This window comes from Oncorhynchus kisutch, linkage group LG23 (assembly GCF_002021735.2).
Source record: "Oncorhynchus kisutch isolate 150728-3 linkage group LG23, Okis_V2, whole genome shotgun sequence".
In the NCBI taxonomy this organism is placed as follows: domain Eukaryota; kingdom Metazoa; phylum Chordata; class Actinopteri; order Salmoniformes; family Salmonidae; genus Oncorhynchus; species Oncorhynchus kisutch.
In genome coordinates, this window is record NC_034196.2 from 12,776,791 (window position 1) to 12,920,969 (window position 144,179).

The following is a 144,179-nucleotide window of genomic DNA, read 5'->3' on the forward strand; positions in this document are numbered from 1 at the left end:
CAAGGAATCCACTGTTATTTTACCCTCAAACACAGTTATAATGGGGGAAAATTGGAGCTGTAAATTCTTTAATCTGTAGCCAAGGGGTTATAGCCTATATGGCTAATTATTGCTGGCATTGGTTACAATCTACCACAATATCAATGCTGCCAGCTAAGATATACGAGGGGATAGCAGGCCTATTAGGACAAGGCTATTTTTTATTTAACTAGGTAAGTCAGTTAAGAACAAATTCTTATTTACAATGACGGCCTAGGAACAGTGAGTTAACTGCCTTGTTCAGGGGCAGAACGACAGAGTTTTACCTTGTCAGCTCAGGGAATAAATCTGCGAACCTTTCGGTTACTAGCCCAAACGCTCAAACCACTAGGCTACCTGCCAACCCCTATCTGAATGTGCACATGATGGAAGTTAGAGGTAGCCTAAATTGAGTACCACAGTATGAGTCATAATACCCATAAAACCTAGCTGTAGAACCCAGAAATGGTTCCAATCGTTTTTCCATCATTCATTTTTCTGTAGGGGATTTTACATCTACTTCATATAAGGTCTGTATTTAATGTAGGCTTACCCTGGCATGATGTTTTTGTAACCACACAAATCTCTTCGGGCAAAGTAACATTTATCAATATATATGAAATGCAAATTAACAGCTAATGTGGCTACCATACAGAACTACACATCCTGTTGCAAGCTTTGACGTAATCGCTCAAGGTCATTGCCCAACATTCTTATGGTCCATCCATACGTCCATCCCTTCCAGATGATTCCCCCTACCAATGTTGGTCCTCCTCAGTGACCTCACGGTTGATGGTTTTAATTCTCCTTTTGAGAACTAGAGAACTCCTTTTGAGAACTAGAATCATCCTGTATTTACCAGAAAAGGTAGCACATCCACCATGGCAGAAGAGGAAGATCCAGACACATCCACCATGGCAGAAGAGGAGGATCCAGACACATCCACCATGGCAGAAGAGGAGGATCCAGACACATCCACCATGGCAGAAGAGGAAGATCCAGACACATCCACCATGGCAGAAGAGGAGGATCCAGACACATCCACCATGGCAGAAGAGGGAGATCCAGACACATCCACCATGGCAGAAGAGGGAGATCCAGACACATCCACCATGGCAGAAGAGGGAGATCCAGACACATCCACCATGGCAGAAGAGGGAGATCCAGACACATCCACCATGGCAGAAGAGGGAGATCCAGACACATCCACCATGGCAGAAGAGGGAGATCCAGATACATCCACCATGGCAGAAGAGGAAGATCCAGACACATCCACCATGGCAGAAGAGGAGGATCCAGACACATCCACCATGGCAGAAGAGGAAGATCCAGACACATCCACCATGGCAGAAGAGGGAGATCCAGACACATCCACCATGGCAGACAATAAAGTTCCAGGCTCCTCTGCCACTGAAGAATGTAGGAGGTTGCTCTCTGCATAGTCGCAGAATGTTCTCACTGAGGTGCAATTTGGGGAAACAGCGCAGCTCAATGTTCTACTGGAGAATAATCTGTATACCCGTAACAGTTATTCAGCATCACAGCTGTCTCATAAAGTAGTTAGGATGGAAACAGGACTTCCAGACAATGACATGTTCAACATTGTTGTTGATTACTTGGAATATTACAAGGACTGCGTTGCCTAATTTTCCAAGTGGAGGGTCGAGATGCTGTAATTTGAGGATCAATTGTCTATTGCTCTTATGAAGTTGCATCACAGCTAAACCGACTTGCACCTGGCAATGTTGCCATCACTTTCATTCACGTGATCCACAAGCTTTTTATCATTAGCATCATGAAGAAACGAACTTGCATGCCTGCGTCTTTCAGGGGTCCAGCAGAAACTGCAGGATGGTCATTGACAACCACAAAAGGTTCACAGACAGTGAGATACATCTCACAAAAGACATAGCGAGAAACAGAATCCATGTTGAAAGGGTAAATACTCCACCAAAAGATTTCAAAATCCTGAGATTCACCCCACCTCATCTGCGTTGTTATAGTAATGTGCTGGAGGAGACTTGCTGTGCACTTGTAAACATCCAAGACCCATTCATCAGAGAAGTAGCTGTTGATTGGGAAACAAGGCCAGACAATAAGGCATGTCGATTTGGTGTTGAGGGACCATTTGTCACATTGTCCAAGGTGTGTTTATGTTACGATAAACAATGTGTTTTCTGTCCAGATAAAGACGGTGATACAGCATTGGAGAAGATCTACCACTGACCAAATGTCTCTTTGTTTTCCAGTCCAACAGGAGTGCATCCCTCAAACCATCCGGTGAATGGACATCCTGTGCCAGTGTGGAGACTACAGTTGGGTCTCCAGTTGTGGAGACAACAGCACATTGAGCCTGTGGACGGACAATGAATCTGTAGATGCATCACCATCTTTACTTTATGAACCCTTTCCCCCATGTTTTAGATGAGGCGTGACATGCGGAACATCAGGCTCACCCCACACCACCCTCAGCAAGGAAATATGCTGAAAGTGATTTCTCTCCCATCCTTAGATGTTCTCTCTCTCTCTCTCTCTCTCTCTCTCTCTCTCTCTCTCTCTCTCTCTCTCTCTCTCTCTCTCTCTCTCTCTCTCTCTCTCTCTCTCTCTCTCTCTCTCTCTCGTTAAGCAGTCCAGATGATTTTTGTAGGGTGTGTCCAATCCAACTCTACTTCCTCCTTATTTTTATTTAACTTGGCAAGTCAGTTAAGAACAAATTCTTATTCACAATGACGGCCTTCCAAAAGGCGGGGGGACGGGGGCTGGGATTAAATATAAAACATTAACTAAAAATATAGCACCAAACATATCACGACAAGAGAGACAACACTACATAAAGAGAGACCTAAGACAACAACATAGCATGGCAGCAACACATGACAACACAGCATGGTAGCAACACAACATGACAACAACATGGTAGCAACACAACTTGGCAGCAGGACAACATGGTAGCAGCACAAAACATGGTACAAACATTACTGGGCACAGACAACAGCACAAAAGGCAAGAAGGTAGAGACAACAATACATCACGTGAAGCAGCCACAGCTGTCAGTAAGAGTGTCCATGTTGGAGTCTTTGAATGAAGAGATGGAGATAAAACTGTCCAGTTTGAGTGTTTGCTGCAGCGAACTGAAAAGAGGAGCGACTCAGGGATGTGTGCTTTGGGGACCTTTAACAGAATGTGACTGGCAGAACGGGTATTGTATGAGTAGGATGAGGGCTGTAGTAGGTAAGATGCTGGGATGCCAGTAGGTAAAATGCCAAATGCAGGGATAGCACATAGCCCTTTGCTTTGATGTTGCTTGCTTTGATGTTGGCAGTTAATTTGAAATATTGTCAGTTAATCATTCAACTTAAACTGTCTGGCTAGTTAGCTGACGAACGAACATGCTGTGCAGATATATCTACAAATTGACCTGGCTAATTGATAGTTTGAGGAGGAGTGACACGATGCTGTGCTGTTACATTTGTAAATTACCTGGTATAACAGCAAAATGAGCTTAACTGAAACATCTGCTAACTACATTAATCGTTGCATTATTTCAAAATCTGCTGCCATTTTCCATTGGGAAAGAAAAATGGCACTGCATTTACCTGAAAAAGAAGCTCTGCACAATGAATGGGGAAAAGAAATGATTTAAACATCACAGATATACATACCCGCTCTGCCCATGATAAAATACAATTTGAATTGTGTCGGGCTACTGAATGAAACTGTGAGGAGATGCACTCAGACCGGCCTTTGTGATTGAACCTCCGTTAACTACACTACTTTAGTTGGCTGATTTGAGCAAAACTTGTGTGCAATAAAACCTATTCTGAGAGCCTAGTGTGTGTGTATGAACTATGTGGACAGGAGGCGCAACGAGAACGCTCATCCAGTGCCCCCCCCATAAAAATAACACTAATTGGATACAAAACCTCAAGGTAGGAACAAAAACTAATTTGTGTGCAAAAACTATTTAGAATATATTTGCATATGCCAATTTTGGGAGCATGTGGTGCTTGAAAAACCCCTCTAGTCCAGCAATAGGAGTCTGCCAGGTGTCGTCACACTGGTGATGGAGACTTTGGTAGTCCACACAACGAAGAAGCAAGTCTCCCTTCCAGTGATGTGGAGCTGCCCTTGGACCTGGTGCCAGTGGGGATGGTCTTCACGGAGGCGGTAAGACCCTGTCTCTTCCTGGACATAGAAATCCTTCAACTTCACTGCCTCTTCAATGGTAAGGTCCCTTGCACCATAGGGACACTTGACCTCCAACACTGCTGTGATGCCCACTAGACTATCCGGTGGGGCAGCCAGGATCCCAGACCCCGTGACCGAAAGCCCTGACTGCTGCACATCAATCCCTGTAGCCGACCCTTTTCTCTGTATATATCAACGATGTCGCTCTTGCTGCGGGTGATTCCCTGATCAACCTCTACACAGACGATACCATTCTCTATACATCTGGCCCTTCTTTGGACACTGTGTTAACAAACCTCCAGACAAGCTTCAGTGCCATACAACACTCCTTCCGTGTCCTCCAACTGCTCTTAAACGCTAGTAAAACTAAATGCATGCTTTTCAACCGTTTGCTGCCCGCACCCGCCCACCCAACTAGCATCACTACTCTGGACGGTTCCGACTTAGAATATGCGGAGAACTAGAAATACCTAGGTGTCTGGCTAGACTGTAAACTCTCCTTCCAGACTCATATTACACATCTCCAATCCAAAATTAAATATTGAATCGGCGTCCTATATCGCAACAAAGCCTCCTTCACTCATGCTGCCAAACATACCCTCGTAAAACTGACTATCCTACCGATCCTTGACTTTGGCGATGTCATCTACAAAATAGCCTCCAACACTGTACTCTGCAAACTGGATGCAGTCTATCACAGTGCCATCCGTTTTGTCACCAAAGCCCCATATACCACCCACCACTGCGAACTGTATGCTCTCGTCGGCTGGCCATCGCTACATATTCGTCGCCAGACCCACTGGCTCCAGGTCATCTATAAGTCTGCTAGGTAAAGCTCCGCCTTATCTCAGCTCACTGGTCACCATAACAACACCCACCCGTAGCACTCGCTCCAGCAGGTATATTTCCCTGTCATCCCCAAAGCCAACACCTCCTTTGGCCTCCTTTCCTTCCAGTTCTCTGCTGCCAATGACTGGAACGAATTGCAAAAATCGCTGAAGCTGGAGACTTATATTTCCCTCACTAACTTTAAACATCAGCTATCTGAGGAGCTAACCGATCGCTGCAGCTGTACACAGCCCATCTGTAAATAGCCCATCCAATCTACCTACCTCATCCCCATATTGTTTTTATTTACTTTTCTGCTCTTTTGCATACCTGTATTTCTACTTGCACATCATCATCTGCACATCTATCACTCCAGTGTTAATTTGCTAAATTGTAATTACTTCGCTACTATGGCCTATGTATTGCCTTACCTCCTCATGCCATTTGCACGCACTGTATATAGACTTTCTTTTTTTCTATTGTGTTATTGACTGTATGCTTGTTTATTCCATGTGTAACTCTGTGTTGTTGTTTGTGTCGCACTGCTTTGCTTTATCTTGGCCAGGTCGCAGTTGTAAATGAGAATTTGCTCTCAATTAGCCTACCTGGTTAAATAAAGGTGAAATAAAAAATCTATTCAAATATCTGTGCCCCACTTTACAGACAACATCCCATCCAATGACTGTGATCTGAGGACCCTTTTTAGCAGCGACGGAGTAATGTGCTTGGCCTTAACCTGGCCGTCAATCTCTCGCTCCTCGTGGTGTGCCAGTTGGGGGTGGTGCGCTATCCAACTGTTGACTGTCGTATAGCCTCCTGCTGCTCCACCGACAGCACCATGCCAGCCAGGATGCCTGCATGGGGATGACAGAGAGGATAGCAGTTGTTCTGGCTCAGGTTCAAGTGAGTTACAGTTCATATAAGGAAATCAGTCAATTGATATAAATGAATTGTGCCCTAATCTATGGATTTCACAAAATAGGGACATGGATCATTAAACCAGTCAGTATCTGGTGTGACCACCTTTTGTCTCATGCTGCCTTGACTAATCTTCTTCGCATAGAGTTGATCAGGCTGTTGATTGTGGCCTGTGTAATGTTGTCCCACTCCTCTTCAATGGCTGTGCGAAGTTGCTGGATATTGGCGGGAACTGGAACACGCTGTCGTACACGTCGATCCAGAGCATCCCAAGCATGGTCAATGGGTAACATATATGGTGAGTATGCAGGCCATGGAAGAACTGGGACATTTTCAGCTTCCAGGAATTGTGTACAGACCCTTGTGACATTGGGCCTGCATTATCATGCTGAAACATGAGGTGATGGCGGCAGATGAATGGCACGACAATGGGCCTCAAGATCTCGTCATGCCATCTCTGTGCATTCATATTGCCATTGATAAAATGCAATTGTGCTCGTTGTCTGTAGCTTATGCCTGCCCATACCATAACCCCACCACCACCATGGGGTGCTCTTTTCACAACGTTAACATCAGCTAACCGCTCGCCCACACGTGGTCTGCGCTTGTGAAGCCAGTTGGACGTACTGCCAAATTGTCTAAAACGATGTTGGAGTCAGCTTATGGTAAGGAAATGAACATTCAATTCTCTGGCAACAGCTCTGGTGGGCATTTCTGCAGTCAACACACCAAATGCACGCTCCCTCAAAACTTGAGACATCTGTGGGATTGTGTTGTGTGACAAAACTGCACATTTTAGAGTGTCCCTTTATTGACCCCAGCACAAGGTGCAGCTGTTTAATGATCATGCTGTTTAATCAGCTTCTTGATATGCCTCACCTGTCAGGTGGATGAATTATCTTGGCAAAGGAGAAATGCTCACTAACAGGGATGTTAAAAAATGTGTGCGCAAAATTACTAAGCTATATGGAATTGTTTTAAGAAATAATACCAAGGATCATTTTGCTATTTGATTAAACATTTTAAGACCCCTTGAAGTATCAAAAATGTATTTAAAACAATTATTTGATGCCATTTTTTATTTGGCCTTAATGCTATTAGCTCATACAAAAGCATTGAATAACATATTCACTGGAACAACAGATAGTACCACAAAACAATCTAAAGGAAATTTGTTTTGAAGTGTCCTACGTCTGAGAGATATAGGAAGTATCAGGTGAACACACTCGTTTGTGAGAGTCTCATCTTTCCATAGAGGGGTCATAATAGCTTGGACGCTACAGATGATTTTGTGAGAAGACCGATTTTCGAGATGTCTCATGGTCTGACAAACACAGCTCTAGCTCTGTCACCTTTCACCACAAATGTGGGAGTGGGACATTGGTGGATGCGGTCGATTGAGACGCATCCAATGCAAAACAGATATCTCTAGCTTAAACTGACATTTTTTAATGGGTATTTTTGTATTATGCTAATTTAGTTACATAGTAGTAAGGGCAACTTAATGTGGATGTGCAATTACGTATTCTGTGTTCCAATAACTGATAGCACTAGACCCTTATTATCATGTAATTACATAGTAACACTATGTAACTACTAAAGGAAAGGGGGATACCTAGTCAGTTGTACATGTGAATGCATTCAACTGAAATGTGTCTTCCGCATTCAACCCAAACCCTCTGCTTCAGAGAGGGGGCTGCCTTAAACGACGTCCACGCCATAGGCGCCAGGGGAACAGTAGTTTAACTGCCTTGCTCAGGGGCAGGACAATTGATTTTTACCTTGTCAGCTCAGGGATTCGCTCCTACCCGCCAGGCTACCTGTCGTACCTGCCGCTACAATTACTACTGTGGAGTTACATAGTAATAAGGGCAACATAATGTAACGCATTACCCAAAATGTAATGCATTGCATTATACAGAAAGTGTATTTTTTACATGATTTCCAATGTCAAAATATGTCGGTGCTTCTAGGGTTAAAAACAGACATTTTCTTCTATCTAAAGCACTCGGACTAGGCTGTAGATATACAGTACATTACCAGCTCCCACAGACTTCAAAACGACCTCTACACAATGTTCTCAGCTTAGGGAAGCCTGAGGAGGACAATTCACAGTTTTTGTGAAAATAGATCATTTGTCTCAATCAAGACTATGCTCCTGGCACAAAGATATACTGTACAAATCAAGTAAATATTGAATGAGTCATGTCAATCGATTAAACAAGGATCTGTGAAATATCAGATAGAGCATACCACAGAAGACCAGTTAGTCTTAAGACTAAGGGGCTGATGCTAATTACCCGCATGTTTCTTTCTCTCTCTCTCTTGTGGCCTTGTTAAGAAGGACAAGGTGTTTCTTATTCAGTCCCACCTGGGGACCTACTATTTTCCAGCTGTGCTAGCTGAATCTCACACTGCTCAAAAGAAGAGAGCTAGAGAGAGCAGTATCACACAGTCCTCCTCCACATGGACCTGGCCATGAAAACAACTACAAGGATGGAAGCATTGAAGATCTGAACACAAAGACACAGCTAGCTTTCACGTGAAATAAAATGACACTTATTCTATGAAAGACATACAGTTGAAGTCAGAAGTTTACATACAGTTAGGTTGGAGTCATTCAACTTGTTTTCAACCACTCCACAAATGTCTTGTTAACAAACTTTAGTTTTGGCAAGTAGTTTAAGACATCTACTTTGTCCATGACACAAGTAATTTTTCCAACAACTGTTTACAGGCAGAATATTTCACTTATAATTCACTGTATCACAGTTGCAGTGGGTCAGAAGTTTACATGCACTAAGTTGACTGTGCCTTTAAATAGCTTGAAAATTCCAGAAAATGATGCCATGGCTTTAGAAGCTTCTGAAAGGCTAATTGACATCATTTGAGTCATTTGAAGGTGTACCTGTGGATGTATTTCAAGGCCTACCTTCAAACTCAGTGCCTCGTTGCTTGACATCATGGGAAAATCAAAAGAAATCAGGCAAAATTGTAGACCTCCACAAGTCTGGTTCATCATTGGGAGCAATTTTCAAACACCTGATGGTACCGCGTTCATCTGTACAAACAATAGTATGCAAGTATAAACCCCATGGGACCACTCAGCCGTCATACCGCTCCGGAAGAAGACGCGTTCTGTCTCCTAGAGATGAACGTACTTTGGTGCGAAAAGTGCAAATCAATCCCAGAACAACAGCAAAGGACCTTGTGAAGATGCTGGAGGAAACAGGTACAAAAGTATCTATATCCACAGTAAAACGAGTCCTATATCGACATAACCTGAAAGGCCGTTCAGCAAGGAAGAAGCCACTTCTCCAAAACCTCATAAAAAAGGTCGGACTACGGTGGGGACAAAGATCGTACTTTTTATGCAAATGTCCTCTGGTCTGATGAAACAAAAAATGGAACTGTTTGGCCATATTGACTATTGTTATTTTTGGAGGAAAAAGTAGAAGGCTTGCAAGCCAAAGAACACCATCCCAATCATGAATCACGGGGGTGGCAGCATCATGTTGTGGGGGTGCTTTGCTGCAGGAGGGACTAGTGCACTTCACAAAGTAGATGGCGTCATGAGGATGGAAAATTATGTTGATATATTGAAGCAACATCTCAAGAAATCAGTCAGGAAGTTAAAGCTTGGTTGCAAATGGGTCTTCCAAATGGACAATGACCCCAAGCATACTTCCAAAGTTGTGGCAAAATGGCTTAAGGACAAAGTCAAGGTATTGGAATGGCCATCACAAAGCCTTGACCTCAATCATATAGAACATTTGTGGGCAGAACTGAAAAAGCGTGTGCGAGCAAGGAGGCCTACAAACCTGACTTAGTTACACCAGCTCTGTCAGGAGGAATCTGCCAAAATTCACCCAACTTATTGTGGGAAGCTTGTGGAAGGCTACCCAAAACGTTTGACCCGAGTTAAACAATGTAAAGGCAATGCTACCAAATACTAATTGAGTGTGTGTAAACTTCTGACCTACTGGGAATGTGATGAAAGAAATAAAAGCTGAAATAAATCATCCTCTCTGCTATTATTCTGACATTTCACATTATTAAAATAAAGTGGTGATCCTAACTGGCCTAAGACAGGGAATTTTTACTCTGATTAAATGTCAGGAATTTGCAAAAAAAACTTATTTAGATGTATTTGGCTAAGGTGTATGTAAACTTCCGATTTCAACTGTATGTGTTATGTAACATTAGTAAGACATTACAGGGTTGCATAGGAAAACACGTGTGATTTATTTAAAAGGTGTGGAGGCCCATAGGGATTTTGCATGATATTTCCTCTTTTCAACTTTGCAAAAGTAGTGGAGCAATTTTGGCAGATAGACCCCTTCCCCCCCAACTATGACACATAGCATAAGGCCCACCCAAGGCAGGACCTCCTTACCCCTGCACTTTGACCTGAAATAGATCCTATTCACATTGCAAAATTCCAACAAGGATTTCACAAGTATAGTGTTTCAGACAAAACTCGCCTCGAGCCCTGGCAAGTGCAGCAAGATACAATGCCATAAGTAATTCCTTACCTTTGAGTTTGGGCACCAGATAGAGGTTGGTCGCCCTGTCCCCTTCAGCGAGAATACATTAAAAAGGAATTGCATCAACGCTTGTGGTCTGGAAGCCTATAACGGTGCTCCTAGCGTGAAAAATGCCACAGCATGGCATTTTGAATGCTTTTATTTCTTGAAGAGACGGCTGCTGGAAGCCCCATGAGTGGAATCCAGTGAGGCTTTTCCTCTCCTGCTCCTACTCCTGCCCTTGAGATGAGTCACAGTGGCTCTGATACTGAGAGGGTTGGAGAAGTCAATGATGATTGAGGATGCTGCAATTAAATGACCATAAATATAGAATTAACAGCCCTTTCCATTCTGAGTGGTAAAACTTCAGGGTATATTTTTGTTAGGATTAAATAAACGGTGTTTTTCCTCTAACCAATGTTGCTGTAATAGCTTACATTCGATAATGGTCTGAAAAATGACTTGGTAACAAGAATGCTTACCAAGACTTGAAGATTCAGTGAGGAGGATTAATCGGAAGTTGTATAAAACGTGTACATGTATTCTCATTCTCTAACAATTGGTTTGTTGGTTTTCATACTATAGTATGTTGGACCATCTGACATGGTTCCTCTCGCACCTGGATTTTGCTGTGAAGTTCCACTGGAAACTACCGTAGTAGGTTTCTGAATGCAATTACCGCTGTTCCATAATTGAAGCTGCTCTCTGTCTCTCCCCAGCAGAATGGTTCTGAGCGCTGTTTGAACTCTCTGATTCAAAATGAATTTCCTAATCAAAGGCTTCACTTCTTAAGTGAGGAATGTGTCATCTGTGTCCCTCAGTTTCATTCTCATATTGACCATTAACTTGAACCATTATTTGTTATCTTCAGACCATGTTCGAGAAGCAATGAAGTTTAGAATAATTTCACAAGGAAACTTTGCACCTAATACAGTAAAGTTTCAAAGTCTTCCAAATATGTTGACCGTATGTCTCTGTTGTCTAATGTTAGTGTTTATAATTATAAAGTATGATATGAACTGAAAGTTTTGTCAATTGAAGCATATATGAGACACATTTAAACAACATCTGTAGTGCCAGTTACACAACTATGGTAAAAGTCTTGTCAAAGCTAAGTGTGAACTTTACAACAAATTATTCCCAGGTTTTCTACTTTAATATTAATATTTCACTGTAATAACCTTATATCTGAGAGCATATAGAGCATAACAAAGAGAGAGTACTTGAGTTGAAAGGTTATGCTGAGATTAATGGACTGGGGCAGAAGTCAGGTTTCAAAATAGATCCTATATGGAGCAAGACTAACCGTGTTACTTTATTCCATTAAAAGTCAGAAAGTCAGAAAAACAAAGGGGAGAAAGGTCCCTCAGCTTGAAAAGTTGGCATGTTAGTATCAATACACGACAGGCTAAGCACAAAGCAGTCGTCTTAGTGAGACGAGATAACTTCTGCAAGGTTTCATGTTGTTCTGAATATTGAATGGGTGAGAGATTGTGGCAAGCCGGTCATGTTAAAAATCTGTACGCATTATGTCAACAAAAACCAGTCAGATGCATTATTCAAAGAAGTCTCGCAGCAGGTAATTAGAGGGGGAAAAAACATATTATGATATAAGTAATGCATGGTTGTGTAAAGGTTCCTGTGTGAACAGACCACCTGAAGACAAGGCCTAACAAAGATTCTTATCCTGTACGTACTCACTGTGGTTTTATAACAGTTTTTACCCTGTTCTTATCCTCTACATGGCGGGTGGGTCCAGAGATGCATCCTTTCTTATCGTCACTCAATGCCTAGGTTTACCTCCACTGTACCCGCACCCTACCATACCTCTGTCTGTACATTATGCCCGCGAATCTATCCTACCACACCCAGAAACCTGCTCCTTTTATTCTCTGTCCCCAACACACTAGATGACCAGTTTTGCTAGCCTTTAGCCATACCCTCATCCTACTCCTCCTCTGTTCCTCGGGTGATTTGGAGGTTAACCCAGGCCCTGCTTGTCCCCAGGCGCTCTCATTTGTTGACTTCTGTAACCGTAAAAGCCTTGGTTTCATGCATGTTAACATCAGAAGTCTCCTCCCTAAGTTTGTTTTTTTCACTGCTTTAGCACACTCCGCAAATCCTGATGTCCTAGCCGTGTCTGAATCCTGGTTTAGGAAGGCCACCAAAAATTATGAGATTTTCATCCCCAACTACAACATTTTCCATCAAGATAGAACTGCCAAAGGCAGAGTTGCAATCTACTGCAGAGATAGCTTGCAAAGTTCTGTCATACTTTCCAGATCTATGCACAAACAGTTCGATCTTCTAATTTAAAAAATGAATCTCTCCAGAAATAAGTATCTTACTGTTGCCGCCTGTTAAAGACACCCCTCAGCTCCCGAATAGAGTTTGTTCTGTTAGGTGTCCTAAACTGGGATGTGCTTAACACCCCAGCAATCCTACAATCTAACATTGATACCCTCAATCTCACTTAAATTATCAAGGATCCCACCAGGTACAACCCTAAATTCATAAACATGGGCACCCTCATAGATATTATCCTGACCAACTTGCCCTCCAAATATACCTCTGCTGTTTTCAATCAGGATCTCAGCGATCACTGCCTCATTGCCCAAATCCACTATGGGTCCGCGGTCAAATGACCATCCCTCATCACTGTCAAACGCACTCTCAAACACTTCAGAGAGCAGGCCTTTCAAATCGACCTTGTCCTGGAAGGATATTGACCTCATCCCGTCAGTAGAGGATGCCTGGTTGTTCTTTAAAAGTAATTTCCTCACCATCTTAAATAAGCATGCCCCTTTAAAAAAATTTAGAACTAACTAACAGATGTAGCCCTTGGTTCACTCCAGACCTGACTGCCCTCGACCAGAACAAAAATATCCCGTGGCGGACTGCATTAGCATCGAATAGTCCCCATGATATGGAACGTTTCAGGAAAGTCAGGAACCAATACACGCAGTCAGTTAGGAAAGCAAAGGCTAGCTTTTTCAAACAGAAATTTGCATCCTGTAGATCTAACTCCCCCAAAAATTGGGACACTGTAAAGTCCATGGAGAATAAGATCACCTCCTCCCAGCTGCCCACTGCACTGAGGCTAGGAAACACTGTCACCACCGATAAATCCATGATAATCAAGAATTTCAAAAAGCATTTCTCCACGGCTGGCCATGCTTTCCTCCTGGCTACCCCAACCCCGGCCAACAGCTCCGCACCCCCCGCAGCTACTTGCCCAAGCCTCCCCCGCTTCTCCTTCACCAAAATCCAGATAGCAGATGTTCTGGCCAAGGCTTTCGACTCCGTCAATCACCGTATTCTTATCGGCAGACTCAACAGACTTGGTTTCTCAAATGACTGCCTCGCCTGGTTCACCAACTACTTCTCAGACAGAGTTCAGTGTGTCAAATCGGAGGGCCTGTTGTCCGGACCTCTGGCGGTCTCTATGGGGGTACAACAGGGTGCAATTCTCGGGCTGACTATTTTCTCTGTATATATCAACAATGTCGCTCTTGCTGCTGGTGATTCCCTGATCCACCTCTACGCAGACGGCACCATTCTGTATACATCTGGTCCTTTTTTGGACACTGTGTTAACAAACCTCCAAACGAGCTTCAGTGCCATACAACACTTCTTCTGTGGCCTCCAACTGCTCTTAAACGCTAGTAAAACTAAATGCATGCTCTTCAACCGATCGCTGCCCGCACCTGCCCACCAGTCTAGCATCACTACTCTGGACGGTTCTGACTTAGAATATGTGGAGAACTATACATACCTAGGTGTCTGGCTAGACTGTCAAATATCCTTCCAGACTCATATTACACATCTCCAATCCAAAATTACATCTAGAATTGGCTTCCCAACAATGCCTCCTTCACTCATGCTGCCAAACATACCCTCGTAAAACTGACTATCCTACCGATCCTCGACTTCGGCGATGTCATTAAAAAATAGCCTCCAACACTCTACTCAGCTAACTGGATGCAGTCTATCACAGTGCCATCCGTTTTGTCACCAAAGCCCCATATACCACCCACCACTGCGACCTGTATGCTCTCGTCAGCTGGCCATTGCTACATATTTGTCACCAGACCCACTGGCTCCAGGTCATCTATACATCTGCTAGGTAAAGCTCTGCCTTATCTCAGCTCACTGGTCACCATAACAACACCCACCCGTAGCACTCGCTCCAGCAGGTATATCTCACTGGTCATCCCAAAGCCAACACCTCATTTGGCCTCCTTTCCTTCCAGTTCTCTGCTGCCAATGACTGGAACGAATTGCAAAAATCGCTGAAGCTGGAGACTTATATCTCTCTCACTAACTTTAAGCATCAGCTATCTGAGCAGCTTACCGATCGCTGCAGCTGTACACAGCCCATCTGTAAATAGCCCATTCAGTCTACCTACCTCATCCCAATATTGTTTTTATTGACTTTTTTGCTCTTTTGCCCACCAGTATTTCTACTTGCACATCATCATCTACACATCTATCACTCCAGTGTTAATTTGTTAAATTGTCATTACTTCGCTACCATGGCCTATGTATTGCCTTACCTCCTCACACCATTTGCACACACTGTATATAGACTTTTTCAATCGTGTTATTGACTGTACATTTGTTTATTCCATGTGTAACTCTGTGTTGATGGTTGTGTCGCACTGCTTTGCTTTATCTTGGCCAGGTCGCAGTTGTAAATGAGAACTTGTTCTCAACTAGCCTACCTGGTTAAATAAAGGTGAAGTTTTTGCAAAGGTTCTTATCCTCTACATAATCACTGCAGTTTCTTTCGGTGACGTAAATTAGACCCCAGAGGAGAAAAATGCTTTATTTTCATGGATTGACAAATGATAGCCTCTAACTCATTATTGGAATAATTATTTGCGGTACACTAATGCGTTTTTAACAACCCCAATGGACAATATGATCACTAGTTTGTGTGGCCTATCATCATTTCAGGCCAAGTGACCTAACAGTGACTGAATTGATATGGATGAAGAATGTGTTGCCCTTGGTGATACATATCATGCTACTGTTAATTGAAATGTATAACACTATTACTGCAGTGCTAGGCCTCTTTGTTTCAAGAACACTGGGACCTAACATTCGGTTCCCAGCATATTCCTGGCCCCAAACAGGAAGTGAATGATTATACCCATGAACATGAGTATTATCTAATGTTCATGTTTGACTAATGGCAGTGATTGGGAGGCTAGATCATCCAGCTAGATCATCAATGCTCTACAGTGAGGACCTTATCAATGAAGGGGTCAGATGTCTGGTCATAGTCATAGTCTTTTTAAATGTCATTACACACCTTGAGAACATTGAAAATGCACTGACAGCAATAACAGTAGATGATTGATTGTAAGTGTTCAGATGATTTACAGTGTACCTCATGGGGTTAAATTATTCTTTGAGCCATTGCAGTACAGTTGGGATGGCTGAAGCGATGGCGAGGAGTAACGCATCTAAAACTCACTTGGGATTCACTTGTACACTATGCTATTCCCATAAGAATGTGCTTGTCTTACTTATACTTGGGGGATGTACTATTCATCCCTGGTGTCCTTAACCTTCCGGAAGGTACACATCTTTGTTGTATCTCAACAACAAGTATCTCAACTTGTACCCACACTTTTGCCCTTAGAACAGCCTCAATTTGTCAGGGCATGAACTCGAGAAGGTGTCGAAAGCATTCCACAGGGAAACTGGCCCATGTTGACTCCAATGCTGCCCACGTTTGAGTCAAGTCGGCTGGACGTTCTTTGGGTGGTGGACCATTCTTGATGTGTGAAAAAACAGAGTAAATTGAAACATTTTCAGATAGAAATAACACCATTCTCCATGCACTGTAATTTACACATTGACATGAACTATTGATAAGAGCTAAGTAAATGAGTAAGGCGTGTCCATAAGGTGATTCTAAATATAGATTTTTTTAAATAAATGAATTGTTTTTGATATATTTTATCTTGTGATCCCTGGAGACAAATGTAAAACCAGTCATATGCAGCAAACTCAAGCATATCAACATATCCCTTTTTCCAAATTTATGAAACGCTGGCCGTATAACTTGCAATAAGGAAATTTGGAGACCCAAGCTATAGACTTCTGTAGCCATGGGCAAATGACAGTACAGCACCAAACCTACCGAGTTGACTTGGATTTCTAGAATGTTCTAATTATGCTCTGCTTTTTTGACACTGCACTCCACTGCAGGTTCTAGTTTGAACTTATATTGATTATTGTCCAGTCATATGGTCAGGCGCTGAATATAATGACCTAGAAAGGCTGCAGATGGCCCAGAACAGCTTTTATAAGAAACATTCATTTCAAATTGTTTGCATAGTCAACTTACTCACATCACTGACACACACACTTACCACACAGACATGACGCCAAGGGTCTTTGCATAGTACCCAGGTCAGGAACAAATTGGAACAGCAAACCTGGTTTCAAAAAACGAATAAAGCAACACATCATGGCACATCGCCTCTCCCGCACAATCTCTAATACACACGCTACATACCCACATATTATTGTTCTTTGGTTGTGTTGTTTCTTTTATTACATTTGTGTAAATTTGTGTGTCTTTAGTTGTAGTTTTTAAAGGTTTTTAAATGTATGTGAAGTCTAAGCTGTAGACGTTGGCTTTGGCTAATGGGGATCCTAATAAAATCAATCAAAAAATTGTGCTCTGACTTTTGCTGTACTTTTTTACAATTTGTATCATGTTAAATATTAGCCACTATCAGTAGCCACCGTCAATTGTACCCACATACATTTATCACTGTCACATTAGTGTCAGTTTTCTTACATTTTGCATCATTCCATTACATAGTTAGTTTACCTTTCTTTCCTCTGTCATGTTTGCGTGGTTGTTCCTGAGGATTGCTAGCAATGGTGGATCATATTAAGCTAACTTATTATAAGTTGGGACATGTAGCCTATTTGAATCATTATGGAACGTAGACCATAGGTATCAGTGTAAACCTAGAGCCTGACGCATGGTTCATGACGACTGGACCGTTGTCATCACAGTTCCATGATTAGTGAGGATTATTTGGGTAGATTTATAGGACTACTGTTGAACCCCTACTCTATACTTTTCCCACCTTCCAATATTTCATGGTTTGAACAATTGAATATGGCATCTTTCAGGATGAAACCACTGTATTTTTTTAATTCACCAATATATTTTGAGCGTGAAGGCTCTCCAAAATATTTTTTTGTATTATTCATGAATGACCCTACATAATATAAAAGATCAGAGTATTTTTAAATCAACCAATTGTTGCTGAAAGTCGACGAATATGTGTGTACTTAGGTCTACATGGCTTTCTTTCCTTGACCCCTACTGTTCTCTCCATATATTCTAGTGTCTCTCGAGAAAAGTCTAATTAAAGGTACACACAATGAAAGGGAAGGCATTAGATAAATGTTCAGAAAACCCTATTGAATGAAAACTCCACGAGAAATCTGTTGGCCAGCAAGTGGGAGGGTTTTCAGTTGTTGAATTATATTTATTAAGCGTGAGCAAGTAAGGCGTGCATAAGAAAGGCGTAAATGTGCGAAGTCTGAATCGGGCCCTATATGAGTATATTATTTATTCAAATATTATATATGATTGTTTTTGCTTTTTGCTTTGAACTGATAAGCGGTTTTGAAGTTTGTCTTGTTGAATGAATGAGGGAACGAATGAGTAATTAGAAGCCCGAAAGACTTTCAAATTCGTATTGCTAGTCCAATTGTTGCTAGATTTCAAACACATTTTATTTAATCCCATCATTCACAGTAGTAATAATAAGGATAAGAATAAAATAATGTGTTTTATTGTCACATACACCAGATAGGTGCAGTGAAATGTGTTGTTTTACAGGGTCAGCCAGAGTAGTATGGCGCCCCTGGAGCAAATGAGGGCCTGTACAGTCTAAAGGCATCAGCATGCTTCAGTTCGGCTGGCGCCTAACTGACGAACGAGTGTGCTCGCATACTCCCTTGAAAAAATAGAAAAATCATTAATAGTACTGTTTGTCCATCTTGAGATGCCGTAGCCATGCAGTGGATTTGAAGGTCATATCATTTAGCTATTTGATATTGAATTTTAAGACTCCTTGAAGTATCAAAAAATATATACACGAAAATGATTATGTTGAAATGTTTTATTTGGCCTTACTGCTAATAGCCTATTCAAACGCATTGAATAACGGATTCACTAAATAAAATAAAAAGGAAGTTTGTTCTGAAGTGTGTCCTATATTTGAGAGATATAAGAAAGATCTGGAAACATTTTCATTAATCGTTTTTACACCTATTTAACCCTTTATATTGACAGTCTCCATACTTACATCCATACATTTTTTTCAACTGGTACCGGGGGACCTTCAGACGAGAGCAAAACAACTGACATGTATGTGTTCGTTAGAGTGTCACCTTACGATAGAGGGGTCATAATGTAGGCCAAACCGTTCGGACGCTACAGACAATTTTGTGAGAAGACCGATTTTTGGGATGTCTCATGATCTGACAAACTCTAGCTCTATCACCGTTCACTGCAGACGTGGAAGTACAACATCGGTGGATGCAGTGGATGGACACGCAATCAATGCAAATAACAGATATATCTCGCTTAAACTGACAGATTTTTATGGGGATTCTTTTTGTTATGCAAATTGCATTTCCGACAGGATGCTCTCAATGGTGCACCTGTAGAAGTTTGTGAGGGTCTGAGGGGCCAATTGAAAATGATGGACTACGTTTCACATCTCTGTGTGTGAAACACTAATTTTACTTGACCAAGATAGATGAGCTGCAGTAATCAATCATTCCTATTTGCCACCATTCATATCTAGCTACTGTCAGTGACTCAAGCACAATCAAAGGTATTTATCGAAACAAAAAGTCCATGTGGAACAGAAGAGAAGTGCTGTAATTTATCAGGAGTTGGCATCCGCAAACTTTCGAGCAGGTCTCTTTTGAGTAATGCCAATAAAACCCAAGCGCCTGTGATGGGGTCCTGTGATGTTGCCTTGGGCCCTTACAGTATCGATCCTGAGCATGTTTGTGTTCCTGAATGATTCATGTGTTATGGAAATTGCCTATGGAATAGAAATGGGATCTATGTTTAAATGCTGAGATACAAGTACTAGTGCTCGTTATACAAGTATTAACAACCCTTTCACTAAAAAAGTTTAGTCCATGAGGTCCAGTGGAAATATTGTTTCTGGTTAAATATTGAATTTATTAAATATTCCTATTAGAAAGTTAACCTTGAATGACTGTATGATTGACTGGAAAAACTATTGTCTTTAAAAATATATATATTTCTCCAAAACAATGATTTGCACCTACAGTGCCTTGCGAAAGTATTCTGCCCCCTTGAACTTTGCGACCTTTTGCCACATTTCAGGCTTCAAACATAAAGATATAAAACTGTATTTTTTTGTGAAGAATCAACAACAAGTGGGACACAATCATGAAGTGGAACGACATTTATTGGATATTTCTAACTTTTTTAACAAATCAAAAACTGAAAAATTGGGCGTGCAAAATTATTCAGCCCCCTTAAGTTAATACTTTGTAGCGCCACCTTTTGCTGCGATTACAGCTGTAAGTCGCTTGGGGTATGTCTCTATCAGTTTTGCACATCGAGAGACTGACATTTTTTCCCATTCCTCCTTGCAAAACAGCTCGAGCTCAGTGAGGTTGGATGGAGAGCATTTGTGAACAGCAGTTTTCAGTTCTTTCCACAGATTCTCGATTGGATTCAGGTCTGGACTTTGACTTGGCCATTCTAACACCTGGATATGTTTATTTTTGAACCATTCCATTGTAGATTTTGCTTTATGTTTTGGATCATTGTCTTGTTGGAAGACAAATCTCCGTCCCAGTCTCAGGTCTTTTGCAGACTCCATCAGGTTTTCTTCCAGAATGGTCCTGTATTTGGCTCCATCTATCTTCCCATCAATTTTAACCATCTTCCCTGTCCCTGCTGAAGAAAAGCAGGCCCAAACCATGATGCTGCCACCACCATGTTTGACAGTGGGGATGTTGTGTTCAGGGTGATGAGCTGTGTTGCTTTTACGCCAAACATAACGTTTTGCATTGTTGCCAAAAAGTTAAATTTTGGTTTCATCTGACCAGAGCACCTTCTTCCACATGTTTGGTGTGTCTCCCAGGTGGCTTGTGGCAAACTTTAAATGACACTTTTTATGGATATCTTTAAGAAATGGCTTTCTTCTTGCCACTCTTCCATAAAGGACAGATTTGTGCAATATACGACTGATTGTTGTCCTATGGACAGAGTCTCCCACCTCAGCTGTAGATCTCTGCAGTTCATCCAGAGTGATCATGGGCCTTTTGGCTGCATCTCTGATCAGTCTTCTCCTTGTATGAGCTGAAAGTTTAGAGGGACGGCCAGGTCTTGGTAGATTTGCAGTGGTCTGATACTCCTTCCATTTCAATATTATCGCTTGCACAGTGCTCCTTGGGATGTTTAAAGCTTGGGAAATATTTTTGTATTCAAATCCGGCTTTAAACTTCTTCACAACAGTATCTCGGACCTGCCTGGTGTGTTCCTTGTTCTTCATGATGCTCTCTGCGCTTTTAACGGACCTCTGAGACTATCACAGTGCAGGTGCATTTATACGGAGACTTGATTACACACAGGTGGATTGTATTTATCATCATTAGTCATTTAGGTCAACATTGGATCATTCAGAGATCCTCACTGAACTTCTGGAGAGAGTTTGCTGCACTGAAAGTAAAGGGGGCTGAATAATTTTGCGCTCCCAATTTTTCAGTTTTTGATTTGTTAAAAAAGTTTGAAATATCCAATAAATGTCCTTCCACTTCATGATTGTGTCCCACTTGTTGTTGATTCTTCACAAAAAAATACGGTTTTATATCTTTATGTTTGAAGCCTGAAATGTGGCAAAAGGTCGCAAAGTTCAAGGGGGCCGAATACTTTCGCAAGGCACTGTATTTAACTATTTTACCTACTGTACATTATGCCAATACATGTGTGGAGGAATCTAAAAGACCATATTCCCCTGAAAGTTAAGTCAATGATAGTTTGGATGATACTATTTGGAAAGGAACTCTGTGCAGGAGGCACATTTCCCATTACATTACTGCCTTTTGTTGAAATGGGCTGACAGATGCCTTAAGCATATAATGCAAAATCCCATAGGTTCAATGCTGCCTAGAAACTGTCAAAAGAGGACTGCAACAAATTCCTTCAGTAAAACAGCAGAATGTAAATGAGAATTTTCACTATTGAAGTGATTCTGTTAGACACATCTATTGCTATTATATCATTCATATTTTCTTTTCTTTACAAAGTATTGTGTTATTGCTTTTACAGTACATTTGGAAAGTATTCAGACCCCTTGACTTTTTCCATATGTTGTTACATTTCAGCCTTATTCTAAAATGTATTTAATAGTTTTTTTCCCCTCAACAATCTTCACAAAATACCCCACAATGACGAAGCAAAAACAGGATTTAAGATTTTTTTTGCTAAAACAAAATAATTAAAATGAGGAAATATTCAATTTACATACAGTACCAGTCCAAAGTTTTGACACCATTTTCTACATTGTAGAATAATAGTGAAGACGTCAAAACTAAGAAATAACACATATGGAATCATTACCAAAAAAGTGTTAAACAAATCAAAATATATTTTATATTTGAGATTCTTCAAAGTAGACAACCTTTGCCTTGATGACAACTTTGCACACTCTTGACATTCTCTCAATCTGCTTCATGAGGAATGCTTTTCCTACAGTCTTGAATGAGTTCCCACATATGCTGAGCACGTGTTGCCTGCTTTTCCTTCACTCTGTGGTCCAACTCATCCCAAACCATCTCAATTAGGTTGAGGTTGGGTGATTGTGGAGGCCAGGTCATCTGATGCAACACTCAATCACTCTCCTTCTTGGCCAAATAACCCTTACACAGCCTGGAGGTGTGTTGGGTCATTGTCCTGTTGAAAAAAAATGATAGTCCCACTAAGAAAACCAGATGGGATGGCATATCGCTGCAGAATGCTGTGGTAGCCATGCTGGTTAAGTGTGCCTTGAATTCTAAATGAATCACAGACAGTGTCACCAGCAAAGAACCCCCACACCGTCACACCTCCTCCTCCATGCTTTATGGTGGGAACCACAAATGCACAGATCATCCGTTCACCTACTCTGCATCTCACAAAGACACGGCAGTTGTAACCAAAAATCTCAAATTTCGAGTCATCAGACCAAAGGACAGATTTCCACTGGTCTAATGTCCATTGCTCGTGTTCCTTGGCCCAAGACAGTCTCTTCTTCTTATTTGTGTTTTTTAGTAGTGGTTTCTTTGCAGAAATTCAACAATGAAGGAATAATTCACGCAGTCTCCTCTGAACAGTTGATGTTGAGATGTGTCTGTTACTTGAACTCCGTGAAGCATTTATTTGGCCTGCAATCTGAGGTGAAGTTAACTCTGATGAACTTATCCTCTGCAGCAGAGGTAACTCTGGGTCTTCCTTTCCTGTGGTGCTCCTCATGAGATCCAGTTTCATCATAGCGCTTGATGTTTTTTGCGACTGCACTTGAATAAACTTCTTGAAGTTTTCCGGATTGACTGACCTTCACGACTTAAAGCTTATTTGAGATGTTCTTGCAATGATATGGATTTGGTCTTTTACCAAATAGGGCTATCTTCTTACTCATGAAGCCGGTTGAGAGAATGCCAAGAGTGTGCAAAGCTGTCATTAAGGCAAAGGGTGGCTACTTCGAAAAATGTCAAATTTAAAATATATTTTGATTTGTTAAACACTTTTTTGGTTACTACATGATTCCATATGTGTTATTTCTTTGTGTTTTCTTTTTTTGTGTTTCTGCACCTTACAGGACTGTTTCGTTTTCGTTCATTCTCCTTGTTATTTTGTTTTATGTTCAGTTGAAATAAAAATAACATGAACACTTACCACGCTGCACTTTGGTCCACACCTTCTTCAAACGAACATCGTTACATTTAGAATAAGGCTGTAACGTAAAAAGGGTCTGAATACTTTCCGAATGCACTGTATATTGGCTAGTACTACTGGGAGTGGTGGGATTCAATTAAATTAGTTTGAAATCCCGCAACAATTGGACGAACAATATGAATTCGAAAGTCTTTTCATTTAATGAAAGGAGTCAGCCACACCCTTCTATGACCTATTAGATATTCAGTGGTAGGAAAGCATTATTTATTACACTTAATATATTTCCAATATCCCTGAGATTGGCCTTGAATTCACAGCGTGGCGGTGCATCGGCAACCCCGCATTGATTTCTGTCTGTTTCAATGTTGTTTTCAGCAGGTCTCCACTCTTGGGTTTCGCAATAATTACATCTTCATGATACATTCCAGCGTAATCAAGAAATTGTGCTTTCTCAGGAGGTTAAACATTGTATTTATCCAAATAGAAAATGTTATTACGTTACTAAGCTGCCAGAGACAAGACAATCACTATTGACAATGCTTTTCCTTCTGTGGAGTTGATAACCAGGAACAGAGGCTATTTTTCCTACTCATACAAAGCAAGCTGGTGATTAACTATACATTATTCATTTGCTTGAATAGATAACATAACAAATGTAAGAAAGAGAATATTTTATTTGTAATATATTTATACTTTTACACAAGTAAAATAAAATGCATATGAATGAAGAGTGAATGAATAGACAGCACTCTTTTGAGAATGCTAACTGTAACCACAGCGTGACAAGAAAACAAAACGCAGAAATATCAAGGTCTCGGTTCAATCTGTAGTGCTGAATGTCAGCATGACAACCTGTTTGAAACTTAAAGGCAATGTTCCTACGTTCGAGGAGACTGCATTCACGGTAAACGCTGCATATGTCAGCTCAATCTGGCTAAGGCTGAACTTCGGCGAGACGGATTGAATCGAGACCAAAGCATTTGTGCGTTTACACTTATGAACATAAAAATTGCATTTAAATCAATGTTTCACTCTAAAAATAAAAAAAAAGGATGAACAAATATACATGGAGTAAGATCTGTCACATCTTTGGGGTTGTTGTGAAGGAAACCTTGAAAGGTTCTGGATTTTAAACAGTAGCACTGTTTCATTGTCTTTGTAATAACCAGTCACCACCATTGGCAGAGTAAGCTTAGAGACGTTAGGACCTCCCAGAAGAAGTCATTTTCATAGCTGAGCAAAACATACAGTATCAACTGGGCACAACTCCATGAAATATATACATTTGGAATTGACATACTGTAGAAAGGCATCCATTTGTTGATGTGTGTTTTTTTAGCGCTTCCATTTCTCTTTTCAGATTCATATCTTTAGATCTATGAAATATTTTCCCCTTCCCACCCCTGGTACTTAGCAGGGCCTCCTGTACTGGCCTTACACTAGCCCATATTATCCTTCTGTGATTTTAATTCCTAACAGAAGTCTAAGGATAGCCAAAACAAAAGAAGAATGATAAGCCTCCATGCTCCGATTGTAGATCCTTGGGACTTGAGACACAGAGAGTCTGAAATGTTCTCCTTTGTACACATTTTCTTTTTTTCAGGGTCATTGGAGGGATCTAGATCCTCTGATGAATGGTCCAGATTGTTAGATAATGTTCCTCCTGGCCCATCGTTCAGGCTCTCTTTGTTCTGGGGTTCGTTGGGGTCAGCTTCCATAAGCTTAGTTTTGGAGATGTTTTCCTTCTCCTTCAGAGGATTGTTGGTGATTTGTCTGCTGTTGTAGGAGGATTGATCTGGAAGACCCTTACTGGAGATGATGGAGGATTTGTCGTTGTCTGAGAGGCAGCACCTAGGAATACCAGCCCTAAGTGGACTCTCCGTGGTGAGTTTTCCAGAGCGAGCCTTAGAACTGAACACACTAACCCAAGTATGTTGAGAGCTCTCATAACAACCCTCCAGGTCAGGGCTCTTTAACCGTTTCAGGTCTTTCCCAGCCAGTCTAGCTGGAACATGGCACTCAAGCTCTGAGCTAGACCCTTTGAAGCCCTTGAACCAGTCCCACAGGGTCCTGGCCCGGCAGTCACAGATCCACTGGTTCCCATTCAGACGCAGGTACTGGAGGGACACCAATGGGTCCATGGTCTCCCCTGTCAACACTGTTAAATTATTGAAGAACAGAAACAAAGTGGTCAGCTTGCGCAGGTCATGAAATGCCTTGCGCTGGACAAAGGTCACTAGATTCTGATGGAGAAGCAAGCGATCCAGGCTTACCAAGCCGCGCAGCATGTGATCCGTCACAGTCTTTATCTTGTTGTTGTGGAGGAACAGGTAGGTCAGGTTAGCCAGGTCCAGAAACGTATCGTCATGCAGGGTTAGTAAACTGTTGTCCTGGAGATAGAGGTGCTGCAGGGAAAAGAGTCCCCTAAATACACCCACAGGCAGCTCAGACAAGCCACACCTGTGCAGATGCAGGGTGTGCAGTCTGGAGAGGCCTCTGAAAGCTGTGGGGCTGATGATCCTTAAATCATTGTCCCCTATGTCCAGCTCCTCCAGCCTCTCCAGGCCGTAAAAGGCCCCGGCCTCAATGTGGCTGATGTTGTTGGAGTAGAGCCAGAGGACGGTAAGGTTCCTGCAGGGGCTGAAGCTGGTGGAGCGCACCACAGTTAGCTTGTTGTTCTGGAGGAAAATTCGTTGGCTGTGGACAGGGATCTCTGTGGGGATGGAGTAGAGGCCCTGCTGCTGGCAGGCCAGGGTGGGTCGTGGCTCGCTGTGGCATATGCATGGCGCTGGGCAGCTCTCCACTCGACCCTCTATCGGAGGCACTAATTGAAGCCAGAGGATCAGAATGTAGAGTTCGCCAACTGCAAATGAGAAAGACACGAGTGGGTAATGAGAGTTTGTTGGGGTTCACAGAAAAAAAAACTATCTGCTGTAAATCATCCAAAATAAATAAGGTGCTATCATTTAGCATACTGTAGCACATTTAAACAGTCCCTTAAAATTAATCACAGTTGCTATAAAAGCTAGAAACTAAAAATAATGGAAAAGAAAATAATACAAGTAGAATTGTGGAATTAATTTTAATGCGAGAATATTTAGATTTTACATATTCAAATGTAGTGTTCTTTAGATTTTATGAATTTATGGAATGAGGCAGCAACACACTACCTTCTATAAAATGGCCGTGGCCATATTTGCAAACCTTAAAATAAATCCGTTTTGCAAGTCTTAACAGTGTAGAAGATCCTGGTTTCGTTTTTGCTGGCTGTGCCATAACATTTCATCTCTGTTCAGACATCTAACTGCATAAGAACAGTGACATTCTCTTTTCTTCATGTATTTGAATGAAAAACGGAATTCAAAGACATCAGGGCAAACGCCAAAGGGATTATACAGCCCCACAGAAACCAATATTTATTAAGTGAAATGGATATAATGCACTTATGACACTCAGTCAATTTACATCAAAAACTCTGCATTTCCCCCTATGAGTAAAGCACACTTTGCTAATCTAAAAGTGGAGAGCAGTTGGATTACACACCAGCTGGAGATTTATCTCAAATTGGGTAGCTTTTTACCAGTTCAATTTCAATCCTCTTCTGGAAGCACAGACCAGAGAGAGGAAGAGGAAGGAAAACGATGGAGGGAGGGAGGAAACGAGAGAGTGGGGGTGGGGGTTGGACTATTTCACAAATTAATAAAACATTGGTGGGTTGAGCAAAAAATCCTCCACACTAACAGAACAAATGGAACTAATCACATATGAGGACACCTGGGAATTGCCACTCGGCCTGTGCTTGAGATCTCAGAGTGGATTTGCATGCTTGAAAGGGCAATTGACACAGGTCTCTCATGCCAGTGCTGACATCACATGTAACCTTGTGGAATGCCTACTGCAGATGAGATCAGACGGAACTCGTCTCCAGTGCAGGATGTGCTTCCCTCCTACGGTTACTACACTGTAAGTCTCTGTTATCGTAAAAGGATACCCCCCCAATTTGATAGAACCAATGTATTTGATTTCATTGCCATTATCCTCAAAGGTTTTACATTGCATTACTACGTGCTTCACCAACACATTTTATGGACTACAGGTATTTGCCAGTTGATATGTGCAGTTAATTCATGGAAACAAGAGGAATATAATATGGTTGTAATAATGGCTATGAGCAATTTAGAATTTGTGAGGCTTGTGAAGGCTGTCAGACCGGCAACAGTGAGACTGGAGTCTAATAGGGCACAGTTGTTGTTTTTTTAACAGAAGGAGTAATAATTTGTAGACAAAGCATCTTCAACCCAGATGGCTTTTAAATAACAGACGAATTATGACTCCAAAGCCAAAGAACCAACAACTGAATGACACATAGACGAATAGAGAGAGAGAGCGAGAGAATGATGCTTGTGAACAAAACAATAGATAACGCTAATTCACACAATATAATCTATTTGTATTCTAGTTATTTCATCAGAGCAATTCCAACTAGACAGTCATATTATTAGCATTGCCCGATATGTTCTGGGATGTGGGCATTGCCCACCGGACTCAGAAGCAGGCCTTAGTCACCTAAATTAAAAAATCCCCTGGCACAGATGCTAGTTTTGGGACTATTAAACCTCTCCGAAGAAATGCTCACAGCTCCAGCATTATTTTCTCTATCATAAAAGTCCCCACGGCTAATTACTATGTAAATTAAGCCATCGTAATTTCAGGCACTAAGTGGTGGTTCCCAAATGAATACTGTATTTGGACACTGTAAGAACTAAACAGAATGTGTGCATTTTCTGACCATAAATTGAAAGCTAAAACTGTACAATTCACTCAAAGATGTAGGTAAGTATTGACATAAGAGTAATTTCATGTCATTTCAGCAAGCCATGACAACCACCATCTCCGATTGTTCTGAAATCGTTTCTGTAGTTAGAAACAGGTCAGATTGGCATTCCTGATTTTTGAGAAATTAATATATTGATTGCACCCAAATTGGCGATTTTAAATGTAATTTATAGGATTTAGACAATATTCAATAAATATTCTGTAGTACCCAAAATTCGATCTGGACAAAACATTATCCTACCAATGAGTAAGACATTAGGAATAAAAAAGGTTTAAAGCCACCCACACTCCACACAACAATCCCATCCCAACAACCAGTATACTGTATACATTCTTTATGTTTATGTAGTATAAGCAGTTTCCCTGTATTCCCTGTGAATCTGGTGATGTTTTTTTCCTCCACTGTTCAGAGAAATTAGTAATTGAAGTCGCTTGCATTGATTACCATCAAGTAGTGTGGAAGTGCCATATTTGGAGCATTAGTTGATGCTGTGCCTGCTATACCGCCTCACTATTTTCTCCATTTTGCTTGTCTCTTGGGTTTATTAAATAGATCACAACATTTCCTTTGCAACTTTGGGAAGAAAACCAATAGATTGTGCTCATGATGAAAACATGAGGGTGGCAGGTCGCCTAGTGGTTAAAGCGTTGGACTAATAACCAAAAGGTTGCAAGATCGAATCCCTGAGTTGTCAATGTAAAAATCTGTTGTTCTACCCCTGAACAAGGCATTTAACTCACTGTTCCTAGGCTGTCATTGAAAATAAGAAATTATTCTTAACTGACTTGCCTAGTTAAATAAAGATACAATAGTGTGGTCATCCTCATAGTTCAATTCAGTTTGTCCTTCTCTTAGAAACATAATGCTTCCACCCAACAATCCTTAAATAGTCCACAAGTGACAGCTCTCTGAAAGGCTATCCCTATGGTGCAATTATAATATGAAGACTTTTCCTACAAGCCCATAAACATTGATAGAGAAATGGGATAGGGGACTAAAATGTTGTGACAACACTAATACAATAATATAATGCAATATATTGCATGGCTTTGTAATGCATTCCCTGTGGATCTGGTGATGTTTTTTCCCACCACTGTTCAGAGAAATTAGTAATTGAAGTCTCCATTTTGCTCATCTCTTGTGTTTATTAAATAGATCACAACATTCCCGTTGCAACTTTGTCAACCACAACAAAAATATCAGGAAACATCTCTATATGTATTGTGATTAGTGGCATTGACCAACCAACCCAACCTAATACCATTACCAAACACTTCACAGTGTGTGTTTGGGACTTTTACCATTGAAGACCATAAGACTGAATCTATTAGAACTGCTGTAGCCTAATCATTTGCTTGTTCAACTGGAATGGTCTAATAGTAACTAATCTAGACCTTTTGTGAAGGGAATAAACCATACACAAAGGGGCCGTTTCTTGGACACAGATGAAGCATAAGAGAAGACCTGAATTGCTTTCACGGAGGACTTGAATTGTGAGGCTGACCACACAATGTATTTTCTTCATGAGCCAAATCGATTGGTTTTCTTCCCAAAGTTGCAAAGGAAATGTTGTGATCTGTTTAATAAACACAAGAGACCAGAGAAGTGGATGAAATAGTGAGGCGGTATAGCAGGAACAGCAGCATCTAATGGTCAAAACACTACTTCATGGTAAACGATGTAAGCAACTTCAATTACTAATTTCTCTGAATGGGGGGGGGGGGGGGACACATCACCAGATTCACAGGGAATACATTACATAGTATGGAAAATCAATACAAAACTAAAGCTTCATACTACTTGTCAAACATAGAGACTTGAAACTTATACTGGTTGTTGGGGTGGGATTGGCGTGGGGTGAGGGGGTCCGTAGATTTTTTTTTTGTTGATTTTAGAGATTTTCCATGTTTTACTCATTAGTAGGAAGTTCAGTCCAAATCAGATGTTGGGTACTATATTTATTGAATATTATCCTATAAATTCCTATAAATTAAAATGGCCAATAAAAGTCAGATAAATAAATCAATTAGCTTAATTTCTCAGAAATCTAATTATTTTTCAAAAAAATAAAGTTGCAGGAATGCTTATTGTGTCAATTACTAACTACATAACCAATTTCAGAACAATCTAAGATGGTGGGTGTTGAAATCCTCTTTCTTGTGCTTTTTGAGGTGGAACAACTCATAATGTGTTTACAGTAAATTCACAGCAAAGTATCACCAAATGTCTTAACAGGGTGTAAAGATTTACAGGACCCCCATTATTTGAAAGCCAATGGAATCCAACCTTAGCCATTGTACAGATATCTTGCAATCACTTTGCACCATTGAGAAAGGACCTATAAATAAAACAGCTACAGATGTAGGATTTTAATTTGATCACCCAGGTTGCAGGTGCAAACATGTATATTAATTATAATCCACATAATAATTAACATTTCCGTTTTGCTGCAAGATTATTTTCCTGCTGTAGCAAACTGGCTCAAATTAAGATCCTAGATCTCTATTAGATTGCCTCCTCCCAGCACAATTCTATGACATACTTTTCATATAAAACCAATCTTTGCACTGCTTGGAAGTCTATGGCTATTATATGTGGCAGCCATCCCAGTGGTACTTTCAGAGGGAGAAAAAAGCATAGCTTTCAGCACCAAGCAATGCGAGAAGAAAAAGCTGATGCTTGCTAGACAGGATGCCACAGTACAGACAGTCACAACAAGCTATTAAAACTGCAGAGCGTTGAGGTCAGCTCGGGAAGAAGTGTTTGCAGTAAATATCCATGAAGTCAACTCGACAGGTTAAAACCACACAACCCAGCAAACTGTATCAGTAAAGATGAAGGATCTTCATTTGAGCCAATTTGCTACAGCAGGAAAATAGTCCTCTAGCAACAGGAAATGCAAACATTTATGTGGATTATATGTAATTAATGGATATTTTTCTGAAAACTTTAGAAACCATTATAAACCTAAAATACACCATAAATGTGCATTTTGTTTTGTGCAGGAAAATTCTCAGCAACAAAAGAGTGATCAAATTACAATCCTACATCTGTATTTGAGCAAAATAATTTGTTTCAGATTTGAATCAGATTTTTAAAATCAAATGAATCAGTTAGAATGAATTCCAGTATGAATGAATTCCAGATATAAACTAATACTGTAATTGCAGATCTGGCAGCATATTGCAAAATCAATATATCCCTGGTTAAACCAACTAGCAGACACAGACAGAGCATCACATCAGTCACAGACTTTGCAAAAAATATACCGCAAGATTATTCCCAATGAATGAAAAGGTATTAAGTGCACCGGTGTGCATATGTGCATAGCAATAGGTGTATCCTTGTGCATCATCTACATTCATGACAGACTGGTGCTTTTTAAAAACCTCTTTAATGTGTCATGAAACAGTTTGACAAGTGTTTCTCTGACTGTGACGTGCACGTCATCAGAAAAAAGCAAAGACATATATATATTTTTTGCACCAAGAGGCAAGAGAGATAGGGTGCCTCAACCCATCACAAAAAACTCAACTAAAGTTTGACGGTGTTCTAAAAGGTTTTCTTCATCCAGGCATGTGTTGTGCTGAATATCCTATGGCGGAGGAAAAGGTCCTGCATTATTGACTAGCTGCTCCTGTTCGGGGGTGCCTGGGTACACTAAACCCTCGTGGTGGAAAATGGTTTCTGCAGTAACGAGGAGCGATAAGGCACAAGGCCACTGAACCCCGGTGCCTCTAGATCATCGCATGGCCAGGCACTGGAGTTTCTCATTGCACAGCTGATAAGAGATTCTCAGCCACAGCCCTTTATTGATCCATCACCTTTTCATTTAGTGAACTGTCCAGTCTAAGCCCTGCCGTTCCCTACCCTCCACAGCACAGCACCCCTGCTGGCCAGCCTAGCCAGGCATCCCTGTTGGTCTTGTTCCCTTTATTTTCTCATCCTCTTATCTCGCTTTTGCTGAACAACAACCAAAATGTAAGCTGACGTGAAATTAGTTTGTGTACCTCACTCGACTTGGCCCTGAATATAGGGGTAGGAGGTGTTGAGCAAGCTGAAGACAGCGTTCTGATAAGAGGCTGTGTTTGACAGGGGGCAACTGTGATGGTGGAGGATCCCACAGCTGTAAGGACCCCTATCTGCTGCCTCCACTGTTAATGCTGTCACAGAGTAGAAGAGAAGGAGAGACTGAGCCCACCGTCCTCTTGCCTGTCACTGACAGAGTCTGAGCTGCCTTGGTACTGCTGTACTCATACGGAAAAGAAAACATATAAAATATAGTTTTTTGTTAAGAAAATGTAGGATACATGTGAAATATTTACAATTGGCCAAATAATGTATATACTGTATATGAAAGATATCTAATACATTTTAAATACATTCCAACATATATTACGAAATGTATTTGAAATGTACTGTATATATACACACATGTATGTAAAATGTATATCACACTATTTGTGGAATGGATTGGAAAATGAATTAAACCTATTTCAAAATATATTCTGAAAAACATTAAATAATGTATTTTAGAATATGGTTTCACATATTTATCAATATTTGATAAATATATTTGAAAAAATGTATTTGGAAATGTTTTGTAAAATATTTCCATATACAACACCCATTTAAATGTATTTGTAATAATTATAAATATTCACTACTGTTCAAAAGTTTGGATCACTTAGAAATGTTCTTGTTTTTTAAAGAAAATCTACTTTTTTGTCCATTAAAATAACATCAAATTGATCAGAAATACAGTGTAGACATTGTTAATGATGTAAATGACTATCGTAGCTGGAAACTGCTGATTTTTTATGGAATATCTACATAGGCGTACAGAGGCCCATTATCAGCAACCATCACTCCTGTGTTCCAATGGCACCTTGTGTTAGCTAATCCAAGTTGATCATTTTAAAAGGCTAATTGATCATTTGAAAACCATTTCGAAATTATGTTAGCACAGCTGAAAACTGTTGTTAAGGATTAAAGAAGCTATAAAACTGGACATCTTTTGACTAGTTGAGTATCTGGAGCATCAGCATTTGTGGGTCCAATTACAGGCTCAAAATGGCCAGAAACAAATCACTTTCTTCTGAAACTTGTCAGTCTATTCTTGTTCTTAGAAATGAAGGCTATTCCATGTGTGAAATTGTCAAGAAACGGAAGATCTCGTACAACGCTGTGTACTACTCCCTACACAGAACATAGCAAACTGTCTCTAGCCAGAATAGAAAGAGGAGTGGGAGGCCCCGGTGCACAACTGAGCAAGAGGACAAGTACATTAGAGTGTCTAGTTTGAGAAACAGACGCCTCACAATTCCTCAACTGTCAGCTTTATTAAATAGTAACCGCAAAGCCCCAGTCTCAACGTCAACAGTGAAGAGGAAACTCCGGGATGCTGGCCTTCTAGGCAGAGTTGCAAAGGAAAAGCCATATCTCCGTCCAGTGTCTGTGTTCTAAATATTTTATTTTTTATTTGCCAGTCTGAGATATGGCTTATTTTTCACATTAGCTCAACAGTGCCGTGGGGGGATACCGATCCAATAGAGGTTAACACCCGTCCGCTTAACCAATGTGTCAGAGGAAACACTGGTTAACTGCACCCGGGCCGCCACAAGGAGTTGCTAGAGCGCAATGAGCCAAGTAAAGCCTCCCCCCGGCCAAACCTCCCCTAAACCCAACTGTGCGCCACCCTATGAGACTCCCAGTAATGGCCGTTTGTGATACAGTCCAGGATTGAACCCGGGTCTGTACCTCAAGCACTGTGATGCAGTGCCTTAGACCACTGTGCCACTCAGGAGGCCATAATTGTTATTTTTTATAAAAATGTATAGAAAATATAATACATTTGCCAAATCATATTGTCTTAACAATTAACCTTTAGTAGGTTATTTGGTACCATTAGGACCACAGAACTGGCAGTGTACAAGCTTAACCTTAAACTACAGAACAAAACAGAACACATTAACTGGTATGACAATCCATCACAGGAGTGGCCAAAAAATCGTTAAGATTTAACCTCTCCTCCAAGTCTTCTAATTGGCTGCCACCGCTACAATATATTTTGTTAAAAGAACATGATACTGTACATTAAGGGTCATGTAGTGACTCCATAACTTTCATGTGCATCACTGAGTACCATTCTACATAAGCATGGTGGTGGCTGCATGAAGTTATGGGTATACTTGTCATCGGGAAGGACTACAGTGGGTTTTTTTTAGGATAGAAAGAAATGGAATAGAGCTAAACACAGGCAAAATCCTAGAGGAAAACTTGCTTCAGTCTGCTTTCCAACAGACACTGGAAGACAAATTCACCTTTCAGCAGGACAATAACCTAAATCACAAGGTAAAATCTACACTGGAGTTGCTTACCAAGACAGCACTGAATGTCCCTGAGTGGCCTGATTGCAAGTCTGACTTAAGTCGTCTTGAAAATGTATGGCAAAACTTTAAATGGTTTTCTAATAATGATCAACAACCAACTTGATGGAGCTTAAAGAATTAGTGCAAATATTGTACAATCCAGGTATGCAAAGCTCTTAGAGACTTACCCAGAAAGACTCACAGCTGTCACCGCAGCCAAAGAGGATTCTAACATGTATTGACTCAGGGGTGTGAATACTTATGTAAATTATATACATCTTTATTTAATTTTCAATACATTTGCAAACATTTCTAAAAACATGTTTTCACTTTGTCATTATGGGTTATTATGTGTAGATGGATGAGAGAAAAACATGCATTTAATAAAAATTATATTCAGTCTGTAACACAACAAAATGTGGAATAAGTTAAAGGGTATGAATACTTCCTGAAGGCACTGTACAGTATGGACACTAGTCTTCCAACATTACCATGGGTTGAAGAACTAAATGTGGCAACTTTCAGAATGAATCAAACCACCGTTTTCCTCCATTTGTTCATAAAGGCTCTCCAAACCTGTTTTTTTATGGTTCATAAATACTTTCCTAAACCTAAATAAATCGACAAGATCAGAGTATTTTTCAATCTACCAATTGGTGCTGAAATGGAGACGAATATGCAAATATTTATACCTCATTTATACAACATCGATATACAACATTCTAACTAAAAGGTGTACCGTATTTAAAGGGAGGACATAAGATAAGTGTACTGAAATGAAATGAAATGAATGAAAACTCCACAAACAAATCTCTTGGCCAGCAAGTGGGATTTCATTTATTATACATTTGCTAAAATTTCTAAAAACATGTTTTCACTTTGTAATTATGGGGTATAGTGTGTAGTTGGAAAGAAAATCTATTGAATACCATTTTCATTCCGTCTGTAACAACAAAATAAGTTAAAGGGTATGAATACTTCCTGAAGACTCTGTACACACACATATACTTTCACACTCAACATATGCAGCTGCTACTCTGTTTTTTATTCTTACTCTTATTATTATTATTTATTCTGATGCCTAGTCACTTTACCCTGCCTCTATGTACATATCTACCTCAAATACCTCGTACCCCTGCACACTGATATGGTACTGGTACTCCCTGTATATAGCTTCATTCTTGTGCATTTTATTCCTCTTATAGAGTTACTTTTATTTATTGTGTTTTTTAAAATCTGCATCAATGGGAAGGGCTCGTAAGCAAGTATTTCACAGTAAACCCGTATGCGCATGTGACAAATAAAATGTGATTTGATTTGGAGAAATCAATAAATCTGATTTTCAATAGGAATACCGACTTGGTAAAGTGCAAAAATGTAGCATTTTGACATGTCCCTCCATGCCCCTTCTAAGAAGATATTAACCCATTAAACCTCCAAAATATTCCATGTTTCCACCATCACTGTAAAGCCAAAGAAAGACTTTGAGAAAGTTCATTCTGAAGATGATTGTTTATTTCTTGTGATTCATGTACGTCTGTCCCTCATTTTAAGGTGAACCCTGTTACTGGAATTGAACTCTTGCTTTATTCCTTTTAAAATATATCTTCCAAAATCAACATTGAACATCTAATAGTCAAATTATAGTGTAAAAACAGGTGAGTTGGTTCTACTCTTTTGGGCCATTTTGGGGGGTTTAATACTGTGCCTACAGTATTAATCAGCTGCCTAAAACTTGCCATAGCAATATTTATGTAGCAACTTTTTTTTTTTACAATAGTGCCAGTGCACACACTTGTTTTCTTCTGAAATATGGAAGGCTCTATGTGTGACTCCTGTGCCAATACTCATACGTTTGGAATTAAGCCTATGATGATGTAAGCTCAACCTGGAATTTTGTTTGCTAAAAGGAGGAGCCACCTTGAATTCATCCTATTTTTGGACGTTTTCAATGGGTACACTCTCCAGCATGAATATCATGAAGACTTCAAAACGAGTTTTGATTGTATTGGGTCCCATGTCAGTCTGCTTGAAAGCCAAACCAGTTCTCACCTCACCATCCTCCCATTGATAATAGAACAAAGCTCAAAATGCATATTTCTTTCATGGAGGCTGAAAGGTTGAGTTATAACAGCACCAGTCTTCTTCACCTGTACTGCAAATAGTCTCACATTGCATCTATTATGCAGCAATGTTTCACAAGAAAAGTGGAGCTTGCCTTTCCAATCCATCCACAGTGAAAGGCAGGTTCCTGCTCTGTAATCTTTACCAATAAAAGAGAACATCTCAGAAGTAACAAAGGATGAAAGCCCTGCCAAACCTGAGTAATTTCACAGAAACAGGCCAACATGGCAAATTATGCCAATTGAAGTAGAAACTGCCAACGGTGACAGCAACAGCTCCTTCCAATATACCTATAATCATAAATGGGAGAAAAAATCCCTGTTACATCAGCTTTCTATCAAAGTGCTTTAAAGTTCCAATGGAGCATTTTTTTTTAAATCTCAATATCAAATCATTTCTGGGTAACAAAACCTTACTGTGATTGTTTTGAATTAAATTGTTCAAAAAGAAACAAAAATAGCTTCATAGCAAAGAGCAATTTCTCATGCAAGAATTTAGCTAGGACTGTCTGAGAGTGGTCTGACTGGGAAGGGGAAAACTGAAAACTAGCAGTTATTGGCAGAGAGGTTCGGAACTCTCTTTCTTATTGGTCATTGATGTCATCAGGCAGGCCAAAACTCCATCCCACTACAACAGGCTGAAATTTCAGGCAAACAAACAGCTCTCAAAGTAAAAGGGCATTACCATAATTTCATAGTATTATTCCAACCTCATAGTGTGGAAATACATTTTAGCTAATTAGCAGACACTCTTATCCAGAGCAACTTACAGTAGTGAGTTCATACATTTCCTTCATACTGGTCCCCCATGGGAATCAAAAAGACAACCATGGCATTGCAAGCCACATGCTCTACCAACTAAGCCACACAGGACCCAGAGTATGGAAAACATTTCCATGACATAGACTGACCAGGTGAATCCAGGTGAAAGCTATGATCCCTTATTGATGTCACTTGTTAAATCCACTTCAATCGGGGTAGATGAAGGTGAGGAGACAGGTTAAAGAAGGATTTTTAAGCCTTGAGACAATTGACACATGGATTGTGTATGTGTGCCATTCACAGGGTGAATGGGCAAGACAAAAGTGCCTTGCACAGTGCAGTCAACTCGATATTAGGAAGGTGTTCTGAATTTTAGGTATACGCAGGAAATCATATATTTGACTGCGCTGGGCCTTCAGCAACATGTTGTCATTACTAATAGAGTTAGATTTGTATGGGAGTCACACTTTGTGTCGCTACTGCTTTGGTTCATGACTGTGTGGTGGTCCTTGAGTGGGCGAATGATGCGAAAAGCATTAGCATGCCCTCTAGTGTTAGCACAAGCCTCCCTGCTGGTGTGACTGGCTAGCACAGTGACCAGGCTGTCAAATGACAGCGGATATCCAACCTGACGTATTTAAGTGCTACAGCAAGCAGACCATGGAGAGAGCACATGCCAAAGACAGCCAGGGAAAAGAAAAGGGCTGTGTGATGTTGCATCCTAATGGCCCTCATAAAAAACCCTGCATATCTGCCATAGATCCTCCATACAGTGCATTATATGGCTTAGCCTATTTGAATATCTCAAATATCTTGTGTGTTTTGTCACATATGCACACACAAATAGGAATGCCGGTGTTAGATCGTACAGTTATACTGATCAAACAGCATTATTTTCAGATATGAATAAGCTGTCTGTCTGTACACAATCCTTTATGTATTTTGGCAGCTTGAATTTAAATTGTATCAATGAATCAACTTAATAAGCATCACACTCTCCATTTCTCCCTGCTTCTCTCCATCCCTCTTTGTCTTTCACACCCTCTGTTTCTTACCTCTGTAAGTCGTCTCTACCTTGCATCTCTCACGCTCGCTCTCTCATTCCCACCCACATTGACCTAGCATCGATCATCTGCCCTACCCCCTCCTGATATATATCATTTTGGAATGAAACTCTTCATATACAGTTGATCTGTCTCTCGGAAAGACTGAAATACAGAGGCTGAAGTTCTAAACCATAGTATGGGAAACCATCAAAGTGAGCAGGTAATACTTTTGGATAATAAAATCCCCAGAGAAGCTTCTGACTGTGGATAAGGGAAAATTGGATTAATAACACTATCTTCTTTAATAAGCTACACTATCATAATGTTTGATTCAGGTCATTTGTGGGTGACCTGGTGTCTTTGTTCCTCAAGTGATTTGTGAGCGGGACCTGAAACAACACTGGCAGACCTGCCTGGCGGTTCAAACTCACTTAGTAATGCCATTGTGCTCCACTCGGCAGAGCAAATGGGTCATCCCACTAAAATGGAGAGAGAAATAAGAGTGTTTGTGAAGAGATACAGAGTTCGTAGTAAAAAAACAGCCACTTGAAACTACCAGGCTTAAAAAGCTAGCAGAGTACTGATGACAGAATTGTTGTCCAACAAAGGATGGCCTACATAACACAGTTATAACCATGACATAAACAGTCATTAATGACAGCTGATGTCAGATTAAGATCAGTTAGTCAGCAAAAATAATTCTCAGTCAGCAAAACACAAAAAGTCCATAACTATCTTAAAAGGAAAGTCAGAAAATAAATCCTCACGACACAGATGAATCCTACAAACTATCATCTGACATTTACAGGTGATAATGCCTGTCCAAACTCTTATCAACCCTTTGTAGCTTTTGCACCTTTCTAAAAGACACTGTAGGGCAACTGCAAAAAAAAGAAGAATTTAGGAGATGAATGTCTATTTTTAAACTGAACCCAAAAGGAGGAAGGAGTAAACAAACAATGACTTGAAATTCTTTAGAAATGTATTCCTTTGTGTGGCATTAATCCACATGCAAAGCAGATTGGTTGTGTTTGGGTGACTTGTCCTTCCATGAGAAAGGATTAGCTGAAGATGGGGTTTGAGTCCTATAGGCAGTATGGATAAATAGAGGAGCAGAATGCAGCCAGGGAGACTAGTGAAAAACACACTGTAAAAGTGAAATTGATCTTGTTGCCAGTCAGATATATCTTGACCATATCCATGTGCTCCATACTGGGCTCCTCCCAATCAACACAGTCTATTGGATTACCAGGTAATTAATGAACTTTAAAAGTTATTGAAACTCCATTGGAAACTCAAATTCTTCCCCATCCAATCTCAGTGTTCCTGACTGAGAAGTGAGCAGCGATATCACTATCATGATATCACGTTTACCATAGGTCCTGCTAACATACAGTAGAGTGCTTTGTAGGAAATCTCATAATGTCTGACCTAATCACAATTCCACAAAAATAATCTTACAGAGCAGAGTGATATCGGAGAGGCCAGTAACAAGTTATTCACTGCAGCTTGCTGTATTTCATCTATGGAAAATGTTTTACTGAGGAAGATGAAGGTTAGAAAATCCAATGCTGGTTGGTTTACACATGTACACACTTTAGCAGGACTCTTGAGCATCCAGGCTTTTCATGCTCAGTGGGAAAATGATGTACAGGGGCAAGGAAAAGTATGTGAACCCTTTGGAATTACCTGGATTTCTGGTTGGACTTAGATGAAGATCCGATCAAATTTCATGACCAATTTATGCAGAAATCCAGGTAATTCCAATGGGTTCACATACTTTTTCTTGCCACTGTACGGTGCTGCTACTGTTTATGATCTATCCTGTTGTCTAGTCACTTTATTCCTAGATATATGTACATACAGTATCTACCTCAATTACCTCGTACCCCTGCACATCGACTAGGTACTGGTACCTGCATATAGCCAAGTTATCGTTGCTCATTGTGTATTTATTCCTTGTGTTATTTTTCTACATTTTTCTCTCTGCATAGTTGGGAAGGGCCCTTAAGTAAGCATTTCACTATTAGTCCACACCTGTTGTTTACGAAGCATGTGACAAATACAATTTGATTTGATTCAAACCCTCAATCAGACCACAGAGAGGACATCACAAAGACCTAATATGCTGTCGTCCCTGCTAGGCCTGCTGAGCCTAACCTAGACAGGTATGATAGACAGGGACACAACCCTGGCCTGTATAGCGGCCAGCATTTAAGGGAAAGATATCACTGAAACTATGCTATTATAAAGGCAAGCTGAAATCTCGAGATGTTTCCATTCTGTCCTCTAAACCGTCATGGTAAGTTGCAGCTTTTGTTAAGGCCAGGCTAAAAGTGTGGGCTGCATGAAGAGAGGGGCATCAATATTCTATTACCTTTCTTCTTCTTCAGAATTTCCCTTTGAGAGAGCGCTTTTGAGAATCCTCTGTTCTCTAGTCGTCCAAATTTCCCTGTCTTCCCGAGAGGCCTGAGATGTCCCACCACTCTCTCATTCGATGTGCGTTTGTGCAGTATCTTTAAGGGGAAATTCATTTTAAATTCAAAAACAAAAGCTCTGGCATTATTTATGACATGCACTGTCAGAACTCTCTGGTAGGGCTCCTTCTGCATGGGGTTGGGAAATGAATAGGGTTGGAAACGGGAGCCCCGATTCAGTCCAGTAGAAGTTATTACATTAATGGAGATAAAAGCAAAAGATTACTAACCTTTTCTTTTCCCACTAGACATTCTGTAGTTTCTTCATACTAGCATTAACATAGAGTACTCTGAATTAAAATCCTGGGTAACTTATTGGTGTGCTAACGAATCATCACGGCGTAGGAATTAACCATATTTGAGGCCTTACTGCTCTATTGTGTTTAGCCAGATAGGCCATCAATGTATTATCAGGAGCAGTAGCATAGCCAGCAGTAGCGTAGCCAGAGATTCATTGGCTTGTGGGCCAGCAGAAATTTGGGTAGGCCAAAAAAATAAAAACAAGCACATATTTTGCCATGGGGCAGAGAGGAAAATGTGCCGTTTTATAGCTAACATCATGCTATTCTACATATTTTGCCATGAGGCTGAGAGAACATGTTGTATTTTTAAAGCTAATTAAAGCTAAAATATACTGTAGGTGCGTTAACTGTGATAAAGTGCAATGGACTATGAGCTGTCTTGTTTGCTAAATGAACATATTAAGTAGGCAGTGGCATGGTGCATATAGCCAAAGAAGCACAATATGCCTCAATTGTTCATATTTGTGGTTTATTGGGGGTGGGGCTTACAATTAGTTATTTTTGGCCACCCATCCCATGAGAGTGAATGTCATTCCAGTGCACTGCTTGCTATGAATTCTATCTGATGGTGTTTGCATGTTTAGGTAAAAATACAAATAATGTCCCGTTTGGAACACTGACAAGTAGAGAGGGTATTTTGTTTTGCTTAATCTGATTGGGTGGGCCTGGCTCCCCAGTGGGTGGGTGGGTAGGTGGGCCTGGCTCCCCAGTGGGTGGGTGGGCCTACCCGTGCCTATGCGGCTGTTCAGGAAAGGCTAGTCAGGAAAGGGTACGCCATCTTTTTTCATGCCTCAATACAGCACAATCTCACAACCTGACGGTCCGTGTGCAGGCTTTTCACAGACTCACTTCTCTCACTGAATTAATGCATTCACTTGTTATTGTTCAAAGAAACTCAACACTTTATTGCACTTGTTTAAAAGTGCAAGTTTAATGTTGTGAAGCTGATCGCTATAAACCTTTGTTTTTATTCTCTTTTTAAGTTAATCAAATCAAGGATACTTTTCTACCATAGTAAGTGGGTATGCAATGCTTGGTGCACTCTGACTGGATCCATGTCAGTAAAACGGTTAACTGTTCTTAGCTCTGTTCGTTAACTCATCTGCTTCTCACTCCCTTCTCCCTTCTCTCCATATGTTGTAAAGGACTGCAGCATATAATGATGAGACCAGTGGGATGGTCATCATTTTTTTTATTTTTACCTTTGAAAGATTTAGGAGCACTTTCTTTGGACATTATATCTCCACACAAGAGCTCTGGCTCCAGTCTCCTTGCTTGTACTCACATTGTCCACCAACAGCATGGGCGCCATCTGTTCATATGGAAGTAGGAGGCAAACTATGCCAATGCGCCCATAATGTGTGATGGATTAGTGCAATCTGTTAATACAGAATAAGGCACTCGAGGGGGTGTGTGTTTTGATTATGATGATTGTCGGTTGTGCTCCAATCCCTGAATACCGTCAACATGCACAGCCAGGACAATAATCACGATAACGTACAAGCTCCAGTTCCTTATTGTTTTTATAATAACTTTTCTATTGTATCTTTTTTTTCACACCTAGTCAATAGTTATTGGCTTTATTTAAAAATGCTCATGATTGCTTTAAAGTGGCAATCTGCAGTTCAATCAATAACACCCCGCCACTGTTTTGGTTAAAAGCCGAGGGGTGGGGCCGGAGGAATGTAACCAATTTCATAGACGGAGCCATGGATTCAAGTACTGATCACCAACATTCTAGTTTTAACCATGTTTTGAGGCTATACACTGTCTGCTCACATTTACATTGTTTACCAACATTGGAGTAAAACAAGACTATATTTTGGATTCTGACAGCTGAACTAAGCTCTTGCAGCATTTATAAGTTACATTATTCAATAATTAATGGCTATATGCAATTTATTTAAAAGTTTAAAAAAATGATGTATCAATCACAGATTTCCCCTTTAACTACAGGTTTGACTTGCTGAGGGTGTTATGAACTAGACTGAGGGGGAAAAAAACACTGAAATATTGCTGAATCTCTGCATTGTCTCTATATCGAACGTCTACAGTCACACCGACAGGATCCTAATTTTCTTAATGTTCATAAATTCAACAAGAATTGCACTTTGTTTGCATCAATCACACCATCATTGTAATGTTAATTGTTAAGCGAAAATTCTGAGAGTAGTTGTCATTCATGTTAAATACATTGGAAATATGTGGGAGATATTTTTTTGGGGAGAATGTAATGTATGGATGCTGGTTGATGCAACCGAGTGTTCTTACTGGCATGAGTAAGAATACATGGCATGTATGATACATATAGTACTCTGCAGTGGGATGTTTCAGGCGATGCATTTATGATGCCCAAGGAGAGGTATGAACCATCACCTTCAAGCTGTTCTCAAAATCCCATCACTGTCAGAAAAACAATGTAGATAGTAATGTTGCAACCTGGGAGTCTGTGCCTTTCCGCAGAAAATAAAATATTCTCAGCTGACATTACAACGTATCTTACGTGGGAAAGTATTGCATTCTTTTATTCTGCTATCAGTAAGGATACAGTGCCTTGCAAAAGTATTCATCCTCTTTGGCGTTTTTCCTATTTTGTTGCATTACAACCTGTATGTGATTTAAATAGATTTTTTTATTTTGATTTCATGTAATGGACATAAACAAAATAGTCCAAATTGGTGAAGTGAAATGAAAAATTTATAATAATAATTTTCCTTAAAGGTGGTGCGTATATATTGTATATATTCACCCCCTTTGCTATGAAGCCCCTAAATAAGATTTGGTGCAACCAATTACCTTCAGAAGTCACATAATTAGTTTAATAGATTCCACCTGTGTGCAATCTAAGTGCCACATGATCTTTCACATGATCTCAGTATATATACACCTGTTCTGAAAGGCCCCAGAGACTGTAACACCACTAAGCAAGCGGCACCACCAAGCAAGCGGCACCATGAAGACCAAGTTCTCCAAACAGGTCAGGGACAAAGTCGTGGAGAAGTTGGGTTGGGTTATAAAAAAATATCAGAAACTTTGAACATCCCACGGAGCACCATTATTAAAAAATTAAAGATATGGCACCACAACAAACCTGCCAAGAGAAGGCCGCCCACCAAAACTCACACACCAGGCAAGGAGGGCAGTAATCAGAGAGGCAACAAAGAGACCAAGGATAACACTGAGGGAGCTGCAAAGCTCCACAGCTGAGAATAGAGTACCTGTCCATAGGACCACTTTAAGCCGTACACTCCACAAAGCTGGGCTTTACGGAAGAATGGCCAGAAAAAAAGCCATTGCTTAAAGAAAAAAATGAGGAAACACATTTCGTATTCATCAAAAGGCATGTGAGAGACTCCTCAAACATATGGAAGAAGGTACTCTGGTTAGATGAGACTAAAATTGAGGTTTTTGGCCATCAAGGAAAATGTCTGGCGCAAACCCAACACCTCTCATCACACCGAGACCACCATCCCCACAGTGAAGCATGGTGGTGGCAGCATCATTCTGTGGGTATGTTTTTCATCGGCAGGGACTGGGGAACTGGTCAGAATTGAAGGAATGATGGATGGTGCTAAATACAGGGAAATTCTTGAGGGAAATCTGTTTGTCTTCAAGAGATTTGAGACTGGGACAGAGGTTCAACTTCCAGCAGGACAATGGCCCTAAGCATACTGCTAAAACAACACTTGAGTGGTTTAAAGGGAAACATTTAAATGTTGAAGAATGGGCAAAAATCCCAGTGGCTAGATGTGCCAAGCTTATAGAGACATACCCCATGAGACTTGCAGCTGTAATTGCTGCAAAGGGTGGCTCTACAAAGTATTGACTTTGGGGGGGGGGGGGGGGGGGGGTGAATAGTTATGCAAGCTCAAGTTTTCTGTTTGTTTGTCTTATTTCTTGTTTGTTTCACAATAAATAAAAACATTTAATCTCCAAAGTGGTAGGCATGTTATGTAAATCAAACTATACAAACCCTCACAAATCTATTTTAATTCCAGGTTGTAAGGCAACAAAATAGGAAAAATGCCAAGGGGGTGAATATTTTCGCAAGCCACTGTAGATAGCACTTACAAGTTTGAAAGCTAGTCTCAATGCTGCATTGCTTATTTATTGAAACACTGATTATTGGCTTACTGGCACATGCGTCTATGTCTTCATCATCATCATCATCATCATCATCACGTCATAATCATCATAACACTCTCATAAACCAGTTTACTCTCCCAAAACGCCTCATTGCATCACAGAGCTCTGCCTGTATTAACAGTACCATGAACCAAAATGAGTTCTAACCACAGTAAATCCCATCGGTGTCATTCAATATCCATTGATCCACACTGTTCAGTATATGAGGAAACCATTTACAGCACAGACAATGATCTGTGGCTTTACGCTACAATATCCAAGCAAAGGAAAATGCAGGTTTACCCATGCAAGTCTGTGTGATCTAGTTGAAGATGCACATCTGCCACACACTTTTCCTCTCTAAAATGGCTGCTTCCATCTGGCTCAATTATCAATCAACCAAGCCATTGTTCCCATCCTCTACAACACGCAGAATAATGAGCAGCACATGCCTTCCACCAATAAACCACCACCTAACCATCCACCTTCCCACCCCCTTTAATGGTAGATCCCGCCCCCTCCATGTCGACAACTAATTAAACCATAAAGTCTCCAGCGAGCTAATGAAAGGGGCCCACCCACACCATGCTCACACACAGGAATGGATCTAACCCTTCTTCAATTACGTCTTAGCTAAGGCCAAAGGCGTAGCTAATGGATTTCAATAAATGAGGCTGGCTGCCCCAGACAATTTGGATGCTGATTTATGTGTGCTGAGCTGTAGAGGGAGAGTGGTTGACGTACAGGAGCACTATAGCAGGAGGATCTGTGAACGTGTCCGTAGGTGTTTTTCCTATAGGAATATCATGCTCTGCAGAGTGTTATGACCACCGGCTCAACCTTTTAGAGGTGGTTTAGGGAAGGATTTAGCTTTAAGCTGCTGGCTACATTCCTGGTGTTAAAACACTGATGTTTCCACTCAACATAACAAATCGTAAGAGCATCTGACTGATCTTTAAAGCTGAACAAACACAGCAGAGCCGTAACAAAGGAATTCGGATTATTTTCTTGGATAGGAAAGGATTCGTGCTTTGTTCTCACTAGCAAAAAATGCTATATTTACAGTGCAGACTGTTCTCAAGGTCTTCCCTCCAATAGATAAGAATGAACAAGACTCCTTATACGATTTACCAGATAATTACTCTCTCTCTTCCTACAGACCAAAGTGTAACTGTGCACACTATAGGGAACTAAGACTAGCTACACCTGTCATGCTTGTCATATTGCAAAATGCCTCAGACACTTTTTATACACAACAAACTCCAGATATCCATTCTTCCTCAATCCTCTGTCTCTTGTCTCATCTTTGCTCTTACTTCATAACATGGTTTTCAATATCTGCTCTCAAGTATTCTACATGCCTCTAATCCCAACACCCTGTAAGCAATCTCTCACATTCTCTCTCACATTCTCTCTCTCTCACACATTATCTCTCACATTCTCTCTCTCTCTTACATTCTCTCTCTCTCTCCCACTCTCTCTCTCTCTCGCTCTCTCTCTCTGAAGATGGTGACGTACTGTATGGTTGCCCTCTTGCAAGCTCTGACCCAATTTAAATATTTTGTTATCCTTTTGGTGTTTATCTTTACTGTTTTTGCACAAAATGTGTCCGCTATCATTTTTTATGATCAACAGTAAACTCAATTCCGGCTTCAACTTCGACTCACCTGCCCTGGGCTCTATGTGTACCTTCGACCCAATCTTTGGACTAACCAATAGGAAATAAAGAGGCAGAAGAGTGGGCATCCTGATGAGAATAAGGTTAAGGTATAACCGGCTACCACTTCTCTCTATTCTATTGTATTGGCCTGTCACTTGATAAATAGATGGATGACCTCCAATCGTGGATTTGCTACCAACGAGACTCATAACTACAATATTCTCTGTTTTTCTGAAGGATGGCTTTCATACAAGATAACCCCCATGGCTGTCCAACTCGAAAGATCCTCCATTTCCCGAACGGACAAGACATTGGATTCAGGGAAATCCAGTGAGGAATGGGGATGTCTCTTCACGAGACACACCATGCCTATCTTCTATCAACACGTCTCCTTTGCCACTAGGGGCGAAAGAGTCCTAGACCACTGTTACTCAACCCACAAGCAAGCATACAATAATTATTATAATAATAATAACACACTACATTACCAAAAGTATGTGGACAACTGCTTGTCGAACATCTCATTCCAAAATCATGGGCCATAATATGGAGTTGGTCCCCCCTTCGCTGTCATAACAGCCTCCACTCTTCTGGGAAGGCATTCCACTAGATGTTGGAACATTGCTTCAGGGACTCACTTCCATTGAGCCATGTGCAGGCCAGTCAAGTTCTTCCACACCGATCTCGACAAAGCATTTCTGTATGGACCTCTCTTTGTGCAAGGGGGCATTGTCATGCTGAAACAGGAAAAGGCCTTCCCCAAACTGTTGCCGCAAAGTTGGAAACAAAGAATCATCTAGAATGTCATTTTATGCTGTAGCATTAGGATTTCCCTTTACTGGAACTAAGGGACCTAGCACAAACCATGAAAAACAGTCGCAGACCATTATTTCTCCTCTACCAAACTTTTTATTTATTTTTTATTTATTTCACCTTTATTTAACCAGGTAGGCTAGTTGAGAACAAGTTCTCATGTGCAACTGCGACCTGGCCAAGATAAAGCATAGCAGTGTGAACAGACAACACAGAGTTACACATGGAGTAAACAATTAACAAGTCAATAACACAGTAGAAAAAAGGGGAGTCTATATACATTGTGTGCAAAAGGCATGAGGAGGTAGGCGAATAATTACAATTTTGCAGATTAACACTGGAGTGATGAATGATCAGATGGTCATGTACAGGTAGAGATATTGGTGTGCAAAAGAGCAGAAAAGTAAATAAATAAAAACAGTATGGGGATGAGGTAGGTAAAAATGGGTGGGCTATTTACCGATAGACTATGTACAGCTGCAGCGATCGTTTAGCTGCTCAGATAGCAGATGTTTGAAGTTGGTGAGGGAGATGAAAGTCTCCAACTTCAGCGATTTTTGCAATTTGTTCCAGTCACAGGCAGCAGAGAACTGGAACGAAAGGCGGCCAAATGAGGTGTTGGCTTTAGGGATGATCAGTGAGATACACCTGCTGGAGCGCGTGCTACGGATGGGTGTTGCCATCGTGACCAGTGAACTGAGATAAGGCGGAGCTTTACCTAGCATGGACTTGTAGATGACCTGGAGCCAGTGGGTCTGGCGACGAATATGTAGCGAGGGCCAGCTGACTAGAGCATACAAGTCGCAGTGGTGGGTGGTATAAGGTGCTTTAGTGACAAAGCGGATGGCACTGTGATAAACTGCATCCAGTTTGCTGAGTAGAGTGTTGGAAGCAATTTTGTAAATGACATCGCCGAAGTCGAGGATCGGTAGGATAGTCAGTTTTACTAGGGTAAGTTTGGCGGCGTGAGTGAAGGAGGCTTTGTTGCGGAATAGAAAGCCGACTCTTGATTTGATTTTCGATTGGAGATGTTTGATATGAGTCTGGAAGGAGAGTTTACAGTCTAGCCAGACACCTAGGTACTTATAGATGTCCACATATTCAAGATCGGAACCATCCAGGGTGGTGATGCTGGTCAGGCATGCGGGTGCAGGCAGAGAACGGTTGAAAAGCATGCATTTGGTTTTAAGAGCAGTTGGAGGCCACGGAAGGAGTGTTGTATGGCATTGAAGCTCGTTTGGAGGTTAGATAGCACAGTGTCCAAGGACGGGCCGGAAGTATATAGAATGGTGTCGTCTGCGTAGAGGTGGATCAGGGAATCGCCTGCAGCAAGAGCAACATCATTGATATATACAGAGAAAAGAGTCGGCCCACGGATTGAACCCTATGGCACCCCCATAGAGACTGCCAGAGGACCAGACAGCATGCCCTCCGATTTGACACACTGAACTCTGTCTGCAAAGTAATTGGTGAACCAGGCAAGGCAGTCATCCGAAAAACCGAGGCTACTGAGTCTGCCGATAAGAATATGGTGATTGACAGAGTCGAAAGCCTTGGCAAGGTCGATGAAGACGGCTGCACAGTACTTTATTTTATCGATGGCGGTTATGATATCGTTTAGTACCTTGAGCGTGGCTGAGGTGCACTCGTGACCGGCTCGGAAACCAGATTGCACAGCGGAGAAGGTACGGTGGGATTCGAGATGGTCAGTGACCTGTTTGTTGACTTGGCTTTCGAAGACCTTAGATAGGCAGGGCAGGATGGATATAGGTCTGTAACAGTTTGGGTCCAGGGTGTCTCCCCCTTTGAAGAGGGGGATTACTGCGGCAGCTTTCCAATCCTTGGGGATCTCAGACGATATGAAAGAGAGGTTGAACAGGCTGGTAATAGGGGTTGCGACAATGGCGGCGGATAGTTTCAGAAATAGAGGGTCCAGATTGTCAAGCCCAGCTGATTTGTACGGGTCCAGGTTTTGCAGCTCTTTCAGAACATCTGCTATCTGGATTTGGGTAAAGGAGAACCTGGAGAGGCTTGGGCGAGTAGCTGCGGGGGGGGCGGAGCTGTTGGCCGAGGTTGGAGTAGCCAGGCGGAAGGCATGGCCAGCTGTTGAGAAATGCTTGTTGAAATAATCGATAATTTGTCGATAATCATGGATTTATCGGTGGTGACCGTGTTACCTAGCCTCAGTGCAGTGGGCAGCTGGGAGGAGGTGCTTTTGTTCTCCATGGACTTCACAGTGTCCCAGAACTTTTTGGAGTTGGAGCTACAGGATGCAAACTTCTGCCTGAAGAAGCTGGCCTTAGCTTTCCTGACTGACTGCGTGTATTGGTTCCTGACTTCCCTGAACAGTTGCATATCGCGGGGACTATTCGATGCTATTGCAGTCCGCCAAAGGATATTTTTGTGCTGGTCGAGGGCAGTCAGGTCTGGAGTGAACCAAGGGCTATATCTGTTCTTAGTTCTGCATTTTTTGAACGGCGCATGCTTATCTAAAATGGTGAGGAAGTTACTTTTAAAGAATTACCAGGCATCCTCCATTGACGGGATGAGGTCAATGTCCTTCCAGGATACCTGCGCCAGGTCGATTAGAAAGGCCTGCTCACAGAAGTGTTTTAGGGAGCGTTTGACAGTGATGAGGGGTGGTCGTTTGACTGCGGCTCCGTAGCGGATACAGGCAATGAGGCAGTGATCGCTGAGATCCTGGTTGAAGACAGAGGAGTTGTATTTGGAGGGCCAGTTGGTCAGGATGACGTCTATGAGGGTGCCCTTGTTTACAGATTTAGGGTTGTACCTGGTGGGTTCCTTGATGATTTGTGTGAGATTGAGGGCATCTAGCTTAGATTGTAGGACTGCCGGGGTGTTAAGCATATCCCAGTTTAGGTCACCTAACAGAACAAACTCTGAAGCTAGATGGGGGGCGATCAATTCACAAATGGTGTCCAGGGCACAGCTGGGAGCTGAGGGGGGTCGGTAGCAGGCGGCAACAGTGAGAGACTTATTTCTGGAGAGAGTAATTTTCAAAATTAGTAGTTCGAACTGTTTGGGTATGGACCTGGAAAGTATGACATTACTTTGCAGGCTCTCTCTGCAGTAAACTGCAACTCCTCCCCCTTTGGCAGTTCTATCTTGACGGAAAATGTTATAGTTGGGTATGGAAATCTCAGAATTTTTGGTGGCCTTCCTGAGCCAGGATTCAGACACGGCAAGGACATCAGGGTTAGCAGAGTGTGCTAAAGCAGTGAGTAAAACAAACTTAAGGAGGAGGCTTCTGATGTTGACATGCATGAAACCAAGGCTTTTTCGATCACAGAAGTCAACAAATGAGGGTGCCTGGGGACATGCAGGGCCTGGGTTTACCTCCACATCACCCGCGGAACAGAGGAGGAGTAGAATGAGGGTGCGGCTAAAGGCTATCAAAACTGGTCGCCTAGAGCGTTGGGGACAGAGAATAAAAGGAGCAGATTTCTGGGCATGGTAGAATATATTCAGCGCATAATGCGCAGACAGGGGTATGGTGGGGTGCGGGTACAGCGGAGGTAAGCCCAGGCACTGGGTGATGATGAGAGAGGTTGTATCTCTGGACATGCTGGTTGTAATGGGTGAGGTCACCGCATGTGTGGGAGGTGGGACAAAGGAGGTATCAGGGGTATGAAGAGTGGAACTAGGGGCTCCATTGTAAACTAAAACAATGATAACTAACCTGAACAACAGTATACAAGGCATATTGACATTTGAGAGAGACATACAGCAAGGCATACAGTAATCACAGGTGTTGAATTGGGAGAGCTAGCTAAAACAGTAGCTAAAACAGTAGGTGAGCTAATCAGCTAGCACAACAACAGCAGGTAAAATGGCGTTGACTAGGCAGGGAGGGTCGGATTAACTACACACAGAGCCTGAGTGCGGCTGGGGCCGACAGATAAAACATAAACAAGCAGAATGGAGTACCGTGATTAATGGACAGTCCAGCATGCATCAGCTATGTAGCCAAGTGATCAGTTTCCAGGGGGCAGCGGTGGATGGGGCAGGGAAGCTGGACTGTATTATCCAGGTTAAAAAACTGGCTGGCTGTGCAGAAGGTAAAAGGTCAAAGCCGCTAGCAGTGGCTAACAATGACTAAATAGCTTGTAGCTAGTTAGCTGGTTAGCTTCTGGAGGTTCTTGAGTGTGTTCTAAAAATTTAAAATAATAGCGATTCCGTATCACATTGGGTGAGGCAGGTTACCGGAAGGTATAAACAAATTAAATGGGTCCAGTGAGTGTTTGGGACGCGGTGATTCAGACGGTTAGCAGGCCTGTGCCAACAAGCTAACAGTTAGTAGGCCGGGGCTAAACAAGGATAGCAGTTAGCGGACTGGGGCTAAACAAGCTAGCAGTTAGCAGGCCGAATTAGCAAGCAGGGGAGATAGTAAGGGCTAGAAAGTTAGCCTTTGGGGGGCGTCGCGATGGGGTAGGTCTGTTTATGTCTCTTCATGCGGTGACATCGATAGACCGGTCGTGGGTCCGGATATTGTAGCCCAGGAGTATGCTTCGATGGTAGCACAGGAGCTCTGACCGGGCTAGCTTCAAGCTAAGTGGGTGGAAACGCTAGCCAGGAGTAAGCCAGGAGTTAGCTAGTTAGCTAGTTGTGAAGATCCAGCTGAAAATGTTCCGTTTGCGGTGGGAATCCGGTGGGAATCCGGGGATAATAAAAAAATATATATAGGTCCGTTATGCTCTGGTTAGAGTCGCGTTTTTCGAACTGGCGAGAGCTTTCCGAGCTAAAGGTCAGCTGATGACCGGTTAGCTGAAGACCGCTAGCAATGGTTTGCTGACTGATACCTGGTAGTTAGCTGGCTAGCTTCAGTTGAGGGGATCCGGATACGAAGTAAATATAAGTACTTTAGAAAAAATAGGTACATTGGGTGAGGCGGGTTGCAGGAGAGTATTTAGAAGTTGAGGTTTAACAAAATGTTTTAAAAGATATGCGAAGAAAAATATGTTTAAAAAAAACGATATATACGATATATACAAGGGACACAACACGACAAGTCGTCCGACTGCTACGCCATCTTGGATCTTCAATTGGTACAATTGCATTGGGGCAGGTAGCATTCTCCTGGCATCTGCCAATCCCAGCTTTGTTCATTGGACTGCCAAACTGTGAAGCGTGATTCATCCCTCCAGATAACACATTTCCACAGCTCCAGAGTCCAATGGCGGTGAGCTTTACACCACTCCAGCCGAAGCTTGGCATTGCGCATGGTGATCTTTGGCTTGAGTGCGGATGCTCGGCCATGGAAACCCATTTCATGAAGCTCCCAAAGAACAGCTCTTGTGCTGACATTGCTTCCAGAGGCAGTGTGGAACTCGGTAGGGAGTGTTGCAACCGAGGACAGACAATCTTTACACGCTTCAGCACTCGGCGGTCCCTTTCTGTGAGCTTGTGTGGCCTACCACTTCTTGTCTGAGCCTTTGTTGCTCCTAGATATTTCCACTTCACAATAACAGCACTTACCATTGACCGGGGAAGCTCTAGTGGGGCAGAAATTTGACGAACTGACTCTTTGGAAAGGTGGCATCCTATGCTCTTCTGTATGGCCATTCTAGTGCCAATGTTTGGCTATGGAGATTGCGTGAGTGTGTACATGATTTTACACACCTGTCAGCAACGGTCCACTAATTTGAAGGGCTGTCCACATACTTTTGTATGTAGTGTACATGGGACTGAGAGTGCAGTATTCATACCCTTTGACTTTTTCTACATTTACAGCCTTATTCTAAAATTGATTAAATTGTTTTTATTCCTCATTAATCTACACACAATACCCATAATGAAAAAGTAAAAACAGACTTCTAGATTGTTTTGCAAATGTACCAACAAAAAAAGGTGGAAATATCATATTTACATAAGTATTCAGATCCTTTACTCTGTACTTTGTTGAAGTGATTACAGTCTCGATTATTCTTGGGTATGATGCTAAAAGCTTGGCACACCTGTCTTTGGGTAGTTTTTCCTATTCTTCTCTGCAGATCATCTCAAGCTCTGTCAGGTTGGATGGGGAGGGTTGCTGCACAGCTATTTTTAGGTCGCTCCAGAGATGTTCGATCGGGTTCAGGTCCGGGACCTGGCTGGGCCACTCAAAGACTTGTCCCCAAGCAACTCCTGCATTGTCTTGGCTGTGTGCTTAGGATCGTTGTCCTGTTGGTGAACCTTCGCCCCAGTCTGAAGTCCTGAGTGCTCTGGAGTAGATTTTCATCAAGGATCTTTCTGTACTTTGCGCCGTTCATCTTTCCCTCGATCCTAGTCTCCCAGTCCCTGACGCTGAAAAACATCCCTACAGCATTATGCTGCCACCACCATACTTCACCGTAGGGATGGTGTCAGGTTTCCTCCAGATGTGATACTTGGCATTCAGGCAAAATAGTTCAATCTTGGTTTCATCAGACCAGAGAATCTTGTTTCTTATGGTCTGAGAGTCTTTAGGTGTCTTTTGGCAAACTCCAAGCGGAATTATCATGTGCCTTTTACTGAAGAGTATCTGGCCACTCTACCATGAAGGCCTGAATGGTGGAGTGCTGCAGAGATGGTTGTCCTTCTGGAAGGTTATCCCATCTCCACAGAGGAACTCTGGAGCTCTGTCAGAGTGACCATTGGGTTGTTGGTCACCTCCCTGATCAAGGCTCTTCTCCCTCGATTGCTCAGTTTGCAAGGGCGTCCAGCTCTAAGAAGATTCTTGGTGGTTCCTAGCTTCTTCCATTTAAGAGTGATGGAGGCCACTGTGTTCTTGGGAACCTTCAGTGCTGCATACATTTTTTGGTACCCTTCCTCAGATCTCTGCCTCGGCACATTCCTGCCTTGGAGCTCTACGTTTTTGCTTTGAAATGCACTGTCAACTGTTGGTACTTTATTCAGACAGGTGTGTGCCTTTCCAAATCATGTCCAATCAAAATAATTTACCACAGGTGGACCCCAATCAGAAACAGCTCTGGATGATCAATGGAAACAGGATGCACCTGAGCTCAATTTAGAGTCTCATAGCAAAGGGTCTGAATATTTATGTAAATAAGGTATTTCTGTTTTTATTTTTCTAATAACCTTTTTTGGTTTTGTCATTATGGGGTATTGTGTATAGCTTGATGAGGAAAAAAAAAATTTCAATCCATTTTAGATTAAGGCTGTAACCTAGCAAAATTTGGAAAAGGGGAAGGGGTCTGAATTCTTTCCGAATATACAGCGCTTTTCAAGGGCCCTAAGTCGCTTTACAATTGTAGAACAGCAAAACAGTAGTCAAAACAAAACATCAGACTAAACAAAACATAAATAAAAGAGAGAGGTAGTCTCAAAGAAGGGAAAGAGTATCAGTGTATGGGGAGGGAAGGGTTGGGATCTGGATACGAACACGGTTTAGGGTAAGGGCTGGGATTGGGATATGGATACAAACCAGGGATAGGGTAAGGGGCGTGATTGGGGTTAGGAAACGAACCCGGTTCAGGGTAATGGTAGGGTAAGGGTTTGATTTAGGTGCAGTTCAGTATGGTGAAGAGAGGAGTGTCTTTGGGGAGGGGGAGCTTAAGGGCAGGCCTTGTCAAAGAGGTGGGGCTTTAGGAGGCACTGAAAGATAGTGATGGAGTCAGAGTAATGCCTGGCTGGAGGGAAGGTTCCAGAGCTCCAGAGCCTAGGAGGTAGTCTGGAAAAGACCATGTCGCCGAACCTATGGAGCATCAACCTGGGTATGACCTGCTGTGGTGGATCGGAGTGTGCATGTGTGTTGGTGGGGGAAAAAAAGGTCTGAGAGGTACATCGGGGCAAGATGGTGAAGGGCTTTGTAGGTCAGAAAGAGGATCTTGTAGTCAACGCGTTGGGAGACAGGGAGCCAGTGCAGTTCACTGTCAGGACCAAGTGTGGGTGAGGAGTCGGGCTGCAGAGTTTTGAACCATCTGGCACTTATGGAGGGGAGTTAATGCTGGAGAGTAGTGAGTTGCAGTAGTCAAGACGGGAGGAGATGAATGCATGTATGAGGATTTCAGCGGCAGGATGGGAGAGGGAGGACCTGACTTTGGCAATGTTGCAGTGGTGGAAAAATTATGATTTGTCCAAGATGATGGCAAGATTGCATGCATGAAGGGAGGGAGAAACAGTGGTGTCGTCAATGGGAGGGTGAGGTTGCCAGCTTCGGTGAGGGTGAATTTGGGAAGAGTTCCGATGTATCACTGTTGAGCTTAAGAAAGTTTTGTTGCATCCATGTTATTATTGCAGAGAGGCAGGATTCAATGTGGGTCATAGGCGGGTTGAGGAGGGATTTGGTCCTGAGGTAGATCTGGGTGTCATCGGCATAGCAGTGGAAGTCAAGGATAAAGTGATGAAGGATCTGACCAAGAGGGAGGATGTAGATAATGAAGAGTAAGGGACTCAGCACGAACCAAACTGGAGGGGTTCGGGCAGGTTGTTGATTAGCAGGTGGGTTTGTAATTGGGAGGCAACAGTATGTTCCAGAGTCTTGGCAAGGAAGGGGAGGTTGGAAATGGGGGAGAAGTTATTGAGGATGGTGGTGTCCTGTTTTTTTATGATGGGGGTGACTGCAGCTGTTTTGTAGTTGAAGGGGACAGTTCCGTGGTCGAGGGAGAGGTTGACAATGTTTGTGATGGACAGAGAGCAGGCAGGAAGGCAGGCAGGCTTTGATGAGAAGACTGGGGAAAGGACCCAGGGAGCAAGTTGTAGTCTTGGTTAACATGATGAGTTTTGAGATATACTGTAGGGAGAGTCAATGGAGACAAATTCGGAGAGCCGGGTTTCAGGTGTGACGGTTGGGAGGTTGACAGGGGGAGGGGCAGCTGAGGGAGATTGATCAGTCAGTAATGAGTTTATTTTGGTGAGCATGTCCTTGAAAAACGGAATAAATTAGTTGCACAGCTCAGTGGAGGGAGTAGAGAAGGTGTCATCATGGGGCTGAAGTAGTTTGCTGACAGTGGAGAAGAGAGTCCGGGAGTTCTTACTGTGGCAGCCATTGTTGTTAGAGAAGTAAGTGGACCTTGCAGCAAAGCGGTACACGCTAAGCTAAAGGACAGAGCTACCGCACACATCACAGCCAACCACAATGTTACAACTGAGGAGACGAACGTGTGCAAGAAGTCCCGCTACGACCTCCGCAGAGCTATCAAACAGGCAAAAGGACAATATAGGAACAAGGTGGAATCCTATTACACAAGCTCTGACGCTCGACACATGTGGCAGGGGCTCCAGTCCATTATGGATTACAAAGGAAGACTTAGCCATGATCTGCCCAATGATGAATGCTTCTCTACCAGACAAACTCAATGCATTTCATGCACACTTCAACAAAAACAACACCGAGCCATGCAAGAGGGCCTCCACCGTCCAGAGGACTGAGTGATCTCGCTCTCTGAGGTGGATGTGAGTAAGGCTTTAAATCTGGTCAAGAGGAATACCTATGTGAGAATGCTGTTCATTGATTACAGCTCAGCGTTCAACACCATAGTGCCCTCCAAGCTTGTCACCAAACTCAGGACCCTTGGGACAGAACACCTCCCTCTGCAACTGGATCCTGGACTTCCTGACAGGCCGACCCCAGGTGGTGAGAGTAGGCAACAATACCTTTGCCATGCTGACCCTCAACAAAGGGCCCCCCAGGGGTGAGTGCTTAGCCCCCTCCTGTACTCCATGTTTACCCATGACTGTGTGGCCATGCACAACTTCAACTCCATCATAAGGTTTGCTGACGACACGACGGTGCTAGGACTGACCACCAACGGCGATGAGACATCCTAAAGGGAGGAGGTCAGAGACATGGCAATGTCAGGACAATGCCAGGAAAACAACCTCTCCCTCAACATTAGCAAGACCAAGGAGCTGATCGTGGACTACAGGAAACAGGGGTGCGGGCTTCAAGTTCCTCAGTGTCCACATTATTGAGGTTTTAACATGGTCCTCTCACACCAGAACAGTCGTAAAGAAGGCATGACAGCACCTCTTCTCCATCAGGAGGCTGAAATTATTTGGTATGGTCCCTCAGATCCTCAGGAACATTTACAGCTGCACCATCGAACGCATCCTGACTGGTTGTATCACCGTCTGGTATGGCAACTGCAACGCCCTCGACAGGAAAGCCCTACAATGGGTGGTGCAAACAGCCCAACCCATTACTGGGGGCAAGCTCCCAGCCATCCAGGATGTACATGCCAGGCAGTGTCCGAGAAAGCCTTGAAAAATTGCCAAGACTCCAGCCACCCGAGACATGGACAGTTCTCCATGCTCCTGTCCGACATGTGGTACCGTTTCATCAAGGCTCAGACTCCCTGGCCATGTCACTGTTAAAAATGACTGTTCTCCCTCTCCCATAGACTATCCACGCTAACTCTATGCCAATCCACAGGACTCTACCAACTCAGACACACACACCTTCACTGTCACTCTTACTCATACGCACACACACGTACTCACATACACACACTCACACACACCCTCACTCACACACTCATTACTGAAGCCACACACTTAAACCCACACACACACAGCTCGTCAAACCTACGCTGCTGTTCATTGATTGTTGATTGCAATTACCATGAGTATCTACTGTATTTGGGTCATGGGAAGGGTTAGCTAAAATATATTACATGTATATATTACCATTAGTATGCCATTGCCATGCTATGTGGTTGTTGCCATGCTATGTGGTTGTCTTATGTCTCACTTTATGTAGTGTTGGGGTGTCTCTCTTGTTGTGATGTGTGTTTTGTCCTATATTGTATTTATTTATATATTTTTAATCCCCCGTCACCGCAGGAGGCCTTTTGCATTTTGGTAGGCCGTCATTGTAAATAAGAATTTGTTCTTAACTGACTTGCCTAGTTAAATAAAGGTTAAATAAAAACAAAAGTATATTACCATAAATATTGATATATTCCTGCTACCCGTCACTTTTCAGCCCTGTTTACACGTATAATGTATTCTACTACCAGTCACTTTGTATGTATAAACCTACCTCAACCACTCTAGTACCCCTGCATATTGAATAAGGTACTGTTACTGACCTGTATTTACTAGCATTTCTTGTTTCTTCAACTTATTATAGTGTACTTCTTGTGCATTTTTTATAATTCTATGCTATTTTCTGTATTATTATATAGATGTTGTATTCTGTGCTTGTGGTGAATAAACTTTAAATATCTCTCCCTCACACTCACGCACACTTTGCACCCTGGTTTCTCGCTGCCTAGATTTCTAGCACACACTTAGATACTTCCAACCTCTGCTCTCTCCCACTCTCTCTGCTGTCCCTCTCTCTCTCTCCCTCTCTCTCTGCTCTCCCTCTCTCTCTGCACTCCCTCTCTCTCTGCACTCCCTCTCTCTCTGCTTTCCCTCTCTCTCTGCTCTCCCTCTCTCTCTGCTCTCCCTCTCTCTCTGCTCTCCCTCTCTCTCTGCACTCCCTCTCTCTCTGCTCTCCCTCTCTCTCTGCATTCCCTCTCTCTCTGCACTCCCTCTCTCTCTGCTCTCCCTCTCTCTCTGCTCTCCCTCTCTCTCTGCTCTCCCTCTCTCTCTGCACTCCCTCTCTCTCTGCTCTCCCTTTCTCTCTGCTCTCCCTCTCTCTCTGCTCTCCCTCTCTCTCTGCTCTCCTTTGAGCTATGGATCGTTTGATGTATTTTCAGCACACTGGGCATTTGGTTAGGATTATTATTAATTATTCAGGGCTGTTCTTCTCTACTCTTCTACCTGGTGTGATAGACAGGGGTCCAGCCTCACTCCCTGGGCATGGTGGTGAATCATACTTTATGTATAATCATACTTCATGTATATTAAATTAATATTTTGGAGGCGTACAGTGGCATCACAGATAAGGTAAAAGTAGGCATGTAATCACTCATACAAAACAAGCAACACAACCTGGTCTCATAAAGTAAATGTAACATAGTAAACATAAATCCAAGACACTCAAATTAGTTTATGATTCATTTGGCATGGTTACATAAAACAGATGGTTAATTAAGGCAAAATTAAAGTAGGGTGATTGGTTGGGGTGGATGGGTACACATATAAAACAAATGTCTGGCAAACCCAAAGGTTGAGAGTTCAAATCTCATCACAGACAACTTTAGCATTATAGCTACTTTGCAACTACTTAGCATGTTAGCTAACCCTTCCCATACCCAAAGGTTGCGAGTTTGAATCTCACCATTGACAACTTTAGCTAATTAGCAACTTGACAACTAACTTTTTAGCTCCATTGCAACTACTTAAAATGTTAGTTAACCCTTCACCTAACCCTCATCGTAACCCTTTTAGCTAACCCCTCACCTAACCCTCACCTGAACCCTTTTAGCTAACCCTTCACCTAACCCTCACCTGAACCCTTTTAGCTAACCCTTCCCTTAACATGAACCCTTTTAGCTAACCCTTCACCTAACCCTAACCCTTTTAGCTAACCCTTCCCCTAACCCTAACCCTTTTAGCTAACCCTTCACCTAACCCTAATCCTTTTAGCTAACCCTTCCCCTAACCCTAACCCTTTTAGCTAACCCTTCCCCTAACATTTTTAGCTAAACCTTCTCCTACCCTAACCCTTTTAGCTAACCCTTCACCTAGCCTTAAGACTTTTAGCTAACCCTTCCCCTAACCCTTTTAGCAAACCCTTCCCCTAACCCTAACCCTTTTAGCTAACCCTTCCCCTAACCCTAACCCTTTTAGCTAACCCTTCCCCTAACCCTAACCCTTTTAGATAACCCTTCCCCTAACCCTAACCCTTTTAGCGGACACTTCCCCTAACCCTAACCCTTTTAGCTAACCCTTCCCCTAACCCTAACCCTTTTAGATAACCCTTCCCCTAACCCTAACCCTTTTAGCTAACCCTTCACCTAGCCTTAAGCCTTTTAGCTAACCCTTCCCCTAACCCTAACCCTTTTAGCTAACCCTTCCCCTAACCCTAACCCTTTTAGATAACCCTTCCCCTAACCCTAACCCTTTTAGCTAACCCTTCCCCTAACCCTAACCCTTTTAGCTAACCCTTCCCCTAACCCTAACCCTTTTAGCTAACCCTTCCCCTAACCCTAACCCTTTTAGCTACCCCTTCCCCTAACCTTACCCGTTTTAGCTACCCCTTCCCCTAACCTTACCCGTTTTAGCTAACCCTTCCCCTAACCCTAACCCTTTTAGCTAACCCTTCCCCTAACCCTAACCCTTTTAGCTACCCCTTCCCCTAACCTTTTTAGCTAAACGTTCTCCTACCCTAACTTTAACTCTTTAACCCCTAGCCTAGCTAACGTTAGCCACCTCAGCACCAAGCTGAGGTGGCTTAACTCTAACCTTAACTCTAACTGTAACCCTAACCCCTAGCCTAGCTAACGTTAGCCACCTCAGCACCAAGCTAGAATTTGTAACATATCATACGTTTAGCAAAATCGTAACATATTGAACATTTCTCAAATTCGTAACATTGTACGTTTTGCAAATTCATAACATATTGAAAGTTTTGCAAATTCTTAAAATATAATAAGAATTGTAATTTGTAGCATATCATACGAAATGGGTGATGGACATCCACAAATTAATACATAAAATACCATATGAAACATAACATATCATACTAAATGGAGTGTCTTGGATTAACATACATAATAATACAAAATGCTCTGAGACCAGGTTGTGCTATCAGGTAATACACATGCCCTGCCCAATCCCCAACTCCCCATTGCGTGACTAGATCCAATTTGTCTTACAACATGAGCAGTGAACAGTGCAGTGGATAAATACATTTCATGAGCTGTGGTGGTCTCAATCAAAACCGCTTAGCATGACATGGGTGATTGCTCATGGTGGACAATATTCTTAAAGTTTCTGGCAAAGAGAGGGAAAACAAACGTTGCGCAGAACCCCTTTTTTGAGAAATCTGAGAAATTGAACCCTTGGAATGTCACATGAGTAAACTGGAATAACTCAGGCTTTACCTATAAAACAACATGACATGTTAACCATGCATGTTTTATGTGTTCCAAGTAACTATTATGTAACATTACAAGATAATATAAGCCTATTTAAAAGATCAATGTAAAATAAAAGACATTGGCATATAGTAAATAGTATGGCACCTGATTGAAAACACATTGAACAAGAAAACTGTAAATCAAGTAGATGTATATACGTCAGTTGGTAGAGGATGGCACCGCCAGGGTCGTGGGTTCGATTCCCAAGGCCACCCATACGTAAAATGTATGCATGCATGACCTTAAAATGCGTTGGATTAAAGCATCTGCTAAATGGTACATGTTATATTATTACAGTAGTAAACACTGACAGGTCTAAAATTGTTTTCTCCAAATAACCATCAAATACTGTGCAAATGGATCACATTATGTAAAATCATTATGTAAAAGACAAACAAGCAAGCAAACACACAAACAACACATTTGGATCTGATGTAAACGTAGCCCATACATACATACCTCGGATAAAAACGGACTTCATTTTGGAAATAGAATCCAAAAGGCACCCCTTGTGTGCGTGGTAAAATACTCGTTCTCTGATTGAAAAACAAAGACCCCGGTCAAAGAGATGGCAGTGGAAAATCCAGGGCACCGTCCATGAAAACTTTAGCCCAAGGTTTTAACATAGAACGGAGGTGGAGAACGCGGTCTCCTCTTCACGCCGCGCTCAGTCATTTGAGAGATGCGCGGGAAACAAAACCTTTTTTTTACATTCGAATACAGGCAACCCAAAGGAACGTCTCCAAATGGACCACATAAACGCACGGGTGGCAGCAATCCAAACGGCAATAAGCTACAAAATTAAAACCATCTGCAGTCACAGCGCAATCCACGGTTAGGAAAAGGCATATATCCAACCGTCCTTCGTTTAGTTTCCAACGTAGAGTTATCCTAGATGAGTGCACTGCCGGTTGGCTTGTGAGGGTGGGGATCCAAAGATATGCGCCTCTCTATCAGCATAGAACAAGACAGGGCAGAGGGAGCTGCATGCGCGCGCGGTCGTGTTCTTAGTGAACGTGAGAAGGTAACTGAGGTCATAGTGCTCCTGAACTTCTCTGCACTCTTTGGTCAGAACCCATATCATGGGACAACAACCACATAGAAAGGATGATCCCAACAAACGATAATGCGCAGTTCAGTCACGTTATGTGATGAACAGCAGAACATATTGTTTCTGATTATTTAGTGATAGGCGTTGGCAGTGTGCTCTTGATTTATGTCGACCCATATAATTTTAACATAACAAAGAAAATGACATAGAAAACTAACGTCTTATATGATATTCGTAATAGGTGGTTCGTGGTTGAGATCTCGCTGTCAGACTATTCTAAATTAAGATAGAGACGCCTCCCAGCGGTAGTGTGTGAACACCTCCCCGATTTTATAAGCCTATATTAAATTCCGAACAGCAAATTGCTGTAAAAGGAAAATAGAAACCAATGTCGCTGCTTCATGCAATGTTTGCCACAGAGACGACGAACATATACCTTTCTCTGAATGTCGGTGACACACTTCAACAGAGATTGATGTTTGAGCTTTTCCACCAAGGCTCGTGTTTATGCGAATCACCACCATGGACAGCGCACGTAGCCACCTCAGACGGGTAAACTTGAGTCGGCTAGGCTGTAGTAGCCTGGAGTTCAGATGACTGTCAGTTGTAATTACTGGTCATGTTTCCATGATCGATGGTTGTTTTGGCTCCATGTGTTTAATGACCATTGTGTGCGAATAATAGGAGGCCTAACTCATGCAATGCAAATTAACACAATGTCTGCTAGATTGAAAACGATTTTGTTTCGTAGAGAACATATACAGGGGAGTAAACAAAATATGAAAGGAGAGGCACAACCACTTTGTATTTTATATCTACACTTAATTAATCAAATGTGTGTATTCCAGAAAGACAGTGCTGATGTTATAGTAGAATGTTTCAGTGATGGCCCTCGACAACGTACAGCCCAAAGAAAACAAGAGCAGAAATATGTTAGGATGAATAATTTGTGAAAAACTCTGCATGTATTATTTGTATTTATTTAACCAGGCAAGTCAGTAAAGAACACATTCGTGTTGACAATGACGGCCTGGGAACAGTTGGTTAACTGCTTTTGTTCAGCGGCAGAACGACAGATTTTCACTTTGTCAGCTCGGGGATTCGATCTAGCAAACGTTCAGTTACTGGCCTAACGCTCTAACCACTAGGCTATCAGTCTCTATGTCACGTTTGGCATCTATTCACATGACACAGACATTCTTTATTCCATATTGGCTGGGACCTCTCGCCCCTTCTTATGAGATGTGGCTAATTTGCCTCTCCAAGCTGACAATATGCTGCACCCCACTGCATTGTCTTTCAGCGAGAAAGCCAAACCTCATTAACATCTTGGAATCAGGACAATGTCAAATAGCTTATGTTAAGCTCTTTTTACTCATACTCACATTTCATCATTTAATTGGATTGTCTAACACTTCCTGCTGTCTGCAAGCTGCAAGATGGTGGGGGAAGGGGGGGGGGGTGTTAGTATGTAAATGTGGTGACTTCTGTAAAATGCATGTCTAAACCTGCCTACCCTAACAATGTGTGTACAGTACATAAGCACATCTGGCAGACACCAAGCATCTCAATATAATGTGGAAGTAACTCTACATGGTCATATGAAGGACCTCTCTCTTTCCCTCACAGTAGGTCAGTTCAAGGTTGACAGTCTGCATATCAACCAATACATTTTAACTGGAGTAATCAGTGTATCAAATTGACTCTCTTGCCATACAGTACAGCTATAACTAGGCTGTAAAGCATTCATTCCCACTGCAACTAGACAGCAAGCACAATGAATGTAACATGCTCTGCTGCCTCTTGCAAACAGAAGTTTATATGAAGTAATTATTAGCTTATTATTTGTTTATTAACTGCTCACTCTAGTTTTTGTCTGTACTGTATTTGTCCCATCCCTGTGACACATGTTCCACACTTGTGTTGTGCATTAGTGAACAGCTCTTGCCAGGTCAATTTTTCTGAGGCAGGAATTAATGATGCGGTCATAAATGAGCTATTTTCCCTCATCTGCTTATGGAATTGTCACAACGAAGCCAGCCTTTCTGATATATGATTGTCAGCTATTGTAACATGCACTTATTTACTTACAGACATATAATAAAGAATCATGTCTGGCTGCAGGTATTTATCAAAAGACAAACACTTTATTCACACCTCTTTTAAAATGCATACATTTATGCTGTTGATATTGCTATGTTCAGAAACATGCAAAAAAAAATAATTCCACACTTACTGTATCTTATATCAATGTTCTATGCACTGTCCTTCGATATTAGGCTTACTGTGAGCTTGGAGGCACAGACAGTTCTATATTTTTCTAAATTGGTTGGTTTGTAGTAGAAAAGCTCTGTTTACCGTGTTTGTCTCAGAAAAGTCTTATTTTTCAGCAAACTGCATGAAATTACACATTGACACAAGGAAGGTAATATAATTGTTACAAGTTTTGCCCTCAGGCATGCAGACTTCATGGATTTTGACTCGGCTTGTATGTCTAGCTGAGTATTCTCTGCGTCACAAAAACAAGTTTTCTTTATGTACGATCTATCCACAGCATCTCCAGAACTCGACCCGTCTCCCACTCACTCCCAATTACATATGGAGCCTGTGATTGAGCAATGCAAACTACTGTGGGTGTTTCAACCGTTAGGGGAGCGGGTGAAACAGAAAGGGCTTTGTGATTCAGACTTTCTGAAGTGCCTATGACACACTGTTTGTAGTGTTATTCATTCTACTTTCAGAAAGCTTTCCTGGTCTATTTGAAGACATCTCCAAAAACACTTTACATTTCCCCAAGATGCATTGGGGTGCAGCTTCAGCAATACTATCAGGAAATAGGCACAGGCATGTACTGTAAGAGAAAAGGTTCCAAAAACAACATTTTATTTAGAACCACAAATCATCCTACGCTCTTAGGAAAAAAAGGCTTCTGAAAGGTTTCTTTGGCTGTCCCCATTGGAGAAGTATTTTTGTTGTTCCAGGTATAACCATGTTGGGTTCCATGTAGAACCCTTTGTGGAAAGGGTTTAACATGGAACCCAAAAACGGTTCGACTCGGAACTAAAAAGGGTTCTACCTGGAAGCAACAAGGATTTTAGATTCTAGATGTCACTTTTTTTCTAAGATTGTAGTACCATCTTGCTACTGTTAGAAAGAGCTGTGAGCAGCTGCAGCAAAGGTCTCTAAGGACAGGCAATTTTCTGTACAGTAAACTTGAGCAAGAGCCATATGATGGACCCTCCAGCACCACATTCTAATATACTTAAGACAGTGTTCGGGAGCAGAAACCCAAAGCTTCTTATCTGGGGATGAAAAAGTCAATAGGAACATGAATTAATAATTCCTAAGCTCATCAGCAGCGCATAGCTCACCAAAGCAGACATTTTGTGTACAGTCATGAATTACTTCTATGCAAACATCAGGCAGGAAAGAACACATTCGTGTTTGACATTGTGGGACTTCCAATATGGGTGGAAGACACTGATGGGCCCATGTCCAAACAGGAGAAAGCTTGCCATCTGCCAAAGACAGAGAGTCAAAGATGGTCACATCTGCTCTTTTCACCAGTTTGGCATTAGCATCAGACATCCATGCAGGAGACTCATAGACACAAAACATTCAGCAAAATGACTGATAACTAGTAGTCAAGTCACAGACTTTTATTATGCAATACTTCCAGCACTTTATTAGTAATCTATGAGCAATTATACTTTTTAAATACTCCAGATGCCTGGATTGATCCCCCTCATTGTGGTCCTCTGGAGCTCAGTTTGTAGAGCATGGCATTTGCAATGCCATGGTAGTGGGTTTGATTCCTGGGACCACCCATACATAAAATGTATGACTGTAAGTTACTTTGGATAAAGCATCTGCTAAATGACTCTTATTATGTTATGAACAAAACCTACAGTAGCTCAAGATCCAGAATCATTCATGAAGTGACCGGTAAGAACCAATTTCTATCTCCAATGGAAGATAAGAAGGAAGGGGGCAATTCCACTGTAACAGATTTGCCCCTGAGACTCACATTTTTCACTTAAAATGTATGCCAAACAAAACCCATTGATTTCAAAGTTTAACAAACCAACTCTGTCCACAAGGACTTCCTTTAACAATTGACACTGACATTTTTACCAAAACACATTTACTGAAAGAACTGTGCAGATGCAAAGTTTGGTAACAGAGTTTTTGTAAAATCTCCCTTCGTTTTTTTGTGACTACGTTTTCCAAAATCTGTAAAAAAATGTTGAAGCGTTGTCCCAAGTTTTTAGTCTTGCTTTGATCACCAGACAACAGAAAGAGAAAGAAAACCATTATCAGCTGAACATACAGTATGCAAGTGGAAGAGAGGACATTAGCAGGTGACCTAACTGGTTTGTGCTTACTGTGATGCCTTCATTTCTCAAAAATAGAGACTCTGAACTTTCATTTGACACCCAATTTGAGATGTTTCTATGAACTTCACATGTTGGTGCTCATGGGTCCTTTTACATGGAAATGACCTATTATACAGGAGTGCATTTCGAATTAAACTTCAAATGTAATGAAAAAGGAAGCTCAGAGAGATGCGTCAACCTCAAATTGCCACGTTTATACAGCAGTGGTTCAACATAATTACCCTTGTGAATTATCCTCAGCCACAAAGCAAAATAAAACATTTTGTGCTGACAATATGTCAGTGATGTGTCTCCAGTGAGTTCTTTCTACAAGGGCTAGAACAGCCAAGGTTATGTAAAGATCAGCTACTTCTCAACCCTAATATAGAAGGGACATATGTATGGCTTAGTGGAGAGTTGCAAGGGGAGTGTATATTACTGGAAACTTTCGATGTTTACCAATAAACTACCAGAATGTTGGTATATTTTAAGGATTTTATATAATCAATCACAAGACATCTAGTGGCCCTTTTGGATACTAGAGATTATTACAGGTGTCTGTAACTATCTCTGGACCTCTGTGTGGTCTTATCGCATGTAAAATATGTGGCATAAATCAATAAGAGAAAGATTTTAAATAAAAAACTGAATGAGAAAGCTGTAAAACATTACCCTAAATATAAACAATCAACTTAGTGAAATCCATTTGTGTTTAATATAAGGACTTCATCATGTTATGCCAAAATGTATTTTGTTTTCAATGTTTTGGTGTCAAACTGGTGGCAGTTGTGAAGAAAAGTTAATAGTTGGAAGAGTTGCAGAGTAAATAGAAAATAATGCTTAGATTCTTTTTTCATTAATTAGGATATTTTCTCTTGAACCATGTGGTCTATCTGCTTGACACTCGTGGACAATATGGACACAGATATAATACATTTATACTATATGTGAATACATTTTTAAAAAGATACTATAGTATACATTTCCAAAGTTACGAGAGATTGCCATACATTTTCTGTTAATTACCAAAAGAGATTCCAGTGAACTTTGGTAAATGACCAGTAGCTTTGCAACTGTACCTAGTGGGCACCTTTCTCACAGTACATTATCTAGTCAAGGTGCATTGTCTATATGTGTTGACTGACCTTTCCTACATTCAGATAAATTGCAGGGGGATGGTGACAAGGTACTGCATCACCATATATAATACTCTACTATATAATGATATGAAGACTTATGACTAATCTCTTCCATTGCTACAGTAGTGTGTTTTACACATACAGTAGAGTATTATATATGGTGATGCAATATGCTGGTACCTTGTCAGAGAACACCATCCCTTTGCAATTTACCTGAATGTTAGACAGTGTAAATACCCCAGGTACAACAACTGAAATCATATAGGGTCGCTAGGGCGCGATGAGACAAGGATATCCCTACCAGCCATACCCTCCCTAAACAGGCTGCGACAGAGGCTTGAACCCAGAGTCTCTGGTGGCACAGCTAGCATTGCGATGGAGGCCCTGATGAACAATTACATCCTCAGGTTTCTTCTCTGCTGGTGATGCAGATAGAAGACAAATGGGGAGGAAGAGAGGGAAATGCTTGCTTCTGGATCATTATGTTCATAGATCAACAGCAGCTTGGATTTCACATTTTCAGTCAAGTCTCATCTACCTATTCAAATAGCTGGCTCTTTGGGGTGGTCAAGACCCGAGTTTCTGCAGTTGTAATATATGATGATACAGATGCACAATCAAACTAAATCAAATCATAACTTTGCCTAATTCAAATCTGGGCCACTTAGCTTTGCATTCATGGAATTTGCTCTGTGTGTTATAAATGAATGGGCCTACATTCAATCCACATGACATTTGGTGATAAAATGCATTTCAGCCTTTATGATTATAATAAGCTTCAAGTTCCTCGGCGTACACATCACTGACAAACTGAAATGGTCCACCCACACAGACAGTGTGGTGCAGAAGGCCCCAACAGCGCCTCCTCAACCTCAGGAGGATGAAAAAAATGTATTGGCATCTACAACCCTCACAAACTTTTACAGATGCACAATTGAGAGCATCTGCAACCAAAGGGCTCCCCAGAGGGTGGTGTGGTTTGCCCAAAGCATCATCGGGGGCAAACTACCTGCCCTCCAGGACACCTACAGCACCCGATGTCACAGGAAGGCCAAAAAGATCATCAAGGACAACAACCACTCGAGCCACTGCCTGTTCATCCCGCTATCATCCAGAAGGCGAGGTCAGTACAGGTGCATAAAAGCTGGGACCGAGAGACTGAAAAAACCTTCTATCTCATGGCCATCAGTCTGTTAAATACTGTTAAATAGCCATCACTAGCACATTACAGGCTGCTGCCCTATATACATTCACTTGGAATCACTGGCCACTTTAATAATGGAACACTAGTCACTTTAATAATGTTTACATATTTTGCATTACTCATCTCATATGTATATACTGTATTCTATCCAATTCTACTGTTCTACAATTCCACCTCTTTGTGCCTTCACCAACCTGTGCCTGAGGCATCCTACACCCCAACACCCCCATAATATTTATGTCATCCTATATCTTGTGTTATATAGGAATGACTGCACCTTGCAAACTGGAACGTGACTGCCATTGTTTTGCGAACAAGCGGTCTCAAAGGTCTGACAGCTATTGTGAGATCTGGAAATTATGCCGTTCACCCCTCGGTTCTAAGTGTTACATAGAAACACAGTCTCGGTGTTGCTCTCTGTGAAATGGAGCCCAGTGATGTGTAAACAAGCCCCTGTCGTATTAATATTCCACAGGGCGAAAGTCAAGGCTAAGCTCCTGGTGCTAATATACACAACCGGGGGAAAATTGTGTTTGTGGAAGCTAATGTCTGCAGAACACAGAGAATAATGACATTTTAAACCATATAGGAAGAAAAAATATTCTGAACAACAAACAGGTGCCCCTACAGTAAACCACTCACTGCCTGGTAAAGAGCTTATGTGAAACTAACCCCACTGCCTTTATCCAAGACAAATTAGCCAGGCCATTTTAATAACGGCACACATGTACATCTCCAAATAATGTGTCAGTGTTCTGTCAGCAGAGTCTGACTGTCTCACCAGCAGCAGCAGCAGCTTGTCTGGTGTCTTCATACAGCAGGAACATTTGATCCCATCTGTAATTGATATTCATGTAATCCCTCCTCCAATTCCAGGTGGTTAGACATGCTAAAATCAGTGCAATCCCTTCTGCTCACGCTGTAAAGCCTTCTCCTGCTTTGGCAAATTGATGTGTGTCCCGGAGGGCCTCGATGCACATTAATCTGCTTAATCCAAATGTAATTGCTGCCTGCTTCATCTCCCCAGAATGCCTCTGACAGGTATACTGAGTGGTGTTTTATCATCACACAGGGCAGTATTTCCTTGTCTGTTCTGTTGTAGAAAAGAAGAGACTCATTGTCATCTTCACACCCTTACTACTGGTCTGGTAAACATTCAAGGGCATTGTATAAGGCTTACATACATTTATACTACAGAGTGTACTAGAGGGGTGTTGACTGCTCTGCCTGAAAAAATATCAATATAAAAAGGGCAAACACAATGTTCTGTCATTGTGTGCTGAGTATATTTAAAGGCCAAACATTTCTCTCCCTGTTTTTGGAATCTCTCAGAATTATTAATGGCCCAAATTCGGACTTGAGAAGGAGAGCACACCCATTCATCCCTCTTTGCTGACTCTAGCAGAAATGATAAAACTCCTAAAGTGCAAAGTTTACTTTTGATAAAGTGGTACTGAAGAAAGCCTTTGTTTTTGTATTTAATCCTGCTTAAGACCGAGGTTGTCCCATGATCGATTACAGGTCAGCCGATGATGGATGGCATAATGTTTTCAAATGTTTACTTCAAGACAATTTATTCTTCTGAGCTGACCTAGTTGTAGGTCCACATACCATACATGGTGGTGCTGCCAACTTGGCCCTTTTTGTTCCCAATCAAGTTCTCTACTCAACTTTTCATTCATCTCAAGTATAATGTACTTAACATCAAAAAACAACACAAACAATACCCCCTGACAAACCATGTTTTTCTCTCATTGTTTTATCTACTCTGAGTGTACAAAACTCTTTCCATGACATAGACTGACCAGATGAATCCAGGTGAAAGCTATGATCCCTTATTGATGTCATGTGTTAAATCCACTTCAATCAGTGTAGATGAAGGGGAGGAGACAGGTTAAAGAAGGATTTTTAAGCCTTGAGACAATTGAGACATGGATTGTGTATTAGTGCCATTCAGAGGGTGAATGGGCAAGACAAAATATTTAAGTGCCTTTGAACGGGGTATGGTAGTAGGTGCCAGGCACACCAGTTTGGGTCAAGAACTGCAATGCTGCTGGGTTTGTCATGCTCAACATTTTCCCATGTGTATCAAGAATGGTCCACCACTCAAAGGACATCTAGACAAATTGACACAACTGTGGGAAGCATTGGAGTCAACATGGGCCAGTATCATGGTAACTCAATATTAGGAAGATATTCTTAAAATGTTGTATACTTATTAGTCAAATTATTCAAAATCCGAGAATAAAGTGTACTAGGAAAACAAGATGAAAACAAGATGAGACTTGTGAACAACAGCAATAAGGAAAGGCCTTGCCAGGCTTAGAGATACACTACAGAATCTGATTGATATGTCTTGATAGTGTGTCTTGGGTTGGGGATGTGAGATACATGTCACCATTGGCCAGTGCAGCTGGGCTAAGAGTAGAGGACGTATCCTGGCTCCCCGGGCCTCCACACACACAGGAGCTCATTAGAAGTTAATTAATCAAGACTATTGATCCGTTGTAACTTCCCAGTGCTGGTGCCTGGGTGGAGCTCAGGGTTCAAGTTTATCACGACAGCCTCCACAGGGATGAAAGTCTGTAGGCTCCTTGAGCTGACCTGAAGAGGCTGGGGGGAGTCCGGGTGGCGCCATTTCAACTCTTTACCCCCAGTAACTCCAGCCACCCCATTCTCTCTGTCTCTCACTCACTTGTTTTCTCTCTTTCTCAAGGGAACTACAATAATAACTATGCCAATCCCAACATACATTTTTTTGTGTCGTTTTTGTGAATACAAAGCAAAAGTAAATTAACAAATGGAGAATAATTGGACTCTATATAAGATAAAGAAATGTGTACTTTGTTATTATTGTATGTGATTATGTTCACTACCGATCAAAAGTTTTAGAACACCTACTCATTCATGGGTTTATCTTTATTTGTACTATTTTCTACATTGTAGAATAATAGTGCAGACACAAAAACTATGAAATAACACATATGGAATCATGCAGTAACCAAAAAAGTGTTAAACAAATTCAAATATAGGTTATATTTGAGATTGGAGGTGTGTTGGGTCATTGTCCTGTTAAAAAAATAAATCATAGTCCCACTAAGCGCCAACCAGATGGGATGGCGTATCGCTGCAGAATGTTGTGGTAGCCGTGTTGGTTAATCACAGACAGTTTCACCAGCAAAGCACCCCACACCATAATACCTTCTCCTCCATGCTTTACGGTGGGGAAATAAACCTGCGGATATCATGCATTCACCCACACCACATCTCACAAAGACACGGTGATTGGAACCAAATATCGCTAATTTGGACTCCAGACCAAACAACAAATGTCCACCGGTCTAATGTCCATTGCTTGTATTTCTTGACCCAAGCAAGTCTCTTCTTAATATTGGTGTCCTTTGGTAGTGGTTTCTTTGCAGCAATTCGATCATGAAGCCCCTGATATACACAGTCTCCTGTGAACAGTTGATGTTGAGATGTGTCTGTTACTTGAACTCTGTGAAGCATTTATTTGGGATTTCATTTCTGAGGCTGGTAACTCTAATGAACTTATCCTCTTCAGCAGAGGTAACTCTGGGTCTTCCATTCCTGTGTCAGTCCTCATGAGAGCCAGTTTCATCATATGGTTTTTGCGACTGCACTAAGACTAATGTTCTAAAGTGTTATTCTATTTTCTCTTATAATATGCCTCGCCTCAACTGTCAACCTATATGTAAAAACAAAAATTAGATATTCAGTACCAGTCAAATGTTCGGGCGCAACTACTCATTCAAGGATTTTTCTTTATTTTTACTATTTTCTACATAGTAGTATAATAGTGAAGACATCAAAACTATGAAATAACACATATGCAATCAGAAAGTATTCACACTCCTTGACTTTCTCTACATTTTGTTGTGTTACATCCTGAATTTAAAATAGATTACATTCAGATTTGTTTGCCACTGACCTACACACAATAAATGTATAAATGTCACCTTGTCCGAGAGAGATTTACATGGTCACCAAAACATCACACCAGTGTAAGCATACACAAAACACAGTCCTTATCGTCACAACAGCCTTCGCTTTGGCTCCAATTTTGCAGGTTTCCCTACTTACAAAGCATGTAGAGGTCTGTAATTTTTATCATAGGTACACTTCAACTGTACCTCATGCAAATGAGTTACTTAAAAATCATACAATGTGATTTTCTGGATTTTTGTTTTAGATTCCGTCTCTCTTTCACCCCAGTGACCGGGTATGGCTTTCTACAAAGGACCTGCACCTCCACCTGCCCTGCCGGAAGCTGAGCCCGCGGTTTGTGGAGCCATTCAAAGTCCTGAGGAGAGTCAATGAGGTGACGAACAGATTACAGCTCCCCATCAATTACTTGGACGTCGAGGGGGCCCCAGGGTACTATGTCGGGCGGCCTGTTGGACTCCCGGCATCGTGGGGGTCTCTTCAGCACCTGGTCAACTTGGAGGGGTACGGTCCCGAAGAGGAGTGCTGGGTTCTGGCGCATGACGTCCTGGACCGTTCTCGGCGGAGGGGGTTTGTACAGTCACACCTGCCTTCGCTTTGGCTCCCCCTTTAGTCAAGCTCAGGCATTCGGCGTCGCCGGCCTTCTCACTGCTGCCAAACCTGCTGCTGGCCCCGGACTTGTCTTGTCATCATTACACACACTTGGCTCCAATTCTCGCTCTCACTCTCTCTCTCTCTCTCCTTGTTTTCCTGAGTACTTTATTTTGCACCTTGGGTTTCGTCCAGTTTTATTAAATTCAGTAGTCCTAAATCTGCGACTGCCTACCCCTTTCTAAACTTGTGACACTTAATTTAAGATTTTCTAAAATCCCATATGGGGAAAAAACTATTGGAACCATTTCCCTGTTTGACTGCTAGGTTTTATGAGTATTATGACAGCACCACTGTGGGGCTTTAAACTAACCTAATTGACTTAATTAAAAGACGGAACCCTGTAATGAATACAAATATTCCACAACATGCATCCGGCTTGCAATAAGGCACTAAAGTAAAACTGCAAAGAAATACAAAGCCTTATGTTTGGGGCAAATCCAACACATCACTGAGGATCACTTTTCATATTTTCAAACATAGTGGTGGCTGCATGATGTTATGGGTATGCTTGTCATTTGCAAGGGAGTTTTTTTTAACGATACAAAAAAATGGAATAGAGCTAAGCACAGGCAACATCTGGATCAGTCTGCGATCCAACATACAATGGGAGATGAATTCACTTTTCAACAGGACAATAACTTAAAACATAAGGCCAAATATACACTGGAGTTGCTTATCAAGATTGCACTGAATGTTCTTGCGTGGCCCAGTTAAAGTATTGGCTTGAAAATCTAGGGTAAGAATTAAATCGCTGTCTAGCGATGATCAATAACCAACTTGGCAGAGCTTGAATAATTTTTTAAAGAATAATGTTGAAATATTGTACAATCCAGGTGTGCAAAGTTCTGATCACTGCCAAAGGTGATTCTAACGATTCTAATGTATTGACTTAGGGGGTTGAATACTTATGAATACATATGTATTTCATTTCAATAAAGAATAAACGTTGTTATGGGGTATTGTGTGTGTAAATGGGTGAGAAAATGAAATAAATGTAATCCATTTAGAATTCAGGCTGTAACACAAAATGTGGAATAAGTCAAGGGGTATGAATACTTTCTGATGGCACTGTAACAGCTCTGGGGTTCTATTTTAATAAACCTAATGTAATGGTACATCTTAGCATTGGCGGTAACATATAGGTACAGGGGTATGTCAGAAATATTTTAGCTATCTTTCACAAGTGGAATTATGGGTGCAGTAGCTGGTGTGAAAGAGATGGGTTTTGATAAATGAACAAATCAAATCAAAGTATTTGTCATGTGCAAGTAGACCATGAAATGCTTACTTACAAGCCATTAACCAACAATGCAGTTTTCAGAAAAATAGGTGTTAAGTATAAAATAGATAAGTTAAAAAAATGTAACAAATAATTAAAGAGCAGCAGTAAAATAACAGTAGCGAGGTCATAAACAGGGGATACCGGTACAGAGTCAATGTGCGGGGGGGGGGGCACCGGTTAGTTGAGGTTATTGAGGTAATATGTACATGTAGGTAGAGTTATTAAAGTGACTATGCATAGATAATAACGGAGAGTAGCAGCAGCGTAGAAGGGGAGGTCAATGCAAATACTCTGGGTAGCCATTTGATTAGATGTTCAGGAGTCTTATGGCTTCCGGGAGGAAGCTGTTTAGAAGCCTCTTGGACCTAGACTTGGCGTTAACTTGTTATGCGCCATGCCTTACATTTGTAACTTGTTAGCAAATGTGTAACATCAGCAACTGTAAATTTCGTTCCAGTACTCTGCTGCCTGTGACTGGAACGAATTGCAAAAATCGCTGAAGTTGGAGACTTTTATCTCCCTCACCAACTTCAAACATCAGCTATCTGAGCAGCTAACCGATCGCTGCAGCTGTACATAGTCTATTGGTAAATAGCCCACCCTTTTCACCTACCTCATCCCCATACTGTTTTTATTTATTTACTTTTCTGCTCTTCTGCACACCAATATCTCTACCTGTACATGACCATCTGATCATTTATCACTCCAGTGTTAATCTGCAAAATTGTAATTATTTGCCTACCTCCTCATGCCTTTTGCACACATTGTATATAGACCCCCCCTTTGTTTTCTACTGTGTTATTGACTTGTTAATTGTTTACTCCATGTGTAACTCTTTGTTGTATGCTCACACTGCTATGCTTTATCTTGGCCAGGTCGCAGTTGCAAATGAGAACTTGTTCTCAACTAGCCTACCTGGTTAAATAAAGGTTAAATAAAAAAAAATAAAAAAATAAAAAAATTCATTTTACTAGCTAGCTATGTAACATAATTGATGAAGGTTGACATTGTTATGATTATGTCTGTGCATGCATTTGAATCTCACAAAATTATAGGCATGATGCAAGATAGGATTCCAAGCAGATGTAAATAAACAAGTATTGCATATCCAGCAAGCTAGAAGGCTATGTTTACTAGAAAACAGTGAGGAGAAACAATAATGCAACAGTTTACTCTTGTAAATCTCTAAAACTGCAGCTGGTTTTACTATAAAAAAAATATTTTTCCAAAGCATGCCTGATAGACATGGCTGTATGTAGATACTGTCTGATTACCTACCTAGGCTAATTTGTCTGGTCCCTGTGCAAAGGTTGAGGGTTATGCCATATCTCTTTCTATTGGGCTAGATATTATTGTAAATGTAATCTCTCTGCCTGTGCACATGTACTGTATGCATGTTCAACTAGTCTACTCTAATGTTGATGTTATGCTGGCACGGTTCAACCTCATGTTCAAACTGTACAATATAGTTGAATCGCTTCGTTTTTTTGTCTTAGAGACGATACCGTGTGTTGCCTGGGATTCTCCCTGGAATGGATTCTAGATACAGAAATAGAATTCCTTTGCCTGTATGTGCAGCAAAAGCTTATCCCGTGAACTTTATCCCTATCGAGCAATTAGACATTATGCCCGATTTCAAGAGGATGACTCATGAGGAGCTAAATGTCAGTTTGATCATGACAACACTCCTCCCACAACTGTACAAGTATTCCCTGAACATGCTGTATGTTTCATTGGAATGGCAATTTCATCATGACCACCTCTCCCATCATCTGCCTATCGCCGGTTCTCTTAGCTACAGATTGTTACACCAGATAATGTGATTTAACCAAAGATTTTGTGTTTACATTACTGGGAGTTACAAGATAAGTACTGTTTAGCACAGCGAATTTGACCAACCTTAGCGATGCCATCTTCATCCTCGATTCTGGGGTACAAGAGTCTCATAAAATGTCTCTGTCCAGTTGCAGTGGGTCAGCTTGCATTTAGAAAATGCTCCGTTATAAAACATAAATACTTTTTTAGCTCCATAAAGTAATCCAACAATATGTTGGTCATGTCATCATGACATGCAGCACTTTAGGGTGGACACCCACCTGTCTCGATCAATGAAAGAAGACTTGAAATAGACAAGATGTCGGCAAATCACATTATCTGGTGTAACAATCTGAAGCTACAGTTCTCTGCACTTGTGTGTCTACATATGAGACACACTCAGACACACTGAACTGTCCTACACCATTCATACACTTTTTTTGCATGTTAATTTTACCATATATCATTCTTGTTGAATACCCAGTTCTCTTGAGTTAGCATTAAATAGTGTACACTCCCCTGTATTATAGTTTTTGAGAAATAAACAAACATTCTTTGGATATCTGAATGTCTAGTCATCTGTTTGATGCTACAGAGCCATGTACAGTTTATATAAATAAGGGCAGACCAATTTCAAAGATTGATGGAAAATATCCATATTTATTTGATGGTGGTTCTACATCAGGGCTCTCCAACCCTGTTCCTGGAGAGCTACCATCCTGCAGATTTTCACTCCAACCTTAATCTAGCCCACCTGATTCTAATAATTAGCTGGTTGATAAGATTAGCCAGCTTAATTACAACTGAGGTTGGAGCGAAAACCTACAGGAGGGTAGGTATCCAGAAACAGGGTTGGAGATCCCTGTTCTACATGGTCTTATGCTGAGCCAAACTGGCTGCTTTTACACAGGCAGCCCAATTCTGATATTTTTTCTACTAATTGATCTTAATCACATCAGATCTTTTTCCGAACTGATCTGATTGTTCAAAAAAATAATTCGTGAAAATAAATGTCAGAATTGGGCTTCCTTTGTAAACACAGCTATAGTCCTTTATCCGGCTCGATACACTGGCAATGGTGTTCAGCATGATGGGTTGGGGAAGCTGAGACTCTTTATGCTTATGGCATTGGGCTTGTCCTGTCTGCGGTGAACGGACAGCTGGATAAGACTCTGCCAAAAGTGGTGTATGGCTTCTTAACCACCAACTGTTTGGTCCTCTAGCAAAATATTTGCTGGTACTGCACATCTCCTGGAAAGACATGGTCGTGGTGTTAGCATTTTACACTTTTTGTGAAAGGGACATAGGGCAAAACACCTTTGTTAGTAAAGGTATCAACCGAATGGGACCGGCTAGCGTATTGTTTCGGGACAATGAGGGGATATTGTGAGATGCTTTTGAGAGGAACGATCAGTCAACAAAGTGAATGGGCTGGGGGGCTAAAGAAGGTATAACAAGTCTGAGGAAGGCAGTTCTTACAAAGTATGAATTCTTGTATATGGGAGATTGAGGAGAAATGGCACCTTAATCGCTCTAATACACAACAATGCATTTACTGTCTAAGCACAACCCTGCACAACCAAAAACCCCTTCCTCTTCTCAAATAACTGTCTGTAAACCTCCCCCTGGCCATTGACTTTGACAGGTTATTCTTGTCAATAGTAGCCCTTTGCAGGGCAATTTTGTAGTCTTTGTATTGTGTCTTGAGAATCTGCAGAGAGAAGAATGAGCTGGTTCTGGAGCTAGGGGTTGGAGGCGTATGTTGGTGGAATCAGATTCTGTACCATCTACAACAAAACACAACAATACACAATTGAATCACCGCACAAATGTTATTGATCTGTAACTGTGACTAACCCCATTCCGTACAAATTTGCACGACCGCAGCACTCAAACGAGGCTGCAATGAAAACTAAATGGGGCTGTAGTGACTGTGTTGCATCAAAATCCGGGGTGTGAACTAAGTCTCGATTCAGCATTGATTGACATGGTAATGGACTAATAGTATTCGAGAAAATATGAAAAAACGGACTCCTCTGGCGCGGTGTAACGTGTCACTACGTAACGTACGGCATGCATTGAGAAACTCACCAGGGGCAGCCCTTCTCTCGCATATTGAAAACAAGAAAGGGGTCAGTCAATTGTGCAATTGTGCAACTGAATGCATACATTTTTTTGCGTCATCACTGCAAACCACCGTGACTCTCAAAAGCCGCCGCTGTTTACTTCTGAAGATAGCCGCCCTAAAAACCAGATTCAAATTCGACACAAACCTTCAAATAGGTATGTAATGACACATTATATCAACTCTGTATAGTGTTTTATTTACATCTTAGAGGCGATACGTTGGACAGATCGGGTGAAAAAAGCTGTTTCCCCACACGACATATCTCCCCCTTCACTATCACGCAGTAGGTTTCGCTTCCCCACCCTCCATTTAAAAAAATACCCGGCAGAGCTCATTGCCTTCTTCAATCATGCAGAGACATCATAAAGGTCTCGTCGTGGATTTATCTGGAAAGGGGAGAAATTGTGCTTTACAATGGTATTGATATTTCAGTTGATCTGGAAGTATTTCGTTTTTTGGGCACTAAAATAAGGTCAATTGTACGGACCAGTGCAATGTACAAAAGTGAGTTGGTTACCGTTATTAGACTGGCTAGCTAAGCATATCTAACATGGACATTTCAATATTGTCAGTTTGCTGTTAGCTAACTAGCGTCACTAAATTGGCAGCAAGATTGCTAGCCAGCTGAGACTGGCTGAGAACCAACTAACCAACCAGAGGATTTATACATATTTATCATGTTACATTTCCTCAAATAAAAACAACCAAGACCACAACACAACCATGGCCAAGAAAACAAAAATTGCTTTGTTAAGAAACTAGTTAGCTAGTTATGAACCGCATATGGCTTTAGTCAATGTTTGAACCCCAAACGCACATGTAAACAGACCCTCAGTTCAGTTGTGCACTGCAAGTGTGCAAATGCATTCTCCCATTAGACTCACCACATTCGACGGACAGCATCGCTGTTTCAAACATGTAGAATACATTCTAGCTTCTACCGTCATACGCTCCTTCTCCTGCCTTGACATGATTATAAACCACATTTGTGCTAACTGAGTAACACAGTGTCAAGTTACTTTTCAGGGCGTTCCTAGAAAATCTGAAGTTGCCTTCAACAAGTAAAAAGTAGTCAGGGGTTGTGGGTGCTGCAGCTAGGTGCACCCAGGTAAAACAACATCAGAATCATTGAGGGGGTTCGATTAATCTCATCCGGGCACCCATGTAGGTGTGTTTAACACCGGCTGAAAGTTGCTCATATTCGATTTGGAACCAGGCTGCCTCCCAGATGTGATCCAGGTGCCCACTCTGTCCGACAGCCCAGATGTGATCCAGGTGCCCACTCTGTCCGACAGCCCAGATGTGATCCAGGTGCCCACTCTGTCCGACAGCCCAGATGTGATCCAGGTGCCCACTCTGTCCGACAGCCCAGATGTGATCCAGGTGCCCACTCTGTCCGACAGCCCAGATGTGATCCAGGTGCCCATTCTGTCCGACAGCCCAGATGTGATCCAGGTGCCCACTCTGTCCGACAGCCCAGATGTGATCCAGGTGCCCACTCTGTCCGACAGCCCAGATGTGATCCAGGTGCCCACTCTGTCCGACAGCCCAGATGTGATCCAGGTGCCCACTCTGTCCGACATCCCAGATGTGATCCAGGTGCCCACTCTGTCCGACAGCGAAGTCGTCTCAAAACAAAAGTGACATAATTAAGCATTTCTAGTAATGAGCAGGATTCTGTGTTTTCATGTGCAAAAGTGATTGCTTTTGATAAAAACATTTTATCTGCCTTCCATCCCCGCTTTCGCCCAACAATGTGACGGGCCATAGAACCAGATTAATCTAGCAGCCTCTCTGCTTGCTTAAATTGTGTGCCATAACTTGGTTAGCTACGTGATTAAATGTGTCTGTTTTTAACAAATCAACTGTTTTAAACTATTGTATTTTAACCAAGCAAGAGAAATAAACAAACAAAATAGTTTTGGGAACGAACGCTTCAATACTGTTCATTTAAATGTTCTGTCAAAATCCGTTTTAACTGCAGGGTTTGTACTGTAATGGCTAGAGGTACCGCCTGTATATCTGACGATTGTGGGTTAGCCTCCTGGAGGATGCATTTGGAAAATGATTTTGTTTATAGTTTTGACAGCCCCCTACTAACACACATACACTAACACTTAGTTTCATGTATTAGGTGGCTCTTAGGAGACTTTGGGTTTGTGGAGTGGCAGGCAAGTGGCAGTGAGTGTGCTGGTTTGTACTACTGAGTGCGTCTTGTTAGAACGGAGGAGACACCAGCTCCCATACTCTCAAGGAAGAGGTCAGTGGCCTCATCCGTGAGATGCACGCCATCCCTACAGTACTGTCTAGGGACACAGTGCTTTATGGCAGAGTGGCAGATTGTGGGAATGCGCCTGTGATGGAGAAATGCAAGCTGGAACTGACATGACATGTCAGAACTGACATGTGGAACTGACAAACGACTTATGCCAATTCAAATGCACGCAGTAAACTTGGTACTTTGCACACTATCAATACTTAAAATGTCGGGTCTGTTCCAAATCTGTGCGTTCTCCCTCCTGTTTTCATATTTATACTTCCATTTATAAATGAGGACACGTGTGCTCTTTTACTGGAGTTGGACAGCTGTGTACAATGCAAACATTATTAAAGTGACCAGTGTTCCATTATTAAAGTGACCAGTGTTCTATGTCTACAGTACATAGGGAAGCAGTCTCTAAGGTGCACGGTTGAGTAACCGGGTGGTAGCCAGCATTACTTGTAGCTAAAGGTTTGTTTTCAAAGGTTTAGAGCACCTATCCAATTTCAGATTTGTAAACATGTCTGTCATTTCTCATAAGCATTTTGTACTCTAATAACTTTGCATTTTGCAGGTGTTTCTCAGCAGTTTGTCGTTTGTATCAGGAGGTAATAATTGCTCTTGACGATCCACAAGGTTATGCAGTTGTTTTGTTCAAGCCCAGCGCCATAAGCTTTTTCAAAGAGCATAATTCATACTCTTCAGAGCGATAATGGACATAACAGTGTCCTGCTATTAAAATGATGCATACCGGTATAAAGTATATATGTCATTTGGCTGTATGTATTTTTAGATATAGGCCTATGGTAAATGTGTATTATTGTTGCGTCACCATCATTATTGCAAAAACAAAATCAAGTGCAAACATAACTTTAACATTTGATTTTGACAGAGGTAATGAACTGTTCATTGATCAGCACAGCAATTGATAAAACAAAACCATGTTTTTGAGCGTATGTCAATATTACACAGGTAAGCTAACAGTTACAGAAATCAGGAATGTGTCCAACACACCACCACCTCTTGTTATGTTGGACACCTACTGACCCGAAAATGTTATTATAATACATTTTTTTCAATGACATGTATTGCTAAAATAAAGGTTTAAGGAAATACATGCATGCACCACATTACTACAAGACAAGACAGGTAAATCAAGCCTGGTGGTCTTTTAAGTATAAAAGCAAAGCATGCTTTTTTTTTATGTAAAAAAGCTTGAAAAGGTAGTGAAATGGGATAATACACTACATGACAAAAGTAGGTGGACACCTGCTCGTCAGACATCTCATTTCAAAATCATGGACATTAATATGGAGTTGGTCCCCCTTTTGCTGCTGTAACAGCCTCCACTCTTCTGATAAGGCTTTCTACTAGATGTTGGAACATTGCTGCGGGGACTTGTTTCCATTCAGTCACAAGAGCATTAGTGAGGTAGGCACGGGTGTTGGGCGATTAGGCCTGGCTCACAATCGGCGTTCCAAATCATCCTAAAGATGGGGTTGAGGTCAGGGCTCTGTGCAGGCTAGTCAAGTTCTTCCACACTGATCTCGACAAACCATTTCTGTATGGACCTTGCTTTGTGCACTGGGGAATTGTCAAGATGAAACAGGAAAGGGACTTCCCAAAACTGTTGCCACAAAGTTAGAAGCACAGAATAATCTAGAATGTCATTGCTCAATGTAACATTAACATTTCGATTCACTGTAACTAAGGGGCCTAGCCCGAATCATGAAAAACATAGACACTGTCTATTTTACAGTAGTTCTATTTTGCGGTCCGTGACCGGCTGATCTATTGGGCCCACACGTCACCCTCCTCTGGTCATCCAGGCATCGGTCAGACGGTGCACTGTCTTAGTGTGAAGTACTGGTGGCCCACTTTGGTTAAGGACATGAGGGTTTATGTTTCCTCCTGCTCGTGTGTGCCCAGTGTAAGGCTCCTAGGCACCTGCCCAGAGGTAAGTTACAACCCTTACCCGTTCCACAACGGCCTTGGTCGCACCTGTCAGTGGATTTCCTTACCGATCTTCCTCCCTCACAGGGAAACACCACGATCCTGGTCGTTGTGGACCGTTTTTCTAAACCCTGCCGTCTCCTCCCTCTGCCCGGTTTCCCTACGGCCCTACAGACTGGAGCGCGTTCATGGAACGTCTGGGGGTCTCGATCAGCCTTACCTCGGGTTTTCACCTCGAGAGTAATGGGCAGGTGGAGAGAGTGAACCAGGATGTGGGTAGGTTTCTGAGGTTCTGAGGTTTCTGAGATTGCGAAACAGACGCCTCACAAGTCCTCAACTGGCAGCTTCATTAAATAGTACCTGCAAAACACTAGTCTCAACGTCAACAGTGAAGAGGCGACTCCGTGATGCTGGCCTTCTTGGCAGAGTTGCAAAGAAAAAGTCATATCCTCTTCCTCAGTTGTACACCGGGGCCTCCCACTTTCTTTACTGGTATAATGGTCAGTTAACACTAAACTCAACATCGCTAATAGAAATACAAGAGAGGGTACAAATGTGATAAACATTACCAGACAGCTCCTTATTCAATATTTACAGCTTTAGGTCAGCTTTGCTGTATAACCCCTTGGGAAACCATCCAAAAAATTGTCAAAGACTCCAGTCACCCAAGTCATAGACTGTTCTCTCTGCTACCACATGGCAAGCGGTACCCGGAGCGCCAAGTCAAGGTCCAAAAGGCTCCTTAACAGCTTCTACCCCAAAACAATTAATCAAATGGCCATCCGGACCAGTTACATTGACACCCCCCACCTTTTAATTTACACTGCTGCTACTCACTATTTATGATCTATGCATAGACACTTTACCCCAGCCTACATGTACAAATGACTTCGACTAACCTGTACCCCCTGTATATATCCTCGTTACTTTTTCATTTATTTTTTCATTTATTTTATTTAGTAAATATTTTCTTAACTCTATTTCTTGAACTGCATTTTTGGTAAAGGGGTTGTAAGTAAGCATTTCCCGCTAAGGTCTATTACACCTGGTGTTTTCAGTGCATGTGACAAATAAAAGCAGTAGACAAGGTGATCCATTGTCACCTTTGCTATTCTTATTATCCATGGAACCCCCTGGCCCAGGCAATTTGATGATCGGAAATATCACCAATTTCTCTCAAATCTACTGATAATTTTTTTCATTATACACAGATGATATTTTACTATATCTCAACCACTCCCAAACGCATTGAAGATCATTGATAAATTCAGCTTAATCTCAAGTTATAAAATGCATCATTCCCTGATGGAGGACTTCATCTCTATTTATGGAATCCCAATCGTTTCCCATTTTAAATATTTGGGAGTAGATATATTTCCTTCCTTAGATAAAACCATTGCCAGAAACTTCAACAGAGCGCTCAAATCAATTCAATCTGACTCAGTAGATGGAATAATTTCCCAGTTGCTTTAACCAGCAGAATAACTATTGTCAGAATTAATATATTTGCACAGCTGTATTTTTGTAGTTCAATGCTTCCTATGGCTCCCCTTTCTGGCTATTGGGACAAAATTCATTATGACGTTTAAAAAATGTATATGAGAAAGTATCCCGGACAAATGATCACATTTACAAAGAGGGAAAGACAGGAGGACTATGCGTACCAAACTTTAAATTGTATTTCCAGGTACGCCCCATTCCAATTTGGTATAGTATAGAAATAACTATGGTATGTCCTATTTCCCAAAACGAAATAAAAAGTTTGTCACAAAAAAATAATAATAGACCAGACTGTGTAAATGCAGCCTATGTCCTACAATGAAAGTAAATGTTCAATTAAATTCAGTCCCAAAATCCTAAAATAATCAAAGATCCAATTAATCCAGCGAAAGATCTCACTTGTATCAAGTGTGTATCAAGTGTGAAAACAAGTTTATAAACAGCTAACAGCTGTGTGTGTGTGTGTGTGTGTGTGTGTGTGTGTGTGTGTGTGTGTGTGTGTGTGTGTGTGTGTGTGTGTGTGTGTGTGTGTGTGTGTGTGTGTGTGTGTGTGTGTGTGTGTGTGTGTGTGCTTGTGATTGTGAAACTCTGTTCACCTCATAAACCCTACAGGCAGAGCTTTCGGTGTGCATATCTAATTTCAGTCCCATCATTATCCCGATGACGAACAGCATCTCCCTCTTACCGGTGCACAGCGGAAAAATGTGACACTTTAATTAATCCAAATTGTATGAAATGGATTCTGATTCTGAGCAGCTCATGGAAACAGCTGTCTCAGGATAATATTACTGGATTGGCCTCTGCCTCATCCAGGATTGATGGCAATGGTCTACCATGGGATGCAGGATGAGATGATGTAGAATTTAACCCAGATTCATAGAACATTCACACTCTAAAACACTGGGAAAGAAGGCTTTGTTGCCTTACCCTGTAACAGTCCTAGTACATTGTGTCTGACATATGTCTGATGATGCAGTTTTACTATGTCTGCCGGGAAAAGATTGACACCTCAGATAATTACCTGTTCAATTATTTATTTAGGCACCACGAGGCTTTGATAGGGCCCAGTTACATATCCAAACCTTCAACAGCCAGGGGGGGCATTAAAGAGACAAAGTTACTCCTATTCAGCTCTACTTTATGACCCATTTGGTGCTATGGCTCAGCCTAATTGCTATGGAATGGAGTGGAGAATTGCTTTAGTATTGCCTTGTTTGGCTCCAAACAAAATAATTTACAAGTGATAATTCTTCACGCAGTTTAAGTCATTAAGTTGAAGAAAGGCGTGAAGAGAATGTGAAATTGTACCAATCCATTGAACATCTTCACTCTCATCGCCGATTGTCCTGACAGTTTAATAGCCGCTCGACCAATTAGTAATTTATCTCCTCCTTATTGCTTTTACGTGATCATTAGAATTAGTTTAATTGTTTATCAGATGTATGGTGTTCTTACTAATCTGGTTTGGGCCATTTCCATCAAGACAATTAAGAAATGTTTGTAGGACACAAAATTATCTGGAGTTTTTGTTTACTCCCATGGTGTTTGTATTTTAAACGCATTAATAGCCATTTTAAACATCCTTTCAAACTGTTTGCCTTCTGGTTTGTTTGTAATAAAGTATATTTAGCACTGGCCAGTGGGTCATTGATTTATAGTCAAGACTTATTCCAACACCTTCCTTTTGCTTGTTGATAGTTTGGACCACAGCTCAGCTTGGTCTCATAGACTTAGACATAAAATGTTACACTTAAATGAGTATGATATGTTACGTTTGGTATGGTTACATTAGACAGAAGATTACTTAAGGCAAGAACGAAAGTAGGGTGATTGGTTGAGGTGGATGGGTGAGTGTATAATGTGAGCCTCTAGCAATCCAAAGGTTGCGTATTTGAATCTCATCACGGACAACTTTGCAACTACTTAGCATGTTAGCTAACCTTAACCTCAACCCTTTAAACTTAACCCTAACCTCAACCTTAATCCCTACCCCCAGCCTAGCTAATGTTAGCCACCTAGCCCCCTAGCAAAAGTTTGCTTCAACAAATTGGAATTCGCAACATATGCTAAGTTCCGCAAATTCATAACATATTGTACGAATTGTAATTCGTAGCATATCATACGAATTGTAATTAGTAATATATCATACGAAATGGATGATGAACATCCACAAATAAATACATACCATAGGAAATGTAGCATTCATACTACTTGGAATGTCCTACGTTGTCTTTACTATATTACGTCTACCCCTGAGTCCAAGATGCACAGCTAACTGCACCATTTCTCTCTGTGAAGCCTGTTCTGTGTTGCACCTCCTGGCTGATTCTGATTCTGTACAGAATGAAGAGTGGAGTTTAATTCCACATCACTTCCCCAATTAATCTTCAGAGGCTTTAATTAGCCTGTCTGTCTCATGTCAGATTTGTGTGTGCAGTGCTGTTGAACTTGGCTCTGTAGCTGTGTCTTAACTCAGACGGGGCTAATTTGTTTTTAGCAGGAGAGCTGAAAGTTATCTCTGAGCTCTGTCATGTCCGAATCTAGATCAACTCAGATCTGCAGTTGTTGAACATGAATTTATCAGGTTACCTCTCTGCAGTCTCCAGAGAACAACACAAGATCGGAAAGGACAGATAAACTAGGTTCCTCTGTAACCCACACAGTTTCATTGTTCCTTGAGACAGGGAGAGAGAGAGCGAGAGAGCGAGAGAGCGAGAGAGTGAGAGAGCGAGAGAGCGAGATCATGAGCAGATGGGGTTCCCACATTTTTCAGCATGTTTTTACAAAAAGATAGATTTAAAGTTAGATAAACTTGGATTTTTCCACAAGGACATATACAGGATTCCACACTCCACAACATATCCTTCGCTCCAAATCAAAACTCCAGATCAGATCAATTAGCACTGAGGTGGGAAGTGAGAGGTGTCAAACAATGGCCCAACAATGGCAGGAGAGTTTCACAGCCTCCCCCACACAAATGCAGAGTCCATGGAAGCCCCCTCCATCTGTGCAGAGGTCATTACAATACAGTACCGCCTGATTTCATCTCTGTTTTGAACTGATATGCAGCTAGGACACTTCAGTTGTAAATGACCTCATTAAGAAACAATATTGTTGCCTTGATCACATCAGAAGATATCCTCCTCGCAATCTCCAAAATACAACAGCCACAAAACAACTTTGTTTGGACGTCGTAAAGGACAATTCGTGGAAACTGAAGAGATATTGCTAGCTAACAACCCCCTTTTCAACGTGAAAAAAAAGCTGGACAGAGTCTTGCTAACTACGTTAGGTAGTTAGCTGGGATTTTCTACAAGGAATCTGCCTCCCGAAATATCTTCTCCCAAGTGGGTGTGACACCTGCTTCCATTGCCTGCTCCACTGCTGCTTGGATTCCAACTGGCGATATGTTCACCGTCTGCCCTGGCCAGTCTCTCCCTGTCTGGTACAGGTAGCCCCACCACACTCCCCCCTCTCTCCCGAGCTTTCACTCGCCTCCAGCACACACACACTGTTGGGACGAGTGACTCTGAACTTACAATGGCTAGCCCCAAGTCGTTATATTTTTTTTCTTGTGCTTTATGCTATTTGCCTCATGACTCTCCTTTCGTGCTCTGTTGATTATGAACTTGCTTGTTTACCCAACTGTGGGACCGACTATGCTCGTTCCCACACTCGGGTCTCTGACTCTCTATTGGTTACAAGGACTCTTGGACTCTCCCATCCTATTCTAACCACCTCTCGTCGACTTTGCATTCATGTTACCTGATGTAATTGCTGTACAATATGATCTTTTTGCCATCTAATGCACATTCAAATGTCATAAATCATTGATTGTATTACTTCTGATGATACCTGGAAATGTCCATGTACACCCTGGCCCATCTATTGTTGCTAGCCACAATTCTGACTTGTGATCTGATATCTCCTTCACTAATTTCTGCTCTCATAAAAGCCTGGGTTTTCTGCATGTTAATTAACACTAGTAGCTTATTACCTCAATTTTATCAACTGTGGGTTCACAGCTCTCATCCAGATGTGTTGGTCATTACAGGGACGTGGTTAAGAAAAAGTGTTTTGAACACTTATGTTAATCTTTCTGGTTATAACCTTTTTCGGCAAGACAGATCTTCCAAAGGTGTTGGAGTGGCAATCTTTACCAAGGAACACCTTCAATGCTCGGTTGTCTCCACCAAGTCTGTCCCCAAACAATTTGATTTGCTGATTTTAAGCATTAAACTTTCAAATAGGTCTTTGTTGACTATTGCTGGGTGCTATCGTCCAACATCAGCATAGGCCTGTACCCTACCTGCCCTAAGCTCTCTCCTGGCCACTTACTAAGTCTGAATTTGTTAGGTGTCCTACACTGGGACATGCTTAAACCACCTGACCAAGTCCTCAAGCAATGGGACTCCCTAAATCTTTTTCAGATTATTACCAATCCCACAAGGCATGACTCCAAACACCCAGAAAAGGCTACTCTCATTGATGTTATCCTCACAAATAATCCTGATAGGTATCAGTCTAGTGTTTTCTGTAATGATCACTGTTTGATCACTGTTCTACAGCCTGTGTTCATAACGGCTGCTCAGTTAAACGACCTGTCCTGACTTGTCATAGACGCTTGCTAAAAAACTTCCTTCATGACCTGGCCTCTGTAAATTGGTATAGAATCAGCTTAATCCCCTCTGTCGAAGACGCTTGGACCTTCTTTTTTCATATTTTCAGTGGTATTTTTAACAACATTTTTTTTTTTTTCTCTCTCTCGTTCAGGCAAATGAGAAATAAGTGCATTCAGGCTATCCGGAAGGCCAAAGTTAGTTACTTTAAGGAGCAGTTCTCTCTCTGTGGGTCTAACCCCAAGAAGTTCTGGAAAACGGTTAAAGACCTGGAGAATAAACCCTCCTCCTCACAGCTGCCCATGTCACTTAATGTTGATGATATGGTTGTTTTCTGATAAGGAGCACATGGCTGAGCTCTTTAATCACCACTTCATTAAATCAGGATTCCTATTTGACTCAGCCATGCCTCCTTGCCTGTCCAACATTTCCTCATCTCCCACCTCTTCTAATGTGACTAGCTCTTATTCTACTCCCTCCTTTTCCCCCTGCCCCACTATAAAGTTTCTCCCTGCAGGCGGTCACTGAGTCTGAGGTGTTAAAGAAGCTCCTTAAACTTGACCCCCCCCAAAAAACACCTGGGTCAGATGGTTTAGACCCTTTCTTCTTTAAGGTTGCTGCCCTTATCATCGCCAAGCCTATCTCTGACCTTTTTAACAGGGCTCTCCTTTCTGGGGAGGTTCCCATTGCTTGGAAGGCAGCCACGGTGCATCCTTTATTTAAAGGGGGTGATCAAGCTGATCCTTACTGTTACAGGCCAATTTCTATTTTGCCCTTTTTGTCAAAAGTTTTGGAAAATATGGTCAATAATCATCTGACTGGCTTTCTTGATGTAGTATTCTCTCTAGTATGCAATCTGGTTTTAGCTCAGGTTATGGATGTGTCACTGCAATCTTAAAGATCCTAAATGATGTCAACATTGCCATTGATTCTAAGCAATGTTGTGCCTCTATTTTTATTGACTTGGCCAAAGCTTTTGATACAGTAGACCATTCCATTCTTGTGGGCCGGCTAAGGAGTATTGGTGTGTCTGAGGGTTATTTGGCCTGGTTTGCTAACTAACTCTCTCAAAGAGTGCAGTGTATAAAATCAGAATATCTGCTGTCTCTGTCACTGCCTGTCACTAAGGGAGTACCCCAAGGCTCGATCCTAGGCCCCGCGCTCTTCTCAACAACAGCAGGAATCTCTCTCATCCATTTATATGCAGATGATACAGTCTTATACTCAGCTGGCCCCTCCCTGGATTTTGTGTTAAATGCTCTACAACAAAGTTTTCCTAGTCGCCAATAAGCTTTCTCTGCCCTTAACCTTGTTCTGAACACCTCCAAAACAAAGGTAATGTGGTTTGGTAAGAAGAATGCCCCTCTCCCCAGAGGTGTGATTACTACCTCTGAGGGTTTAGAGCTTGAGGTAGAGACTTCATACAAGTACTTGGGAGTATGGCTAGTATGGCTAATCACTCCTTTTTCACCCCAGCTGCCAAACTAACCCTGATTCAGATGACCATCCTACCCATGCTAGAATACAGAGAAGTAATTTATATATCGGCAGGTAAGGGTGCTCTCGAGCGACTAGATGTTCTTTACCATTCGGTCATCAGATATTCCACCAATGCTCCTTATAGGACATATCACTGCACTCTATTCTCCTTTATAAACTGGTTATCTGTGTACACCCGTCGCAAGACCCACTGGTTGATGCTTATTTATAAAACTCTCTTAGGACTCACTCCCCCCTATTTGAGATACCTACTGCAGCCCTCATCCTCCACATACAACAGCCGTTCTGCCATTCACATTCTGTTAAAGGTCCCCAAAGCACACACATGCCTGGATCGCTCCTCTTTTCAGTTCGCTGCAGCTAGCGACTGGAACGAGCTGCAGCAAACACTAAAACTGGACAGTTTTATCTCCATCTCTGCGTTTAAAGACTCAATCATGGACAATCATACTGACAGTTGTGGCTGTTTCACGTGATGTATTGTTGTCTCTACCTTCTTGCCCTTTGTGCTGTTGTCTGTGCCTAATAATGTTTGTACCATGTTTTGAGTTGCTACTATGTTGTGCTGCTGCCATGTGTTGCTACCATGCTGTTGTCATGTTGTGTTGCTACCATGTTGTCTTAGGTCTCGTTTTATGTAGTGTTGTGGTTTCGCTCTTGTTGTGATGTGTGTTTTGTCCTATATTTTACTTAATTTTAAAATGTTTAATCCCAGCCCCATCCCTGCAGGAGGCCTTTTGCCTTTTGTTAGGCCGTCATCGTAAATACGATTTTTTTCTTAACTGACTTGCCTAGTTAAATAAAGGGGCTGGTTAGCGCGCACCTCGCTAACTATCTAGCCATTTCACATCAGTTATTACACTCACCCCCTTTTGACCTCCTCCTTTTCCGCAGCAACCAGGGATTCGGGTCACGGCACCAATGTAACAGTTATGCTTCCGTCCCACTCCTTGCCCCTACCTGGGCTTGAACCAAGAACCCTCTGCACACACCAACAACAGCCACCCTCAAAGCATCGTTACCCATCGTGCCACAAAAGCCACAGCCCTTGCAGGGCAAGGGGAACAACTACTTCAAGGTCTCAGAGCAAGTGACGTCCCCGATTGAAACGCTATTAGTGCACACCCCGCTAAGTTGCTAGCCATTTCACACCAGTTACATTTACTCCACCCAAAATCTGTCCAAGAAAATAAGTGAGGAATTTTTGTATGGAGGTCAAGGAGAGTTTCGAATCTGGTCAACAAAAAATGTAATTGATAATTTGCTAAGTTTGGCTTATTTGATCTAATATACGTTGTTTAATGGTTAGGCTGTTACGAATGGACTGAAGTGGAAGCATCCTACTTTTTAAAAAACTACTTAATATTTGCCCTCTCATTGGCTAGGAAATTAATTTCCATTGATAGTGCAATGACTGCTCTATCTTGTCAATATAATATATAATCTTTGCTTGAGATGTGTAGGCTGTGGGCTTCACCCCAGTCACTCGCTAGCCACACCCATAGTCACTTGGTTTGAGTAAGTAAGGGCAGAAGTAGAGAGGAAACCCTCTATTATGTCTTGTTTTGACTGATTGACTGTTGCTGCTCAGGAGACTTCCACATCCTGTCGGTCACATCCTCTCAGAAATCAGAGATGGATTGGCTCACATTACAATGCTCTCTCGCTCCCTTCAGCTCTCAGGACACAACATGGTAAATCCTGTGACTTTTGTTTACTACTGAATCCAGTAGCTGCTGGGTTTGACTTGACTGCCATCGTGTGGTTGTAATGTATAACATTGTACCAAAGGTTCTTATATCTAAACCAAGATTGTCCCACCCTTTCAAATGGGAACAAATGTGTCATCGTGGGCAGAGCCAAGCACGAGCTAGCGAGATCCTATTGGTGCATTCAAGCATATATTTGCATATTTCCGTTAGGGAACGCCTACTCTGTGACGTGTGTGTGCAATAACTCAAATTAGCCTTTGCACTCCTTTGACTTTGGCAAAGGGTAAAGTCTACAAACTTCACTCGACTCTGTTCGTAACAGATTATAGTTTTGGGAACAGAAAACTGTATTGAGGTCAAGTGTTTCATGGATTAGAACATTTGCAGAATGTCGGCCAGAATTTCTCGTTTCATCTTCTCCCACTGCCGGGCACTGGGCTTCCTCTAACTACCATATTTGGTAGTGATTGGAAACACCAAGCGGATGCTTGACATTTTACATCCGGTGAAATATGTGTCTCATTGTTCTGTCTGCGACTGTACCATCAAAGACAGTACAGTATGAAGTTAGCCTAAAATTGCTTCTCCCGATGTCATGGCGATGTAGGCTGGCAAAGCTCAAGCGTAGGAACACGTCGTCGGGTTACTTCTCTCATTGACTTCTCAAACCCCAAACCCCGGCCTAGTCTGTTTCGCAAGTGTTCCCGGAAGTCTCCCGATATTCCTCCTCGGGGATTAGAAACTCTGTGGTGGCATGGTGCACATGTTTATACATTTTTTTATTTAACCTTTATTTAACCTACTAGCGGCAATTGCTCTCAAAAAGTCACGACATGGTATAATGTTTATATCATCACAATTCACGTCTAGTTGGACCTCAATGAAGAATATGCTCATGTGAATATTGTGTAGAGGGAATGCCAGGCCTTCATCTTCACCTTCATTCTGCTCAATAAGCTGTCAGATAAATACATTAGTTCCTCCTTCCTGTCTGACAGTAATCTACTGTAGCCAGAGAAAGGTTACCAGAGATAATTATGTGATAATGCCCTCGGCATTATGTTTGGAGGATATAGTGGGACAGGTGTTGTTTGGCCCGAGACGACGTCGAGGCCCGGCAAACCGTGCCAATATATCTTCCAAACACCAGCTTCGAGGTCATTATCACTTTTATACAATGGGTTACCAACAAATAATGATTGATATGTTTTCATTAAAAACATTATTTTGATTAATTAATCATACTTTTTCATGCTTCCACAAAATACAGTCCCTGACACAAGTCTAGGGTTGTTGGAGACGCGACCCAGTCGTTCAGCCTTTTTGTTCTGTATCTATGGACGTGATCCAGCCGTTCAGTCTTTTTGTTCTGTATCACTATTCACCCGTTGTATAATAAAGAATAAAAGTGTTCCAACACTCCGCTATCTGTATAACACTTTTTTTCTCTCACTGTCATGTGTTGTTCTTTGTAATCTACCATAGATGTGTGTGTGTGTGTTTACCAACTACAAAGCTAGAGAACATGTTCCACGCTGGCACAGCTGTGATACATGATGCACTGTACACTACAATGTTGTGTAGGAAACACTAGCACATCTGCAAATCATGGAGGGAAACCCATTTCACCCCTCATACATCACTCTGTCGGCCCTGTGTGTCATCCTCATTCTGTCTTAATATCCATCCCCTGAAACCCACCAACTCCCAATCTTCACCGAATACAGATTCAGTATAGAGAAATGATTTGAACCACAGGAGAATGCAATAAATTCTCTGTGGGTGAACTTACACATTAAAATGTCACTCTATGATGGTATCTAACTGAACCTGATTTACATTTCTATGTCCCCATGCACCCCACCGAAGCTATTATAATAAAGCTTTGTAGGTGCATGTGTGGTGCGCTGGTTGGAGTACAATGTTTATTATACAATGCTTGAATGCCATGGAACATTGAGTAATGTTGCACAGCAGTGGAACAATAGCTCTGCATACTGTCTCGACCATCTGCTGCAGTCTGTGCTTGCTTGCCAGAGACAGATTGTGTCTGCCCTGTCTGTTATCACAGCAATGTCTGAAGGCTAGAATCACTTCTGGAATGGAGAGATACCAAGGTCTCTAGACTCTAGAGAGCAACACAAACAGAAATAAAACATCAGATACTATTCAAATCATAGGAAAATATTTGAACTTTGTATCTTTTTCTCCTTCAACACAACTTGGCAAAACATTGGCAATGACTGCTTATATTCCTTTTTAGAAGTGGAGGCATCATATCATGTCCTTTCCAAATTGCATGAATGTCTTAGGATGTCTCACACGGAAACTTACATAACCTATGTTAATTTTGACCTCAAGGGGGCATCATAAGCCACAGATGACAATGTCACGTGCATCCTACCATTGTCACTTTTGCATGAATGGTTGGGCGAATTATAATTTGGAGTCACATGGTTTGCACAGTCTATAGACTGCTTTTAATTGTCATAGTTATTGGCTAGCCGGAGCATCCTAAATGCAAGTAAAAGAACGTTCGATGTTCCTAACACTGGACATTTTTGTGGAATGAGCTAGTGTCAGAAAATCATGTGTTATGGGAGATTTAGTCTATTCACCAACTAATTGGTTCCATTAACCAGTTGCATAAGCAGGCTTATTTTAAATTTCAAACTTACATAACAATCTCTACTAAGTGGCTAGGCACCTGGCACACACATGTATCAACAAAAGACAACAGGAGGGAAAGACTAGAAACATCTGTGTATGTGTAACTCATTGTTACCTCATACATTATGCCAACTCCAGATGATCAGGTTGGACACCTCAAGTTGGACACTGAGGTTGGACCCCTCTGTAATGCTTCAGTGCTGTTAATGTAACCGATGTGAAATGGCTAGCTAGTTAGCGGTGGTGCGCACTAATAGAGTTTCAATCGGTGACATCACTCGCTCTGAGACCTTGAAGTAGTTTTGCTCTTGCTCTGCAAGGGCCGTAGCTTTTGTGGAGCGATGGGTAACGATGCTTCGAGGTTGACTGTTGTCTGTGTGCAGAGGGTCCCTGGTTCGAGCCGAGGTAGGGGCGAGGAGAGAGACGGAAGATAAACTTTTACATTAATGTTAATGTATTACAGAATGTTTTTTTCATTCACGGGACAGGTAACATGAATCCTGCAACAAAAAAACAAAAAAAACATTGCATGCTTCACACATCAATGTGAAAACAACTACATACAGACCTTCATTTGTTCATTTTTCATTTATTGTTCACCTTTTTATTAATTAAACAACTTCTTATGGCTATCGGAACCCCTCGACAGCATTCCGCTGGAAAGGCAGAGCACGAATTTCAAAAAGATTTTTTTGAGCTATGTAACTTTCATACATTAACAAGTGCAATACACCAAATGAAACATAAACTTCTTGTTAATCTACCCATTGTGTCCTAATTCAAAAAGGCTTTACAGCGAGAGCACAACATATGATTATGTTAGGTCAGAGCCTAGTCACAAAAACACACACCGCCCTTTTCCAGCCAAAGAGAGGAGTCACAAAAAGCATAAATAGAGATCAAATGAATCACTAACCTTAGATGATCTTCATCGGATGACGCTTATAGGACTTCATGTTACACAATACATGTATGTTTTGTTCGATGAAGTGCATATTTATATCCAAAAATCTGGCGTTCAGTAATGTTTTGCTTCCAAATCATCCGTTGATTTTGCAGAGCCACATCAATTTACAGAAATAGTCATCATAAACTTTAATATAAGATACAAGTGTTATGCACAGAATTAGAGATATACTTCTCCTTAATGCAACCGCTGTGTCAAACCATGCAATAATCTGAGTACGGCGCTCAGACAACAAATTAAGCCATACAGATATCCGCCATGTTGGAGTCAACAGAAGACAGAAATAGCATTAAAATATTCACTTACCTTTGATGATCTTCATCAGAATGCACTCCCAGGAATCCCAGTTCCACAATAAATTTTGATTTGTTTGATAAAGTCCATCATTTATGTACAAATACCTCCTTTTTGTTCGCACATTTAGCCCAGTAATCCAAATGCTCAATGCGCGATCGCTTAGTTCAGACGAAAAGTCCAAAAAGTTATATTACAGTTCGTAGAAACATGTCAAACGAAGTATAGAATCAATTTTTAGGATGTTTTTATCATAAATCTACAATAAATTTCCAACCGGAGAATTCCTTTGTCTTCAGAAATGCAATGGAACTCAAGCTAACTCTCACGTGAACGCACATGACCAGCTTGTGGCACTCTGACAGACCACAGACTCAATCCCCTCTCATTCCCCCCTCCTTCACAGTGGAAGCATCAAACAAGGTTCTAAAGACTGTTGACATCTAGTGGAAGCCTTAGGAAGTGCAATTTGACCCCATAGACACTGTATATTCGATAGGCAAAGAGTTGAAAAATTACAAACCTCAGATTTCCCACTTCCTGGTTGGATTTTTCTCAGGTTTTCGCCTGCCATATGAGTTATGTTATACTCACAGACATCATTCAAACAGTTTTAGAAACTTCAGTGTTTTCTATCCAGATCTACCAATAATATGCATATATTAGCAACTGGAACTGAGTAGCAGGCAGTTTACTCTGGGCATGCTTTTCATCCAAACGTGAAAATGCTGCCCCCTATCCCAAACATTAAATAGTTTGGTGATACAGTATCTGAACGGCATATTATTTGATAAACAATCTACATTAACATCTGATTTCCGATACACACAGATATGACAGTTGAGGCAACAACAACTGAACTGAAATTATAACTCAACAAAACGCTGCTTATCGTTTGACAAAGCATGAGCTCCATCTTCTCATCAATACCCTAAAAGATTAGACATTTCCCTTTCTAAAAAAAGTCTATTTGCATTAAGATAACGTGTTGATAGACCTTCTCTCAAACTATTATCAGCGAGAAACATTGCAAAACTCAAGAATAACATGCACAGGACTTTTCTCATTGGCCTGATTTATTCCTTAAACAAATTGGAGAACATCTGAATAAGACTCTGTCATTATATCATACTACCTAAAACACATGGTTTTCAGACACATACGAACACGTGAACAAATCACATGACCAGAGAATCTTGTTTCTCATGGTCTGAAAGTCCTTTAGGTGCCTTTTGGCAAAGTCCAAGCGTGCTGTCATGTGCCTTTTACTGAGGAGTGGCTTCCTCTTGTTCAGTTTGGCTGGGCAGCCAGCTGGTGGTTCCAAACCTATTCCATTTAATTATGATGGAGGCCACTGTGCCTCGACACAATCCTGTCTCTGAGCTTTAAGGAAAATCCCTTCAACTTCATGGCTTGGTTTTTGCTCGGACATGAACTGTCAACTGTTGGACCGTACATAGACAGGTGTGTGTCTTTCAAAATCATGTCCAATCAATTGAATTCACCACACATGGAATCCAATCAAGTTGTAGAAACATCTCAAGGATGATCAATTGAAACAGGATGTGCCTGAGCTCAATTCCGAGTCTCACAGCAAAGGGTCTGAATACTTATGTAAATAAGGTATTTGTGTATTTGGTATAAATTGGCAAAAATGTCTAAAAAACTGTTTTTTGCTTTGCCATTATGGAGTACTGTGTGTAGATTGATGTGAAAAATGTAATCAGTTTTAGAATTTAAATTTTTAATAACTTTATTTAACAAGGTAGACCAGTTGAGAACAGGTTCTCATTTACTACTGCGACCTGGCCAAGATAAAGCAAAGTAGTGCAACAAAAACAATGACACAGAGTTACACATGGGATAAACAATCATACAGTCAATAACACAATAGAAAAATCGGTATACAGTGTGTGCAAATGAAGTAAGGAGGTAAGGCAATAAATAGGCCATAGTGGCGAAGTAATTACAATTTAGCAATTAACACTGGAGTGACAGATGAGGATGTGCAAGTAGAAATACTGGTGTGCAAAAAATAACAGAAAAACAAAAACAAATATGGGATGAGGTAGGTGGTTGGTTGGATAGCTGCTCTGACAGCTGATGCTTAAAGTTAGAGAGGGAGATATAAGTCTCCAACTTCAGTGATTTTTGCAATTTGTTCCAGTCATTGGCAGCAGAGAACTGGAAGGAAAAGCAGCCAAAGCAGGTGTTTTGGGGATGACCAGTGAAATATAGCTCCTGGAGCGCGTGCTACAGGTGGGTGTTGCTATGGTGACCAGTGAGCTGAGATAAGGCGGAACTTTACCTAGCAAAGACTTATAGATGACCTGGAGCCAGTGGGTTTTGCGACGAATATGTAGTGAGGACCAGCCAATGAGATCATACAGGTCGCAGTGGTGGGTAGTATATGGGGCTCTGGTGACAAACGGATGGCACCGTGATAGGCTGCAGCCAATTTGCTGAGTAGTGTTGGAGGCTATTTTGTAAATGACATCGCCGAAGTCAAAGATCGGTAGGATAGTCAGTTTCACGAGGGTATGTTTGGCAGTATGAGTGAAGGAGGCTTTGTTGCGAAATAGGAAGCCGATTCTAGATTTCATTTTGGATTGGAGATGCTTGATGTCACTCTGGAAGGAGAGTTTATAGTCTAGCCAGATACCTAGGTATTTATAGCTGTCCACATATTCTAAGTCAGAACCGTTCAGAGTAGTGATGCTCGTCGGGCGGGCGGGTGCCTGCAGCGATCGGTTGAAGAGCATGCATTTAGTTTTACTAGCATTTAAGAGCAGTTGGAGGCCACGGAAGGAGCATTGTATGGCATTGAAGGTCGTTTGGAGGTTTGTTAACAGTGTCCAAAGAAGGGCCAGATGTATAGAGAATGGTGTCGTATGCGTAGAGGTGGATCAAAGAATCACCCGCAGCAAGATCGACATCATTGATAGAAACAGAGAAAATAGTCAGTCCGAGAATTGAACCCTGTGGCACCCCCATAGCGAGCCAGAGGTCGGGACAACAGGCCCTTCAATTTGACACACTGAACTCTATCTGAGAAGTAGTTGGTGAACCAGGCGAGGCAGTCATTAGAGAAACCAAGGCTGTTGAGTCTGCCGATAAGAATACAGTGATTGACAGAGTTGGCCAGGTCAATAAAGATGGGGGCACAGTGCTGTCTTTTATTGATGGCGGTTATGATATCGTTTAGGACATTGAGGTGCACCCATGACCAGCTCGGAAACTGGATTACACAGTGGAAAAGGTACGGTGGGATTCAAAATGGTTGGTTAGGGTTAATCTCAGATGATATGAAAGAAAGGTTGAACAAACTACCGTCATTTACGGACTATAAACCGCTACTTTAGTGCCAGGCTTTGAACCTCGCGGTTTATACAATCACGCGGCTAATTTATGGATTTTTCCCGCTTTCAAAAAACCTGAGCACCGTCACATAATGTGACGTAAATCGAGCGCGCTCAAACTTCCCATCATTCTGATTACGTAGTAATTTGTCACCCTCATCATGGCAAAGAAACTTAGAAATGCATATGATGCAGCTTTCAAGTTGAAGGCATCGATCTGGCTGTTGGATTGGCCTTAATGAGTCGATGATAAGACGTTGGAAACAGCAGCGTGAGGAACTGACTCAGTGCAAAAAGACAACAAAAGCTTTCAGAGGGAAGAAAAGCAGATGGCCCAAAGTATTTGCAGCCACTCGACATCAGTGTAAATCGTGCATTTAAGGTGGCTCTCCGTGTTCAGTGGGAGGCTTGGATGACAAGTGGGGAGAAATCCTTCACTAAAACGGGCCGCATGCGAAGAGCAACTTATGGTCAAGTCTGCCAGTGGGTCCCGACAGCGTGGAGCATTGTCAAAAAATCCACTATCATCAACGGGTTTCGAAAGGCTTTACTGCTGCGTGTTGAAGGGGCAGCATGAGCTCAGCCGGCGACACCGAAGGAGATGACTTCAGTGGTTTCAGTGCCCATAGTGACCAATGACTTTCTTGGTAGGCTACTGTTTAATTTTTGTTACAAGCCGTGTTTCGTTAAAGCCTATTTATTTTTATTACAAGCCGTGTTTTTCGTTAAAGCCTATTTATTTTAGTTACAACCCGTGTTTCGTTTAAAGGCTGTGTAAAGTGAATTTGTTTCAATGTACCGGTAGGCACCTGCGGCTTATAGACATGTGCAGGCTTATTTATGTACAAAATAAATATTTTTTAATAATTCAGTGGGTGCGGTTTATATTCAGGTGTGTAATAGTCCAGAAATTACGGTAGTAATAGGGGTTGCAACAATGGTGGTGGAGAATTTTAGGAAGAGATGGTCCAGATTGATTTGGGCCAGTTGCTGCGGGGAGTGCAGAGCTGTTGGCCAGGGTTGGGGTAGCCAGGTGGAATGCATGGCCAGTCGTAGAGAAATGCTTCTTGAAATTCTCGATTATCGTGGATTTAATCAGTGATGACAGTGTTTCCTAGCCTCAGTGCAGCGGGCAGCTGGGAGGAGGTGCTCTTATTCTCCATGAACTTTACAGTGTCCCAAAACTTTTTGGAAATAGAATAAGGCTGTAACGTAACAAAATGTGGAAAAGGGGAAGGGGTCTGAATACTTTCCATCTGATGTAGTATACAATTTTCAGGGACCACTATTAACTTGTGTGCTCTAATTTCAGAACTACTGGCTAAAAATTATACATTTACGTAATTTGGCAGACACTCCTATCCAGAGCAACTTACAGTTGTGAGTGGAAACATTTGTCATACTTGTCCTCCGTGGGAATCAAACCCACAACCCTGGCGTTGCAAGCGTAATGCTCTACCAACTGAGCCACACAGGACCATGTACACACTAAGTACCGGAGAATCTCTAAACAGGCAACTCCATTTTGACAAAACTGTTTCTGAACATGAAATGAAACAAAGACAATGGACACATTAAAGAGGAGCCAAAATAAATTGCAGTCAAATACAGTTTAATACAACCACTCAATAAGTTATTTACATAAAAAATACCACCGAATACAGTGCCTTGCAAAAGTATTCACCCCCCTAGGCATTTTTCCTATTTTGTTGGATTACAACCTGTGATCTAAATGGATTTTTATTTGGATTTCATGTAATGGACATACACAAAATAGCGTGAAAAAACTTGTTTGTGCATATGTATTCACCCTTTGCTATAAAGCCCGAAATAAGATCTGGTGAAACCAATTACCTTCAGAAGTAACATTATTTAAATAAAGTCCACCTGTGTGCAATCTAAGTGTCACATGATCTTTCACATGATCTCAGTATATATACACCTCTTTTGAAAGGCCCCAGAGTCTGCAACACCACTAAGCAAGGTGCACCACCAAGCAAGCGGCACCATGAAGACCAAGGAGCTCTCCAAACAGGTTAGGGACAAAGTCGTGGAGAAGTACAGATCAGAGTTAGGTTATAAAAAGATATCCGAAACTTTGAACATCCCACGGAGCACCATTAAATCCATTATAAAAGAAAGAATATGGCACCACAACAAACCTGCCAAGAGAGGGCCGCCCACCAAAACTCCCAGACCAAGCAAGGAGGGCATTAATCAGAGAGGCAACAAAGAGACCAAAGATAACACTGAAGGAGCTGCAAAGATGAGATTAGAGTATCTGTCCATAGGACCACTTTAAGCTGTACACTCCACGGAGCTGAGCTTTAGAGAAGTGTCCAGAAAAGCCATTGCTTGAAGAAAAAAATAAGAAAACAGGTTTGGTGTTCGCCAAAAGGCATGTGGGAGACTCCCCAAACAAATAGAAGATACTCTGGATAGATGAGACTAAAATTGAGCTTTTTGGTCATCAAGGAAAACGCTATGTCTGAATCAAACCCAACACCTCTCATCGCCCTGAGAACACCATCCCCACAGTGAAGCATGGTGGTGGTGTTTTTTTCTCCATCAGCAGGAATGGGAAACTGGTCAGAATTGAAGAATGGATGGCACTAAATACAGGGAAATTCTTAAGGGAAACCCGTTTCAGTCTTCAAGATATTTGAGACTGGGACAGAGGTTCACCTTCCAGCAGGACAATTTGTTTTTATTTTACCTTTATTTAACTAGGCAAGTCAGTTAAGAACAAATTCTTATTTTCAATGACAGCCTAGGAACAGTGGGTTAACTGCCTGTTCAGGGGCAGAACGACAGATTTGTACCTTGTCAGCTCAGGGGTTTGAACTTGCAACCTTCTTACTAGTCCAACGCTCTAGTTACTAATCCAACGCTCTAACCACTAGGCTACCCTGCCGCCCCCAATGACCCTCAGCATACCGATAAAGCAACACTTGAGTGGTTTAAAGGGAAACATTTAAATGTCATGAATGGCCTAGTCAAAGCCCAGACCTCAAGCCAATTGAGAACCTGTGGTATAACTTAAAGATTGCTGTACACCAGCGGAACCCATCCAACTTGAAGGAGCTTGAGCAGTTTTGCCTTGAAGAATGGGCAAAAATCCCAGTGGCTAGATGTGGCAAGCTTATAATCTTATAGAGACATACCCCAAGAGACTTCCAACTCTAATTGCTGCAAAAGGTGGCTCTAAAAAGTATTGACTTTGGGGGGGGGGGGGGGGTGAATAGTTATTTTATTTTTGGTTACATTTCTAGTTTGTTTCACAAGAAAAAAAATGTTGCATCTTCAAAGTGGTAGGCATGTTGTGTAAATCAAATGATACAACAACCCCCCCCCCCAAAAAAAAAATATATATTTTAATTCCAGGTTATAAGGCAACAAAATAGGAAAAATGCCAAGGGGGTGAATACTTTCGCAAGCCACTGTAAGCCACTAAACCATGACAAAAGCAGTGGATAAGGATCATGGTATATAATAAGGACACTTTCAACAGCAATAAATAGAGCAAAAGGAAGGTAGAGGGTCACTTGCATTAGGATCATATCTCAGTACTAGACACACCTACCTACAGTACATTCTAAAGCCCTAACTTCCACTTACTGGAAGTCAAATTTTCACTTTAGTCTCCCATTGACATCAGTGCATGACTATGTGAAAATTCCAATTAAGTGGCAGTTCGGGTTCCTCCATTGTGACCAGGGTAGGTTCAGTTAAGACACTGGAATGTTTTAAAAGGGGCAGAGTGCTGGTGTGCCAGTCAGTCAGCTCAGTCAGTACACAGGCTTGTAGAGGATCTGTCCGTTGAGCAGCCTGCGTTTGAGCTCCTTCCACAGCAGGCTGCGCTCCCTCTGGGAACCCTTCATGAAGCCCCTGTTCTCCAGGGCACGGCGTGACAGGTAGGGGATGACCTCGTTGACTGGGCCGTAGGGGACGTACTTGTACACTGGGAATCCAGCCTGGCCTATTCTCAGAGACGGAGAGGGAGTGTGAAACATGTTACGTGACTGGAGAAGCTACAACAACAGGCAATATGTTTCACCCGAGCACAAAAAACATTAGTTATTTTTGTCTAAACGTTTTAGTTTAAACTAATTTTGCAAAACAATAGAAAGCAATATTATATATAACAACCAAATGTGTAAGGAGAACTATGGTATAAGGTGACTGAGTGAGATCCTGACGTTGTTTGTGTCGCAGTCATCTATAGTTGAGTCTGAGGTATGGAGGCCTAAAGGAGGCTTGCCTTCAAGAACTCTCTGAAGATTTCTCTCAGAAGATTCCTAACCAAAATGCCAATCAATACATGTTAATCTCCAATAAACCCATTGACTATACAGCAACAATCTACTGTACCTAGAGGGAAGCTTATCTGGTCACACATGCCGAGCAGCTGTCCAAAATAGACCTTTTTCTCAGTGGGGGACAGACCCATCTCGTTCATCCTGCCAAAACAACACAGACGGGTTGCAAATATTCAAAAACATAACACTGCTCAATAATAAACATCACCTCACTGACATAAGCATTTATATAATACATTTGCTTTCTATGAAGTTGTGTCACTATTGTTTTGGTGTTTTGTGTAACAACATGTATGTACGAATTCACTAGCTGATGCACGTCCTACCCTAAACGAGTCGAACTGCCTCTTGATTGAATAAAGCCCAGAGGCTGGCCTTACTTTCCCAGGGTGAATTTGACAGTGTCCTCGTTGTGTGACGCCACCATGACGTTAGCCTTTCTGTTGTGGTCGATCTCCTCCAACACAAACTCTAAACACCTTCAGAGGATCAGGGAAAAGACAATGAACTTCAGCTAATCCAGTGATCTGATATAATGACTTCATCACATAATGCATATCCCTATTCAAACAAGTAAATACCAAGTTACTAAAGTCACACAGAACACCACTGGGAGTAGGGTGAAGTTGATCTTAGGTCAGTTTAGCATTTTCCACACTAATGGTTAAGGTTCAAATCGGGGGTGGGAAGCTGATCCTAGATCTGTACCTAAGGGCAACTTCACACCGGAGCACATTTATGGGCCTTACTTGTGGTACATTCTATTGGTGGCCTCGTAATCTGGGTTGATGGGGTCCTCATAACCGATTTCCTCCGCTCTGCTCCTCTCCTGGTACATGTAGGCGCCGCGAACCAGCTTGGCCCCAAAGTACCAGCCCTCACGCCGGGACAGCTCCACGTCCACAGACACATTGTCATACGCTTCCTGTAGAAGTCATAATAGGTCACACAATTATATAGCGCTACGGTTAACAACACAAATCACCCGAATGTCCATTACATCTCTTATAAAGGGTAAATGAGGAACACAGTCATGTTATTTTTGTTTAATATGTTCATATCAGATTTATGTGTACACACCTTATCATAAAACTACAAAGATGCAGCATAAACATGGATATAGCAGGTTTATATAGTAGGTTGGTCTTTTATAGGTTAAATATGGAAGGCTTTTATGGGTTAACTATGAAAGGGGTTATGAAATCTGTTTTCCTCTATTCCTAGGGACATGACAAGTCCATACACAGACAGATGGCCTCCCGACGCTACATAATCTATGAGATTGTACATGTAGTCCCAACAGTCCCGAGCTTGACAAAAATGCAAGGAACATGTTTCCACATGAAGATGAACAACAACCAGAGATGGGGGGGGGGGGGGGGGGGTGAGGACGGTGTCAAGGACTCACCTTGAGATAGCACTGGTAGGTATTAAAGATGATGGGCTTCTCTCTGTTGAAGATCCTCTGCATCTCCAGGGTCAGTCTGCTGATGGCCGGCTGAAAGTATGTCTGCTCAGCGTCCACCATCAGCCTCACCCCATTGTCCACTGCATGCTGGGATATGAAAAGCAACAACAGCCTTGTGTTAACCTCCGCTGATAGTCAGCTTTAACCCTAGGTACCTTCTGGGATACAAATGGTGCTTTACTTCAACACAAAAGTGAAGCCATTTGTCTGGATCACTTGAAACATTTCAGTGGTCATGTTATGCCTTCTTTTCTGTTGCTGAGCATTTGGAGGCACTTGGCAACTGCCATCTACTGTTGCCTTTAATACAGCCATGATAACGTAATATCTAGGGACCAAGCTATTACTTTTATCTATAGAGACTCACTTCAGAGCAAACAGACTCTGGATACAACACGTCATAGAAGTAGACTCTTGCTCCTATTGGAGGGCAATTATAATTCAAACAGAGGGGGCTGAAACCTTTCCCAACAATGACGACATTTCTGAAGTTGCGTTATTCTTTTTTGAAGTTAGTAAATCTGACAAACAAAACTATTGACAAAAGGTTTATTTCCAATAAACTAACGTACGGCCTGGCCTACTCACTGAGGTTTCTCGTAAAATGTGAGATTAACTGCATCCCATGATCCAATTCATATGTGAACAGCTGGGTCAATATACTGTCGTTAACCAACTGTTGAATTGTAAAACCATGTTTGGCAACAGTGCCCTATACTGAACTCTAGAATCGCCTTACCTTGGCCAGAACATCCACTCTCTGCAGCATCCTCTTCATCTGTTTCTCCTCTTCAACAGTGAACTTCCTCAACAGAGGCTCCAGCTGACCATTCTAGAAGACCAGCGGAAATGCACATTTTATTAAGAGTAAACTTTGACTTGAACTACAAAACGCATTAATGTATGCATGCATATAATGTATGTACACTTTGCATGGATGGATGGACTTGTGCTTCGAGTTTCTGTGTACAACCAAATTCAGGTGGATAGTATGGCTGCATGTTAAACATTGTAAGGATATGTATGTAAATGTATGTATGTAAATGTGTAATATGTGGCTAGCTCACCTCAACGTTGGGAATGACGAGCAAGTTTGAGATCTTTGTTCTGTCGTTGATCAAGCTATTCCAGTCCAGGAGGTCTATTGTTCTGGAGAACATGATGAAAATGGCAGATTCAAAGTCAAGTCCAGTCCTATACACACATCCTTTCCATTGTATAGTAGATAGACTTTGTGCTCATGATGCATTCCAGGTGAGTTTAACCTCTTACCCTGATGAGCCCAGTTTCTCTCCAGTAAACCAGTTCTCAATGTCGTCTTTATTTCCAACACCCAGCTTAGTCAAACTCTCCTACGGGAAACAACATTGTTTAAATAATTTCAATAACTAGCCTAATACTGATGAAACATTGAGGATAGAAGGAATTACTAGCATTTTCTCCCCCACAGGTGTTCTTGTCTCAAAGAAACCATACAGGAAGTCACAGAAATAAAGTCTGTTAGCGCTAGGGAGTCTTTTCAGTAGCTGGGAATCTGCTTTTTAAGCTGGGAATCTGCTTGACCTCAGTCACATCTCTACTTTGAGTGTTGCTCCAGGCGATACGCACCTTCAGCTGTTCCAGTTCCAGTTTCTGCTCCAGTGCATCCATGCCAGACTTCCCCTGCTGTGCTGCTAGGAGGTTGAAGAACCTCCTCCATTTCACCAGCACCTCTGAGAACTGGAGCTGGAAAGGGGAGAAGCAGAAAGGGCACCATTTTATACAAATAAATCTGGACTGTTACGATCACTGCCAATGTTAAATCAAGGGCTAAAAAGGGGCGTCTAACAGCCAGTGCCTTACACACCAGAAACTGGGGGCGGCCTAGGGCAGTCATCTTAACGGCAGAAAATCCATCTACAGAGGCCCCCCCTGAGAGGAATAATGAAGATACAACATCATATTTAGTGCAGCAACATAATATTTAGTGCAGCAACAACACCATTGATAAACAGATCATAAGAATCATATTAAGCATGATAGAAGAACATCTGCAAAGAGTCTGCAATGAGGTTGACCTTTCAAAGACGTTTAGAAAAATGGCATGAATTGATGCAGTCACTGCATTTTTATTGTGTGCTCGCCTGACGCTTTGATGCAGTTCAGGAAGGTCTCCATCTGGGCGTCACACTTGGCCTCGTCAGCATAGAAGTAGGTCCTGGCACTGACCACGCCCCCACGACGGTCCCCAAACTGACGGTGGGCCTTGTACTTCTTCTCACGGTGGTCAACGCCTACAGTCAGAAGACAACATGAGACGTCTATCTAGGCGACCAGACTTTCTTCTAGACTAGCCACACCGGCCACTGGGAGAAAAGGACAGGAGTAGCCTAGTGTCAATAGGAATGACCCACACCACCGTCGCCTAAATCATCTACCGCGGTTCTAATTTGGCACAGATACCTGAAGATCTTTTTCTTTAGAACGTGTGGCAACAGTGACATCAGTCTTAGCATATATCAGCATAAACACATGCATGAGCAGGACTGTGCTTCTTTTCACTGACCCATATGCATACCATCCCATTTTTGGAAATGTGGACAATTCGTCAAAAGAAGTCAAAGAAAATAGATGTTTAGATATCTAGTGCCACTCAGAAAAAAATACATGGGGGGAGAGTTACATACATTTAAGTCCAGGGCCCCAAAACATGCAACACATGACATCAACCAGGGTTTCAGCTTCTCCCTAACTTAACATGCATATCTGCCCTTTTTAACCCCTCTCCTAGCCTCCAGAGTAAATCCAGATGAAACCACTTGCCTCAACCATGCAAAATCTCATGTCACCTGCTATAAGAGTCCTATATCAACCCTTAAAATGACCACTGGCATAGACCCAGGAAGTTAGCATTCAGACACACGGCTGAAGTAACAGACATTTTGGCAACGTGACCCCCGCTGCTTTCACTCCCCCCACATCCACCAACCAGATTGCTTGATGCACCAGAAATAAAAGTCTGTCAAGTAGTAACATTTACTGTAGTCATGTTCCTGCATTACAAAGTGTTCTCCAGCTGGCACTGCAACAAATTAAGTACACATTAAAAACAAGTCCATCATAAAGTACTGTAAATGACAACTTTTGACATTCCGCCAGCAAATACACACCTGGACTTTCTTTCTCAGCTTCAGACACACAGGAGCTGAAACAGATGAAACATCAAATTAACACTATTAGGTCTAATATCAACGTCGGTCTGCCACCTCTACTATAACAGCAAATGATAACACCTGAACACATTTACAGTTTAGTACCATATAAGATGTTGGACATCACGTTGAAGTACGTAGATAAGGTGTAAGATGAGGTTTTCAAATGCATTAGGAGTTAGAATTTCACAACTCAAGGTCATGCGCTAAAGATTATCACGTCTTGTGACAGGCTCCCCATGCAGGAGCTGTTAATATCAGTTTGAGCACGGCGTTTTACAACCTATCCAGTGTGCGTGCCAATATGTTGACTGTGCTATAAACGGTACGCATAGCAGCACAGGGGGCCTAACGTTAGGTAGAAGTACAAATGTCCTGCTATTTGATCTCGTGCTGTTATGGACTTCTGATAACAGAGTGCTGACTGTGAGTCACAAGGGGGGCTGTTTCAAAACCTCAGTGCATCACACATGGCCTAGGTTAATCCAGTCTAGATCCACCACTCTAAAACCCAAGCTTGAATAAAATGAAGGATATTGAGCTCTCATTAGCACATTACTGAATTGATCTCCTCGAGCTATTTGTTGTCTCAGTGGCTGCGTCGCTCAATGTTATTAGGGCTGGGAATTGCCAGGGACCTCACGATACGATCACGATACTTTAGGTGCCGATACAATATGTATTGCGATACTCACGATTCTATATGTATTGCCATTCGATACTGTGATTTGCTGTCCCAAGCATATTGCTCACTATATGTCTGCTGCAGGGGAACAAGAAAGAGCATCAGAAAACAGGTTTTGATCAGTCAGGGAAATTAAAGTGCTGATAAATATGTTGGCTCACTGTTTAAAAAGAAGATGGAGAACAAGCTATAGGATGAAAAATAGTTTTGGCGCAAGTAGATCCGACAAGCTCTACCTACAGTAACACATGTTATTTGTATTATTTATTTTTCCACAATCGATACTTGGAGTCAAATATCTACACTGAGTATACAAAACATTAGGAACACCTTCCTAATATTGAGTTACACCCTCTTTGACCCCAGAAGAGCCTCAATTTGTCAGGGCACCTACTACCAAACCCTGTTCAAAGGCACTTAAATCTTTTCTCTTGCCCAATCACCCTCTGAAAGGCACATATACACAATCCATGTCTGAATTGTCTCAAGGCTTAAAAATCCTTCTTTAACCTGTCTCCTCCCCTTCATGTACACTGATTGAAGTGGATTTAACAAGTAACATCAATAAGGGATCATAGCTTTCACCTGGATTCACCTGGTTAGTCTATGTCATGGAAAAATGTTTTGTATACTCAGTGTATATAATATTGTCCCCAAAAACTAGTGCGATATGTAGCTATCTATTTTTTGCAACATCACTACGGTAAATGTTATCTGGGGATAAATAATTGCACAGGCTGAATTCTACAATCTCAATGGAAATTTGACATTTGAAACTCAAAGCATGTCCTTTGCCAACGTTAATAAAAAGAAAAGGTTGACCGGAACTCTAGTACACTCCCACAATGATTAATTCACAAAAGGTTGATCCTGTACGGACGGACCATCATCACGTTAAGGGGGTGTTAAAGCCTTACTTGTCTGAACAATTCCAGTGAATATGAGTCATCCTTCACCCTGGTACATCCAATTATTAACACGAGAGGAGAGGATGTTTTGCGTTATTCCATCCATGAAGTTTGGCTCTAAAGGTGCAGATTAGTCTCCTCGTGTGAAGAGTTCGACAGCAATTTTGAGGTAAGGCCAGAATGTTACCAAGTTTGTCTTTGATGGTATCACTAACCCATTCACTGTTATTCCCATCCACCATCCCACCCCCTGGCTCACCTTTGACCTGTTGCTGAGACATTGCTATGCAGCAACTCCTTGCCTAATCATTATTTTACATCAGAAACCAGGGGAGATGGAGAGGGAGGCAGCTGGCTGATGGGTAACCCAAAATACTGAGCCACCTAGTAAACAGCCTTCTCTAGGCTGTTCCATAACTTGCAATGATTTGTAGACCCCAATACTGTCATATATGGACATTTCCTTCTGGTTGAGTTGATGGAGAAAGCAGGATTTTGTTCATAACATGTGTTCTGCAACATGTTTTTAATGACGAAATGCACGCTATGCATGCATAAATGGTATGCATCACTGAATCTTTCTGTAACACAAAATATAACATTTGTTAACATTGAATTTATTTCTGCTGGACTCAAGTCCCTTCCTCAAATGTACACTTTAATTGGAACCATTCAGTGGGCCCGCTTCAGTATTCCGATTGTTAGTTCAGCTTGAATGTGTGCATAGCCCGTCTAAGAAAATCCCTGACCAAACAGGAGAGGGCTGCTTTCCAAAACACATCCCATAACACTCCCTGGGCTTCCTTTGAAAGGCTGCGTCAAGTTACCCAACAAGGCTGGCTTGTTTCAATCCACCTCATGTGACTGCATTCTCAAAGGGACTGGAATAAATGTGCTCCTTCAGCGCAACAAATCTGGCGAGAGGGGTATGTCTGAACTGACCAATAGTGTCTGAGTATTGCCGGGCAACGTCAGATACTGAAAGTGACGCAAGAAAAATGTTTTATGGTGGGACGTTGTAAACACCGGTTTTATTGAATATGACAAGTGTAAGGCTGTGGGTTTCAAAGGGAGAAAGACAGACATAGCAGGGAGAACCTACAGTAAAATCAGAGAAAAGTACAACATATGGAACTGTATGCCGTAACCTTGCCAAATAGTATTGGATCAGATAGGGTGATTTTGACAGTGGCATTTTGCCGTAGGTCAATTGCATAACATGTTTACATAGTGGCCACTGAGGTAGCAATATAGGCATCTCACTCCATAGCACATAGCTATAAATAAATCAATGATTCCTAATCAATAACTTATGAAACTAGAAAATGTTGAAGCTTGTGTTTGAAGTGTGGAGCCCTATATCCTTTATTAGAGTTATAGAGGCCGGGTTTGTGAGATATAGACTAGGGATGACAGAGACTACTTACTCCATCTCCTTCTTCTCTGCCTCCTCTTGCGTCAGGTCCTCCTCCACACTGTAATCCAGGACTGACCCCACGCCAAAGGCCTGGTTCTTATGGATCAGAGGCTTGATGGAGTTATGGTCCTCCCCAGCTACAAACTGCCCGTAGAACGTCATCTTCATCAGCCTCTCAAACAGCCGCTTGCCAAACACTTTCTTGCTGAGGTCCATCAACTGAGACAGAGCAAATAATCAACTGAGTTAGACCCACAACTCCCTAGCTCGAGTAGTGTTCCTTAAAATTTGTTGGGCTGTGACGATACCAGTATTGCAATATTTTTTCCCATGTCAACAATTAAGACACGAAACAGATCAAAGTCTTTGGTCCTTTAAAAACCTGCTGTATGTTAAAATATTGTGAGCTATAGCTTGGAAAATACATATATGTGACTCTGGATGACAAGATTTTCAGAAGTACTAACAATTAATCCTAGTAAAAATACCCTGTCTTGGGTCAGTTGGGATCACCACTTTATTTTAATAATGTTAAATGTCAAAATAATAATTATAATATAATTATTTATTTCAGCTTTTTTATTTCTTTCATCACATTCCCAGTGGGTCAGAAGTTGACAGACTCAATTGGTATTTGGTAGCATTGCCTTTAAATTGTTTAACTTGGGTTAAACGTTTCAGGTAGCCTTCCACAAGCTTCCCACAATAAGTTGGGTGAATATTGGACCATTCCTCCCTGTCAGAGCTGATGTAACTGAGTCAGGTTTGTAGGCCTCCTTGATTGCACACGCTTTTTCAGTTCTGCCCACACATTTTCTATAGAATTGAGGTCAGCGCTTTGTGATGGCCACTCCACTACCTTGACTTTACTGTCCTTAAGCAATTTTGCCACAACTTTGGAAGTATGCTTAGGGTCATTGTCCATTTGGAAGAACCATTTGCGACCAAGCTTTAATTTCCTGACTGATGTCTTCAGATGTTGCTTCAATATATCCACATAATTTTTCCTCCTCATGATGCCATCTATTTTGTGAAGAGCACCGGTCCCTCCTGCAGCAAAGCAACATGATGCTGCCACCCCCGTGCTTCACAGTTGAGATGGTGTTCTTCGGCTTGCAAGCCTCCCCCATTTTCCTCCAAACATAACAACGGTCATTATGGCCAAACAGTTCTATTTTTGTTTCATCAGAGCAGAGGACATTTCTCCAAAAATTACCATCTTCGTCCCCATGTGCAGTTACAAATCGTAGTCTGGCTTTTTATGGCAGTTTTGGAGCAGTGGCTTCTTCCTTGCTGAGCGGCTTTTCAGGTTATGTCGATATAGGACTCGTTTTACTATGGATATAGATACTTTTGTGCCTGTTTGTACCTCCAGCATCTTCACAAGGTCATTTGCTGTTGTTCTAGGATTGATTTGCACTTTTCGCACCAAAGTACATTCATTTCTAGGAGACAGAACACATCTCCTTCCTAAGCGGTATGGCGGTTGCGTGGTCCCATGGTGTTTATAATTGTATACTATTTTTTGTACAGATGAACGTGGTACTTTCAGGCATTTGGAAATTGCTCCCAAGGATGAACCAGACTCGTGGAGGTCTACAATTATGATTTTTGAATACCGATACCGATTATTGGAGGACCAAAAAAGCCGATGCCAATTAAATCGGCAGATTTTTTTATTTATATGTAGTAATGACAATTACAACAATACTGAATGAACACTTATTTTAACTATATATATACTACTATTTAAAATATAATACATCAATAAAATCAATTTAGCCTCAAGTAAATAATGAAACATGTTCAATTTGGTTTAAATAATGCAAAAACAAAGTGTTGTTGAAGAAAGTAAAAGTGCAATATGTGCAATGTAAGAAAGCTAACGTTTCAGTTCCTTGCTCAGTTCCTTGCTCAGAACATGAGAACATATGAAAGCTGGTGGTTCCTTTTAACGTGAGTCTTCAATATTCCCAGGTAAGAAGTTTTAGGTTGTTGTTATTATAGGAATTATAGGACTATTTCCCTCTATACCATTTGTATTTCATTAACCTTTGACTATTGGAAGTTCTAATAGGCACTTTAGTATTGCCAGTGTAGCAGTATAGTTTCCGTCCCTCCCCTCACTCCTCACTGGGCTCCAACCAGCAACACAACAACAACAGCCACCATCGAAGCAGCATTACCCATGCAGAGCAAGGGGAACAACTACTAGAAGGCTCAGAGCGAGTGACGTTTGAAACGCTATTAGCGCACGCTAACTAGCTAGCCATTTCACTTCGGTTACACCAGCCTCATCTCGGGAGTTGATAGGCTTGAAGTCATAAACAGCCCAATGCTTAACACACAATGAAGAGCTGCTGGCAAAATGCCCAAAAGTGTTGTTTGAATGAATGTTTACGCGCCTGCTTCTGCCTACCACCGCTCAGTCAGATACTTAGATACTTGTATGCTCAGTCATATTATATGCAACGCAGGACACGCTAGAGAATATCTAGTAATATCATCAACCATGTGTAGTTAACCAGTAATTATGATTGATTGTTCTTTATAAGATAAGTTTAATGCTAGCTAGCATCTTACCTTGGCTTACTGCATTCGCGTAACAGGCAGTCTCCTTGTGGAGTGCAACGAGAGGTCGTTATTGCGTTGGACTAGTTAACTGTACGGTTGCAAGATTGGATCCCACGAGCTGACAGGGTGAAAATCTGTCGTTCTGCCCCTGAACAAGGCAGTTATCCCACCGTTCCTAGGCCGTCATTGAAAATAAGAATGTGTTCTTAACTGACTTGCCTAGTTAAATAAAAGGTATAAAAATAATTATAAAAAATAAAATAAAAATCGCCGCCCAAAAATACAGATTTCCGATTGTTATGGAAACTTGAAATCTGCCCTAATTAAATCGGCCGACCTCTAGTATAGAGACACAGTGTGTTTTTGGAGGACGAGATTCCCAAAATAAAAAAATGCAGCAGCAGTCAACTTCATCACCCGCCCTTCTGCACATATAAGGCTGAACAACCATATCAAAGGTCAACAACCACATCAAAGGTCAACAACCACATCAAAGGTCATGCGTCAGTGAGGCACAGAGGTACTATTTATTTCTTTGTTTATTGAATATATTTGACGTTCACGTTTTTTATTTGCCCTGTTTTTTTCAGTTACATCAGTGTATTTAATTAAGTTGTATAACACGTTACTTTACTATTATTCCTCTCTTCCAGAGTTCACAATCATAAAGTGTGGCTTCTGTTGTAGAAATGTGACACACTTTCAATGCTGCTATTGCACAGCAACAATAATCAACAGAACACCGTTTCTGAAGCACTTGACATACCATCAGCATCCAGTGGCACCTCAAGAGCACCCAGAGGCCCTTAAACAGTCCCCAGGGCGACTGTGTTATGTGCTATGTGCTTTAGTAAAGATGACGTAGAAGTCACCCGATCTCTTTACTGGAGCTGGTATAACATAATGTACAAAGCACATTCAGCTTGTCAGTATGTCTATATGGTCTCCATTCTCATGAGGAAAGTAAATAGCATTATAAATCAGGACAGGTAGTAACTGATATATATATATGCTCAATTAAATAATATAATTACAAAGTTATAACATTTATCAACACAATTTTACCAGTACATGACATACATAACAAGTATGTTGTTCACAGCAACAATATCAGTAGCTTGTCTCAAATATAGCATGAACCAAAAAGTGTTACATGTGCTGGTACCACTTTATATAATATTTCTTACGACGCCTTGCACAAACGTGTGTGTTCGTATTCAGTGTGTGACTGTCAAACCTCAAATGGACAAAAAAAACACCGGTGGGTGGGGTCAAACGTGGGCCTACGCCCACAATGAGCCCCACCCAGAACAGCACACTGCAGTCAGGTGTACTTGGCCTCTCTACATCCTTGTAATGCTCGCTATGTAGTCACGTGGGTCGCAATTGAATGAAAGTAGTGAATTTGAGCTTTTTCACTGCGAGACTCCCTGGACCCTTGTTAACATGCAGTTTCGTGTTTTTGAATAATGGCTATTTGACAGTCAGAAATGTTATCACTTGTATAATAGTTCTACTAACCACACCATTTACTACTAACCACAATGTAGCAAAAACAATCTCATCAAAAGAATGTCCCTACCTCCTTGTTCTTGTCAACGAGGAAGTCGAATGTGCAAAGCTTGAAGACCAACAGACTTCTAAGCAGCTCAATGTTATCTTTACTTTTATACGCTTCGTGTGTATTATCAAAGTCGATTGCGATCTTCCGTGTTTGAGCATCGGTGTTATTTTTTGTTTGGCTGATGAGGTCTGCTTGAACAGCTTTCACCACGGTGCACTCAACAAGTTGCTGCTCTTCTTTCCCTCCTTCAACCTCCTTACGTTGCTTGGATGCGACCGTGGACCGAAATCTCCCCTGAGACAAGCATATTCTCTTGATGTTGTCAGAATTTGCCCTGACTAGGCCTGGTATTACTTTAGTGTACGACATTAGTTAGCTGTATTTAAAGTCGTAAAAAAATAAAAATCTTGCGTTAGAGGGCGCGTGGCTATAGCAGTTCTAGTTCGTGGTTCGACTGACAGTTGTTGTGCATGCGCAGTGTTTATAAGGCAAGGACCGCCTACTCTGACGCGTTTAGCATGAACTCGGTGTTATGAGGAATTCCCCCTTCCCACTGTTCTGCAAATAATAAGGCGACAGCATGTCCTTCATAAGAAATACAATCAAATCAAATCAAAGGTGACATTTGGGTTGTTGAATTATAAATCTTGAGATGGCGTATAGCTGCAGAATGCTGTGGTAGCCATGTTGGTTAAGTGTGCCTTAAATTCTAAATAAATCACAGTGTCACCAGCAAAGCACCCCCACACATCCCACCTCCTCCTCCATGCTTCACGGTGGGAACCACACATGCAGAGATCTTCCATTCACCTACTCTGCGTCACAAAGACATGGCGGATGGAACCAAAAATCCCACATTTGGACTCTTCAGAAAATACAAAGAAAAAAACAACCGTTTAAAAAAAAAGTGTACCATCTTTGAAATGCAAGAGAAAGGCCATAATGTATTATTCCAGCCCAGGAGCAATTTAGATTTTGGCCACTAGATGGCAGCAGTGTATGTGCAAAGTTTTAGACTGATCCAATGAACCATTACATTTCTGTTCAAAATGTATCAAGATTGCCCAAATGTTCCTAATTGTTTTATTATGAATAACTTTTCAAATGTATAACTCTTCAAACAATAGCATGGTATTCTTTCACTGTAATAGCTTTTGTAAATTGGACAACGCAGTTAGATTAACAAGAATTTAAGCTTTTTGCCAAAATCAGATATGTCTATGTCCTGGGAAATGTTCTTGTTACTTACAACCTCATGCTAATCACATTAGCCTACGTTAGCTCAACCGTCACTTGGGGGACCCATTGATCCTGAAGAAGTTTTAAGCCCCTGATGCGATAGTATAATGCCAGTCTGGATATATACTACCAGTCAAAAGTTTGGACACACCTACTCATTCAATGGTTTTTCTTTATTTAGACTATTTCCTACATTGTATAATAATATTGAAGACATCAAAACTATGAAATAACACATATGGAATCATGTAGTAACCAAAAAAGTGTTAAAATTAATCATGTTTTATATTTGAGATTCTTCAAAGTAGCCACCCTTTGCCTTGATGACAGCTTTGCACACTCTTGGCATTCTTCATACTCGTCGCCAAACCCACTGGCTCCAGGTCATCTACAAGACCCTGCTAGGTAAAGTCCCCCATTATCTCAGCTCGCTGGTCACCATAGCAGCACCCACCTGTAGCACACGCTCCAGCAGGTATATCTCTCTGGTCACCCCCAAAGCCAATTCCTCATTTGGCCGCCTCTCCTTCCAGTTCTCTGCTGCCAATGACTGGAACGAACTACAAAAATCTCTGAAACTGGAAACACTTATCTCCCTCACTAGCTTTAAGCACCAACTGTCAGAGCAGCTCACAGATTACTGCACCTGTACATAGCCCACCTATAATTTAGCCCAAACAACTACCCCATCCCCTACTGTTTTTATTTATTTATTTATTTATTTATCTCCCCATTATTTCTATCTTGCACATTCTTCCACTGCAAATCTACCATTCCAGTGTTGTACTTGCCATATTGTATTTACCTCTCCACCATGGCCTTTTTTTGCCTTTACCTCCCTTATCTCACCTCATTTGCTCACATTGTATATAGACTTACTTTTCTACTGTATTATTGACTGTATGTTTGTTTTACTCCATGTGTAACTCTGTGTTGTTGTATGTGTCGAATTGCTTTGTTTTATCTTGGCCAGGTCGCAATTGTAAATGAGAACTTGTTCTCAACTTGCCTACCTGGTTAAATAAAGATTAAATAAATACATAAAAAAATTCTCTCAACCAGCTTCATGAGGTAGTCACCTGGAATGCATTTAAATTAACAGGTGTGCCTTGTTAAAAGTTAATTTGTGGAATTGCTTTCCTTCTTAATGCATTTGAACCAGTCAGTTGTGTTGTGACAAGGTAGGGTTGGTTTACAGAAGATAGCCCTATTTGGTGAAAGACCAAGTCCATATTATGGCAAGAACAGCTCAAATAAGCAAAGTGAAACAACAGTCCATCATTACTTTAAGACATGGAGGTCAGTCAATGCGGAAAATGTAAGCCTATTGTTAAGGTGTGCTAGTGTGTTTGCCTGGCGGCATCTTCTGTCTGGGAATACAGCAATCGATGAGCTTATCCTACACCTTAATACCTTCTGGGAGCCAGAATTTTACAACCATGCAGTCATAAAGGTTTTATATTCAGCTTCTGTTTGAAAAGATAACCCTTCACCCAAGTCAATACATATGCATACATGGCCTGAATAAATGTCAAACCAGTTGTCATACGTCAAATAAAATGTTATTGGTCACATACACATGGTTAGCAGATGTTAATGCAAGTGTAGCGAAATTCTTGTGCTTCTAGTTCCAACCATGCAGTAATATCTAACAAGTAATCGAACAATTTCACAACAACTACCCTAAACACACACAAGGGTAAAGGAATGAATAAGAATATGTACATATAAATATATGGTTGAGTGATGGCCGAACGGCATAGGCAAGATGCAGTAGATGGTATAGAGTACAGTATATACATATGAGATGAGTAATGTAGGGTATGTAAACATTATATAAAGTGGCATTGTTTAAAAGGACTAGTGATACATTTCTTACATCCAATTTTGTATTATTAAAGTGGCTAGAGATTTGAGTCAGTATGTTGGCAGCAGCCACTCAATGTTAGTGATGGCTGTTTAACAGTCTGATGGCCTTGAGATAGAAGCTGTTTTTCAGTCTCTCGGTCTCAGATTTGATGCACCTGTACTGACTTCGCCTTCTGGATGATAGCGGGGTGAACAGGCAGTGGCTCGGGTGGTTGTTGTCCTTGATGATATTTTTGACGTTCCTGTGACATCGGGTGGTGTATGTGTCTTGGAGGGCTGGTAGTTTGCCCCCTGTGATGCGTTGTGCAGGCCTCACTACCCTCTGGAGAGCCTTGCGGTTGTGGGAGGAGCAGTTGCCGTACCAGGCGGTGATACAGCCCGACAGGATGCTCTAGATTGTGCATCTGTAAAAGTTTGTGAGTGTTTTTGGTGACAAGCCAAATTTCTCCAGCCTCCAGAGGTTGAAGAGGCGCTGTTGCGCCTTCTTCACCATGCTGTCTGTGTGGGTGGACCATTTCAGTTTGTCAATGATGTGTACGCCGAGGAACTTAAAACTTTCCACCTTCTCCACTACTGTCCCTTCGATATGGATAGGGGGGTGCTCCCTCTGCTGTTTCCTGAAGTCCACGATCATCTCCTTTATTTTGTTGACATTGAGTGTGAGGTTGTTTTCCTGACACAACACTCTGAGGGCCCTCACCTCCTCCCTGTAGGCCGTCTCGTCATTGTTGGTAATCAAGCCTACCACTATAGTGTTGTCTGGAAACTTGATGATTGAGTTGGAGGCCAGCATGGCCATGCAGTCATGGGTGAACAGGGAGTACAGGAGAGGGCTGAGAACGCACCATTGTGGGGCCCCAGTGTTGAGGATCAGCGGGGTGGAGATGTTGTTTCCTACCCTCACCACCGGGGGGCGGCCCGTCAGAACGTCCAGGACCGAGACCCAGGGTCTTAAATGCTGAGCTGTAGTCGATGAACAGCATTCTTACATACTGTAGGTATTCCTCTTGTCCAGATGGGTTAGGGCAGTGTGATTGTGATTGCATTGTCTGTGGACCTATTGGGGCGGTAGGCAAATTGGAGTGGGTCTAGGGTGTCAGGTAGGGTGGAGGTGATATGATCCATAAAGCATATGCAACAGAACAGAAACATGTCCTCTCTCTCTCTCTCTCTCTCTCTCTCTCTCTCTCATTGTTCAGTAACCCTTGATTTGGATAGTCCATCTGTAGAGAGAGAGTGTGTGTACTGTGAGGATGTACAGCTTCCTATTGTCAACAACAGAGGGAGCCATTGGCTAAGTGCTAGGTCTGCTCTGTAACTGGTAATGTTTTCTTAGGGTAGTCTGTTTTACTGGGGGTGGGGAGTTTTTTTTGCAATCTGTGGTGAGGTTGGTTCTGTGGGGAGGTCCCAGGGAGAATTACAACCTCTTCATACCGAATTTGCAAATTGTCATTCAAGTACCGACTTTAGGGTAACAGCCTACCGGTAGGCTACTTCATTTACTACTACATACCGCCACCCTCTGGATGGGTAACTTTTTGGACAACACAAGAAAAGAGTTGATTTCCTTTTTGGAAAAAAGACTGACATATTTCCACTGGAAAGCCCTTGGAGGGATGCTGTTCATAACAACATGGAAACAAGATATGTCTTAGTCATTGTGCTTCTAAGTGTCTTCTGTTGTTGGACTTACAGCCAAGAACTAAATCCCAGCGGCAGAAATGTATGCAAAACTGAGTAAGTCATTGTGTACCTGTTTTAAATAGGTTTTATGCTTGAAATTGATGTACAAAACTATTACAGTAGCCTGATTCATGTCAGTGAAGGTAGATAAACATGCATTAAATTGTTTTAGATATGTTCAAGTTTGAGATTTTCTGAATACCCAAGCCCTTCTATTCACAGATAATCTTCCTCGGATCTCTGCTCATTTAGTCTACTGCTACATTGAGTCTTTGTGCCAGTAATTCCCTGCATTTTGAATGCTGTGACAGATTTGCATCTGAATGTGATTAGGATAATGTTCAGTGTGTAAATGTCTATTTGTCATGACTGAAATGTGATCATAACATTAGTTTGGATGGAAGGAGTTCAATTACGTTAGTTTCTATAAATCAAATACAGATGATTTCCAGATGAACTAATGTTATTTTTCTCCCTCTCAGATCTGACAGGCTCCAATGTTGTAGTGGCTGGGCACAGCAAGGAGATGAGTGCTTAATACGTGAGTACTCGAAAGCCTGTATTATCCCATTCAACAAACCTGAACCACATCATTGGGAGTAGACTCCCAAACCATTTTTCCTCTTCATTTCTAAAAGCATCATTATTTATTGTGAACTAACTTGCCCAATGCTTTTTCTTCAGCAATTTGTGAGGGTAACTTCACCTGCAAAGAAAATGAAGTTTGTGTGCGACCCCACGAATGCCGCTGTCGTCATGGTTATTTTGGAGCCACTTGTGATATGAGTAAGTTAGTTCCCTGTTCCTTCCTCACAGCAATCCTTAAAGCAGCAATCAGCAGGTGAAACAATAACAAAGTGTCCTCCCTGTCCCTGTTTCAATAAAAGCTCAAATGTATAGACAGAGCTATGGAAGCAAGTACTGACCATCCATGATATCAAAATTATAGTTGTAACCATGTTTTGAGGCTATAAAATGTTTGTCAACATTTACTTTGTTTACAAACATTGGAGTAAAACAAGCGTATATTTGTGTTTCTGATGGGGTACGACAGTTAATAAACTAAGCTCATGAGGCCTTAGTAAGTTATATTCTTCAAGAATCAATGGGTACATATAATTCATTTATACATAAGGTAAAATGGAAGTAGCAATTGCAGATTGTAATTTTGCCATTTATTTCAAGCATAAATTCCTTTGAAAGGTAGTGTAAGTCTGTTAACACTGCAGTCATTTTCACATACAGCCAGTCCAGGTAGCCTACTTCTCAGAACTAAGTAGTCTATGTCCAGAGAACTTAGTGTACAAATGATCTCTTTGTCTATACATATTTGCCTTACATCCGCTCTGTAGAATGTCCGTTTAAGTTCTGGGGGCCTGACTGCAAGGGTAAGTGTGATTGCCATCCCAACGGGAGGTGTGATGATGTCACTGGGGCCTGCACCTGTAACCCTAATCGCTGGGGGCCAAACTGTGAGCGAGCCTGCGACTGCCAGCAGGGCCAATGCAACCAGGAGACAGGCGCTTGTATGTGCTACCCAGGCTATTGGGGCCCTCAGTGCTCTAACAACTGTTACTGCAGAGTAAACTCTATGTGTGATGTGGGAACTGGCCAGTGCCACTGCCATCCTGGCTGGTATGGGAGGTACTGCGGTGCCAAGTGTGCCTGCAATGCCTCTCCGTGTGACCAGCTCACCGGTCGCTGCAAGTGTCGAGAGCATCTGTGGGGTACTCACTGCGAGCACAAGTGCCAGTGTCTCCAAGGACGCTGTAACCCGGCGGATGGATCGTGCACCTGCAAGCCAGGATTCAGAGGGAAGTTCTGCAGGGAGACGTGTCCAGCTGGATTCTACGGACAAAATTGCAGAAACAGGTGTGTGACAGCTGTGTTAGACAAAGCTGACTTACTTGAAACCACTCTGGTAGCCAGAGGTTATTTAGCTGGATAAGACATGCATGTCTTTGCTCTTTGCTCGTTCAGTCTGCTGTACGGTGCCCATTGGGGTAACCATGTGGTGAAGCTGGCAAATCTAATGTGGTTTACAAACTGTTTTGAGCTGTGAAACACCTAAAGTGTTTGGCCACCTGAAGATGTTGGCAATAAGACATCTAGTCACAAGCCAGTTTCTAACCACAAGGGAACTAGCCTTGGCTGAAAGGCTCTGGAAGAGGGAACCAACCATTTGGAAACCCTATTCCAGCATGAATATTACTGTAATGAATTTAGTTAGTCCATGCTATTCATCTTTTGTTACAATATTACTCAGGACTTGGTCTTACTGCTCTTCCAGGTGTGGTCACTGCAAAGGCCAGCAGCCCTGCAAGGTGGCAGAGGGACATTGCATCGCATGTGAAAGCGGTTGGAATGGCACCAGGTGTGACCAGATGTGTGCTCCTGGGTTCTTTGGTGAAAACTGCAAGGACGTTTGCTCATCCTGTAAAGACGGACACTTCTGCAACCGCATCGACGGAAAATGCCCCCACTGCAACCCTGGTTGGATGGGTGATCGGTAGGAATACGATTATGAGCTTCCGATCACATTCGTCATCTCTAATCAAATGTAGATAAGAAAGGCAATTACATCCCGTCTGAGTTTGTGCGTGATTTTCAACCATTTGTCTTCACAGATGTGAGGTCAAGTGTCCAAATGGAACCTATGGAGAGAACTGTGTCAATGACTGCAACAGCTGCTTCAATGGGATGTGTCACTTCGCCACAGGAAATTGTCTCTGTAATCCTGGCTTCTCTGGTGCCTAGTGAGTGCAAAGCATTTTACATGCAAATATTTAAAAAGAAAACTAATTGAATGTAACAAATAGAGAAAGTCATATGGATGGTGTCAAGACCAAATGTGAAAATTTCATCAATGAAATTTCACACTCTTTCCTATGCAGCTGTAATGTGAGCTGTTCAGCGGGTCAGTATGGGCTTAACTGTACCCAGACCTGTTCCTGCCATGACAACAACTGCAACATAGTGACTGGAGCATGCAACCTACGTAAGAACCTTTCCTAAAACAGACTTGTCTAATGTGACGAGGGAAAAAAGTGTCATGTATTATTTTTCCAGAGAGCTTATTGGTAACATATGTATCCGCCATAAAAACACACATGACAGATACATTGGGGCAAAAAAGTATTTCGTCAGCCACCAATTGTGCAAGTTCTCCTACTTAAAAAGATGAGAGAGGCCTGTAATTTTCATCATAGGTACACTTCAACTATGACAGACAAAATTAGAAAAATAAATCCAGAAAATCACATTGTAGGATTTTAATGAATTTATTTGCAAATTATGGTGGAAATTAAGTATTTGGTCACCTACAAACAAGCAAGATTTCTGGCTCTCACAGACCTGTAACTTCTTCTTTAAGAGGCTCCTCTGTCCTCCACTTGTTACCTGTATTAATGACACCTGTTTGAACTTGTTATCAGTATAAAAGACACCTGTCCACAACCTCAAACAGACACACTCCAAACTCCACTATGGTCAAGACCAAAGAGCTGTCAAAGGACACCAGAAACAAAATTTTAGACCTGCACCAGGCTGGGAAGACTGAATCTGCAATAGGTAAGCAGCTTCGTTTGAAGAAATCAACTGTGGGAGCAATTATTAGGCAATGGAAGACAGACAAGACCACTGATAATCTCCTTCGATCTGGGGCTCCATGCAAGATCTCACCCCGTGGGGTCAAAATGATCACAAGAACGGTGAGCAAAAATCCCAGAACCACACGGGGGGACCTAGTGAATGACCTGCAGAGAGCTGGGACCAAAGTAACAAAGCCTACCATCAGTAACACACTACGCCGCAAGGGACTCAAATCCTGCAGTGCCAGACGTGTCCCCCTGCTTAAGCCAGTACATGTCCAGGCCCGTCTGAAGTTTGCTAGAGAGCATTTGGATGATCCAGAAGAAGATTGTGAGAATGTCATATGGTCAGATGAAACCAAAATATAACTTTTTGGTCAAAACTCAACTTGTCGTGTTTGGAGGACAAAGAATGCTGAGTTGCATCCAAAGAACACCATACCTACTGTGAAGCATGGGGGTGAAAACATCATGCTTTGGGGCTGTGTTTCTGCAAAGAGACCAGGACGACTGATCCGTGTAAAGGAAAGAATGAATGGGGCCATGTATCGTGAGATTTTGAGTGAAAACCTCCTTCCATCAGCAAGGGCATTGAAGATGAAACGTGGCTGGGTCTTTCAGCATGACAATGATCCCAAACACACCGCCCAGGCAACAAAGGAGTGGCTTCGTAAGAAGCATTTCAAGGTCCTGGAGTGGCCTAGCCAGTCTCCAGATCTCAACCCCATAGAACATCTTTGGAGGGAGTTGAAAGTCTGTGTTGCCCAGCAACAGCCTCAAAACATCACTGCTCTAGAGGAGATCTGCATGGAGGAATGGGCCAAAATACCAGCAACAGTGTGTGAAAACCTTGTGAAGACTTACAGAAAACGTTTGACCTTTGTCATTGCCAACAAAGGGTATATAACAAAGTATTGAGATAAACTTTTGTTATTGACCAAATACTTATTTTCCACCATAATTTGCAAATAAATTCATTCAAAATCCTACAATGTGATTTTCTAATTTTGTCTGTCATAGTTGAAGTGTACCTATGATGAAAATTACAGGCCTCTCATCTTTTTAAGTGGGAGAACTTGCACAATTGTTGGCTGACTAAATACTTTTGTGCCCCACTGTATTTCTTTTTAAAAGGAGTCTATTCTGTGGCAAGTGGGACAGATGTATGACCTCTGCTCTTTGAACAGAGCCTAACCAGAGGATGGGTGTGATGGCAGCAGGGGTGCTGGTCACCTGTCTCCTGCTCCTCTCCTTGCTGTGTTGCTGCTGCGTCTGCAGACAGAACGAGTAAGAATGATTGTTGTTTGTATTGGGGCACAATAAATATATTGTCACATTAGCTGAAGTTAAATTTATACTTCACATCTTCTTTGGTTTCTCTGTTGATTGCATTTAGCCCTGAGAAAAGGTCCAAAAGAAGACTATGTGGAGGGTTCACACGAATCAGCTCTAAACTTCCTCATATCCCACTGAGACGGCAGAAGCTACCCAACGTTGTTGGTAGGTCCTTCCTGCACAAACTCAATGAATGTTAACGTAAGTTTTCACTGGGTTCTCATGATTGACGATAAACCAGTCCAATACCCAAAGATAGTTCTCTCCTAAATCAAAGTAGCATCCCTTCTCCTTGGTTTTTTGCTTTGCCTGCTCTCTGAATGTCTGTGACAGTGAACTCAGCGTCTATTTAAAACCATACTTAAACAGCGTCCTGCTTGCCCCCTCTTCACCCTCCCCATTTCTCTACATTCCATCGAGGGCCCCTCTAGACCACCGACAGGAAGTGTCAAAAATGATCTTAACCTGCAATTTCTCTCTACTGGAACAGGGGCAGCGGGGCTAGAAGGGGGATGTTTGGGCTGGGTGGACTGATGTATGACACAGGAAGTCAGGGGGAAATATAAGGTCCCATGTGTAACACAATTTCTTTGAAGGGACAAAATGTAGTGAAGGATTATTGTTGTTAACAAATAAGTTCAAATCTGTAGCGAATGTAGGCTCTAACTGTTAAGAGGCTAAGTGTTTGCTCGGTTTCTGTTCTCCACAGTGTCCCACCATGACCCTGAGAATACTTTCAACTGTAGTTTCATTGAGCCCCCCTCTGCAGTGGAGCAACCCACCGCCTCCGGGTCATCCAGAGCGTCCTTCTCTTCCGTAGAGACCACAGAGGACGGACATGTCTATGCTGTGCCTGACGGTGGGTATCCCAGACTAAATCTTCCCTGTCACTCCTGCATGATAAGAGTGCTGCATTAAAACCCCCTCTGTCTGTTCTCTCTGTGACAATGACACCTGTCTATCCTAGAACCTTCATTTCAGCAGGTGATGGGAATTCGTTAAGGCAAATTATTGTCCAAAATATGTGAAGGAAGGTTACATTTTTTACATTGAGCTCCGATAATGATGGGAATGTCATTCCAAAAACAAGAGATCATTTTGGAATGACAGAACATTATGAGGTGATGAGTCATTGGCTGCACAAAACGTTTTGTTTTTGTATGATTCACAGATTTTCTGCAATGACTAGATTTTTGTCAAAACAACTGCTGCATAGTCATATCCGGTGTAAGATCCAGAGGGTGATGTGTAAACTACAGTTCTTGATAGATCATAATTTCACTGATCTGCCCTAAATACACTGCCTAATCTGCTGCAGTATCATCCAATTAAAGCCCTTGCTTCTAAAGTAAGCATGAACAGGAAAATGTTAATAGTAGGTAATCCAGTACTTAAAACATTCCCAAAGCATTTGTGTTTGTTTCCTTAACATCTTTAGAGCTGAAGGGTCGGAGTCGGATTCTGATGATCTTTTATTTAATTGAATAAAAATGTATGTTTGAATTTCTCTCGCCCTTTCTCTCACCCTCTGAGAAGAGAACAAAAATAAAGGGGACAGAATCAACACAACAGAGACTACAGTCCTAGCTGATGATGATGTCTCTGAGGTAGACACATTGCCGGAGGACAGGGATATGACTGAGCAGGCTTCAGTTAACACCAGTGAGCTGCCACTCCAGAAGTCATCAGAGAGTGAGGGCTCCTGCAGTGGCACAGAGTCAGCCACCAGCACCCTCTGCCTCAGGGTCTCTGCCCCTCAGCCACCACAGCAGTCCAGCAAGGAGCCAGAGAACAATGGCGGGTCAAACAATGTCAAATATAATGGAAAGCCTATAGCTGCTGAGAGGATTAAACCACAGCCACCAGACCCCTCCACCAAGCCCAAGCTCTCATGGATCCATGCATCTCCTGGGCCAAATCAGAATCAGATAAGTCAGGAAGAGACTGTGGCCGAGGATAACATTTGTTCCAGAAAGAAAGCCAGCAAGCAGCAAGCTCCCAACGCCCCAGAGTCTGCAGGTACAGATGGGGCCAGCTCCCTAGGTGAGAAGAAGCCTAATAAAAGCAGACCAGGTCTGTTGCAGATAGAGCACATCAATGGGGCAGTGCAGAGTGTCCTGAGGAAAATGGGCAATTTCCGTGTTGACCGGAAAGCTGCAATCCCCAAAGAGTCCCCAGAGAAGAGGCCCAGCTTATCCCTAAACAGGGAGGTTAACCAACCAAACATACACTCTGAGGTAGCCTCTCTCTTAACTGCTCAGCTGAAGGAGAAGACTCAGAGCCTGAACAGGAGCGAGGCCGGCAGCTGTGAAGAGAGCCTGTCTCACCTCCAGGCCCAGAGAAAGAAGCCAACCCCGCCCCAAAAGACCTCGGGCACCCAGCCTGGAGCTGGAAAGGATTTGCTTCCCACATCCGACAGCTCACAGAAGCCTCTGCCAGATAGTCCATCTAAAGAAGCCAAATACCAAGAGAAACAAGACTCTAACAACTCTGAAAGCAGCTCAGATAAGGGAGAACCCAAAAATAAGACCCCAATGAAAAAGCCTCCTCGGAAAAAGAGCAAGGAAGGTAATGTAGACTCAAAAATACAGACTACAGCTCCAAAGGTTGCAGTGATGCCACCAAAGGCTTCAAATTAGCACAGCCAGTCTGGATGTTTCTCAATTCTGGAAAAACAATGACGCACATGTTGTGATGCTTGAAATAATTGATTGGACACATGTTTCATTGTGTTTAGCACCAAATCAAATTAAAGATGGAATCTTTTCCCTTGGGTGGATGTTTTTGATCTTGAGAAATGTTATTATACAATGCAGTATTCTTTATAACTTTTTATATTCCTTCACTTTAGTTATTGTCAAATCAATATATTAGTAAAAGTGCTAAGACATCAGAATAATTATTTACCCTCGTTATTTTATTCATTTTCTAATTTGTTCATATCGAATAGACCAAACACCCCAAAATCTGGATTTTGCATCTCACATATCTAATCAATATTTTAATTTGGAAAGTCGATCCCACTGCCCAGAACTTTGGAGCCACGACAGGGCCTCAGACAAACAAGAGGTGTGGTGTATTGATGGTGGAACAGTCTGGGGTCTGTGTAGAGGGCCCTGTGGCTGTCTGACACATGTGCTACAGTTGTGTGTGTGTGTGTGCAGTTTGTTTGGGGAGAATGATAGACTTTGAGGCAGCTGTAAAGACTACAGAAGATCATATGGTGTTTAATTGAATCCAGACTGTTGGCACCGGTCATCCTGAATCCATGATGTGACCCGCTTAGACAGGAACATCTCTCCCTTTGCTATCAGGAGTCACAGACAAAGCAAAGACACGTTTAGGAGCAGCAAGGTCCTGAAAATAAGTTATTAAACGTAAAGAAGTAACATTGCAAGTAAGTAAGATTTGCAGATCACTTGAAATAATACAGGAACATGTCCTCACAGACCAGCTGCCTTGTTGTGAACATTAGATCATAATGAAACGCATTTATAGAGGCTCCAATGGTGGAGTGTACAAACATTCTTTCAAGGCATGACTGTGTGCATTGTTGCACGCATAGGCGTCTATACATCATTATTTCATTCTAGAAGTTTTACTGTGGAAAAGGGATTGGGACTAGTGGTGGGAAGGGGACTAGAATTACGTTTCGACTGCCTGTTTAAACATCTCCGTGTAGCTTGGTCTGTAACTGAATGCCAGGCCTTGAGAAGCAACCGCCAACTCAATCCTGTCCCAGAATCCTCTTGGGAGACAGTGGTTAGCATAGAGACACCCTTTGAAAGCATTAACATCTTGTAGCCATTACATCGATGGAAAAACATTTACGACTTGAGGAAAAAAAGCAAATATTTTGCGCTAAGCAAAGCAGAAAACCTAGAGTGATAACACCTAAACATCAGTATGACCTAATTGGAAACCTTGGTCTCAGAAAAACATAAGTTGTTACCTAAATATGGTTTGAATTTGTTGTCTTAATATATTTTTGGAATGCCAAGATGGTACATGATCATTCACTGAGAATTGTATTTTCTGAAATTTTTTATAAAAAAATATGACTTTGGATATGGGCCATACATGTGTTAGATTCTAAGTTCTGGTACAAATCCAGTTGGACACCAAAGGAAGCTCAGACTAGATTTATTCCATCCAAACTGAATGCTGCAGCTGCATAGCACACAATTTACATAAGCATATATTTATGCCTTCCGATTAGGAGTCACCTCCTCGTCTATCGAGGATAAACAATCAGTGTTGCTGGGCAATAACTAAGTATGTTCCTCCTATTGGTGTTCCAGAACCTTCATGAGCAGGGATGTGTACATGTGTGTGCGTTAAGACTACAGTTGGAGTATTGTTGGGATGGGCCCCTCTAGCCCCCCTCCCAGAGGTTTCTTCTCTCTTCAAATTTCTCCTCACCTCAATGTTAAACTCCACGTCCCTCACTGCCCTAGTTCCACAGAATCTCGCCTGACCTTACCAGGAACTGAGAGTCAGCTGTGGCTCTTTACCTACTTTCTTAGAAATATGAATATACAACAATAACATGTGGACATAGACACTTTCTGCACTTCCCTTTGTCCCAGCAATAACACTCTCCGGCTCCAACATCCTAACCAATAACACATTATTACTACTAATAAGCAGATTATGCAATTACCAACGGACTGATTATGCAACTAAAAACTGTCTCAAGTCAAATACATGGCTCCAAAAGTACTGTATATAACACCACAAGCAAATGGCAGGACTTTTCTATGGGAATGACTACATGATTGCGAGTGTCTAGTCACTGTGGTATGAATGGGATGGTGGGAACCTTCTGTGTAGGCAACGCTACACCATGATCTCTTCATTTTCTCTGTTCTCCGAAACAGGAATGGAAAGTACAGACATCATGAAATATCATAATTGGAAACCAGCACAGGCAACCCAGAATGAACAGACATGATCATAGCCAGGACAAGTGTTATGATGTGACTCATCAAAGAGGGAATTTCCTTTGTATATTGTGTAAGAACTTTCTATCAGTCACATGGTCATATTGGAGCCACTCAAATATGGGTGTCAATCAATATGTGCCACAATAAACTGGAAAAAGCTGCTATCGTCGCCAACATGTAGGACAAAGCAAACGTTATCTCATTTCTGCAAGCAATACCAAAACTGGCTCCATCTTTCCATGCGAACATACTTGTTCTGCTAACAGTCAAATTCATTGTCCGTCAGGACCACATTCTAGTCTTCTTGAACTCATCATTTATTCTCTGGACACAATCACAACATCCACAATAAAACTGCTCATGATCTCTCTCTACCCCCAGAGATTATACTTGACCAGAATCCGCAATCTGGCTGTATAGCATTCATTTTAGTGTCCATGCAGGTGCTCTGACTACATGTTTATACTATAGAAAAATGGGTCAAAACATCTGGGTTGTACCAATGATTTATATAAACCATGGATTGCAGATGCTATGCATTGGCCATTGAGAGGCTTTGAAGCCACCTGTCGGCCATATTGGCACTCCCCAGTAGAAGCAGTCCTCCATAGGAATTAATGGAATTCTACAGTATTTCAATGCAATGTTTCAAGGACAAAATTACATGTACAAGTATTTCTTTATTGTAGTGGCGACATCAACATTAGTAATCTCAAGATAAATAATACTTTCATTTTTATGTTTAGCTGACTAAATATAATTTAAAAGTATGCATTAAGGTGTCTGTAACTGGGGCGGCAGGTAGCCTAGTGGTTGGGGCGGCAGGTAGCCTAGTGGTTGAGGCAGCTGTTCCTAGGCCGTCATTGAAAATAAGAATTTGTTCTTAACTGACTTGTCTGGTTAAATAAAGGTAAAATAAAAATAAATAAAAAAATCACAGTGGGCCAGTAACCAAAATGGTTGCTGGATCAAATCCTTGAGCTGACAAGGTAAAAATACGTTGTTCTACCCCTGAACAAGGCAGTTAACCCACTCTTCCCCGGCAAGGCCATCATTGTTAATACAAATTTGTTCTTAACTGACTTGCCTGGTTAAATATTTTTTTTAAATGAAATGTAAAAATTTATAAATATATTTCTATAGCTTCCAAAATATTTTTTACAATGGAGGGGGAGTGCCAAGATGGAGGCACTATTGCATATATAAATCATTGGGTTGTACCGACCTTAGATGTGGGATATAAAGCTTTACATAAACAGCACATGGATAAAAATAGATGGATGCTGAATGGACTACAAAAAGAGGGAATTGCTCCATCTGCTGGACACTGTCTTCCTCGAGTTACCTACTATTGCTGGGTAAAAGAAATGCCTGAAACTAATATAAAACGCAACATGTAAAATGTTGGTCCCATGTTTCATGAGCTGAAATAAAATATACCAAAAAAACTTGCATACACACCAAAGGCTTCTCAAATTTTGAGCACAAATGTATTTATCCCCCTTATCTCCCCTTTAACTATTCCCCAGGTCGTTGCTGCAAATGAGAACGTGTTCTCACTCAACTTACCTGATAAAATAGCGGATAAATTAAACAAATTTAAAAATGTACATCCACTGCCAAGATATCTTGATTTTTCAATTTAACTAGGCAAGTCAGTTAAGATCAAATTCTTATTTACAATGACAGCTTACCAGGGAACAGTGGGGTAACATCCTTGTTCAGGGGCAGAATGACAGAATTGTGCCATGTCAGCTCAGGGATTCGATCCAACAAACATTCGGTTACAGGCCCAACGCTCTAACCACTAGGCTACCTGCTGCCCCGACAATCCATCCACATGACAGGTGTGGCAAATCAAGAAGCTGATTAAACAGCATGGTCATTACACAGGTGCACCTTGTGCTGGGGACTATAAAAGGTCACTAAAATATGCAGTTGTGACACACAACACAATGCCACAGATGTGCCACGTTTTGTGGTAGCTGAAATTGGCATGCTGATGGCAGGAATGTTCACCAGAGCTGTTGCCAGAGAATTGAATGTTCATTTCTCTATCATAAGCCGTCTGTCATTTTAGAGAATTTGGCAGTACGTCCAACCGGCCTCACAACCGCAGACCACATGTACCACGCCAGCCAAGGACCTCCACATCCGGCTTCTTCACCTGTGGAATCGTCTGAGACCAGCCACCCGGACAGCTGATGAAACTCAAGAGTATTCCTGTCTATAATAAAGCCCTTTTGTGGGGGAAAACTCATTCTGATTGGCTGTGCCTGGCTCCCAAGTGGGTGGGCCCATGCCCTCCCAGGCTTTTTCATGGCTGCACCCCTGCCCAATCATGTGAAATCCATAGATTAAGCCCAAATTAATTTATTTACATTGACTGATTTCCTTATATGAACTGTAACTTAAAATAATTGAAACAGTTTAGTTTGTATTTTTCTTCAGTGTCGATCCCATTACATACTGGTCTTGACGAGAAGAAAAGAAAACTGTTTGGGGATCTCTTCTGCACTGTTCTACCAATCCCATAAATGTGGAGAAGATTGAGTGTCACCTTATTAACATTCAAAAAGTTGCTTCACAGGCTCTTTCCATTTCCCCTGAAAAACTGAACAACCGGTCGTTGGGGACTGAGGCTGTGTGTTACCCAACAGAGCCAGACCTGGCTGTCACACCTGTGACCATAGATCAATTCTCCCAGTGAGGGAAACCAAAGACAGCAGTGCCTTGTGAGCGAACGGTTACCGACAACCATCTTCTGATATTCTGATAAATAACCTTTGGGGTTCTCTCATTTTGGCAAAAGTCTGTCCTCCCTCACCAAGAGTGTTTCAATTCAGAAGATGGGCCTTTTATTAAATTAGCTCACCTCCTGCCTCCTCTCAACTCCTTTTGAAAAGGTCAAAGTTAAATTGAGAGTGATAGCGGATGGAAATGCACTTGCTTGAAATGAGACAGGCAATTCTGTGGAGAAGGACAAACTCCTGTGTCCTCTCTTGCCTGTTTGAACAGGTAAAAGATAACCAAGGCGAGACGGCGGAAAGTGGACACATCCGCTTGTATGAAATGGCTCCTCCAAATGAGACTCAAGTACAGTCGATGATTATCTAGCTACTTATCTGATTCTACAAATCAAAACATGTTTATGTTGAATTTATTAACAGTTTTAAAGTATCAGCATTTACAAATGGTGAGGGAGAGGAGATCAGGCAAATTACATTTACAGGAGAACCTCCACAAAAGGCAACTTATGTTTACAGGGGTGAAGCACAAATAAAATGTGTAAAGTGATCCAAACAAATAAAAGTTAGTAGGCAAACAGAGTGTCCTAACGAATTGACACATTCCTCTACCACATCGATTTCCGGGTCACAGAGGAGGACTGAGGCAAGAGGATGGTCTTTTTTTCCCATAAGAGAATCTCCCATGGTCCTCCCTTAATCCTTCTGGCAAGGAAGCACAGGTATATTCTACCTGAATAGACAAGTGTATCCTACCCCCTTTGAATCAGCTATTATTTTCCCGAAGGAGAAGAGCATGCAGACATTTAAGAACAATATGCTACTTAACCCTTTATTAAATGTATTGCACAACTAGATACAGGGTGGAATCCTAAAATAAATGTAAGTAATTTGCCTGATGCGCAATTGGAGTAATTTCATACAAGCGGATGTGTCCACTTTGTCTTCTCACAGGCTCACCTTGACCTGTTCAAAAGGAGGCTAGAGAGGACACAGAAGTTGAGCTAATCTAATTAGGAATAGGCCTGTGTTTCTTCTTGGACTGACTGAAGGATAAACCCAGTGCTGTTGACCTTTGAACTGTATTGGATTTGCGCTTTCTTTGACTTGTGGATAGGTGCCATTTATGACGTTTGCATGCTTCTCACAGCATCCATTAATAACACTATTCAATAAGTCCATAGTCATACCGAATGGCAACACAATCAGGTCTCATTACCAGTTATGGGATCCTAATAAATAGAAAAATGGGCCAAATATTACTGCCCCCACAGTCCCAAGTTATTGATGTGCAATGCAAAACAATCTCCACGACAGAACTCTACAGCACTGTACTAAAGTGATTAACTAGACATCTTGTTACCTTCTACAACGCAATGCTAAAATAGTAGATGTGGTGGGGTAACAGTGTGCAATATCTAACAAGAGACAAATGTCCAGTACAGTTGATGGCGAGCTAGCTTACTTAACTGATTCTACAAATCAAAACATGTTTCCTTTGAATGCATTAACAGTTTTAAAGTATCAGCACATTTACAAATGGTGAGGGAGAGGAGATCACAGTATACAAGGTCAAGTTGAAACACTTCCATGTTTTGATCAGTCTTTTTTTAAAGTCCCATGCCATGGAGTTTCTGATAGCGAACAATCGGCTTCGCAGTGACAGGTCAATGCAGGTGATGGTTCACGAAGACCGACTCAGGAATGGAAATTGAAGTGTGGCGTTTGCTTCATTTCTGCCGCAACATAAGGCCACTTCTTTATTCCTCGTTTTGGTATTTGATGTGTTTCCAGAGTTTCTACGAACCAAACACAACATTGAAAGTTGGATCACACGTATAACTCATGCTGTATCCCAACTATGGAGAGAATTTTGCTGAACAAACAAGTTAAAAGGACATAAGCAATCATAAGCAATACACAATCAAAATTTGCGCACAATACTAGAGTGCTTCAATTCACATACACTGCTGCTGCGCATATGCCAACTTAATAGTCATGAGAATCTATAACAATATTATTGGCACTGACAGTATTATCAACACTAAATATACATGTCACAATTCCAGAACTAACAAGTGTACAAAACATATTTTCGCCCAATGTATCCGCTCAGACACGAGAAACGTACTTTCTAATTTGACGCCACGGCCCGTCTGCGCTCTTTCACTACAAGTGCAATCGAGTGACAGTTCAAAACTACTCGGAACTGGGAACCTCCGAATTCTGAGAGTCCAAAACAACTGGGTACTCGGGAAAAAAAGGGTGCTCTGACTGGAATTCCAGCTCGGGAACTCGTTATACACGCGTTATACAACTCCGACTTGGAAGACCATTCAAATCGTTTTTTCCGAGTTCCCAGTTGTTTTTTTAAAGTCGGTGATTTTCGAGTTCTGTGTTCCCAGTTGTTTTGAACGCGGCATCATTCCAGCGCGTAAAACACTTTTCGTTTGATTTGGGCTTTACGCCAACCATTTGGCAGTTGTCCTAAGCAATGTCGGGCAATAGACTTACCCCCCGATTCAATTGCTCGAATATGGCATCTCCTCCTTGGTCAAATATTCTTTCAAAAAACACTGCTGCGAACATGATGGTAATGGCAAAAGTAGATGTTCTCCTGAAGAGCATATTGTAGACTCCTTTCGCAAGCGACATGTTGGCTGGCCGTGATTAGAGAAAGGGGGAAATAACGTCAGAATAACGGAAACCGAAGTGTATGATGGGAAATTACATTGTAAACATCTAGGTCATATCCTTGTGCGCCAAAGGAAATTTTAAAACAAAATCCTGACGATAAATACATGGTCTTTAAAAAAAAACGTACTTGTCTAACAAATATAAGTACAACAAACTGCGGTGCACCTCAAGATGGAAAGATATCAAACGTGCTACAGAGAGGACTCCAACCTGTAGCAAAGATTATGGATATAGTGACAAGATACAATTTATTTCACCTTTATTTAACCAGGTGAAATAAATTGTATCTTGTCACTATATCCATAATCTTTGCTACAGGTTGGAGTCCTCTCTGTAGCACGTTTGATATCTTTCCATCTTGAGGTGCACCGCAGTTTGTTGTACTTATATTTGATATCAAACGTGCTACAGAGAGGACTCCAACCTGTAGCAAAGATTATGGATATAGTGACAAGATACAATACATCTCCGGACTAACAATGGGAGTCGTTGTCCACATAGCAGCACGGCGGGTTGCTTATCCTTTATTTGGATTGGTGGATACAGCTCATTATTGTAATCTAATTTTAAATATTCAAGGAGGGTGACGTCAATCGAGAGAGATGCTATGCTACTAGCCTCATACTATGAATATGCAGAGCCATCTCCGATATGAAGTGTTTTTTCTCAAGTTGCCAGGATGTTACGTGTGCTACTTATATAAGTACAGTCGTAACAACTTAAGCATTACTGAACTTCTATTAGATCAAATAAACCTCATGCAGCAAATAAGTGATGCATTTTTTATTGTTGGCCAAATTCGACACTCAATTGACCTCCATACAAAAACTTGCTTGGTGGGCAAAAAAAACGCTGCCTACTGGAAGGAAGCAAATTTTCCACTGAGTTGGGCGTCTCTGCGTCTCCACATGTAGTCTAGGTCAAGAGAGAAATAAAGAGGACTCATCTTTATATCTGTGCCATTATATCTGTGCCACGGTGGAGATGTCATGATACCCATAAAACCTAGCAGTCAAACAGGGAAATAGTTCCAAACGGTTTCCACCATTAATTTTTCCCCCAATAGGGAATTATAGACAAAAAAAAACAAGAAAAATGTGCTTTCTGGTTTGCTTGATATAAGGAATGTGAAATGATTTACACTTTTACTTTTGATATTTAAGTATATTTTAGCAATTACTTTTGATACTTAAGTATATCTAAAAACCCAAATACCTTTACTCAAATAGCATTTTACTAGGTGACTTTTACTTGAGTGATTTGGGTACTTTTCCCACAACTGCCTGGCGTGACGTTTTGATAACCATGTAAATCTTTCTCTAGCCGACACCTTGCTAACATGAGATAGTTAATCCAGAGATTCTTACCTTTGACTCGATTCGGGCAGTCTGTCCCAATCACCATGGTATTTGTAGTTCTTTATGATAGCCACATTAGCAGCTAATTAGCATTTCATTTTTTGCGTGTAAATACAGGTGAATATATTGATAAGTAACCTTTGAGAGTTTTACACGGTTATCAAAATGTCACACCAGGGTAAGCCTACACAAAACACAGCCCTTAAGTGTTTCTAAAATCCATTATAAAATGAATGGTTGACAGCATTGGGCAGCGCCATTGAGGCTACAACCCATAGGAATACCCACTATTTTAAAATGGCAGAAGCATGGTGGAAGCCCTCAATGGCGCTGCCTACGCTAATATTGCCTTTTGGCCACTAGAGGCCTTCATCATTCTCTACAGGTAGGTTTTCCTGTTTGGGAAAAGGCCATATAGTGGAACTGGAAAGAGACCCAGAAATGAATAAGTGGTCGATGAGTTTGTCAATTCGTTAGTAGGCAAACAGAAGACAGTCCCCCCCCCCCTCCTGAATTTCCACCTTTTTGGAAGTATGCTTGGGGTCATTGTCCATTTAGAAGACCCATTTGCAACCAAGCTTTAACTTCCTGACTGATGTCTTGAGATGTTGCTTCAATATATCCACATCTTTTTCCCTCCTCATGATGCCATTTATTTTGTGAAGTGCACCAGTTCCTCCTGCAGCAAAGCACCCCCACAACATGATGCTGCCACCCCCGTGCTTCATGGTTGGGATGGTGTTCTTCAGCTTGCAAGCCTCCCCCATTTTCCTCCAAACATAACAACGGTCATTATGGCCAAACAGTTTTATTTTGTTTCATCAGACCAGAGGACATTTCTCCAAAAAGTATAATCTTTGTCCCCATGTGCAGTTGCAAACCGTAATCTGGCTTTTTTTTATGGCAGTTTTGGAGCAGTGGCTTCTTCCTTGCTGAGTGGCCTTTCAGGTTATGTCGATATAGGACTTGTTTTACTATGGATATAGATAATTTTGTACCCGTTTCCTCCAGCATCTTCATAAGGTCCTTTGCTGTTGTTCTGGAATTGAGTTGCGTCTCCTTCCTGAGCGGTATGACGGCTGCGTGGTCCCATGGTGTTTATACTTCCGTACTATTGTTTGCACAGATGAACGTGATACCTTCAGACGTTTGGAAATTGCTCCCAAGGATGAACCAGACTTGTGGAGGTCTACAATTGTTTTTCTGAGGTCTTGATTGATTTCTTTTGATTTTGCCATGATGTCAAGCAAAGAGGCACTGAGTTTGAAGGTAGGCCTTGTAATACATCCACAGGTACACCTCCAATTGACTCAAATGATGTCAATTAGCTTATCAGAAGCTTCTTGAGCCATGATATCATTTTCTGGAATTTTCCAAGCTGTTTAAAGGCACAGTCAACTTAGTGCATGTACACTTCTGACCCACTGGAATTGTGATACAGTGAATTATAAGTTAAATAATCTGTCTGTAAACAATTGTTGGGAAAATGACTTGTGTCATGCACACAGTAGATGTCCTAAAATACTTGCCAAGGCTATAGTTTGTTAACAAGACATTTGTGGAGTGGTTGAAAAATGAGTTTTAATGACTCCAACCTAAGTGTATGTACTTCTGACTTCAACTGTATTTTATTTTACTTCTAAATAAGCTGATAAGGAAAAGCTATATGTCAATGATTTTCTCTCCATTTTGTAAATCAAATCACTCGTTGAATTGACTGTCTTCAATTCAAATTGACCCTACCTAACTCATGTAGTTCTATTATATTAACAACACATAAGCATACATACACAAACAGTAATAGTAACAACAAAATTGACCAATAAACAACTAAATCACTGTATTGAGACCCTGTTGCATACCTGATAAAGCAATGAGGCCTCTCTCCAATGGTCACTGAAGAGATCAAGTTGGTAGACAGTTGATTCCCCAAACTGAGTCAACCAAGGTGTTTGTAAATATCCATTGTCACGTTTCTCTGGTTTAGGGGATATGAGGTTTCTGCAGGAAATGCTACCCAGCAATTCGGGCTCTGGCTGGGCCACTCAAGGACATTCAGAGACTTGTCCCGAAGCCACTCCTGCATTGTCTTGGTTGTGTGCTTAGGTTCGTTGTCGTGTTGAAAGGTGAACTTTCACCCCAGTCTAAGTTCCTGAGCGCTCTGGAGCAGGTTTTCATCAAGGATCTTTTTTCGCTTTGTCATTGTGGGGTATTGTGTGTAGATTGATGAGTTTTAACTTTAAAAAAAATCAATTTTAGAGTAAGACTGTAACGTAATGAAATGTGGAAAAGGGAAGTGATCTGAATGCATTCCAAATACACTGCATGAAATAGGTGTTGATGAGCCTTTACACATTCATTAAATCAGCCCATGGCCGGCCACGTGCTAACAAATGCATCAGGTCAATCGCTTGGCCTGACAAATAAAATATTTTTTAGGCAGTATAATAAAATCATGTTTCTATAGGTTTATATCACCCCAATTATACATAGCCTTATAACGTTTTTCTTAAACCGTCCTTGGTGGTCTACACAATAGCAATCAATCAAAATGTTCTCTTCTTTGACTTGGGTTTTGGACTGAAAGTCAGAGGAACCTGTGTTCTGGTTTTGGCAATTGTGTGAACATTTTATTTGCCTCATAAAATATGTGCTCACTAGGAAATGTCATAATCCATGGATCATATCGCCTATATCGCTCTATTGACATTTGTGAGAAAAATACAAGATTATTACCTTGTTTCATTCAGCTTCAAATCGAGGGTGGGAGCTGCTTTGACAAGGTACAGTAAATGACATAATGTCTTATTAGAAGGCTCTTTTAAAGTTCTAAACAAGCACAAAATGAGGATGAAATACAGTTTTCACAAGTTTTATACTGTACTAGGGGATTGATTTGAAAATAATGGTTGTTTTTAACTTGTGCTCCTCCTGTAAGCACAACCATCAGCCTCCCTTCCCCCGACTTGAACCCGATCTAACATTTCTGGAGAGACCTGAAAATAGCGTTGTAGCAATGCTCCCCATCCAACCTGACAGGGCATGAGAGGATCTGCAGAGAAGAATGGGAGAAAATCCCCAACCACAGGTGTGCCAAGCTTGTAGTGTCATACCCAAGGAACTCGAGGCTGTAATCACTGAATAGTTATGTAAATGTTTTATTTATTTTTATACATTTGCAAACATTTCTAAAAACATGTTTTTGCTTTGTCATTTTGATCTATTGTGTGTAGATTGATAAGGGGGGAAAAGCAATTTAATCAATTTTAGAATAAGGCTGTAAATGTAACTAAATGTGAAAAAAGTCAAGTACTTTACGAATGCACTGTATATGGATTCTACAGACCCAACTGAGTACTAGTTTTTCCTGTGCAGTGCTATATTTGTACCACATAGTGTCAGGGACCCCATTTTAAGCTGTTTCACCACAGTAAAAGGTCAGGAACCAAGGGCATAGGCAATTGTCTCAAAGCTTAAAAATCCTTCTTTAACTGGTCACCTCCCCTTCATCTACACTGATTGAAGTGGATTTAGGAAGAGACATCAATAAGGGATCATCGTTTTCACCAGGTCAGTCGATGTCATGGAAAGAGCAGATGTCCTTTATGTTTTGTACACTCAGTGTATATTGCCAATAATAATACATTTTATTTGGCAGAGGTCTTTCAGGACACTCAAGGACATATTATATAATAAAATAATGTGCGGGATCTTGCACTTTCCACTTTTTTATTTTATTTCAGCTTTATTTAACCAGGTAGGCTAGTTGAGAACAAGTTCTCATACGACCTGGCCAAGATAAAGCATAGCAGTGTGAACAGACAACACAGAGTTACACATGGAGTAAACAATTAACAAGTCAATAACACAGTAGAAAAAAAAGAGAGTCTATATACATTGTGTGCAAAAGGCATGAGGAGGTAGGTGAATAATTACAATTTTGTAGATTAACACTGGTGTTAACTAGAGATACTGGTGTGCAAAAGAGCAGAAAAGTAAATAAATATAAACAGTATGGGGATGAGGTAGGTAAATTGGGTGGGCTATTTACCGATAGACTATGTACAGCTGCAGCGATCGGTTAGCTGCTCAGATAGCAGATGTTTGAAGTTGGTGAGGGAGATAAAAGTCTCCAACTTCAGCGATTTTTGCAATTCGTTTCAGTCACAGGCAGCAGAGAACTGGATCGAAAGGTGGCCAAATGAGGTGTTGGCTTTTGGGATGATCAGTGAGATACACCTGCTGTAGCGCGTGCTACGGGTGGGTGTTGCCATCGTGACCAGTGAACTTTGCACTGAATCCATGTGCATTAAACAATAGCTAGGCTACAACGTGTAGGCTATTCATATTAGCTAGCTAGCTAAGACTCACTAGCCAACTGTTTAGCAAAAACAAGTAAAATGGCCAAACAAAGCTCAATGTTCTATTTTTTCAAGAAACCGTGTCTGTAGAATTTGCCAAGTAATTTGGTATCAGTGATTTCGCCATGAAGGGCCTCCAGTCTCCTTCTGTACCAATCACTGATTGCAATGATTTAATCCTGGTCCTTAAAGACAGTTTCAGTACATTCAGAGACAATGACCAGAACTACAGCACTGTTTTTATTCAGCACTTTTAAAAAGCATGAAACACTTATCCACTTGCGACTTGCACATTCTCTCTTCCACCTCTGAGACATGACCATCAGCCCAGTGAAAAAACAAACAAACACTTATTTCAATTTATGCCTCGTAAGTAATAGGCTACAACTGACCTCTGACCAGTGTTATCATATAGCCTAGCTTAAGACTTAACTTTTGAAATATAAGGGACACTACATTATTTATTATAAGGGATAGGCCGACATGGAGAAAATCAGACCTTTCTTACTATATATGAAAATAGGCAAATGAATTAAACAAATGTATTTCCAATCAATGTTAATAGCCTGTCATTTTTAGGAAAGCCACTCGGCTTGCATTTTGACTCATGAAGGGATCTCGACTAAAAAGAGGTTTGTGACCACTGTTCTAGTCTATGTAGCAGGGATAATCAACTACATTCAGCCGAGCGGATGGTCAGGGGGCTGGAACATAATTACAAATCATTTGTAGACTGAAAATTGACCACAAGAAGCCCAAACAGATATAATATTTTACTAAAACATAATAATTTCAAACCTTGCTTACATTTGTATACGATCACATATACTGTATCTATTATGGGTGGGAATACTTTGGAACAGATTTCCAAAACGTAAATTACTTGGAGTTGACTGGCTGATGTTTTTACATGATTTTATGTACAACCACAAAACTTGGGAGGCCAAATAAAATCACCAGCTGGGCTGTATTCGGACAGTTGGTGAACTCTGTTAAGTTAGGATTATTATTGTTATACCAAGGCATTATGTTCTAGTCTCATAGTCTATTAATTATAGGCTTATGGTTTATTATGTGTAGCTCTATGTCAGTCACATGTTAAATGCAAGAGTCATGGATTTCCATAGGCCTACAAGACTATTTGTTCTGTAATGCAAAATCACATGTTAGATGGTTTGTTGTGTGCAATCGATTACAGTTGGGTATATGGTAGGCTATGCTTTTATGATTATTTAATGATGATTTGAGTGTCCAAATATTGGCCCACCTACATTTTTGCTGGCACTGCAATCAACGGATTTCTGGCTATGCCACTGCCAGGAACACTCCATATTATTCAAAGCCCCATGAAATGACACCCTATAAATATTCTACAGACACTACTGAGTACTCCCCACCCCACTTTTACACCAGCACAAATTATATTTTTTCCTGTACAGTGCTGTATTTGTTCCATATAGTGTCCAGTCAACACATTTTCAGCTGTTTGACCACAGTAAAAGTCCAGCAACACTCCTTATTATTCAGAGCCCCATGAAATTACACCATATCTAGATTCTGTAGACCCTGCCTACTGAGTACTCCCCACCTCACTTTTATGTCAGCACAAATAATATTTTTTTCTCTATAAACGATTATGTCATGCATTTGCATTGGGGGCATTTATTTGACCTTGGAGCATGTTCTAAAACACAAATGCAATGCAAATGTCACTTATATATGAACAAATATGAATCCTTATTAATGTTTAAACTTACATCATGAATAACTACAGGTTAATGACACTTTTCGACAATTACGCGGGGGACTTTTATTTTGAAATAGTCCGCCATTCCGTGA

The 144,179-nt window shown here is 41.6% G+C and overlaps 4 protein-coding genes and 1 long non-coding RNA gene across 6 annotated transcripts in view; 2 read left to right on the plus strand and 3 right to left on the minus strand.

Annotated features, from left to right (window-relative positions):
• Positions 1 to 24,105: 24,105 nt before the first annotated feature.
• On the minus strand, positions 24,106 to 63,192 carry LOC109868624 (reticulon-4 receptor-like). Its single transcript, XM_020458321.2, has 2 exons — positions 62,400 to 63,192; positions 24,106 to 26,314 (listed from the first exon to the last, which is right to left on the minus strand). Exons 1-2 carry the CDS (start codon positions 62,419 to 62,421, stop codon positions 24,924 to 24,926), a joined length of 1,413 nt encoding a protein of 470 aa, XP_020313910.1. The 5' UTR covers positions 62,422 to 63,192; the 3' UTR covers positions 24,106 to 24,923.
• Positions 63,193 to 101,980: 38,788 nt separating this feature from the next.
• LOC109868284 (proline dehydrogenase 1, mitochondrial) lies at positions 101,981 to 116,981 on the minus strand. Of its 2 annotated transcripts, XM_031802264.1 has the most exons (15): positions 116,534 to 116,981; positions 112,388 to 112,596; positions 109,326 to 109,360; positions 109,196 to 109,237; positions 108,300 to 108,449; positions 108,023 to 108,087; positions 107,785 to 107,901; positions 107,449 to 107,528; positions 107,244 to 107,325; positions 106,916 to 107,008; positions 106,117 to 106,263; positions 105,458 to 105,633; positions 105,089 to 105,187; positions 104,761 to 104,849; positions 101,981 to 104,368 (listed from the first exon to the last, which is right to left on the minus strand). In XM_031802264.1, the coding sequence occupies exons 1-15, from the start codon at positions 116,882 to 116,884 to the stop codon at positions 104,178 to 104,180; spliced, it is 1,926 nt and encodes a 641-aa protein (XP_031658124.1). In that variant the 5' UTR covers positions 116,885 to 116,981; the 3' UTR covers positions 101,981 to 104,177. The 2 variants fall into 2 exon arrangements, with proteins under 2 accessions (XP_031658124.1, XP_020313315.1); XM_020457726.2 differs by lacking the exon at positions 109,196 to 109,237.
• A 4,026-nt stretch (positions 116,982 to 121,007) lies between these two features.
• Positions 121,008 to 129,005, plus strand: LOC109868592 (scavenger receptor class F member 2). The gene is made up of 11 exons (XM_020458264.2): positions 121,008 to 121,360; positions 121,789 to 121,847; positions 121,991 to 122,092; positions 122,659 to 123,178; positions 123,597 to 123,815; positions 123,934 to 124,062; positions 124,201 to 124,304; positions 126,084 to 126,183; positions 126,293 to 126,396; positions 126,941 to 127,090; positions 127,768 to 129,005. Exons 1-11 carry the CDS (start codon positions 121,257 to 121,259, stop codon positions 128,868 to 128,870), a joined length of 2,694 nt encoding a protein of 897 aa, XP_020313853.1. The 5' UTR covers positions 121,008 to 121,256; the 3' UTR covers positions 128,871 to 129,005.
• A 4,529-nt stretch (positions 129,006 to 133,534) lies between these two features.
• LOC116356535 (uncharacterized) lies at positions 133,535 to 136,640 on the minus strand. Its single transcript, XR_004204937.1, has 2 exons — positions 136,439 to 136,640; positions 133,535 to 135,723 (listed from the first exon to the last, which is right to left on the minus strand). It is a non-coding gene; the product is annotated as an uncharacterized LOC116356535 (long non-coding RNA).
• Positions 136,641 to 144,173: 7,533 nt separating this feature from the next.
• zmat5 (zinc finger, matrin-type 5) overlaps positions 144,174 to 144,179 on the plus strand; it is a 6,844-nt gene continuing 6,838 nt past the window's right edge. The window contains exon 1 of the mRNA XM_020458137.2: positions 144,174 to 144,179. This exon is cut by the window's right edge and continues 184 nt beyond it. The gene's annotated coding sequence lies outside the window, so the exon portion shown is untranslated.

Bases quoted from the DNA above. Each gene is read 5' to 3' on its own strand.
- LOC109868624 (XM_020458321.2), bottom strand. From the start codon at position 62,421: ATGAAGTCCGTTTTTATCCGAG. The intron at 26,315-62,399 runs GTATGTATGTAT...TCTCATTTGCAG, and splicing joins GAAGTCCGTTTTTATCCGAG to TTGGCGAACTCTACATTCTG.
- LOC109868284 (XM_031802264.1), bottom strand. From the start codon at position 116,884: ATGTCGTACACTAAAGTAATACCAGGCCTAGTCAGGGCAAATTCTGAC. The intron at 109,238-109,325 runs GTGTGTATTTGC...AATTTGTTGCAG, and splicing joins AGCTGAGAAAGAAAGTCCAG to TGCCAGCTGGAGAACACTTT. The intron at 105,188-105,457 runs GTAAGGCCCATA...GATCCTCTGAAG, and splicing joins ACCAATAGAATGTACCACAA to GTGTTTAGAGTTTGTGTTGG.
- LOC109868592 (XM_020458264.2), top strand. From the start codon at position 121,257: ATGGAAACAAGATATGTCTTAGTCATTGTGCTTCTAAGTGTCTTCTGT. The intron at 122,093-122,658 runs GTAAGTTAGTTC...TCCGCTCTGTAG, and splicing joins TGGAGCCACTTGTGATATGA to AATGTCCGTTTAAGTTCTGG. The intron at 123,816-123,933 runs GTAGGAATACGA...TTGTCTTCACAG, and splicing joins CCTGGTTGGATGGGTGATCG to ATGTGAGGTCAAGTGTCCAA.